The following is a 144,179-nucleotide window of genomic DNA, read 5'->3' as shown; positions in this document are numbered from 1 at the left end:
CCACATTTGGCCTTATACATGAACGTTAAGGCCTTCAGTAAAAAGCTGACATGTGCCACACATAAAAAGGAAAGATGAGTGGAAGTGAAGGGTTTAGTTGGATGAGCGCATCTCTGGAAAACTCACCCTGAAATGAAAGACGCTATTTTAGACAAAGTAAATATAAAGTTTACCGAGCTTCACCTCGGAGTAAGGAACAGACAAGCAAGCCTATGTGTTAATTGGATAATTGGTATGCTGTTGTCAATGCAAGTGCATAGCCACGGATTAAGCCTAGTTTTAATAGTTCACACCCCACTTTTAGAAAGCTTATTTTTATCCACTTAATATTTTTAATCAGTGTCATCATACATATGACACAGGGGAGGGAGAGTGAGCATAGTTAGAGCCTGGAAAACACGTGGAGGATGACTGCTAATAGGAAAGTCTTTCATTTTTGTACCGGAAACTAAGGACTTTTAGCGTATGAGGGCTTAACTCCCAGAATCACGTCAGATCCACTGATATTTAGTTCAGTGGGGCAGAGAAAAATTATAAACGAAATGAAAATAGTATTCCTTAGAGAATCCAGGAGGAGCTTAATTAGTTTAGGAAAGCACTAAGAGAAGAGATGTAAAAGTGTGACAATTTCCTGGACTGCAGCGTAAGGAGTCATCTCAAAAGCAACTTTAGCTTCTAGCTGGCTAAACAGCAACATGGCTGTGAGTTACATGCACTGGCTCTGGCTCTGAGGACATCCACGTTTGTGTTATGTGTACGACTCATTGAGTCTGGAGGACAAGCCTCTGCGTAGTGTGCAGTTGCTGAAGTAACAGGGCAAAGGCTGGTAGGTGCTATGGGGGGAAGTCACTGCCCTTGTCCCCACTCCCCAATAGGGAAGCTCCAGGGCAGGATTACTAGCTTTGGCTCTCTTAACACTTTTTTGTGTTTGACTCTGTTGCGTCTCCATTATGAAGGGAGCCTGTTTCATCGCCTCTTGAATAGACTGGCATTGGGACTTAATTTAGGCAGCGGGTTAGAACGGGAGTAGCAACATGTCAATTTAGAGTCTCAGCTTTGGGATGTTTATTTATTCTGTTCTGGAGAGAGGCAAAGAGATCATTACATAAGATAAGACAAGTCAGTCAGTCACCTGACCCGAGGCCTAGTCAAGGCCTCAGACATATGAAAGAACCAGTTAAGATTTCAACTGGTCAGGCAGGGCTGGAGAGATGGCTCAGTGGTTAAGAGCGCTGCCTGCTCTTCCAGAGGTCCTGAGTTCAATTCCCAGCAACCACATGGTGGTTCACCACCACCTATGATGTGATCTGATGCCCTCTTTTGCAGATAAAACACTCATATACAATAAATAAATATCTTTTAAAAAAAAAGATTTCAACTGGTCTGTAGCTGAGTACAGAATTTCTTAGCAGACCAGGAAGCTAACATGGTTGGCCACTCCAGGCACGTGTTGTATTTCCTCACCTGTCTTTTCTTTCCTCTTATTATGATACTGGTATCCCTGCATAAATTTTTTCCTATCAGGGTACCCATGTCCCTGTACCATGTTTATAGGTTTATTTTTAAAGGGGGCTTACTTCTGTAGAGACGCATGAGTATTCTGTATGCAGATGCATGATGAGGCTCAAGGCCTCGTGTACGATAGTAAATAGCTATTTTAATAAGCAGTATGATTTGGAAATGTCCGGTTATAACTCATTTTATCATAATAATCATCGCCTGATACAGAAATACTTGTGCCTGATGACACTGGTTCCCTCTGATATGAATATGGCTCTTACTTTTGGTAAAGTGAGGATGATTTCCCTAGTGTGTTCATGGATAGGTATATAGGGGTGTGAATACTCTCTCTCTCACACACATTCACACACACATAATTACATATGCATATATGTGTGTCTATGTTTGTATATATATCTAGGTTTATATATATACATATTTGTGTGTTCATCTGCATATATATGTATGGGGGCATATGTGCTACATATAATGTGTAGATATGACTGATTCTATTTATATGTACATGTATTGCCTAGATATAGATTAATACATACAAATTATGAAATCACACAAGCTTATATCACCTGAGAGGTTCATCTGTACAAAGCTAACTTCCTTATTTCTGCCACAAAGGATTCACCATCCGCAGTATTGATAGGAACCTCATCCTCAACACAGCTGGGACCACAGCCAAATTCCTTAGGAGATGGGGTAGGTGACATAGTTTGTCATTTAGCAAAGCATGTGTTGCATTTGCTCACCTGTCTTGTCTTTCCTCTTATTATGATACTAGTATCCCTGCGTGAAGTTTTTCCCATCAATGGTTTGTCCCTGTGTCATGTTTACAGGCTTATTTTTAAAGGGGGCTTATTTAAGTGAGTGGTAAGTAATCACAGTTCCATAATTGACTGAAAAGTTGACTCAGTATAAAATTCGAATTAAGTTGAAAAGAAGGCCAAACATTCGTTATAAATTACTCTTCCCAGCTCTACAAACACTCATTTCACAAACAGCCAAAGCATGGAGAGGCAGAGTTTGCCTTCCTGCAAAAAAAAAATATGCTCAACAATTACAGAGCAAAATTTATAGCAAAGGAAGAATGTTCCTCTTTCTTTGCGGTGACACTAATAAAAGGAAAGAAATACAAGTACTGCTTCGTGTGGGCTGGGAAATGCCTAAATTTTAAAATTAGAATAGTAGCATTTTATTTCTGGACAGGCTCTACTGATCTTTTTACACAGAGCGACAGACAGGCTTAGAGGGCCATGACCTCATCGCAAAGATTTGGGCTTCAAAGGCTGCTCCTCAAACCTCTTGCTGATCACCTGCCCCTTCTACCACCCCAAATTAAACATTTGAAAGGTTTGAAGCCTTCTTGCTTTACATGAAACATTTTCCTGCCATCCTTCAGTCAATTACCTAGAGGCCAAAAATATCTCCCACCCCCACCCCCCATTTGGCCCATAGCACCTCCACTGAGAAATGCTCCACATCCATTGGTGGGGCCTCTCTGCACACTACAGCACCCGAGGAACAGGGTCATGATGCTGCATGCCAGCCCAACATCCCTGTGCCTGCACGTCACCAGAGCTCTAGCTCCTGATCCACTCGGCAGTTTCATAAACATTCCAGATGGCTGGATTGGGCCTGAGGAAGAATGGATAATCACACTGCCCTCCCCGCCAAACAATAATAAACTAAGGCCATGGTAGCGCAGAAGCCCCAAGCCTGCCAAAAGCAGAGAAAGGGCTGCTTAGAACAATAGGGCTGAGTGGTTGGAAGGCACGGCAGTACCCTCGGCCTTTATGAGCGAAGGTGGCCTGCTTTCCCACAAAAGCGTGAAAGCACAATTGTGTTATGCAACAACTCCGCTAAAACACAGAGCCCCCTCCCACCTCAAGCAACAGCAAAAGCTCCATCTAAATACTGTCTTTTTAAAAAATTTAGTGAAGAAAGAATTTAAAAGAAAGCTCAGCTATAAAACAACCTTTGCCCAGGAAGCGTTCTGAGCACCGCACCCACAGCCTGAGGCATAGAGAAACAAAATAAGGCTTGCAGCTAGCTGGAAGAAAGGGTGGGGGTGGGTTGATACCCCTCTATGGAGTGTGGGTTAGCCCTGAAGGTGGAAGGGTCTAGCCTGGACTATGTATGCATAGGTGTCCTGAAAGATATTGCAGTAACACTATGGATGCACACATTACAGTCTATATACCTCCTGTCCCTCATATTTGTTCAGAAGTGGCCACTCCCTTTGCTCTTTGAACAGTGCCCTTGGCTCCCTGGGACACAGGTCCCGTAAGTTGTGTGTAAACTACTCTTCGGTAACCACTTTCACTCTCTTTTAAAGTATTTGATTTTCCTGCTATGTGACCCAGATGCTTCAGAACTGTAATATAGAATGCACTTAAAGTTTACCAAGATAGTTCTGTGCAGAGAAGAGGGTTTCCAGACAAGTGAGGCTGTTCTGCATATGGTCACAGTGAATGTATATTATTACAGAATTTCTCAAACTCACAAAGTGTGTAAAATCAGGAGGGAATGCCCATCAAGCCATCAAGTTTAGGTTGATAGTGATGCGCTGATATAGATCTGTTCATTGCAACAAATGCAGCCGTCTGCTGGGGGATGTGAGAGAGCTCCATCTAGCTCCCACTTAACTCTATATGTGCATGGAGGGGGCCACTTTCATGGTCAACAGAGGTCAATTTGTGGTATTGTTTCTCTCCTACCTGTGTTTGGATCCTGGAGATTAAACTCAGCTACAGAAACACTAAGAATTATGAAATAGTTCCAGTTGTTTTTACTGACTTGAAAGACTCTTGCTTGAAAACAGTAAATGTCCCGGGAGAAAAGACCTCCAGATGTCTGAGGTCCCTGAAGGAAGTCTCAGGTGGCCACATTTTCACCTGGAGTGAAACCCATAACTTTCTTGTCAACTTTTAAGGTCCTTCTCTTAAAATGAACAGGATAGTTTGAGGTGAGTCACAGATGTTTGAAGAAAGCCTTAAGCATGAATAAAATAGACATAGACAATCAAACAAACAGCTTAAAGAAAATAAAGACAATACAGATATTAGATAAAAGCCAACATTTTATAATTTACTTCCTTGGAAACCTAAGGGGGAAATACTGAGTTATTGTATAACAACTTGCTGTTGAACAACCATCCTGAAAGGAAAGACCTGGCAGAAACAGATTATATATTTGTTGACTTAGAAAATTAATAATAAATCAGAAAAGGAAAAATAAACTTCAAAGAAGACACCAAATGCTGAAATGAATAAACAACTGAGTAAATCTACAGACTCAATATCCCAAGTAGAAATGTTGGAAAGGAAAGTGTCAGAACACTAATATGAAAATCTCCCTGCCCTGAAGACGAGGAGCCTCCATTTTTAAGGTCTTTACAGGGTATTCAGATACACAGTTAGTATCTAAAATGTTGTCCCACAAAGTTCATGTCTACGACATTATATATCAAGAAGGACCAAATTAAAATTGTAAATACATCCAGAAATAATGTGGGGGGTTAAAAAAATGAAGTTAGGGTGTTACCCACTATCGAGATTTGGCGATGACGACATGGTCATGTATTCATGGCTTCTTCTAGGGGCAATACTCAAAAGTTAGGATGTAATTGAACTACAAGTCTACCTATATAAGCTGATTAGGATTAATCATTTGATGATATTATAAGGCTATGATAGGAATTTACTGAGATGGGGCCTGTTTGGAAGAAGTTGGCAATGGCAGTGGAGAGGAGAGGGGTGTGTCCCTTCCTCATGTGTTCCCACACTCTGACTGCAGGTGAGCAGTATGATGGACCATGATGCTCGCTCTGCCTTGCCTAGGCTTCGAGTGATGGAACCAGCTAAGCATAGTGAGGAAAGTTTGAAGCCGTGACCTAAATAAGTCATTGATCTCTTTAGATTGTTAATGTCAGTTCAAAAACTGTTAACATCAGTGAGAAAGAAAAAAAAACCTAGCATGGTCCTCTTTTTTCAAAGAAAAGTTGGGACTTATAATAATAAAGAGAAAGAAGAAAATCCATTTAAGTTATGGGAAAATTGATTTCTAGCTTATAATTCTATATTCAATAAGGACTTCGTTAGTTAAATACAATCATGTTAGCGACTCAAAAGCTACCTTCCTCCTAATACAACGTGACATCTGTGTCTCATAAGCGCTCTACCCAGGTAACTACCAGTGGTTTGTGTAGTTCCTAAACTCAAGTAACTAACTCAAAATAATAAGAAGGCGTGGGACTTCAACACAAGCAAGGCTAGGGGAGATGCTCTGATGAAGAGAACACCAAGATGAAAAAGACGCAGTATGCCTAGAGAGAAAAGGTCAAGTGGAGACTGGCAAGTTCATTTGTGGCCTATTATGAAGGGACTTGCGTCAGTCGCTGCAGCTGAGAATAACTGCAGACTGTGAGGGAAAACCAATTTAAATATTTCAGAAAGCTACGAATGCAGAGACCAGGCCTTGATAAACCAAGGCTCCAAATAGAAGGAGAACTCTGAGGGATCTCAGACTGTGCACGCAAGCTTTCCCCTTGGATCACTTGCAGATAATTGATTCCAGGCAGCAGAACACAGAGAGCTATGCAGGAAAAGGAGGACAAAAGGTGGAAGCCAGGCTGCCAGGGTATCCAGAAGTTCAGGGGTAGATCCAGTAACTGAAGCAGAATCACCCCAAAGACAGCCCGTTGCTCGGAGCCAGATTCTCATTTAGAGAACTGGTGGATTGATGAATTATTGAAATCGGGAGGCTAGGAAGTCAACCAGTAAATAGCTTAGGATAGAGTGGAGAGCTCTTGTTAAGGGTGAGGCCAAAATTGAGTTAAAGAACTGAGAAACCTGGCTGAAGAGTCTACATCTACTTATTAATATAAATTTTGTGTTAATCCAGGTTCCTCAAAGAAACCAGTCCAACAAGATATACAGACATATGAGTGCACACATGCACATACACACATAATGAGATTTATTCGTGATAAAATTCTTTCATGTAATAATGAAGCAAATAAGTCAATAATCTACTTGGTATTTGGTTGGAAACCCAGAAAACTTAGTTCTATAGTTCCTGGCTGAGTCTAAAGACCTTAAAACCTGGCTCTTAATAATAAGCCTACATTTGAGGCCATGAGAAGACCAACATCATTCACTGACAGAGAGTGAATTCTTTCTTAAGCCACTCTTGGTTCTGTTAAGCCCTCCAATAGCTTGGATAGGGACCCATTTTTATTTTTAAAAGTTCAACTGCTTTGCTTAGTGTGCTAATACAAGTGTGCATCTCACTCAGAAAGATTCCCACAGACACACCCACATCAACAAAATATCTGGGTGCCTTGTGTGTCAGTCACATTCACACTCAAATTAACCAATGTGGATTTATTATTACAGTCTTTCTCTGTGCAGAAAGAGAGTTGCATCTCCATTCTTGGGCAGTGCAAGACTGAGAAGATAAATTCCAAGTTGCACATAAGAAGCATTCACCAATGCAGAGAATCCACCTGTAGAAAAGATTTATGATTGGACATACTCTTGCTGAGCGCACCTCGGATGCTGCTGAAATAATGAGATACAGGGAAGCAAGAAGACATCACAAGGGTACCAAGGGTTTCGTACGATTTCTGAAGGGTGACAGAAAACAAGCAGGTCAAAAATTGAACTCTGAAGGCACAATCTGATGGAGCAGATAGAATAGAAAAGAGAGAAAAACTCCCTAGGAAACTGAAAAGATGACAACCAAAAGCAAAAGAGAAACCTCTCATGGAATGAAAAGCTGGAAGCTCAGGTGTAAAGCACAAACAAATCTCTTTTTTTATCAGATCTCAAGTTAAAGGATGCCAAGAAGAAACTAGACCTAAAGTAACAAAATAGCTCCAGGTTAACTACACCTGAAATAATGTGGCTTCTTCTAGCCAGATCATAGAAGACAGGTATTTCTGTCTCAGGGGAAAGTGGTGACTTCAGGTTCTATTATACAAATATTTAGAGTATAATCAATGCTTATGAGACTCATGAAGACATTTAGTTATGAGTCCCTGGTAAAGAGGTAAAACAGACAGCATAACGAGACCTGAACAATTGGAGTAGTCAGAGACAGATTTAGATATAATGATGCTGAGCAAGTGAAACGAACCAATGGGAAAAGTGTATGTCTATATAAGTAGATGAGAAATCTTATCATAAAAATATCAACCATAAAGTAAGCAAATGCAACCTCAAGATATAAAAATGCTGCATATTAGACATTCAAGGTTCATTTGATGAAATTAACTAAAGTCAGATAAGGAAGAGAACAGGAAAAGTGTTTGTAAAGTGAAAGGTCAGTAGACATCCAGACAGGTTGGTAGGAATTATACAAAAGGTCAGTAGACACACAAGACAGGCTGGTAGGAATTAAATTAGTGAAATCTGGAAATTGTCAGGCAATATTAATTGGCCACACCTGTGTAACTAGATTTTTAAGAAACAGGATGGAAAGAATGAATGAAGAGAAACCAGTTCTAAATGTTTACAGATTCGCAGTCCCTCCACAGGTGTACCCTCTCAAGCATGTGCAGAGAACGTAACTGGCAATGGCGTTATTGGCCGCTCCTTAATTCAGTCAAGTTATGGCCATGCCACAATTGTGCTTGCCATCATACGGGCCCTAATTAGAGGTGCATACAAGATATCTATAATGTGCTGGTGGGATTTGGGGGAACACTGGAGAATGGATTGAAAGTTGCAAAGCAAAGCTGAAAGTGCTAAGTGCTTGAACATTATATCCCACCTAGTAATTCAAATTCACATACAAAAAAAATTACATGCAATTCCCTAGAGACTTTTAAGATTGTAAAAAAAAAATAGGTATTTAATCGCAGCGCATCAACATCGACCGTTAAAGGAACTTCATGATTAGTACAGTGACACATGGTGTGGAAAAGGAGCGATTAAGGGTCACATCTCATATTAGAAATTTAGTTGATAGTGTTAAATCATTGGAAGCCAGCAGTTGAATGCAGGTATCACTGAGAAAGATGAGGACCAAGAGCAGAAAGGACACTAAGTTTCCTGCATAGTTGACACAGAACAGGGAAACAGTAGGAAGACGGATAGAATAAAAGATGCTCTATCCTAGTTACTGTGGTTGTTAAGCATCATGTAATCTAGCTTTTTTATTTCTGTTACATGGGCATATTACATTAATAAATAAGTAATATGAAGATAAATAATATTGAGCAAGGAAGTTACTAGATGTACTCTTACTTTTAGCTCACATAAAACTGTGCATCTTGTGGAGTTCCTGACATCAAATACACTAAACAAAGTAATGAACCTCCTGGCAGTGTTCAAGAACAGTGGGTAACTATGTGATGAAAAATAATATGAAAGATTTGTGATAGAAGTGGAATCTAGAATTGTTCTGAAAGAAATTACCAGTTGTTTAGGAAAAGTATAGCCAAACAAGTTATCATTCACAATTTTAAATGAAATAGTCAGATTAAAATTGAATAGTAATTATTGAAACAGTTGTAATAACCAATATAGACTTCATAATATAGACAGAAGAAAGAACGAGACCTTGTCAGACCCAGTATGGAAGTAGAAGTGTAAAATATACAACAAAATGATAAAGAGAAAGACAAACCAAGACTGCAAAGATGCTAATAAAGACCATAAGAATCGCTTCATGTGGAGGAATCTAGCTTGTTGAGAGAAAGACTATCAAATTTAATTGTTAAGTCAGTCTGACCAAAGACTGGACTAAACATTTGTGACTCGTAAATTAAAGCAGTTCAGGAAGGCCGAAAGGAAAGTGAAGGCCGCGTAAGAAGATACGCCCAGTGTAATCATTTGTAAGAAATACTAGTTCTATGAATCGAGAGTAGAAGTCAATGTAGAAAGGCAGATGGTTTCAGACAAAATAAATACCAGACAAAAAAATTAAAGAGACCGCTCATGGAAATTTACATAAACATCTATAATATGTAAACAAACAATGAAAATAGTAAGACATGATGAATGATATTCATGTTTATACCCACAATCTATATACCCTCAATATATATTAAATGTAGGGCAGTCACAGAAAGAAACTCATTCACCTAGAGTCCGGGAACTAATTATCAGCTGATGCACTCAGCGGACACACCGTGAGAGGGTACTTGCCCCTTTCTATTTCTGGGTAGCCGTTTGGACGGGAGCCTTCCAATCAGAGACTGGCTTTGGAGTAATCGATGGCTGAGGTATAAACTATCATCTGTCTTGTTAACTAAGCAAACTCTTTATATTGGAAAACCCACTAGGTAAGCTAAGGGGCGAGGGCGCATACGTGAGAGGAGAAGTCGCGAGCCAAGGAGCCCAGTCGCACGGGGGCTGCTGTGGTGCAGACACTCTTCACTATTAATGTGCTCAGCTTCAAGGGAGCCGGCAGCCCCTCGGCCGTTTCCAGGAGCCTGCCTGTTCTCCAAGTAGTTTCCTCGCAGAGTGCACAGAGTCTTTTGAACTCTCTAATTTTGTCCATTTTGTGTAAAGTTTGGCTGGGGAATATTAGTGTAACCTCAAAACAGCGGGTACTGGAATAGGGGTGGGCAGTAAGAGTAGCCGTTCCATCGTCTCCAGGCGGGGTGAGGAAAGTAAAAGACAGGTAGGGAACAGGACCAAGGCATGAGCCATTTTCAGCTTTTTGAAAGGAAATCGTTATTGTTTGTCTTTAAGATTTTTCTAGAATAAGAAGCTATCTCCAACCGATAACCATTTGCAAGGGAAAACTTAGCTTTCCCCCAAGGAAGTCTCAATTAGGGAAACAAACGACTCTTCAGGGTAGGCTGCGTGCCTAGCAGGAGATGGCCAACAGAGTCTCACAATGAGGGCTCTCTCTCTCTCTCTCTCTCTCTCTCTCTCTCTCTCTCTCTCTCTCTCTCTCTCTCTCTCTCTCTCTCCTTTCCTCTCTCTCTCAATTTAATTTTTAATTTTATTATTTTATTATTTACCCCACAGTTCCTCTGGTTTTGTGCTTTTATGGGATTCCTGAGTGTGCATACAAGTGAGACTCTGCATCTGTATCTGTCTCCTGTACTTTTTCTTGAGCTTTCTTCCTGGTTTATTTGTTCCTATTTGTTTTGTCCTATTCCATTTTTTTGGTCATTGTTTTATTTTGTTTTTATCCCTTAGATGCCTTTTTATAAATTTAATTTAATTTAATTTTTTTTGTTTTTGAGACAGGGTTTCTCTGTGTACTCCTGGCTATCTTGGAACGTATTCTGTAGACTAGGATGCCCTTGAACTCAGAGATCTGCCTGCCTCTCCCTCCCAAGTGCTGGGATTAAAAGTGTGTGAATTTGAGGCCAGCCTGGTCTACAAAGTGAGTCTAGGACAGCCAAGGCTACACAGAGAAACCATGTGTCTAAAAACAAAAAACAAAACAAAACAAACAAAAGTGTGCTCCACTATGGCCTGGCTCTCCTGTTTTGTTTTTGTTTTTGTTTTTAACAAGAGACAGAGCTAAGGTGGTTGGGAAGGGAAGTGGGGAGAAACTCAGAGGAGTAGAGGGAGGGAGGGGAAACTATAATCACAACATAGTGTATGAAAAAAATACATTTTAAATAAAAGAAAAGAATTTTCTGAAATGATAATCTGAACTAAAGTATTAGCATAAAACAATTTTAAAATATAACAACAAGGATATAAGCTGTATTTAGCTGCTCTGACAAGGACAAAGACATTCTTGAAAGCATGCAGTGGTTTAGAAAGCTCTAAATAATTTCAGCATCAATTTCAGAAATTATTAAAGATATTCTTCGTGACTAATTGAATGGATGATTGAATCCCCCAGTTCAGGCAGCAGTCCTTGACCATTCAAATGGGGTTAAGACTGGTTAAACCTAGCCAGATGTGGTGGTGACACCCGTAATCCTAGTGCTCAGGAGGCAGAGGCAGGCGGATCTTTGTGAGTTCGAGGCAAGCCTGGTCTACAAAGCGAAGCCAGGACAGCCAAGGCTACACAGGGAAACCCTGTCTTGAAAACAAAACAAAACAAAACAAACTGGTAAAACCTCTGAACACTTCTGCCAACAAAGAGAAATGTGAATAAAATCATGGAGTTGGGACATCCTCCTGCAAGCTGTCTGTGCATATGAACTTTATGTTTGTAGTACAATCTTTTATTAAAAGCGATTCTCTGTATCCCTCCTGTTTATCCTGAAATGCCATGACTCATGGGAGGTTATTCTTTCTATGGCTTATCTCTATAAGCCCAGGCGAATCACTGACTTGCTCTATCTTCCACAAGTTTGAAGCGTATACCCAGGAAAATACTGGCAATTCAGGGGCATCATGTTTCTGGTGATGTTTCCGTGTAAGCCACAGAATAAACGTGAAAGATCAAGCTAAGGAGAGCTGAAAGGCGTTAAAACACTACACTACTCACCAGTCAGAGTGGAGATTAACCCAACCACCAACATACTCATCACTGAGCTGTCACCACTGGGACAAGGTCTCTCTCTTCAACATGAAAGTCCAAATGAGGAGTGCCCTCATGATGGCAAAACTCACAAACTTGTGTGGCATCAAATACTTGGGTTATAACTTAAGAGACAATTGTGGCAGGAGCTCTCCAGAAAACAAACAGACAACAAAAAACATGTGCCGCCACCATTAGTGGTGTCTTGGGTTTGTCATTTAACAAGAAACTGTAGAGTCCTTGTTTGGGAAAAATGACTTGAGGCTTTGTTTACCTGTTCTTGGCTTCTCCTCTGACAAAGCCGAATGGTATTCAGACCTTCCTTATCATCTCTACCTGGCAAGACTTACACCTGCGGTGATCTGTGGGTGAAATTAAAATAAAAGAAAAGAAAAAGAAAAGAAAAAAAAAAAAGAAAAAAGACTCAAGTGACTAAAAGATGGCAAGAGAAGGAGACCATCAGAAGAAAATGGCGCAAGGAGGAAATGAAGCAGGCTGTGTGTGTGTCAGGACCCTGAGGAGGCAGAGATGGGAAGAAAATAAACCATTTATCTCCCCCAAGTGTGACATGCTGGCTTTCTGCTGTCAGAGCATCATAAAGAACCAGCTTCACATTACAGACTTGCAATCATCTGCTTCTTTTTACCACATTTTCATAAGAGATAATTTTATTTTCTCCTTTAAGAAACCTACAACAATAGAGAAATGAATTAACAAGAAGAGAGGGGAGAAAAAACTTTCCAAAGCAATTACTTCAGAAATTCTTTCTTTTTTTTAATGGTGGCCTGAGAATTTTTTTTTTTTTTTAGTTTTTGTTTAATTAGGTTTTAAATCTTTCCTTTCTTAATTACTTTTTTTTTTGGTATTAACACCTAAATATACTTCTATTCGGAGCACAAACATACAGTGATAACAATTAGCAGAATAATTACACTCTTTCTGTCAGTGTAACCTCATGGCACAGAAAGTATTACAAATCCATTTTAAAACATATTAAATGTTCATATTAATGAGGATAATAGAGAACAAGTACCAGCAAACTAAATATTGTTAATGATTTTGAGCTATTAAATTCATTACCATTTTCTTTCATAATAAAGTGGTTACTTGCTAATTAGACCTTTTTTAACTCATCATTATTGAATTCATTACATTGTGTGCAGTTAACCCTTGGAGGTCTGTGGGTGTATGCACACAATTAAAATGGTTTTAATACCATATTAAGTAGATATAGGGAGCCCTTATGGCTTTTATAACAGTTGCTGCCTATACGTCCCTTACGTATGTTTCTTTGGCCGAGTATATTTGGCAGCTTCATAGCATGTACTCTCTCCCCTCCACCAGGCAATACACAAGCAGCTGGACTTCAGTAAGGCTATTACTTCAGTATCTAAAACAAAAATGCATCCTACTTCTGTCGTTATGAAAATTAGAGAAGTACAAAAAATAGACCAAAGCAAATAGACAACAATTAAGTTGTTTTAGTGCACACTATGAAAGAGGCACAAAAGGAATTATTTATAAATACAAAGTCAAGTGAAAGTTAGTATTGGCCTATAGAAGACTTAGTGTTTCAGAACTTGAGTTTTTCGACATATTAGCAATGCATCTATTGTTTTTGTGCATGTTAGTACATTTACACTTGACTGAGTAAATGTGTGTGTGTGTGTGTGTGTGTGTGTGTGTGTGTGTGCACATGTATATGTTGTAGACATACAGTCAAAGTACTTTATATACAAACATGCGATACACATACACAAATGTGTTCATTCTCCCATCAATCTGCTGCTTTCTTAGATTACTAATCACTGTCGTCTCAACATTTTCCTTCTTTTCTTTAGAAAAAATAATGTTTATATTTTCCTATGGATGTTAAACTGGTAGAAAGGGAATTATAAACAAGTAACAGAGTTTTGTTCACGGAGATATTTGTGGCTAAAATCCATTGCATTGTCTTCTGCAGCAAGGAGCTCAATTTTTAAACAAAAATCAGGCTGAAACAGCCATGTATGAATCTTACTGGCAGGCAACCAAGTTCCAGGATGTGTGTGTGTGTGTGTGTGTGTGTGTGTGTGTGTGTGTGTGTGTGTCTGTCTGTCTGTCTGTCTGTCTGTCTGTCTGTCTACAACCCAGGGAGGTGAGCAGCCTGGTAATATGGCCCTATGAACGTGGACACTGATCGCCAACAGACGGAGGATGAAGGAGAGCTCACTGTGGTAGCGTGCGTCTAAGGTGACCTTCCTCAGTTCCTTCCCTCTAGTCTAGCGCTGCTGTTCCTCTGAGAAGTCGCCCTCTTTTCCCCTTCCCTCAAATACACACCGCCTTCTTCTATTGTAACTGATCAAATAAGCCTGAAATGGTTTCCCCAGGAATCCAAGGAATAGGAAACTTCGCGATTTCCCCTAGACTTTTGCTTAACTCCTACTCCAGGAGCGGGTCAGCCCCAAGCAGAAAATACGAATTTGGCTTGTCTAGCAACCGTAAGTTCCGCTGCTCTGCGGAGAAATAGTACCTTTGGCTAAGCCTTTGCTACGCACCTGGGTGCAGGTGCCGAGGAAGAGCCTTGAGTGCCCACCAGCCAGCGCTTCTACTTGGCTGGCACTGCCTGGAGGGCCCTGAGCAGGACTCACAGATCGGCTGGCAGTCCCACGCGTGTGGAATAACCACACAGCACAGTTTGGGTCGAAAACTAAAGGCTACCTTAGAAGGCTAACCAGAAGTTTCCCCAGCGGTCTAGGTATGGACTTTGAACAACTAATTTATCCTTGAACATGACCAACTCTTCCCCTTTGCCACCTGGAATTTAAACAACAACAAACTGTTTTCAGAGCCTTGGGAATCGCAGAGCATCCGCGGGAAAGGGCCGTGGATGCAGCTGTTACCAAGGGGCCGTTCCCGCTCTGTGAGAGCTGCGTTCGGTGGCTGTGAAATACAGCGGTTCGATCAGGTCTAATATTTTTACAGAGCTGTGCTTGTAACAGATACTGTTGTCTTTACAGCCCACTTCCCTCGTGACAGGAGCTGCAGGCACGCGAGAGAGACAACAGAAGGTCAGAGTGGACTGGAGATTTACTCAGAGTCACACAGCCGGTCAGATTTAAGCCCAGACACGGACTAGGTCAAATGCACTTTTCAGTACATATTCTTGAGTGTCTGCCTGCAGTGAGTTTTATGTGAGGCCTAGAGTAGCATTGCGTCTGTCCCAGCTCTGACTCCTAAGAGATGGCTTTGTCACTAGGATAGATGACTCTTTCCTCGGTTTCACCTTCTGTTTCTGTAGCATTGACATGGGTTTATAATGTCTCCCTTAAACTCAACAGCATGTAAAAGACATTGTAAATGTAAAAAAATAATATTATTCTGAGAGCTCTTCATGCTGATGGGCTCAAGTTGTGTATGCATGTGTGCATGTCATAAAATTGTAAAGCACTGTACAATAAATGACAATACAATAATGTCCCATTTTTTTTTTACTGTGATGAGGAAATATTTGATTTTGAGTCTGAACGATAAGTTAAGTTAAAAAGAGAAAAAATTAGTATGAAGAATGAGCAGAAGAAATTCAATTGGTGTGGGGGAGAAATTAGATGTATTTTTTGGAAAAAAAATTATTCAAGTAGGTTAATGAGGACAGAGAAGGAAACGTCAGGAACATGGAGAAGTCGCTGGGGAAGGATTCTCAGAGGAGGCCTCAGCCTAGGATTTCTGAACAGGTGCTTAGCAACAAAAGGGCACTGGCACTCAGAAAGAGGGTCAAAGAAATACGCTTCAAGAGGAAGGCATACAGAACGCAGTGCATGCTGGTTAGCATGTGAGAACCAGAGTCCATTATGTGTTATTTCCCCCTGCTCCTCTGTTCTCTCTCTATTTCATCAGCCCTTACACATTCCTACGAGTCACCAAACCTTCCTTTGCATTGCCAGATATCTCTGCATTGGACTTCAGTGAGAAAAATACCTGATCCAGGAAGCCCTGCAGCTGCGCTAGGCGTGCACGTGCATTGGTTTGCACACACTACCACCACCTCCAATTCTCCAATTACCAAGGCTCAAATGAGTAATGATTTTTCTCTAGTGCTTTCTTTCCCTAAGTAGGCATTGTGCATGGTTTTTTTTTTTTTTTGAGTAGTATTTTTTTAACCAAATAATTTTATAGCAGTAAGTTGTATTACATCTCGCTTTAATAACATTATGATACAAAGAGTCCCTGATTAGAGGAGAGCCCACGTTTGGATCTGCATTACAGGGCAACACATAATCGCCTAAGTCAAACTGCCGCGCTCTGAGCCTATAATGTAGAGTGTAACTGTGGACAGATGGAGTGGTCCCTCTCTGCTCTGCTATTTTTATTTTTATTTTTGGTTAAAGAATTGAAGCGCAGAAAATATTAAAGTAAAGAAAGACTTGGGTTTTGCAAATCAATATGCTGACAGAATGTGGGTCAGGTTGCTAGTCGTTTGGACATGCTAAATGTCTCTCACAATTACTTGTAAGAGGATCTAGGGCAGGAGTTCGTCCCTCTGTGCCTGCCCTGATAACAGGTGATCGACTCTAAATCAAGATGGCTGACTGAGCAAACGAAGCTCTTCTTCTCTCTCTCTCTTCAAATACCATCAAAATGACAAAAGAAATATAAAAACAAAATCCATATCACTTGAAGCAAGCCCACGGTGTCCTAGATGCGTGCTTAGTTGGGAAATCTTGAAGATCTTTAGCCCGTGAACTGGCAGACCAGAAAATACCACTAAATGTGGGCGGCCACCTCCACTGACAAAATAAAAGACCCTCAGAAGGATTTACTTCCGGTTTAATTAATAAACAGCTTCGAGAGGTTGGGAGAGGGAACGGGGTTTACGATAGGGCAAGCGGTGGCTTCTAAACATTTGTGGTCTCACAGGCGTGCAGATAGAGCAGTCAGATGGATGGGGAGGCGGCCATGCAAATGCTCTTCAGGGGCGTGAGAACTCTGTATTGTCTATAGTCGGCTTCTGAATTACTTGTACTCAGTTTTAGAGTTCTGAATTTTGGTATTTGAATGAAGTCAAAGAACTTACTTCGTTGGACCATTTTTGCATTCCCACCCTGCCGATCTGTAAAGAGGAAACGGTCATGGTGGTGGCTTATGTGACTGTATTCTCTTGGTTCTTACTCATAAAATCCCCGGGCTTCCGTTATTCCCTGTTGCTTCTTTTCAGCTTTAATAGACCCTCTTTGGACATAATATCAAACTTGAGCTATTAAAAGAGGTTTTTCCCTCCTTTTAAGCGGCTACTTTGGCACTTGGTCTAGAAGAGCCTGGGGTTTTGTTTAAGAGAAGTAGAAGAACTCTTCCACTTTACAAACTACACAAAGACAGTGTTCTTAAATTTAGGTCTGTTTCAATAATGGTCTTCAAATGAAGTTGGGGGTTTTTTGTTTCATGTTTCTAAAGATTTGCTCCAACATCTTCATGTGTGCTTTTGTTTCTTTGCCTGTCTTGGTCATGGTGAAAGCTTCGGCTTTTAAGTGGAAGGTACTTCTAACAGATAAATCCAAGATTTAGGTGCATGTGTTTGGTAAACTTAGAATCTTTCCAAAACTTCCATAAATTCCTTAATCCTTTTAAAATTAACTTTCTCCATGTGAAAATCTCTCTCTCTCTCTCTCTCTCTCTCTCTCTCTCTCTCTCTCTCTCTCTCTTTCTCCCCTGCAACCCCCCCTGCTCTGGAAGATCTCTTTTTTAAAATCCTACTAAGGAACTTATTCCCTCCCAGAACCCTGCACCAAGAATCCTTGTAGGGCAGGCTAAGGTCAAGGGGGAGAGATACGATGTACAGGCTGGGTTCTCAGTGGTCTCCAAATGCCTAGCCCTCTAGGGCGACTGCTAAGGGGTTGTCTGCACAGTGAGGACAGATCCAGCCTGTCTGGATCCGGAAGCACATGCTATGGGAGGGGATTTGTGTAGGCAATTCCTTCTGTGCAGCGTTATATATAAACACAGCCTATTATCTTCCGACTTTCCTATTCCTGGTTCTTTTTCTCTCTCTAATGAATGATTCATGTATTAATAATGGTAAAAATAATACTTTGCAATTATAGTATGCTCTTTTTCTCTCCAGGGTGCTCAGTGGACATTAAGTACATAATCATTTTTTCATTCTGACTGTCCTGGGGGGCAGTTGGGAAGCTCGCTGCTGCGGATGTCAGCTTTGTATTATCCTTGCTCTGAACACACACACATTTTTTTTGTGTGTGCAAATGCCACTGTTCTGCATTCTTTAGGAGAAGGTCACAAAGATGGTTCTGAGGTGCGAGAACTAGGAAGCTGAAGCAATATACATTGTGCAAAGCCATTAGCTCCTGGAATTTTCAGGGTGACAGGAGACTCGTTTGGCTTCCATGCTCTTCTGTTTGACTTGCCTGGGTTCGAGTGCTGTAGGCCTCAGTCCAGGACTTCTGTTGCCCTTCCTGTGTTTCTAATTTGATTATCCACAATGTCACCCACTACTACAGATTTAAGTGCTGTGTCTTTGTTGATTATTACTAAATATTTTCTACTTCTCACGTCTATTGTGACCCCAACCTTTACCTTCCTGGTTAGCATACATGGTTAATTCCTCCCAAGCCCTACTCCCAATCTTGTCAGTCCGCTTTTCCCCCTAGTCCTTCCCGTCTTAGGAAAGATGCTGCGATGAATGCTTGGTCGTCTTTCTCAATTCATATTTTAACTCTAAGGTGATGGTGTAAGTAGATTAAATGTTTGGAAGGTGCCTTAAGGAGATTAAATGTTTGGAAGGTGCCTTCAGGAAGAATAGAAGACACTTTTTACAAATCGTGAAATAGGCCCTTACAACATACCAAAGCTCCTGGAGTTTTGATGCCATATTCAACCCTCAGAAAGATGAGGGATGGCTTTATGTTGTTGATAAGCTTTCAGCTTCCAGCATTCTGTTATAGTAGCTACAAACAATTCAAGCAGAATAGAATGTCGGTGTAATATAGGTGCCTCCTGTCTTCCCTTTCTCTCGCCTCCCTGACATTTACGTCCGAAGTGTTGCACTTCCAGTGTGGTTGGCTGCCATCCTCTTCTTCCTGGAAGGGATCAGTTTTATACCTAGCTGTTCTCTCTGCTCACTTCTTCCCATTCATTAGTCCATTTCCAAAGGAGCTACAGTGAATGCTTTATAAGATGTTTTCTTTCCTAAGTTACTCTCAGAACACTACACCAGCATGTTTGGTTTCTATTGAACATAGGAAAACATTACCCCAAACGACTGGCAAGCACACATCAGTCTTTCTAATCTCACTTTCCTCCATTCTGCCCTTGCCCACTGCACACAATGCACACTGGCGATACCTGTGTTCCTGTGACAAGTTCATTGGTGGTTTTGCTCCTGATTCTGCTGTGATCCCCTCTTACATGTCATTATCATGAGGTTCCTTCTCAGGGCATTAAGAGTAAAATTCCGGAAGCTGGAGAGATGGCTCAGAGGTTAGGAGCACTGGCTGCTTTTCCAAAGGGCCTGAGTTCAATTCTCAGCAACCACATGGTGGCTCACAACCATGTATAATGAAATCTGGTGCCCTCTTCTGTCATGCAGGCAGAATGCTGTATACATAATAAATACATCTTTTTTTAAAAAAAGAGTAAAATTCCACCAGAATCATAGCAGCCTGAGTGTTTCCTTCAATTGGATTGTCCCTTTCTGATTATTCTGTCATGTCTGTCACCTTGGAGATCCCATGTACGTAGGGAAAGTTTGTGTTTCAATCTCCTTTTTATTTTCATTTTCCAAAAAGGAGGTGACTTGTCATAGATTATTATCAAACACTAACCAATATTGAGTGAGTGAGCAGATAAATACTATAATGGCGAATAGGCCCGCATTCCAATATTGGACACTGATCTCATCTACTTTGGCTCTAACAGTATATTGTGTAAAGTGTGACTGGAAAGGGGGGTTGGGCTTAGAAACCAGCAGAAAATTAGAAGACTACCATAGGCAAGCTATCAAGATGTGATAACTGGGTTCTCATTATACTCAGAATCTAAAAAAGGATTTTTTAAAAAATGGCAGCAAAGAGGTGTCAGCAAGTTCGGATAAAACAGAAAGAAGATAGACTAGGGCCAGTTTTCTAAATAAAGCATCTGAGCGGAAGATATTATTGACTAACTTTGACAATCGTGGGGAAAGACCTATTAAGATTTGAACTGGGTAAAATCTGGGGGTGTCCAACTAGGCTGTAGTCTCCTTTCCCTTTGTGTTGGCGTGTGTCACAGAGATGGCCCCCGGCAGTTGTTTTCTTCACATAATGTGGCCAAGTGCAGCTGCAGTGGCCAGTGACTCCAAACTGGGTCAGTTGGGCTCCCTTTCGGGAGAACTTGGAACTGGCTCTCACTCATGGCTTCTCGGTGTCAGGGGTGTGGCTAGGAAAGAGGCAGCCATAACTCTTCACACAGTGGGGCTGTGCCCCTGTTAAGCAGCACAGTAAGGCTGCTTATTTGACAGAAGAGTAAAAATCAGAGGAGCAGGAATATAGGACCCATTTAGTCTCTGCATAAAATAGGTCAGAAACGAGTCTGGTTAGTGTCCCACAAGTACTGTAGAGTCCACTATGCTCGGAATGCCTTCTCTATAATTAATTAACTTGTTTTTAAAAATCTGAATTAATAAAGATATGGGCAGTATGAGTTTTTATATACATTGTTGTCCTTCCTGAGTTAGGAAACAATTGACTTCTCTTGGCTTAGTATTTCAAATCAAGGAAAAAAATTAGTCATTGAGACCATGTAGCCCAGGCTGTGATTTTTACTAAAGAGACTTGAGACCATGTAGCCCAGGCTGTGATATTTACTGAGGAGACTTGAGACCATGTAGCCCAGGCTGTGATGTTTACTAAAGAGACTTGAGACTATGTAGCCCAGGCTGTGATGTTTACTGAGGAGACTTGAGACCATGTAGCCCAGGCTGTGATATTTACTGAGGAGACTTGAGACCATGTAGCCCAGGCTGTGATGTTTACTGAAGAGACCTTTGAGTGCATTTGGTCCCTGTGACAGAAAGGACAAGAAGCTGTGTGGTGTCTGAAGAGTTACCATTAAATGATGACGCAATGTGGAATATGGCACGGGGAGGCATTGTTGGTGATTAATAGGCGAGCTGCTCAAACAATAACGGTGCCTGGCTTTAGAGGGCAAGGACAGCCGAGGGCTGGGCGGGACAACTAGTCTTCAATAGGAGTGAGGGCGGAGGCTGGAGCTTGAAGAAAGGCTAAGATGCGCCCAGGAGGACACAGTGGCGAAAGTCCTCCTTGTGGCCCTGGGTGTGGGCAAGAGCAGACAGGGATGTAGACAAATAGTCCAACTGCTCAGTCCCTTCATCTAAGACCAATGCTGGTTGGCTACCAATGACAACAAAGGATTTCCTCATTTTCAGAAAATAACTGAACCTTTTTCTCTGCAAGAAAAAAAGCTCTCTGCCAAAAAAGTAGCCTTTCTTATCAATCCATTTTCTAGTCATCTGCTTTTAAACTCCCTACAGTTGAGGAGAACTTAGTGCGAGGCCAGTGACCAGTGTCATTGCCCAAAGCAACCACGTTGTCTCAGAATGTTTGATGCTGTTGGAGTGCCCAAGACAAGCAGCCTAGGAAAGTGCCCCCAAGAGAAGTGGGGATGCTGGAAACAGAGCTGCTTTCTCTGTGCCATACTGGACAGCCTGGCAAGCAGAGACCCTGTAGATCGGCCATAGGCAGGGTGGAAGGACGGAGAGCGTGAGCCGCATGGAGTATATCGAGGCCAGGAGGCTAAATCTGCACTGGCCTGGGTCTGACCCTGAAAGAACGACGCCCCCACAAGCCAAGGCCAGCTCAGCTCCAGACACATCTGTAAGCAATACCACCCCCAACCTGCTCCTTGGCATGCAGGGTCAAGGTCCTTGTAACACAATGCAGATGCGAAGTCTCTGCTCACCCAGCCAGGGCTTGCCAGCTTGGGCCTCGGCTTTTCCTTTTAAAACAGCAAATGTTTCATAGTCAATAGTTTAAGGCGGCGATTGTAACAACAAACAAACTTGTCATCCTCATCTACTGGTGGAAAGCAGTAAGATTTACAAAAGAATATGCCCAGAGAAAGTGACTCCAAATTCGGCCCCACATACAGTACACATTGTTTTCTGTCCCCACATTTAGTACACATTTATTTTCTGCGTTCTTCCTTTTAACTTCATGTTTTCTAATTTTACTCTCCTGACAGATGTTTCCATTACAAATCCTAGGTGTATTTACTCAAAGTTACCTCTCACGTGGCAACATATGATTTGTCAGCATTTGGTTCATTTCAGACGCTGGGGTTCTATTTCCCAGGCACTCACACCACACAGACCGTCCATGCCTTATCCAGACCTGAGCATTACTGTTTCCACACCAATCTAGATCAAGGTAAAATGTTAAAATCCTGGCATGCAGGAAGGGAGAAAAGAACCCAGGAGGAAGGATGCAACTGGAGTGCCTGCTTCGGATGCACATCGCCAGTCCTCGCTCCTGCAGATGCAGCATTTGAAAACACGCAGCCAGCATCAAAGCCCAAATCAGGATCAAAGTTCCTTCTTCCAAATGCTGTTTGTCCCTTCCTTCTCCTCTTTCTCCACTTGCACAGGGAAGTGGAAAAATTACAAAAGCAAGGCACAGCGTACTAACACATAAAAATCAATGAAGCTGCAAAGTCTATTCTATACAGTGAAAAATTAATACATGCTAATTAATTTTGAACCTTAATTAACTTATGTTTGTAAAGCACTTTGAGATTCATGGATGAAAGTTGGCAGAAATATATTTGGGTATTGGTCTATAGTATTATTCTAGCCTTTTGAATTCAGGGGCTACGTAATAATATTATTAATTTAAATAATAGTAGCTACTTTCAGTAAAATAAACTAGGGTCTCCTAGAGCCGCTTATAAATTTCTCTCTTTTGAGATTTTTGCTCAATTTTCATTTTTTTGTGTACCAGTGGTTGCCTGAATATGCATGAGTGTGCAGTGCCTGTGCAGGCTTCAGTAGACATCAAATTTCCTGGAAACTGAGTCACACATAGTCGTGAGACACCACGTGTGCCCTGTGAATTGAACCCTGGTTCTCTGTAAGGTATCCAGCGCTCTTAACCATGGAGCCATCTCTCCAGCACCTGCTGATTATAAATTACTGGACACTGATTTGCGTTCTGCAGGACACACTCATTTCAGAGTAGGCAGGGAGCTTCTGGAGCTCCGCTGTGCCCAAAGGGGAACACAATTATACCCTAGTCCTCTGGAAAGAAGAGGAAGGGTAGCAACAAATCACTCCAAACCAGTCACTTACCTGATTCAAGTACGTGTTTCTGCTTAAGCTAAATTGCATTCATTTTTTTCACATACTAACCCCTCCCCCAGCTCTTTCTTTCTTTCTTTCTTTCTTTCTTTCTTTCTTTTTTAAACTTGTGTGCCTTTGTTTGGCTTTCCTTTGCTTCCAGAGTAGCCTTGGTACCATTTCTCATTAGTTAAGTAATGCCAGGTGAACAATTTTCTACAGAGACACACTTCCTCGAGTTCAGAATTTAGACTTCATCAGTGTATTCAAGTCCTTTGATGCTTCGTCTACAGCTTTTATAAATACAGTCAAGCAAACAGGCTACTATGGTGGGTTGTACATTTTGGCAACTTACGCTAGCATTGGGCTGGGGAAGTTACTCAGAGATTTAAAGCATTCTTTTTTCTTGCAGAGGGCTCCCTATTTCAGGGCCACATGGTAGCTCACAAGTGTCTGTGCCTCAAGTCCCAGGGGACCAGATGCCATCTTCTGGCCTCCCCAAGCACCGAACAAAAAAACCAAACCAAATCAGCAGCATAAAACAGAGACCCCCCCTTTTTTTTTTACTTATAGAAAGTCAGTTGGGGGAGCTGAAGTAATTTGGCTGAAGAAAAACCAACATGCCCTGGCCCCCACGTTTTCACTGATTGGAGCTAGGACTCTGGAGAGCATGTGACATTGACTAACTCTGCTGCCTGACATAATCCTTGACTGATCCAGGAAGGGGGAATAGCGCTTGAGGGGTCTGTTTTCATCACACTGGACTGTAAACTATGTCTGTGGGGGCATTTCCTTGATTGATGAGTGGCCCTCTACAGGGGGCCATGCCTGGGAAGGTGGGTCCAGGATATATAAGAAAGATAGCCGAGCAAGCCAAGAGTAACAAGCCAGTTAATGCCATCCTTCCATGGTTCTCTGCTGGCTTTAGCTCCTGCCTCCAGGATCCTGCCTTGACCTCCTGCAATGGTTTCCTTAGTAATAGACTTTAACCTGGAAGATGTAGAAAACCTTTACTTCCCTAAGCTGTTGGTGCAAAGTGTTAAATCACAGCAACACGGGGAACAACTTGAGAACACCAATTACAAGGAACAGAACTAATCTATGCTTTCTCTAAGTTCGGCTTCCATGACTTCAGAAATGGTGAAGAGTACGCTTAGGATTTTTTAAAACCTACTTTATTTAGGGTCCTTAAACACTTCAAACTTACTTCTAACCCACCAGCCAGAGGAAGGGGAAAAGAATGTTAACAGGAAGAAGGGGTTGAGGACCTATTTAGACATAGTTCCTTGTGTCAGTTCCACTCTGTGCTGTGACAGGACACCAGCAGTCCAGTCCAATAACCAACAGCAAACAGCACACAAAACCGCAGATGTGGCACAAGCCAGCAGAAACTGCAAAGCGCCACCAAATGGGCACAAGTCTGTGGAAGTGGCCGGAATCAGCCAGAGTACCATGAAAACTTCTCTGGAACATTTCTGTCTGTGGAGTGAAGGCCACTGAAGACCAGCAAAGTGCTGCAAGGCTTAGAAAGGCCAAAAGCCTCGTCTCACGGTCCAGTTCTTTATACCCTCCTCCTCACCACCACATGCCCTCTCATGAATCTGCTCCCAATGAAGCATTGCATGCCCCATCTTCCAGGAAAACATCACATGACAGCTTCCGGCAGAACATCACTTGACATAAAGGAGTCTTCAGAGAAACCAGACACTTCCACTTGAGTAAGGTCTTCCCCTTGATGGGCTTCCCCTTCCCTCCTCTCTTTCCTTCCTTCCTTCCTTCCTTCCTTCCTTCCTTCCTTCCTTCTTTTCTTCCTTCCCTATTACTTTGTGTTCTGCCTAATAGTACTACTAAAAACAATCTTCTTTTTAAATAAAGACAACTACGCGGATTGCCAAAACTATTCATCCTTCTCCAGGGATGTTATTTTTTTATTCTTTAAGCGTCGCCTGAAATTCTTCCTACATCCCTAAAATGGTTTTGCTTGCAAATACAGCTTAGGAAGTACACGCATTGAACTGGCTATCTCTTGGTGGATGAAGAGAAAAAAAGTAACCGAAGTTTTTCCTTTCCTGCTGCCTGGACTCTTTTTATTCTAGTGATTAAACTTTAGTCTTGTAACATATGGTCATTAGATTATTATTATTATTCAGAAAAGCAGCAGTTTCCAAAGAAGGTAATCACTACTGTTGCCTTCCGGTGCTCACAAGCAGCGTCCTCTCTTTCTGAAAGCATGCGCGGCATCCCTTCCCCTCTCTATAAGGACATTGGGCATTTTTAGCAGGGTCCAACCCCATTGCTTCTAATTTTATCACCTTTTTGGGGATCCTGTCTTCACCAAGGAGTCCACAGAGTAGAACCCACCTGCGTGGTCTTACTTAAAGGCTCTGTCTTCAAATATGCTTATGGTCTAGAGGTATGAGGTTCCGTTTCAACATGTGAACTTTGGAGGGATGTAGTTCTTATCATAACTACACCAATACAATGTCTGCAAATAGTTAGACAGTGTGGATATTGCATGCAATGAATCATGCATCACTGACATTTCTCTCTGTTAAGACTAGAGACTACATAATTTGACAAGCCTCTGCTTACTGACCCTTCCTTCTGCCTCCCAGCTACACCTCTTTCCTTTTCTCTTTATTTCCTCCTTGTGAATTCTCCTACTCCCTCCCTCCATCTTCTCTCTCAGTCTATAGAATCCAAATTAAAGCAACAGTAAACGTACCGGAAGTGACGTTGGTGTCCACTTGACAGATCCAAAGAAACAGAAGACTCAGGGTGTCTCTGAAGAGACTGCTGCTGATGGATAAGGACAGAAGATCTGGAGAAACATCAGGCATGCCGGTATAGGGCCTGTGCTGAGTTTTAGTACAGCTAACTGGAAACACAGCTCCCTTTCCTTATGGCACACCAGCCCCAGTTAGAATAACAGACAGCTACAGGTTGGAATCCAAGTCCACATCACTGAAACAATGACTCTGGAAGCTTCTATGGCTGCTCATTTCTTGGAGCCAGGTTCACGCTAAGCCTGAGGGTCTCTGCCTTGAGTTGCACCACAGACTCCACCAAATGGTGTTTGGGTCTCTTTAGGGACATTATTTCTTAAGGAGATACACAAGAGAGCTAGCACACAGGCATTATTCCAAGGGACCCTAAGCTCTTTAATTTGGGGGCCATCTTGTGCGCCATTCAACAGGCATGGCATTGAGTGATAGCATATTAGCGGTAGATCACAAACAAAGCTGCTGAAGCTTTCAGATTTCCACAGACATAGCTCCACTCAGGGCTATGGTAAGCTTACTGCAACTGGGGTCCAAAGAAGAAAGCTTTTTGCAGTAGAGCGCATTATAGACTAAAACAAATATTGTCCTTTAACCAGTAGCACTTCCTATTGCAAGGTCAAGAACTCTGACAGGCAGTTTCCTGCCCCCTCCCCCAGATTTGCTGCCAGAGAAATTCAGGGGTGGTTTTCTTTCTTTCTTTTTTCTTTCTTTCTTTCTTTCTTTCTTTCTGTTACCAATTACTTTTTTTTTATTATTTAATTAATTTATTCAGATTACATCTCAATTGTTTTTCCCTCACTTGTATCCACCCGTTCCTCCCTCCCTCCCACTTTCACCCTGTTCCCCTTCCCCAGGGCTATGACCGAGAGGGACCTCCTCCCCAACTATATGGTCATAGGCTATCCTATCAAGTCTCATCTTGGTAGCCTGCTTATCCTGCCTCTGAGTGCCACCAGGCCTCCCCACCATGGAGAAGTGGTCAAATATGGGGCACCAGAGTTCAAGTCAGAGTCAGTCTCAGGGGTGGTTTGCTAACCCTAAGTTCCTGTCACCAGGGTTCCAGGAGAGTTGCTGTTGCATCTGGGCTTTTGTTTGTCAGTTTGCTTTTGGTTTTGTCCCTAGAAATTCTTTAGGACTGGATAAACAGAATCATTTTTGCTCCCGGCAGCTTGTTTATGCATACCTGAATTTACTGAAGACCAGGGCATTATTAGGATAATAGTATTAAAGCCATTTGATGGCTCCCACCTGCTCCCAACAAGCACAGATATATTCAGCTTAGAAAAGTATTAGCCTCCATCCACAGAAGGAAAACAAAACACTGATAAATCCTGGTGACAGACTTCCTGGCCCTCTGGCTTTTAACAGTCTTCCTACACACTTCTCTACCGTGTCCCCTGAGCCTTGGTGAAGAGCTGTGTTGTGCATGTATTCCTGGGAGCAGGCACCCTGTGATAAGTCAATCCCTGCATTTTGACCAACTGTGGTTTTCTTTTCTTTTTCTGATGCAAAGAGAAGCTTCTGTGGTGATAAGAGAGAGCTACATGTGCCTGTGTGTATAAGGAACAGTTCCAGAGCACAGTTAGGACCTGCAGTGGTCTAGCAAAGTGGCAGTAGTAGCTTGTCCTGTAGGTGTCTGATCTCACTGTTTCCATGGACTTCTCTGTAGGACAAGTGTGACACATAACTTGATCCAATACGTACCTACTGCCATTACGGAGCTCTACTAGGACAGACTCTCTGCTTAAATTTTGGCTGCATTGAAAAACTCCAGTCAGTTACTGGTTACCATATGTAATTTGGATGCAAGACTTCAACCCCTCATTAAATGTTGTCTGCTGGACTCTAAGTATGTCTTTTCCCTGTCTCCAGTTCAATGTCCAGAATAGAAAAACTACTAACTCAGTTATTGGTTCACATTCGGTACTGTTATACATGTTAATCAAAGAAACAAACAAATAAACATTACAGAAAAAAAAAGATGAGGTCCAAAATACGTACCACTTTTCTATGTTGATATGGGAACATGTTCAACTAGCCAGCTGATGGTCTAAAGAGAATAGAATTTTCATTCTACCCAAACCCGAATTGAGCTCAAAAGGCATCTTAGTTCCCAATTTTATCCTCAGTGTGAGGTGGTGGATTGTGATGGACCAGCCCTCGCCCACAAAGTCACATCCTTCACCTCGTTCTGAGGTACATCTGAGCTGCTGTGGGTGGGGCTGAGGCTGGGGAAGCCAGGCCAGGTGATAGGGGTACAGTGAAGAGGCGGGCCTCTGCCACCTTTCCTCTTCCATGCTGAGCCCTGGAGAGAGGATTGTCAGTGAAGGTGTCGCGAACCCTTTGATTTACAGCTTTCTCATCTGGCTGTACAATGCTTCGGTACCTTAATAAGATTCAGCTGAAAAGGGACTACCTTCTTTCACAAATTGAAAGAGAAAAAAATCTGTTTGGATATTTTCAAGGGTGATGGGGAAATCTTCTGACTTCTCCTGAGTTTTTTTTTCCCCTAACAAAGTTGTTTTTATTTTATTTTTCTCTCTTAGCATCTGTCTGCTTTATATGTTTACGGCAATGAAGTGAACTTTGAGGCATTAGAATAAGAAGTAATGAGCAAATAATTACACTTTACATTCCTGGGATTGAAGTCCAAATGAAACCCAACACAAGTGACATTTTTAGTATAAATTTCTTATAGGTATAAGTAAACATATCTTCTTTTTTGTCTTTTGTGTCATGATTTTTATTAATGAATCTGTCTATTATTTATTTATTCTTCTTTCATGTCACATACCAACTGCAACTTTCTCTCCCTTCTTCCTTTCCAGTATTCTGTTCCACCCTCTCACCCCAGACTCACTCCCACACCTCGTTTCTGAACAGTTGAGTCATTATTGTGTGTAGCCCAGGCTGTTCTTAAACTCTGTCTACCTGTCCCAGCCTTTCAAGGGCAGAGTGTGGACCACCACGTTTGGCCTGTTCCCTTCTTATTATGTCAGAAAAGTTATTAAATGCTCACATGATTTGAATAGGATGCGATGGAACAGGAAGAGCCACTGGTTAAAGGACAATGTCCCCCATGAGCACCTGCTTTGTCTACTCACTGCCAGCTAAGGTTACAGTTTGAGAACGCTGTGGAACCTTTAGGCACTGGGGGCTCTCTGGAGAAAGTGAGTTACTGGGGCACACCTAGAGGTAACGCAGCCCATTTCTGTCCTTTGTTTTCCTCCTGACAGATGACAGCGGAGGTCACATGACCAACCACCTTATGCTCCCACCACAAGGTGCTCCTGACTCTCCTGAACTGCATCCTTCCTGAACCATGAGCTCAACCCCCAACAAACAAATCTTCCCTTTGCTTAGGGTGCTTTGGTTAAGTGTTTGTCACAGCAATGGAAAAATGCAACTAGGACTTTTAACCTTTAACTTTTATTAGATATAATTTGCATGCACTAGAACGTAAAGTTTCAATTCTATGAATTGGATGAGTTCTTAAAACTATCAAACTAAGGTAGGCAATATGCCTATAAAAGCAAGGAGAGTTCTCCGCGCCTTTCTAGTCAGTTACTCATCTTTCTTTTTTCTGACACCTTATTTTAAGACTGTCTCCTCCTAATCTCAATATGGAGTACAGAACATTGTGCATTCTTTTCTCCTTGACTCTCTTTGTTCAGTTCTGTGTTTTAGAAACCCACCCATTTGTTGTATCAATAAGCACAACAATTTATTCTGTTGATGGAGTGAGCTGTCCGGGGATTACTAGTTTGTCAACAAAGCTGCTGTATATATTCTTGCAGAGCTTTTTAGAAAAAGTTTATTTCTTATGAACACATGCCTACCTTGCTCTTGGGTAAATACCAAGGAGTAAAATTGGTAGGGCATGAGGAACATGTCTATTTCGTTTTTAAATAAAACCCATCAAACAGTAGTTCAAAGTGATCTTCCCACTCTATGCTTCTTTCAACATTGCACAGACATTCCAGGGCTGCATGTCCAGGCTAGGTGAGTGGTCCTGACTGATGGACCAGGAGACTTTCTGGATGATGTCCATGCTGTTACTACCTCTGGTGAGAATGACAGACAAACTGATGGCAGTGTCATAGAGCTGAAGCCATCTGGATTCTCCATCATAACAGAGAGGCAATGAAAGCAGAGCACTTTTTGTATGAAGGTAAACAAAATTCCAGAAATAAAAATGTTGGCCTATCCTGATTAATCTTCAGCTTTGTTATAATTTCTTCCTGGTAGTTAAGTTGTGCCTTTCTCTCTGACTGGATTTCCTCTGGAGCAAAGATTAGAACATGCCTTGTCTACAAAAAAGAGTACATAGACTTCTTGATCAAGTGGACTGAGAGCCAGAGTGAGTAAGTGGACTGCCCTCCCAGAAGATGGATGAACCTGCCTCTTCACAAAGCCCTACTCAAGACTGTCAAAATCCAAAAGTGCCACCACAGTCTCCTCTGGCCACTGGGAGGGCTGTTCATTAAATGTGTCCTCTGTAAGGTAAGGTTCTTTATATGACTTCATGTTGCCCCCATTTGAAGTTCATGTAGTTTTCATAGCCTGTATATCATAATGATGCACATCTTTTATTTTTTTTTCTGTGTCTATAGCTTCTTTTTAATTTATTTTTCAATTGAAAAAGCAAAGCACTCATATTACATCTCAATTGCTATCCCATCCCATGCATCCTCTCATTCCTCCCTTCCTCCCTCTTTCACTCCATTCCCTTTCCCTATGACTGTGACTGAGGGGGACTTCCTCCCCCTGAATATCATGCTAGGAAATCAAGTCTCTTCTTAGTAGTCTGCTATCCTTCCTCTGAGTGCCATCAGGCCTCCCCATCAAGGGGACACGGCCAAATATGGGGCACTAGAGTTCATGTGAAAGTCAGACCCCACTCTCCTCTTAACTGCGGAGAATGTCCTGTCTCTTGGCTAGATCTGGGTAGGGGTTTGATGCTGACTGCATGTATTGTCCTTGGTTGGTGCCATAGTTTGAGCAGGACCCCTGGACCTAGATCCGCCCATCATAGTGTTCTTGTTGTAGGTTTCTAGGACCCTCTGGATCATTCTATTTCCCTTTTTTCCTATATTTCTTTCACCTAAGTCCCAATAGGATGTCCTCACCTCTATCCCACTTTCCTGGTAAGTGAAGACTTTCATGGGACCTGCCCCTTGGGGTAGTGTGAAGTTAAAAGTAAGTATATACTGTTTGAGTCTCTCTGCTTCTGGGTTAGTTCACTCATTATGATAATTTCTAGTTCAATCCATTTGTCCAAAAATTTTGGGATTCCTTGTTTTTAATAGCTGAGTAGTGTTCCATAGTGTAAATGTACCACAGTTTCTTTTTTCATTCTTCTACTGAGGGATACTTAGGCTGTTTCCATGTTCTGGCTATTATGAATAAGGCCGCTATGAACACAGTTGAGCATATATCCCTGTTGTATGCTGGAGCATCTTCAGAGTATATTCCAAGGAGTGGAATAGCTGGGTCTTGAGGAAGTCCTATTCCCAGTTTTCTGAGATAGCTGATGCACATCTTGGACAACTGATAGGTGTGGTTTATTCCTTCCCATCTGCCAAAAAACAAGTGGAAGGCAGACTTCAAAGGCAAGACAACTTTCAGTGTTTGGAATGCAAGTGTGTTTCCTGTAAAGATGTGGTAATAGCAGCATCATGGCACTGTTTCCCAGGGGCCTACTCTGTTAGTCTCTGGAAATATGTGGATTAGAGGACCACTATGTGGTCCACTCAGCTTTGCCGTCTTTGGTGGCTCAGGGGAAGATGAATTTAAAATAACAAACAGTTCCGTCTTCATTCTTTTTTCTTTACATTTTCCCAAAGCAACCCTGCCCATCATCTGGTTTCAACTTTCATCTATATTTTAAGGATTACAAAATCATAAACCTTGCCAAAACTCCTGGCTCCGTATATTGAAACGGATAGTGAGTAGTTAATGCCTGATGTCCCTATGGATGGACAACTTCAACTCCACACATCCAAAGCCCACATCCTCATCTTTTGCTTCCATCCTGCTTGCATTCATCAGGCATTTTAAACACACATGCTTTTCCCCTGCGTGTGCTTCCTAAAACTGAATTCAAGAGATCACCCACAAGGACTCTGAAAAGATTCTTCCATAATTCCTACACTGCACCATCTAACAGCTGCCCCAGAAGCTTGAGGCTTGCTAATCTCAGCCTAGAGTGTCTCTCTCCTAGGTGTCCACATCTTGTTCCTTCCAATTCCTTAAAGACTTTTTTTTTCTTCAAATCTTGTTATATCAAAGATGGCTCTCCACCTCCATGTATAAAACAGTACAGTAGAATCTACTCTGTCTTTCTGCTCCGTCGCTTGTGACTTTTGACATTCACATGGTTTGGGAACGAGGTGTGTGTGTATGTGTGTGTGTGTGTGTGTGTGTGTGTGTGTGTGTTTCTTTCTTTTTATTTTCATTTCCCCCAGTAAGACAAGCCTATTAAGAGCAGGTATTTATTTTATTCACAGCTGTATCTTTCCTGCTTACAATGGTCTAGCTATACCCTTGGCTCTTAATTGAAAGTTTTTGAGTGAACGAAAGAGAATGACGCATGTGAGTGAGCCTTGGCCAAACTGGAACAGGGTTGGTGAGACAGATTAGGAGGAAAAGGAACTTGCATGAAAGCCTATGACCTGATGTTTTTTCACCATAACCTATGTAATAAGCCAGATGCAGTGGTACACAGCTGTAATGTCATTACTCCTACAATGAATGTTATAAAAGGCAAAGCTAGGAGAATCAGGAAGAAGCTCCCAGGCCAAAGTCCAAAACCTTGTCCTCTGACGCTCACATGCTCAAACTCACATACATATACCCACACACTAAATAAATTAACATTTAAAATCAATAAAAATTAAAATCTAGAAAATTATTCATTTGTTCATTTGTTTTGTTTTGTTTTGTTTTGTTTAAATAAGAGACAGGTCCCTGGTGTACTTCCTTTGTGTTGAAGGTGCAGCTGAATATAAGAGTACTTGACTTGTATATACAAGACCTTGGATTCAATTTCTGACACCAGAGTCCAACGGGGGGCTACATGGCATGCTTGCAACAAGGGAGATCGAGAAAATGGGCTTTGAGGTTGAGGTTTTGTCCTCTGCAGTTAAAGAAGACAGAGCAGAAAAGGGTTGGGGATCTGGGACAGTTATTGGTCCCCGCTCCACCCCCACCCCCACCCCCACCCCCATTGCTATCCCAGCTAGCCAAGCTTGCCCTCTGCTTTTGTTGGTTAGCTTTGCTTTTCTACACAGTGCCTCACTATGCTTGCCTCAGTGTCTCCAGTGCTGAGACGAAGAGCTCCCATTTCAGTGGCTTGGCCCTTGTTCTTAACATATCAAATCCACGTCACTTCCTTGAGAGCCCTCCCCCGACTTCCACTCCCCATCCTCCCCCGACCCCCACCCGCCTCCATGACGCTCTTATTTCCAGTGTCCATTTCCAGTTCATTGTTATGAAATCTAATGGAACAATGGGAAATGAGCCCTCGTTCCTTAGCCAGAGTTCTGAGCTCAGGAACCTGAGGCAGCCTCTTCAGTCTTCTGCCAATAGCTCCGCCTCGCAGCGCTGTACCCCTTCCTTCCACCGACTGTTGTTTCCCCCTAAAGCACCCAGTGATATCTGAGATTACTTATTGATAAGCTTTCTTCTCAGAGACCATAAAATTTGTGGGACAGAGCTCTTCTTTGTGTTGGCCTTTAATAAAAGTAAGGTTTCTTCAATCCCCCCAAAAAGACAAATTTTGAAAACATGTTAGTAAATAAGTCAATAAGAAAATTTATGATGCCATAAGTATCTCATTGCCTTCCAAATACATGATGAGGTAACACGAGTTCAAAAGCATTTTTTTGCCCTAAAGTCTGATGATAAAAGTTCAGTCAGACAATGTTAAAATCTAGGGCTATTGTGTTCAGCTCTAAAATCTGCCCAAGGGAGTCAGAAAAGTGGATTCAACATTTCTCACAATTGGGTAATATCTTGATCCATAGAGAAATGTATAAAATTTAAGTACAGGAATGACTCTAAGAGGCATATTAAACCTTAGATAAAAAAATACATATGGATGTATGGAACATCAGGTTTAATGGATTCTACTGTCTAGTTGACATCAGGCACCTCACTAATCAGTATCAAACTCATTTTAAGAACATAACAGCTTGTTATTTTTCCCAAAGTCATCTTTTCTGTCCCTCTCTCTAAATATAAAAATAGAAAATTTGCTTAAAATTTTAAACATGATGCTAAAGTGTAATTGAGAATTATAGTAATGCAGCCATGGCAATGAGATGAAGCTGGGAAACAAGTCCAGGGCTTTCAGCCTCTCCTGCCTCGATTTACCAGACTCTACTAAGTGGCAATAAAGAACTTAATGAGGAGGGATACAGGGGACACAACCAACAATAGTGTCAATGGTAGACTTCAAACAGAGTGGCTAAGAACCTGTGTCATTGCCTTGTCACCACTGATTTCAGAAAAGAGTTCTTTTTTAAAAAATGACATGTGTTTGTTTATGCAAAGTGTGTGCAAGTGTCTGTGTGTGCATGTGGGTGCATCAGTGTGTGCGTGTGCTTGCATGTGTGTGTAGAGGGGTGGGGACTGGGGCACTCCCATCTTTACAGACTGAGCCATCTCAAGCAGTTCCCAAAAACCTTCTTCACTCCTCAAAGGAACATGGTCTACAGAACCCATGAGTCCCGAGACTTTGTCAGCTGCTGCTGCCTCAGAGCAAGCTGGGTCACACGGCATCTACTGGTTTATCTGCAATGACCAGAAGTCTGACTATGTGGATGCTCTCAGAACCACAATTTCCTATTTTGGAAACGCAGCATCCTCTCTTGTGTGTTACACCATAGTGCAAGACTCTCATAGCAGGTACGAAAAGCTGCCTCGCAACCACAAACATCAGGCATCCATTAGGCCTTGGGATGCTTGCTGGAATTACTCTAAGGCTCTCTTAGGAACACCAAAGTACTAGGAACAAAGACAAACTTTTGAAAATAACCCTTATTAGTCTCTTTGTGCATAATGGAAGAGAAGTGGAGGAAGGGGGACTCCTTGGAGAGATGTTTGAAGTACAAGAGCTGCCTGCTTTTTGAGGGCCATTATCTTGTCCCTCCCCATCCTTTAGGGCAGTTGGATTCAAGTATCACATGAACGTCTCCTCTTCTCGGTGTCTTTGTCTTCTTTCAAGCTTAATGAATGTTTATGCTACTTTTAGCATTTACTATTATAATTTTTTTCCTATTATTTATCACTCGTTGTTAGGCTGTTGTCTCTGAAGACAGAAATATTTGTATTTTCCAAACTCAAAGCGTAAGGGCGTGGTTTGGGCCTTTCAAGATGGCCTCCATGAAGTTTTCCCCATGCACCGTGGTACGGATGATTGTTTGTCTCTCACATTCTAGGTTAGCCTGTGAAAGCAGGCACCATAGCTTTTCTTTTTGTGGTGTCTTCCGCTGTGGCACACAATTCTTCTCCCACCAGCTCTCAATGGGATAAACATCAAACTCGGAGAAGTTCCCATACCTGCATTTTAGACACCTTCAGAAAGAGCATCCAGGGTAAAGCTCATCAGCTGCTCATTTGTCTCTGCAGTGTTGACAAATTGGTTGGATTCCCTGGGCCCCTTACGCACTCAATCAGAACCGGAATTCCCTCATCATGCTGAGTCAGAGCGCCTTCCATCACCCCAGCTGTGGTAGCAAAGCTGTAAGGAAGACTTAAACTTTCTCACATACCTTCAAGATTTCGGAGAGCGTCTCCATGTTCTAGGGGTACTCATCTCAGAAAGATACCTGCTAGACAGATTGTTTCTCTGTTGTAGCCATCAGCGATAAAAGAATCAACATCATTTTTCACCCACACATTTTTTTAAAGCAAGGAAGTTTTTTTTTTTAAAGTTTTTAAAGTCCCTTTTCCTTTTAAAACAAGGGCTTTGAAGACCAACTGTAAAACTTGGGTTGGCCCATAACAGCCTGTCAATAAACATGGTAGATGAAGAAGGTTTTTCAGAGTAGCTACTGTTGTGGAAAGTGTCCATTTTAAGAAAGATAATTTATGTGGGTCTTCTAGTAAGGAAAGCAGGGGTTGTCTCTGCCATGGACTTTGTTGCCCACTTTTTGATCACTTCCCCCTGGCAAGACTGCCATGCAAGGCCACACAGGAAGAGGATGAGCTCAGTCCAGACTTGACTTGATGAGCTGCAGGAGGTTCCCCTTTTCTTAGAAACAGAGGAGGGAGGGTGGACAGGGGAGGGTGGGACTTGGAGGAGAGGAGTTAGGGGGCCATGACTGGGATGTAAAGTGAATAGATAGATAGATAGATAGATAGATAGATAGATAGATAGATAGATAGATAGATAGATAAAAGCATTTAAGATCCCAATACTATCTGGGCTTTTCTTTTCCTTTTGACAAATCTGTTCATCTGATATCTTCTTCAAGCCATCCTTGACAGCCTTTATCAATTAATATAAAACAAGGAGCTTTAAGGATAAGATTTCACATGGGCCCAGCTTTGCAGTGTGCACTCCGAGTCCTAAGCATCTCCATGCCTTCAGTTCACATAAACACCGTGGATGGCTTTCACGCAAATCACTGCCTGCTATCAAGGAAAGACCACATGGAAATCCATTTAAGATTTCACCGAAGTCAGGAAGCAGAACCCAGGTGAGGAAGACCAAGAGTTTGCTTGCAGTTTGGCAGTAGTGGAGGGACATGGGAACATGTCAGATGTGTCTTTACCTGCGGGGACTTGGCTTAGCATCTTGTATGCTCAGACTGTCTCAGCTACCCGTGCTGGCCGAATGAGCTGAGAATGCCAAAGCACACATACTTAAGACTATGAATATTAAGCTTACTCATAGCAGGCCTTTCCTTTCTTTGTTTTTCATTTTCATGTTTAATCGTACATAGACATAGACGGACAAAGTCCTTTGTCCCCAGGCTGCTGATTCAACCCATATGGACCCTGTTATCTGTAAAATCACCGTAATGTACATGGTCAAGTCTAAGGCAATTCGGCTTGCCATTCATTTCTCTCCCCTGGGTGTTCCCAAAGAAGAGTGTGCCCAATTTACCTGTTCCTGGCTTGTTTTCAGTAATGTGTATAAAGACATTGCTCAATGCGAAGATTAGAGAAATGCTTACCAGAACCTAAAGATACCCTGAAGAGCATAACGTGTCTTTAGTGCCCTCTTAGGTTCTGCTCTGCTGCCTCCTCAGAGGCCACATGACACTGAACATGGAGCCTCTCTCCTGTGTCCACTGATGAAGCCTACTCATAAATGTGCATTAACAGAGCTACTGTGTTACCCACGTTTCCGTTGTTTTTGTTTTAATGGCCAACCTGGCCTCTCTCAAGCTACTGTGTCACCCACGTTTCCATTGTTTTTGTTTTGATGGCCAGCCTGGCCTCTCTCAAACAGCTCTGGAAAGAGAAGAGGGAGGAGCTCTTCTCTTGAATTTCCTTACACTTTATTTCCTACGTAGAGTTTTATTACATGTTGTCGTAATTTGCCCTGTTTTCTCACTCTCTGGAACTGCCAATGCCCCATCTCCCTCGCCCAAGTATAGACAAATAGTTCTGAATGTTCTTTAAAAAAAAACAGAAGTACTTGCCCCCCCAGGCTGTCATAAAAGCTTTACCAAAGCATACAGCAATAATTACAAAAGGGAATCTTGAAAGACAATATGGATAATGTTTTCTTTTTGATCATGCTGAATTGGAACTAGGATCTCCCTCCTGATAGACAAATGTTCTCCTCTGAACTATTTCCCAGGTCATTTTCTGTTTTGTGTGTATGTGTGTGTGTGTGTGTGTGTGTGTGTGTGTGTGTGTGTGTGTGTGTGTTTTATTCTGATGCAAGGATTTGCTAAGTTTCCCCAGTGGGACTTGAACTTGACCTGTAGTTCAGGCAGCCTTGGAAGTCATAGTAGCCTTGTACCTTCTCACAAGTACCTGGCGTCAGCACAGGTATTAATACATCAGCTTTTGTTCAAGTGTTCTTATGAAAGTCTTCTTTACTGGGTCTCAAAAAAGCCATTTCCTTAGCTCAAATTATGCAATTGTGGAAATGCTGGAACAGTCCCAGAGGACTTTCACATTTCTAGGCCCGTTGCCTGTAAGCCCTATCCTGTTTTCTCCTTTTGAATCTTGAGTTATTTAAACCCAAACCAAATAGAATGCTCTCCTGAGTCGAAAGTTACAAAGAGCATTTCCAGGTTTTAGTTGAAGAAAATCATCTTGAAATGTGACAAGCCGTGACAGACAGTAGGTGGCTTGGTTCCTTAGTGTCACTGTCGCTGTGTTATTTTGGACATATTACTTACTGTCTGAGTCTCAGTGTCCTTGCCTGTAAAATTATCCATCCTTTATAAGACTCAAAGTTGCATAAGCATAAGAAATAATATAATTAAATTTCCTAGCATTCAGTACTAATAAGGGGCAGTAATTTCAGGTACGTAGAGGTTACTAGTTTTCTACCACTATCTCAGATAGATTTTTACTTCAAATCAGGAACCTGAGAAGGAGGAGGTTCACCCCAAGTTGCTACACATATTTGACAAAGGCTATCACTTCTTTCTAGCCTCCTAAATCAGAGTAAATGGCAACAACCTATTTTTCCTACGTACAACCCAGGGGACACAAACATGTAACTTACCTGACACTTCTTCACTTTTTAACATGCTTGTGCTTGCTTTTGTGTAAGCAACTTTGTATTCAGTTGCCATGACAACTTCATGTAATTAAAATTGTTGTTAAACATGGCATCGCAAAGTTCTCACTCTTGCTTCCAATCGAGTGCTCCCTGAGACACTTTGGAAGATTCAAAAAACAAACGATGTAAACCATGGGGTGTTTAGTGTGTGACGAATCTCATTTATGTTCACTGTCATCACTCACCCTCGCATGGAATACTTGCTCCATGCAGACTGAAATATTGCAGATGTTTTCAGAATAGTAGTGGGCTAAAGAGAGACCTTCTGATGATCTCATCGGCTCCTTTCGCTTTAAATTCTCATCCTCAGAGTCTCTGCAAATGTGTGTTTTAAAGGCTCCTGGCTCTTGTCCACTCAGTATCCACCCCAGAAACCTGAAATAGTCCCTGGCATTCATGAGGCACGTAGAATTGAAGAACAAGAAGGCAAAAGGAAAAAAAACTAGTTATAACTATTCATTAGTTTTGGGTACATCAGATAATTTGTGCTATGGCTTCGGGGCTTTAATTGAATCACTTTTTCCACCTTGTCTTAATTTTAATTATGCAGCAATCATTTTTTTTACCAACCTGTGCAAAGGAATCATATAAAATGTGACACATGACAATATACATTTACCTAAGTTCTAGGACTACGGTGACCTACAGGCAATTAGCTACTGCCTCTAGCACTGAAACGGCCAATTAAAGAGTTAAGGAAATGCCCTCTGAATCACCTACATGATCAGGATTTTTTGGACTGCCAGGAACATTGCACTTCAACTGATATAATTTTTGACTGACTGATTTAGTAAGTCTACATCTGCTAAAATTCCAGCCTCGCGCCTGTAAACCCGAGGAGTCAGATTTCATGAGTTGCTTTCACTGTCATTAAAGAGATTCCCACCTCACCCTCTGTCCTAACAAGACAGTCTCACAGCCATCGTTACAAAGCGAGATCTTAGCTTGTCATCAAGGAAAACTGTCTTGCTAGGTCAATGAGGGGAGCACCGAGATCATTTTAAGTCCGTAATATACTCGTTCTAGGGGCTGTGAGCAAGAATCCAAATATCATGAGCCTGAAGAAAAGGGAGCAGAAAGACAAAGAGGGATGAAATGAGAAGGGAAAATGAGAAAAGGGAGGGAAAGAGGAGAGAAGAGGGGGAGAAAAAGAAACAAATGTGTTGTAAAGATTTGTGTGTGTGTGTGTGTAAATGTCTTGCATATATATATTCTATGGGTTTATAGAGAAATTTTCTCTCCTTGGTCTATCCCATTAACCCATAACCAGGAAAGTCACTGTGAAGGCATGGAGAACCACGAGCCTCACAGTGGCAACTCACACTGAGAAAACCTTTGGCTTACTGTTGTGTCATGCCATCAACCATCTTTCTCGGAGTGTCCGTAACTTACATGAAGCATCAAAGATATATTGGATTTCAAAGAGTGGACAGAAGAGGTTACTGGCTCCCAAGAGTTTGGGCTGGAGGAACTGATGTGTTCACTTGCTTCAATCAAGAGATGCTTCCCTTCTGCTCTTAGCCCATCAGTCCCCCTCCAGTAGGCATGAAATAGCATATATATATATATATATATATATATATATATATATATATATATATATATATATATATATACACACACACACACACATATCACATGGGTGCTTGATGCTCACAGAAGCCAGAGCAGGGTATTAGATCTCTTGGAAGCTGGAGTTAGAGAGGGCTGTGTGTGAGCCACCATATGAGTGCTAAGAACTGAACCCCAATGCTCTTAACCACTGAGCCATCTCTCTAGATCCAGGGAAATGTATTTTAAACCATACCAACTATGCTATAATTCGGATAGGTAATAAGATGAGAAAGGAAATGACTTTCCCATCAAGACTCATTTGAATTGCTCAAGCCTTTGCTTGAGGTACCATCTCTCCAAATGCAGCGTGTACTAAGAGTCCTATGAACAGAGATCGGGAAGTTACGATGCCTTCACAGGCAGTGGCGGTGCACAGAGTACTGCATGGCCACCCGAGGCTCAATCCCACTAGGATCCACTGCATGACAGTGCTGGTATGTGAGCTGTGCCATGAATGGGGCTGGGGCAGAGATGTTCTAATTATCCTCCAACTCCTGAAGATCTCTCCCAGATAACAGGCTCAAATATTGAATTGCTAGAGCTGGAGCCTGCCTCATATGAGCACAGCAGCCTCCAATAGCCACAGAAAGCCCTCAAGCAGAGAGACCAGGTATTTATGGCTGAAAGTCTGTACACCCAGAATGCCAAGTATTGGGATGGTCTGAGTAGAGCACAAAAGGACTTTACTGTAAAAGCTGGCCCCAATTGTGTGTGTCTGGGTAATACTAAATTCCACTGCAGAGCTTGCTGTAACCTAGCTCTGATTACACTGTTAATTCATTATACCTGGAATGAACTAAGTTATGTGTTTTCCCATTGTAAATCAACTTAATCTTTAAGATCTGTCTTTGGTGTCAAGCATTTCAGAGTGCCAGTGTTGCCATTTGGAGTGTCACTGCGTGGAGGGAGGGACTGTTGATGAAGAAACACTATATGACCTTGGGGAGAGCTCTCTAGGTCTCTGTAAATCACATATTTATTTGGCTGGGCAGTAGACAGGGGCAAGTCTACAAGAAATCCATTTGCCAGATTAAAAATAAATTGGAGCACAAGGCTTAGGAGCCAAATATGTAGTAGGAAAGAAACCCTAACAGAAAATAATGGAGTCTGGAAATCTGAAGCAAATCACAACCAGTGGCCAGAACCTTCCTCTAAACTACTCTCAGTTCTACTCAATCAGTTTAAACACAAGGATAAAGACAGAAAACCCGAGAATCATGTAGGGTGTGTGGGGTCAAAGAAAAATTACTCAACCCAAAGGCAGCCCTCAGTTCCTGGTGTTGAACTCCACTAAGCAGTCAGTTCCAAGAGAATGTAGAGACTCCAAGGTACCCTTAACCAGCTGGCTCCTTCTTACAGACCTCTTGGCAGAATTTTGGGGACAGTACTAATGATTCAGCTTTTATGGGACACTACTATGAACTAAAAATATCCACTGAACACTTCCAAATATGTGTGCACTGAGCTCATACTTAAAGCCTTAAATAGCCAGTCTTGGGTACACTGCTATTTCATGCCTACTGGAGGGGGACTGATGGGCTAAGAGCAGAAGGGAAGCATCTCTTGATTGAAGCAAGTGAACACATCAGTTCCTCCAGCCCAAACTCTTGGGAGCCAGTAACCTCTTCTGTCCACTCTTTGAAATCCAATATATCTTTGATGCTTCATGTAAGTTATGAACACTCCGAGAAAGATGGTTGATGGCATGACACAACAGTAAGCCCAAGGCTTTCTCAGTGTGAGTTGCCACTGTGAGGCTCGTGGTTCTCCATACCTTCAGTGACTTTCCTGGTTATGGGTTAATGGGTTAGACCAAGGAGAGAAAATTTCTCTAGAAACCCATAGAATCAGTCTATGGCCTAAGTCTGAAATCTTAGCTTCATAGTTTACAAGGCTCCCACCTCCTCTCAAGACCTTTCTGTATGAAAGAGCAGTTTTCTCTCATGTGTTTCTTTTGTATTGTTCTAGATTATGCTCTTGTCACAAGTTTAAAGTTCATCCTCGCTTTAGGAGTTGCCGCCATACTTAGCTTCATATCAGAGTCCCATGTACTACGCTCTCACTCATGAGGACTTCTTACTGCACTTTTGCAGCTCTTCCGCACTTCTCAGCAAGTCCACTCGTACCTCAGTCAGTGCACGCAGCACCCCAAATGTGCTGGGCATTTTACTCATCCAGTGTAACATCTCCCATCTTGACTAGAACTTCATGGAATTTTAAGCTCATGATTCAGCTTTGAATGAATATACATTAGTGAACAGGCCAATATCCTTAGTGTTTTCTTCATTATATTGTCTAATGTATTGAGTCATGGCTGATGTGTTTAAAGGAAAAACTTCCAGAAGGCAGGGACTGTGAGGACAGTCTCAATTACTCGGGGACGTCTGTTACAAGTCTTTGAAGTTGAGCTTCCCAAGTTGCCCAAGTGCACCTTCTGCCCTGAGTCTAACGCTGTGCTTTGCCATTATGGCTAGCAGTGTAAATACTTTATTTTGTAATACATAAAGCCTGACATTTGCAGTCAGAATGCATATTTACAGAAGGAATCTATTGAATCAACACCTATCTGTCAATTGTGGCAGAAATCAGAAACTTCACTAGGCACTGAAGAGTACAGAGAGAGAGAGACAGGAGGGAAGACAGCTTAAAGCCATCTGATTCACTATCTATTGTCACAGTGTAGCAGCATAGCAAACCACTACCATGTCTCTGTACCTGACACCAATTGATGTTTTCTGTGTGTCTTGGTTTGGTAGCTCTGCCTATCTAATTTTGGTTTGTGAATGTACTTGTAATGGGTGGTCTGGCAAGAGGCTGGCCGGTCTACCAGGGACTTGATTGAGATAACACTGTTTTTACCTTCATGGTCTCTGTCCAACAGATGAATGAGGAAACAATTCTTATGGCAGAGATAAAAAGGAATCCAAGAAAACACAAACTCACACTCTTTCTCCAAGTCTGTCTTCAGAATAGGAACGATGGCATTGGCGTTGGCACCATGGTCACCTGCCACAGACCAGTGACAGGACAGGCTAAAGGTAAGGCAGGCACATTCTTCGTCTTGTTCTAAGAGAAGAGTTAAAAACCCATTCCTAGGGAGAACCATAGAAGAGGGACATGAGCTGAAACCATCACCTTAATCTATCTCCGCAACTTCACTTACTTAAAAGCCAAGCTCAAGCAAATTAAAATGACATTACAAAACCAAAATGAACCAATCACAAGAAGCAAAAATGTAAGCAATCGTCGTCCTAAGCACTCCTCAAACTGGTGGTAGTAACAGGAGGCACAACCATTTACTCACTTATTCAGCAGACACAGAATTGACACTCTAAGCAGATTGTTTATTCACTTGTTGCTCTATAACTGCATCATGGCCGATGGCTATTACACTTCCAGGTGTGTAGGTACAAATATCCCTGTGTCACAGTGCTCATAATCTTTTGTATCTTCTTGGAGCAAGCATTATTACTAGGATGGTCCTTTGTACATCGCTGTGGGTAGTGAGTACATATGTGCTGCTGATCATAATAGAATAGATGATAAGTCAAGTACAACGTCCTCAGAAATTGTTCCTTTGGACTTCTTAATAGTGTCCTAAGGTCATAATGCTTCAATGATTGGAATGAGTTAGAATACGAAAACAAAACAAAACAAAACAAAACAAACAAACAAACATGAAGCATCTAAGAAAACACGTGCTCACGCCTCATTTTCCTTAATAACTCTTTTTATTATTTTTGTGGCATGTATGCGGTGTCTTCTGTAGTGTCCAGACCTGTTAGCATGGGCATGTGAACACACCCATTTGGGAGCATGTCCCCAAGGATCCACACTCATCTAGATGTCAGAGGTTGAGGCTGGTGTTGTTCTTTGATCCTTACTACCTTTAATTTTTGATATGGAAGTCTCTTGCTGAACCTAAAACTATGAATCAGCTAGACAGCTTGACCAATGAGTTGTAAGGGCCTACTCAGGTCGGCTACATATGCCTGCCATACAGAGGAGAACACATCACTCTCCCTGGCCTTTTATATGGCTTCTGGGGACCTGCATTCAGGCCTTCCCTGTGTGTGTGTGTGTGTGTGTGTGTGTGTGTGTGTGTGTGTGTGTGTGTGTGACAAGCACCATACTGACTGAGCCAACTCAGGAGACATTTTTTTAAAAGGTGGGACAATGGATGCCCTTCAGAGGTGTCTTCGTTCATGTTTCTATTGCTGTGAGGAAATACCATGACCAGAGCAACTCTTATAAAGGAAAACAATTGGAGATGTTTACAGTTCAGAGGTCTAGTCTATTGTTATCATGGTGGGAAGCATGCATGGCAACACACGGGCAGACATGGTGCTGGAGAGGTAGCTGAGAGCTTTGTATCTGGATCCACAGGCAGCAGGAAGAGACTGAAACGCTAGGCCTTCCTTGAGCCTCTGAAACCTCAAAGCCCACTCCCAGCGACACACCTTCTCCAACAAGACCACACCTTCCATCAGTACCATTCCCAAGAGCTCGTGGGGCCATTTTCATCCAAGCTGCCACAAACAGGTACAGCCAAAGCACAAGTCACTGGACCTTTCTAGTCAGAGGCAATAGATCCTTGTATAAAACAGGATCTTCTCAGAACAAGTGACCCAATGCCCCAGGCCAAGTAGAAGCTTTCAGCCAGGCAACATCCTCAGGTCCAACAGAATCTAGGTCACTGGAGATGGAGAAGAACAGCTGAAGTGTGATGAATGTGTCTCCCCTTCAGCATGTCGTCACTGACAGATAAGAGAAGCAAGAACGAAAGCGCAAGCTGACTTATGCACATTGTAGTGTGCATACACACACTGTGCATCACACACGTAAAACAAAGAGGTGTGCTCAGTCTAGAAATCCACAGAGAAAATACCTTAGCTTTCCGCTTGTTCCTGGAGGCAGCTTTCTCAGCCCCTCTGCGAGGGCAGGGTTTACTGCAGGAAGGGGGAAAGCCTTTGAGCCGTAGCTGACACTTCCCTTGATTTGAAAAGTAAATTTCAAGATGGAAATAATCAGAGAGAAGCAACGCCACACAGTTGTTTGTGTGTGGGTGTGATTGTGTGGACGTGAATGTGTGTGATTATCCTCAGTGTGTCTGTGTGTAATGGGGCATTAACACAGACTCACATAAGCTACTCAGCTTTAGGAGTTGGGTTTTTTTTTTTTTAAGAAAATCAAGCCATATTTTTTCCTTCCCATTCTCAGAGATGAAGCAGTTTACAGATGCAGGATCCGTTTTTAGGAATAATTCTCAATGCATCATTCAAATATCCTTTGAGCTGAGCTCACGATATGCACATCATGAATACATATAATCACCACGCAGTTCTTTGTGAAGACTTTGAAAATAGCATCTGAAAGAGCCAGCCGACCGTGGGTCTCCATCTGAGGATGTGCATTTGGTTAGTGTGGCTGAGCTGATGCTGGCCACTTATTTCCTCTTTAATGGGCTCCATTCCATCTCCTGTGGCTTGAAACACTGAACATTTTAGAGGCTCAAAAAGTAAATCACAATTTCTGGACCCTCATGAGAACAGCAAACGTAAGTCTGGTCCATGACAAAGGTTCTCAGGTACTCGTGGAATTTCAAGACATGGCATACAAACACACAATTCTTTAAAATATTATCACGTCAAAATTCGCTCATTTTTCTCTTTTCTAGTCTACTCTGGGACTGATGGTTCCAACAACATTTGTTCTATTTCTAGGCTGGAAACAATAGTAGATGCTAAAAACAGTCTGCTTGCTTGTTTGTTTGTTTTAACATCTGAGTATGAAGGCCTTTCTTCTACATCTATGACTCATTATTAGCAGCATCCATACCTGTTTTCTTAAAGCTTTCTTGAGAAATATGTAATAAGCATCTTAGTACACTGTAGTTATTCTCTGAGACCCAGAACATTTAGCTGAAGGACCACACCGCCCTCTCACTGTTCCCCAGTGGAGGTGTAGACAGGTCTGGGTTTCCTGACGTCATTGTCCCTGGTTGCAGCTCCTCATTCTGGAAATCATGGACCAGGTCTATTCAGCGAGCATCATCTCTCATGCCTCACTTTGTGGAGATGGGTTTTTCTTACCAAATCTTTCATTTAAACTTGAAGTTTCTGGCTCAAGGATCCACCTCAAACTCTTTTCCAGATCCAGTGGTCATTAGTTACGACTGGTCTTTAAAGCAACCAATACAGAAAACCCATGTGATATTTGACATGTGAAGGAGAAAATTAAGCTTTGATGGCTCACTGCCATTTTATAAAGATTGCTTTGGAAAGTCAAAAAATATTGAGTGGTGAATTTGGGTAATAATTTATGTTGTCCTCTCTTCCCACAAAGTAATTTTAATTATATAAAATAAATGAAATCATATTATGTGGGTACAATATCTACCCAGTTAAAAGAGATATTGTCCATAATATGTGTTGTCGATAATTAAAAAGCAGAAACAAAGTATATCTTTGCCCCACCAAAAGTTTATTTTTCAATTTCAAATGCAATTGATTGCTGAATACCTTCACTGTATTGTACACAAGGATCATATTTTAAGCCAATGAGAAGGCAAGTACAGAGTAAAATGCCGATATGGTCGTAATAATAATGAGAATGTCCCCTACAGACTCCTGTGTGTGAATGCTTGGTCTAGAGTTGGTAGAACAGTTTGTGAAGGATTAGGGGTGTGGCCTTGTTGGAGGAGGTGTGTCATGGGAGGTGGCTATGAGGTTTCAGAAGCCCACACAGTTGCCAGTTCTCACTCTCTCTCTCTGCCTCCCTCTTTCCCTCCTAACTGTAGATCATATGTAACTGTCAGCTACTGCTCCAGCACCATATCTGCCTGCCTGCTGCCATTCTCCCTAACATACAGATTCACTTTCTAGAACTGTAAGCCCCGACCAAGTGCTTTCTTTCACAGCAACATAAAAGTAACTAAGACAACCTATTACAAAGTGTCAACAAAGTTTTACATATTTAAAAATATTAAACACAAAACATAAGTCATGACCAATGATGATGATGATGATGATGATGATGATGATGAAGATGATGAAGATGACAGTGGTGGTGGTGGTGGTGAGGATGACAATGATAAGAGTTTTTGCAGAACCCACAATATATCAATCATTGAGGAAGTCTACAACCTCATCTATCTTACAGAGAATTTAGGGTAAAATATCAGAAGTCTGAAAAGAAGGAAAGCAATCGACGGGAACAGAACTGGGCCCAGGGCACCTCACTGACTATTGCAGACACGGGCTAAAACTACTGAGCTGTTTCCTGGTTTCCAGAGTCAATAGACCAGGGGAAACAGAGAGGAGAATAATGTCAGGACCAGAAGATGGTCCCTGAAGGACCTCAGTAAGCCTCCCAAAGCTTATGCATCACAATAAATGGGATCCTGGCCACAAATGAAGATGAAACAATTGTACCATCACTCTTTAGCGCCCCCTTTAGGGCCATCTCCTCTTCCCTTTTAAGCGTTACCGTGCCCCTGACCACATCCAAGCATGTCCTGGTTGCCCTAGCACTGGTTCCTCCCTCCTGGAATGAACAGGCTCTTTACTCCCTGCCAGTAACACTCCACTATCAGCATGGCCTTGATAGTGTCCAAAGCAGACAACTGTGACTCTCAATCAGGGGCACCGTTTCAGTTTCAGCATTACTAACTTTGATAACCATTTAATTTATTGCTTCTTTAATAGAGTGGGCTGCTTTAGAGTGAAGCAGAGATGCTTCAACTAATATCTGGTTTGTAACGTCCCCCAAAATGTTACCTATTGGTCTTCTCTTGCTGCTTACAGCTCTGGTCACCCCAAAGTCTTGCTCACTACAACACACATTGGGTTCTGTCTTCTCTCTCAATATGAACTCAGTTCTTTGCAGTATAGTTCTAATTACTATCCCCGTGCCTCTAGAGAATTTATTTGCAATTTCTGGAGCCTGGGACAGACATGAATGTGATTTTGTCTTTCTAATACTGTAATTTTAAGTGAATTACATTTGTGTGTGTGTGTGTGTGTGTGTGTGTGTGTGTGTGTGGAGAGAGAGAGAGAGAGAGAGAGAGAGAGAGAGAGAGAGAGAGAGAGAATATATTCTTACACACACACACACATACACACACACACACACACACACACACATATATATATATATATATAGAGAGAGAGAGAGAGAGAGAGAGAATATATTCTTACACACACACACACACACACACACACACACACACACACACACACATATATATATATATATATATATATAGAGAGAGAGAGAGAGAGAGAGAATATATTCTTACACACACACACACACACACACACACACACACACACATATATATATATATATATATATATATATATATAGAGAGAGAGAGAGAGAGAGAGAGAGAGAGAGAGAGAGAATACACTTAAGAATATTTAGGACAGTCATTTAAACAAGATATTATTAATTTTCCTTCAGAGCTTATGTGTAAGAATTTCGCATTCAAGGTTGTCATGTTAATTCAGGATTCCATTCAAATAATTTAAGGTTCTCTCTAAGTCTCTCACCTGTAAAAGGGCCAAGTCATCATAGGGCTCTCAGGAGTGCATTGTAGGCTAAAGTAATAATAGCCCAGTCACAATAACCCACACCACGGTCCTGGGAAATAGTCCGTCCTGCACACACATGTTCCCTGCAGGCTGTGGAGGGAGTCTGTCTTGCACACACTTGGGTTTGCACTCCTGTTATCCAGAGCCAGAAAGAACAACGTGTGAGATCCTTTGTGACAGCACCTGCAGGAAACTGTCCCAGATGGGAGGATGAGTTCCCACAGGAGGGTCCTGGGATATTCCCATCCATTCAGCTATGACCCCCTTAAAGTATCCAAATGCCTCGGAATCTAACTAGCGACAGGCATGAGTGGATGAATGAGATTCCCATGGCCCCTATGTACTATGCAGTGAAACCACAGCCAAGAGAAGGAAGGTACTCTGCAGAATCAGTGGGGAAAGAAGACCCTGTTGAACTTGAGTCTAGTCTGGTACGGTGGAGAGACATGAGAATATAGAATAAGTCGGGGGGGCCCCATATTCCCCAGGAGGGTTAGGGTGGGGTCTGCAAGACTGGAGGGCTGCTCATAAAATACCACTACTCTTAGTGTCTACCCATTGTGCTGCAGACAGCGCTTGTAATGGAATAATCAGCATGAGAAAGGATGGGTGTGGTCTGACAAAGCTCCGCCCATGGCTTTCTATATGCAGCACTCTGGAGGAAGAGTTTTAGTGACATCAGTGCTCTGGCTTTACTTTGTACTGCTTTCCTTGCTCTGATGAAACAGTCTGTCTCTACCTCTGCTTCTCTTTCTCTTCCCCCCTTCTCTGTTTTACACACACCTACACACACACACACACACACACACACACACACACACACACACACACACACACTTCCAGTATAATTCCAATCTGTCCCCTGGAGATATCATCTTGCTGGCTGCTGCAAACACTCATAGAGGTTTTTCTCTCCAGTGGAAACAAGGTAGTCTTGCAGTAGCCCTATTCCCAATTTTTTGGGAAAGCACCAGATAGATTTCCAAAGTGGTTGTACAAGTTTACACTCCCACCAGCAATGAAGGAGTGTTCCCCTTTCTCCACATCCTCGCCAGCATGTGCTGTCACCTGGGTTTATAATTTTAGCCATTCTGATGGGTGTAAGATAGAATCTCAGAGTTGTTTTGTTTGGCATTTCTCTGATGACTAAGGGCATTGAGCATTTCTTTAAGTGTTTCCCAGTCACTCAACATTCCTCTGTTGAGAATTCTCCATTTAGCTCTGAACCTCATTTCTTAATTAGGTTATTTGGCTTGGTGGTGTTTAATTTCTTGAGCTCTTTGTATATTTTGGATATAAGACCTTTGTCAGATGTAGGGTTGGTGAAGATCTTTTCCCAGTAGGCTTTTGCTTTATTCTGTTGACAGTGTCCTTTGCCTTACAGAAGCTTTTCAGTTTCAGGAGGTCCCATTTATTAATTGTTGAGCTTAGTGTGTGAGCTGTTGGTGTTCTGTTCAGGAAGTTGTCTCCTGTGTCAATGAGTTCAAGGCTCTTCCCCACTTTTTCTTCTAAGAGATTCAGTGTATCTAGTTTTATGTTGAGGCCTTTAGTCCACTTGGACCTGAGTTTTGTGCAGGGTGATAAATATGGATCTACTTGCATCTTTCTACATGTAGACATCCAGTTAGACCAGCACCATTTGTTGAAGATGCTATCCTTTTTCTATTGTATAGATCTGGCTTCTTTGTAAAATATCAAGTGCGCATAGGTGTAAGGATTTATTTCTGGGTCTTTGATTTGATACCCAAAAGATTCTCCACCACACAAGGACATATGCTCAACTATGTTCAAAACAGCCTTATTCCTAATAGCCGGAATCTGGAAACAACCTAGATATCCCTCAGTTGAAGAATATATAAAGAAACTGGTAAATTTACACAGTGAAATACTACTTACCTATTAAAAGCAAGGAAATCTTGAAATTTGCAGGCAAATGGATGGAACTAGAAATGATCATCCTGAGTAAGTTAACTCAGACCCAGAAAGACACACATGGTATATACTCACGTATAATTGGATACTAGGCCACCATGGATGTCCTTTGAGAGTCTTCACTCAGCAGGGGATCAGGAAAGATGCTGGGACTCCCTACTAGTACTCAAGGTGATAGATAGTGGTATGGAAGAATGGGGAGATAGAAGGACCCAGAGGGTCATGGAATCTTACAAGAAGACCATCAAGAATGACGGATCTGGACCCAGGGGGTCTTGCACAAACTGCTGTACCAAGCAAGGACAATGCATGCAGAGAACATAGACCCTCCATTCAGATCTAGCCAATGGACAGCACGTTCTCCACAGTTGTGGGGAGGGCAGCAGTGCCTCTAACATGAACTCTGATGCCCCCTATTTGACCACCTCCCCTTGGTGGGGAGGCCTGGTGGCACTCAAAGGAAGAGAAGCAGGCTATCCAGGATGAGACCTGATAGGCTATGACCATATGGTGGGGGAGAAGGTCCCCTTCTGTCACAGGCCTAGGGGAGGGGAATAGGGTGAAAGAGGAAGGGAGGGAGGGGAACAGAAAGATACAAGTGAGGGGATAATAATCGGGAATGTTTTCTGAATAAATTATTTAAAAATAAATTTTTAACTGAAAAAAAAAACAAGGTAGTCTTCTTTCTAAAATTTCCTGGTTTCTCCAATTTCTAGAGCATCCAACAGTTAAAATTGTTTGACTTCGGACCAGGATGTGTTCTGAAGAATCACGGGGTGAAAACTTGGTCCCTAGCGTAGCATTGCGATGAGGATGCTGTGGAATATTTAAGGGGTGGAGTTCCTGGAAAGTCTTTGGGTCATTGAGAAGAACCATTGGCCCCTGTCCCATCTCCTCTTGTTCATGTCCTGGCCATGAGGGGAACAGCTGTGCCCTCCACGTCTTCTGTGCTATGGGATGATGCGATTAAACACTGACCCCAAACCGTGGGATCTGAAGGCCGCAGAGTGAAAGTTCTCAACCTGTGAACATAAATAAGCCTCTATCTTCATGAAATGTTTATCATGTGTAGGTATTTGGCTATAGTAGTGGAAAACTAATATTGTATGTATGTATGTATGTATGTATGTATGTATGTATGTATGACCACACATACATATATATGACATTACAAATAATCTTTGTCATATACAAAAACAGAGATTCTATTAATTTTATGATTGAAACGTTCTTCTGCAACACAGGTATGGTGACAGCCACCTTGCTATCATTCATTCGTACTGTCACAACTTTCATTTGTAATTATTTGAAGCAAGTTCCTACTATGCAGCCCATGTTGGCCTCTAACTCCGCTGGCATTGCACATGCAATCCCCTTGCCTCCAGTTTTTGAGTATTAGGAATACAGGCTACCACACAAGACATGAAGGTTATTTTCTTGACAGAAGTCTTTCTCCTTGAATACTGTTATGACACAGAGTCGAAAACAATCTTTGTCACACTATGGCAACTGCTCCTTGAACATAATACTTTGTTTTAAATAGGATTTAGGTTTTGATAACCCATAATAACTATATAATATTTACCTGTGTCACCGGGATAGATGGGCCCTGTTCTTTTGTTTTTAAAGCTAATCTTTTACTGCCATAAAACACATTTTTCATCAACACTTTCTTCCTCTACTATATTTTAAAAGGATCCCTAGAAGAAACATTGCTTTCAGAAAGTGACTGTTGTGACAGAATTATAAACAGCCTGATACATCCAGATTAATATAAATGTTCTGGATATGAGAATCTGCCCCCACCAGAAGTGATTCTTTAATAAGATGGAACAATTTACCTGAGAAAAACATTTAACAGAGACAGAAACTGTGTCACTTGTCCAAAGAGAGGACACAGATAAATATTTCCATCTGGCTTATGCTCAGTCCCTGACTCTAAGCTACACATCATTCATGTTTTTATCCATCACACTTTCGGCATCACTATTGTTGCCAACATGAAGAAACTGCAAAGCTCAGGAGTGTGTGCTCCATCCTACCCAGTGAACAATCGACCAGATGAACTTGGTGGGCTCACACAAATGGATTCATTGAGCTCTGGAGCAAAGCGGAACAGGAGGAGGACCAGGCGATGAGAGGAGGGTGGCTCTGATTTTTTTTCTTCCTTTTGGAGTCAGGCCAGGGTCACTGATTCTAATTAGTGGCAGTCCAGATCCTTATCCCACACAGGTCGAGAGAGCTTGAACCTAGTCTGCCAGGCCAGGGTTTGTGTTTAATTTGGGGGGAGGGGGAGAGACGGGAAGCTGCGTTTGGACAAATGAACAAATCTTTCTTCTTCTTCTCCTTCTCCTTCTCCTTCTCCTTCTCCTTCTCCTTCTCCTTCTCCTTCTCCTTCTCCTTCTCCTTCTCCTTCTTCTTCTTCTTCTTCTTCTTCTTCTTCTTCTTCTTCTTCTTCCTCCTCCTCCTCCTCCTCTCCCATCTCTCTCTCTTTCTCTCTCTCTTTTTCTCTGTTTCTCTGTTTCTCTGTCTCTCTATCTCTGTCTCTGTCTGTCTGTCTGTCTGTCTGTCTGTCTGTCTGTCTGTCTCTCTCTCTCTCTCTCTCTCTCTCTCTCTCTCTCTCTCTCTCTGTGTGTGTGTGTGTGTGTGTGTGTGTGTGTGTGTGTGTGTCTCCCTAGAGCATCTAATAGCCAGGGAAAAGCATAGGTGAAAAATAAAGCCCATGGCCGGGGCCTAGGGAGATATGAAATAGGAATACAGGCAAACTTTCAAGAAAGCAGACGGTAGAAACAGGGAGAAGGGGGAGAGAAGACCAGGAAGCCCATGGTGATTACAGCAAACAACTTCATGAGATTACCACTGACGTTCTTCTGCTCCCTCACTTTACAGCAGTCTTCAGATGACTCAGTGACTAAACAGTTACCCACCACAGGCTAAACACACTGCTGATAGGATTTTTTCCTTCTTGTAGTAATCCCATATAATTGGCTATGTACATCTGCGGAGGAGTTGGGACTTCACAAGGGAGCAAGGACCACCTCCAGTTGGTGACAGAATCTTCATTCAGTTGCAGGTGAGTCTTCTGAGGCTGGAGCTTGTACACCTTCAACTTCGAGTCACACAAGAGACCAAAAACCAGAAGAGGCTCATTAACCCCTGGGGGTGGGGTATTTGAAAATCACCACCTCAGTGGAAATGCCAGTTCTGGAAAACACATTACTTTAGTGAAAAGCCCTTCGTGGTGAAGGTTCGGGAACAGGTGCCGCTCATTCTAGGATTTGATGTGTGAAATTTCCTAAGGGAGAAGTTGGAGGGGAAACTCCATTTCTCCAAACTTTCACATGATGGAGCACTTAGCAACTATACGAGCTACAAGTTCATAAAATGTATACCTTGTGCAAAGTAGACACACTGCATATCATATTGTGTCTATCAAGTGCTCTTTCTAAAAAAAAATTAGAAAATAAAAATATAAACTCCAGACAATAATATTCTGAGGGTCACTTTTCCATACCATCATTACTCTGGTCCTCACTGGGCTTTTGTGTAGAATTAGCCAAACTCTGCCAAGACAGGGTAAGCAAGTCCTCAACAGTTCCTGCCTCACAAATATGCCTATCAGATATACTGGGCCAGAAGGCTGCAGATGATGCTCCAACACTTTAAAAGAATTTTGTGTGGCTGTTCAGGCAGCAAACTGTCTCTGTCATTTTTATTTTTTAATTTGGAAACTGCTAATTTGCATTCCCTGTTTACTCAGGAAATGAATTTTATTCCTTCTCAAGTCTCTGATGGGGTTGAAGACCAAATAGTTTAGTTTTACAATTAAGCTTAGTTGTTTAGGGGTTAAGATGCTTTTAGGTCTAGATAGATGTTTTAAGTTGATAATGATGAGATATGATAGCTATTGATTTACATTCAGAATTTCAGGCTCACCAAGATAGGAAAGATGTTTTCTTCAAGACTGCCAAATACAAATAACCGAAGCCCTACAAATACAACTTTTACCTAATTCCTGATTGTTTCATGGTTCTTCTTGCTGTAGGTAGTTTATTGTATAGATGTGTAATAATATAAATGTTTGTGTAAAAAAATTTAAAAATTAAAAAAATAATTTGCAAACACACACCTTAGAGATGACTGTCACCCAGGAGCCTGAAGTGCTGGTCTGGGAAACAGTCATGAGTTAGGTCGGGGTAGCCACATTCTTATCTTTCTGTACCTACTTATTAGACCTTGCAGACACCAACAGGCAAACTCAGATGCTCACTTGTTTGGACATGGTTGAAATCTGAATTTACCAAAAGGCACAACATCCACCGGAAACGTCATGGTCATAACTTGGGCATCATATTTGCTTGGAGTTTCTTCATCCCCTGAAACACATGCTTTTCATTCAGCTTAAATGTGCTAACTTGAAAGCAGCACTTATGTCTACAATCACTTCCTCTTTGGGGTATTTTCTCTCCCAAAAAACTGATATCTAGGATATGGAGTTTACTTCTTAATCTTGAAGCCAAAATGTTTTAAAAATTTCTAAACATTAAGTCAAAGAGGGATGTGTACTGTATCATTCTTCTCAATACTGTTTTCCATATCAATTATTTCTTTTTCATGCTCCCTTTCAACATCTGGAATGTTTGGACCACCTTATTGGGGCCTGCTTATGAGAGCTGTGCATGTTTATGGCGTTCCATGTGACCACCCTACGTGGTTCTGCCAACTGAGAGCACAGCAGTTGGTCAGAGTGGTGGCAGGCACAATTAAGTCCTGTGCAGTTCCTGCTTCTTCCGCTGGGCCATCAGCAATGCTCCTTGACCGTGTGTATTAGATTCTTAAAGCTGTCACAGAGCACATCACCACAGACAGGAGGCTTAGAATAGTGATATATTCTCTCCCGGATCTGGAAGTTTCTGCCTTTTTATCCAAGTCCCCAAGTGTGAGATCAAGCTGTTGTCAGCCCTGTGCTGTCTGCAAAGAGGGGAGAGTCCATTGATTCTGCCGGTTCTGGTGGCCCCAGACCTGCCTGAGCTTATCACTGTAAAATGTCTAACTTCCCCTATCTTCTTCACAAGCCTTCTCCTCTCCTCTCCCTTCTGTGCTTTCACTGTGTGTGTGTGTGTGTGTGTGTGTGTGTGTGTGTGTGTGTGTGTATCCATCTGTGTCAATCTCTTGAGTACTTGATTTACAAGCACATACCATTGCTTCAGCTTTGTGTATGTGTCTCTGTGTGTATCTGTATGTGTCTGTGTGTGCTTCTGTGTATGTGTCTGTGTATGTGTATCTGTATGTGTCTGTCTGTGTGTGTGTGTGTCTGTGTACGGCTGTGAGTGTGTCTGTGTGCGTGTCTGCATATGTGTCTGTGTGTCTGTGTTTGTGTGTGTGTCTGTGTGTTTCTGTATATGTTTCTGTGTATGTTTGTATGTGTGTGTATGTCTGTAAGTGTGTCTGTGTATGTATATGTCTATGTCAGTGTCTGTATATGTGTCTGTGTATGTATTTGTATGTGTGTGTGTATGTGTGTGTGTGTGTGTGAATGAGTGTCTGTGTATGTATCTGTGAGTGTGTCTTTGTATGTCTGTATGTGTATGTCTGTCTTCCTGTCTGTGAATGTGTGTGTGTGTGTGTGTGTATGTGTGTGTGTGTGTCTATGAGTGTATCTGTGAACTCAGGTCCTCATATTTGCACAGCACTTTTCTTAGCTGTCCCTCTTGCCTCTCCTCCCCTGCCTTTCATAAGGATCCTACCTAGATAATCTAAGATGACCTCATCTTCAGATCCTTTACTCAATCTATCTCCAAGGTATCTCCAAAACCTTTTTTTCCAAATTATGTGAGATATTCAGGTTCTGAGCAACAGGATCTCACTTGCATAAGGCTGTAGCTCTGATGGCTTCAGGGCATGATTCTCTCCTTGTCTGTGACCTACATGCTGCACTGACTACTGCAGATGGAGACTGAGTCCAGCACCCAGTGCAAAGGCACCTATGGGGGTCTTCTCTGCACGGCATTAACTAACCCTTTTGGAGTCCTGACATTAAACAAACACAACTAACCACCAACTAACTAGCCATAACTAGATTCTGCGGCTGATTCCCAGTGTCAGGCGAAGACCCTCTCCCCCTCTCAGTGGAGACAATTTTCTCTGATTCTTGGCAGTAAAATCCACCATGTAAATCCAAGAAAGTGGCTTGAGGTGTAGCTTAGCAGAAATATATGTGCCTAGCACAAGCAAAGCCTGGACCTGGAGAGAGGGGAGAAAAAGGGAAGGAAGGGCAAAGATATGAAGGGAGGGAGGGAGGGAAGGAAGGAGGAAGGAGGGAGGGAGGGAGGGAGGGGAGGTCAGGAATCACTTAGAATACCAACCTGCACAGTTTTAGATACTGACTTCGGTATTGTAGGTAGAGCAACCACATTCACTCAAGCATTCACTCCAGGTCAGACTGGGAACAGATAACTTCCTGTTGCTGACAGGTTTTATCTGAACTCAAAACACTTCATCTACTAAATGAAAAAGAATTCAAGAGAAACTATTTTAGTTTAGAAGGTGATGTTTTTGTTTTTTAAGCACAGAGGGGGGTGGGAGGTAGATGCCGTCTTTTGTGAAATAATTAGGTTGGCCTAGAGGGTTTGATGCTGCAGACTTTTCTCTGCAGTGTCCTGGAATTTGCATACGTTCTGTTACGTCACTACTCTGGTGTCACAAGGTACCTCAAGGCCCCCGAGAGGGCTCCCATTGGATAGACCAAAGATGATTTACTTTCCATCTAGATTTGGAGGTGTGGTTATGCATCTGCACTAGATTCTATTCATAGGCTCTGGCTCCTGCTGATAAAGGCCAAACTAGTCTAAAACTCCTCATAGTCATGGCTTCATCAAGTTCAAACCAAGCCAGTGAACAGAAGTAGGGCTCACCTTTGTCTTGGTCTTCCCTGTTCTGTGAGGTTCGGTCTCGTCAAATTTAATTTGTTTCACAGATCAACCCATGTGTGTTTCTATCAGGTCAATGTACCTGGGACCAAAAAAAAAAGTGTATATATTTAAGTTATGTTGTCCATAGATAACTAGTATCCCATCCCCTCCTTCTTCCTCCCTTGCCTCCCTCCCTCCCTCTCTCCTCCCTTCTTCCCTAGTCTAACTGAGCTATTTTTACCTTCAAAAAGAATGCTTACCACTTCCTAGAAAAACTCCAAATACGGCATCATCTTCTAAAAATGTCTAAACAGAATCTTCCCTATATGGTGTGCACATAACAATTTAAAGGAAATTGTAAAAGAAACACGCTATGTAGGCAACAGAGTAAACACATATAAATGTGCAGAGCCATACATATACATATGCATATGTGAAATGTGTGGTGTGTGTGTGTGTGTGTGTGTGTGTGTGTGTGTGTTTAAAATTATGGTTTGAAAAAGTGTTTGCCAAAATTCAGGGCTTCGTGTAAAAATAGCCTTGTGTCTGCATCAGTTAGGTTCTTTAGAAACTTAATATATATATATATATATATATATATATATATATATATATATATATAATATTTTTGATGGCCTACCCTGAACTGCCCAGTTATATTAAGATAACAGTAAACTACGTTCTTATGCCTGTCATAACATTTAGCCTGGTGCTGCTTGCACTTTCGGTAATCTATTAAGATGTACAGGGTGCAAAATGCCACTGTGGTATTGTCGAGTTCTAGCTATCAGCTGTACCATCTAAGTGCAGTTCCTGCCAGCGTGGGGGGCCCTGGCTGCTTCCCACAGCAGACCTCCGCGGCCACAGGGCTTGCAGCAGTGACCCCTGGCAGCCTTGGCCGACACCGTGGGGGCGGCCCAGACGGCTTTCCCCCTGCCTTTACTCCCTCTGCTCCCTCCTTCTTCATTTCTGTGCCTGCCATCAATCTTACTAAAATGACAGCAGACAGATGTTGGCCTTTGCAAAGATCAAATGAAATCTATGGCTCCGGGGCTGTTCACAGAGGAGCGGGGCCGACTGTACCCGACACCGGCATACACCTTGGCGGGAATTTACCTAGGAACAAGTTGCCAGACATTGCAAATGACTTTGTAGGCAATGTCTACTTGGAGAAGGACTTTGGCAAAAATTTGGAACTCTGCTTGCATCAGGGAAGTTTGGGATTATCCGCTGTTGGGAGGGGTGTCTCACAAGCTTATGTCAGTTTATACATGTGAATGCATTTGAAAATAATTACCGATGTTCAACTTAGACATGACAGTATTGATTTTGGCCACAGACTCAGGAGTTTTTAAGGCCCTTCTTCCAAAAGTTGAATTGTAGCAAGATTCCCCCTGCCACTTCTCCCGGAGTTTTGAGATTTTTCTTACAGAGCGGATATGAATCCATTGCCTAACTATGCCCAGTGAGCTCCTGTCTCAGGCAATTTCTGTACATCAGTGTGCAGGACCCTTCATCCCCAATAGAAATGTTTACCTAATCTGGAAAATGTCAGGCCATATGGTGTACATTGTATGAATTTCAGCCATCCTTTTAACTCTTTCCGAAAGTTTTTTTTTTTACTCCTGCTGTCCCTTTGTTGTGGACAAGGCAGGAATGATTAAAGTGGGATGGATTGAGCAGGGAGGGAGCAAGAACGGGGTGGGAAGGAAATTGGCGGAAGCACAGATGGGCATGGGGAGGCCTCTGTCTCCGCCGCCGAGGAAAACTGACGATCAAGGCGATCTTTGTGTAGAGCAAATGGTGAACGATAAAATGAAACAGTGACTTCGCGGTGATGCGCAGTCACAAGCCACAGGCCCCGTGAAATTCAGAACGACTGACCCAGCTGCCTGCAGGCTGTGGCCTCCAATTTTTCCATCATTGGGTCCTAAAAATGATTAAGGCGTCAGTGCAGGAAGAAAAGGGTAGCCCCGGTGCTCAAGCCCAAGCAAGTGTTTCCCTAACGGCAAAAGATAGATTGCTACTTAAAATAAGTGATATCAAGGAAGAATAAACTATTATGTTTGTGCCAATGCTTATTCATGGTTTTATAACAAGACATATCTGTTTTCTTCATATAAATCTTGACTCTATATTTAGAGTTTGCAAACAATGACTCTAGTTTTTGGCTGCCTGCCACTTCTGATAGAAAGCTGGGATAGCAGAGCTACATTACCACAACATTAAAAAATCCCAAAACTTTTATGTGCAGAACATCCTAGCAGGCAGGAGGAAGCCAAAACATGTTCGTAGGGAGGAAGAGGAGAAAAAAGGGCAAGAGTGAAATCTTCCAGCTAACTCAAGATCGTCAGTGTTCCTAAGTCAGAGGCATGGGCTCTGACTGAGAACTACTAACTCTGGCCTTTTCCGGCAGAGGCCTTCCGGTCTGTCTTGGTCCCCCAGTCAGTTCTTAAACCGTGCTGGAACCACCTACTCCATACATAGAGTTAGTTTTAGGAGTTGGATAGAAAGCCAAGTAGAGACAGGTGGCTGCAGTCTTCTTTCCCTTTCTAAATATGTCTTTACTTTCTTCTGGGAAACAGGAAAGAAAGCAGTCCTTTCCAGATTAGCCAAATCCAGGACTCTATTGTCTTTTGGAGGTGTGCATGTAGCTCAGGAGGACCCATCCATACAGGTTCGCTGTGCTCACTCAAACATCCACTCACTTCTACAAGCTCTGTGCTCAACAGTAAGGATACAAAGACAAGATACTGCAGACAGATGGGAAAAGCAGCCAACTTAACAGGGTCTTCTGGAACAGTGATTCTTCAAGAATGAGAGATGGTTATGCCATTCCCTGTTCAATACATATGGAAGCCAATTCCACCAAGCGCTCCTGAGAGTACACACTGAGAAGTGGCACTTTTAAGTGGCCCTAAATGAAGAAAAGGAAAAGCATAGCAACCTAGGACATATTGGGAAGTGTATGAGCATCTTGATGTGGCCATGGGTATAAAGACAGTGAGGTTCGGAGCAGAAAGGGATTTAGTGAGAGCAACAAAGGACACAGTGAAATCCTGAAGAGCCTTGGGCATCTTAAGGATCACAGCTGGAGTTTGAAAACTTCAACAGCCACAAGTGAGCCACTAAAAATCAAGATAGAAAGAAGTTGCTGGGACAAGCAAACAGGACAGCTGTCAAGAGATCACTGCAAACCACAGGAGACTTGATGGAAATGCCAAATTAAATACAGCAGCTAAACTGGAACAAGTAGTTGGGTTCAGTTCCCAGCATCCACAGCCACAATGCAGCTCACAAATGTGTGTGTGTGTGTGTGTGTGTGTGTGCACATAGGCAAAACACTCAGACACACATGAAATTAATAAATCTAAAGAAAAGAAGAAAGTAAAGAAGGAAGGAAGTTAAAAAAAAAAAAGAAACAAAAGGAAAAGACACCCAAAAGCCTTTAGTCTTGAAAGAAAATCAAATTTAGAAATCTACAGTTGACTCAAGTAAAATGAAAACGGAAAAGGAAATGGAAAAGGCTAGAAGGCAGCTTTTAGGAAAACCTCCGCATTATTCTGCATCAACTTCAGACACCAAGTTAAATATATTTCTAGTAAATTGTTTTCTTACTGCAAAACAGAATGAGAAAGCAAGGACGGCTGACATCAATAGACACTAGGCCGAGTGAACAGTCATTGTCAGTTATTTCAGACACCACAATTTTTAAATCACATCTAGAGATTGAAAAAAAAATCACACACATTAGTTCCATTTGCAACCAGTGTTACTCAGCACATCAATTAAAAGCACAAAGTGCTCTCTCCACATTCCTTCCACCTAATTTTCAAAAATTTATTGGTACATTACAGTGAACATTTCATCACAATTAGTGTGGAAGTGATACAGGCCCATAGAACACACTGAGCTTTTCATTACAAGAGTGGTTGAGTAGGGCAAGGACTAAATTGTTAATATCTTAAAAACAAGAGCATTAATTATTAAGCAGAAATAGTAATATATGGAGTTCTCTGTAAGAGCAATGGAATATGCCATTTAGCCAGTTTTTAATCCCCCATTAGTGATTTCTAACAGAAGCCTTATTAAGTTGTGTAGAGAGTTGGGAAACATCTCACTAAGCCACATGTCATAAATAAGATATTGGCAGTAAACCCACTAAAGGCAGAGTTGCAGTCTCACTTGGGTTGCCTTGATCCTAACTTTGAGAAGTGAAAGTGAAATGAAATATAATCCACACTGTGCATTGCAATACACACTCCTCTCAACAGCTGGATAAAAGAAGAGGAAGAAAGAAGAGAGGAAGGAGAGAAGGATGAAAGGGAGAAAAGGATGAGAGGGAGGGAGGGATGAAAGGGAAAGAGGGGGAAAAGAAGGAAAGAGTGGGGGAGGGAAGGAACGTTTTTTTCTGGTAGCTATGATCATGTACCTGACAAGGAGCAACTGCAGGAAGCAAGCATTTGAGCATCCAGCAGCTGCTTGCTCACATCTTAGCAGACCAGAAAATAGGCGAAAATATAGGATAGTTGCCCTGACTGTAAACCTCACAGCTGGATTCCCTATAAACCCACTTCTTCCAATGAGGTCTCACCCTCAATGGTTCCATGGCCTTCCAAATAATTTCTTCCATAAAGAAGAGAGGGTTCAAACACATTATCCCAGGGGAGACCTTTCATATCCGAACTATGAAAAGAAGAGGAAGGAAGGAAGGATGGAAGGAAGGAAAGAAAGAAGGAAATGGAAGAAAGGAAATGGAATGGAAGAAAGAAGAGATAAGTTAGAGAAAGAAAAGAAGGAAAACTTTAAATTCTTTCAACACATAAATCAACTTGCCATGAAAATAACTGTTTAAAAAGTCATTAAAATAGACAACGAAGAGTTATCGCTTTTTTTTCAAAGAATTCAATTAAACTGTTCCTTGTCTCTCGATGAATGTTTAAGGACCAAAGATTGATATTAGTAAGATAAAGGCTGGATTTATAAAATTCTTCTCTGTCCAGCCACTCTGTAGGATGCTCAGCAGTCTCCCAAGGGCGAGTGATGTCGGCATGTGAGTTATATCCCTTCTGTTTATAAAAAAGCTTCCTTGTGGACTCCCATTCTGACTGTGGTTGTGAGTTGCTTAGTATAACAAGAGAACAGAGGACAAGGGGAGGCGCTGGAAAGAAGGCAAGAAAGAAGCTGGAAAACGTTTATCTTCAATAACAAATGTTTAGTTGGTTTTTGACCTTTGCATGTATGTGCATGTGTGGGTATTTGTGCATTGTTGGGCATGCACATGTGTGTGTGTGTGTGTGTGTGTGTGTGTGTGTGTGTGTGTGTGTGTGTATACATGTATACAAGAGCAGTCATGGTGTGAATGTGCGAGAGTTTATGTCATATTATGTTTGTGGACATGAACGAGTATCTTAGCACCAGTCCTTACCTCCCAGTTGTTTCAGGCTGATGTCTCGCTGTTCACTGGCCTGCCAGTGTGCCAGGCTGGCTGGCTGGCCGGTGACCATGCAGAGATAGTCCTCTGCCTCTCTTCTGGCCATGGGAGCACTGCAATTTCAGGGGTGTGCTACCATTCCTGCTTTAGGTGGCTCTGTGATCTAAACCAGGTTCTCACCCATTCATGGCAAGCTGTTTGCTCACCTAGACACTGATCCTTCCCTCTTCTGTTTTGTTTTTCAGGAAAGAATGTATGTTGAAACATCCATCCATTCATTTGTCCCTCAGCAATGTAATAAATTGCTTTCAAAACCCTAAGGAGACCAGGACCCAGAGATGTACATAAAATGGTGTAATGTTTTCATAACAGTCAAGTACACCTTCCTGTATGCTGTATGTAATGCATCTAGACTATTTACAACCTTGAATACAATATACAGTGTGCCTGACTAGTTATTGCATCATACCACTCTTTTTAGGAAACAATGACAAAAAGTCTATATATGGTTAGTACAAGACTATTGTTTTTTCAAATGATTCTGAGCTGATGGTTCAAATCTCTGATGCAGTGCTCCTGGGGTCTAGAGAGCCAACTGTACACTGTCTATTTAACTTACACTTCTTTTACCCTCCTTCCTGTAATATGATTTCAAACTCTTAGACTTCAAAATTGAACCCATATAGAATTCTAAAATCCACTTTCCTGTGATGTTTTAAAACATTTTTTCCTCTCTCACACACTTGCATTTATAAAAAAAAAAAGTCTTGGAATCATATATTCTGATAATGGGTTAAGCATGGCTGCCTATAATCCAGATTAAGTTTTTGGACAGACGTATGAAAAAGAACACTCATGACTCCAGGGAAACGGCAGTATTTTCTCCTTCAGCTTTCTTCATAGCACTCAACAGAGCAACAGAATAATATATGCCATTAACAAATGGGGAGCACGAAGCTTACTATGCTGGCACTCCCATGCAGCATCTACTGTAAGGATCCCAGTATCCACCTGCAATCCTGCTGTGGAGCAAAAGCATCACATTCAAAAGGCGCATGGCCGTGTATGGAGGAGCTGTTCAGATACAATCAGACCTGGAGACTCATCCGCAAATGCTACGCTCTCCCTCTAGGCCCAAGTCAAATGACCAGCATAAACACTTGTCCTGTCTTTACTGTACAACCAAATGGACACTTGCCCTCTAAATTCCAATCTCCCAACTTTTTCTACAACCCCCCCCCCAAGGAAACAGCTTATTTTTGACTGTCCCTTCCTTCCCAGGCTCCTAAAGGGCCCTCACACGGTCTCTGAACACAGAATATCTCAACCTTGTACAATTCTGCTGGGGCTGTGGGCTCTGCACTCCAGTCCTCAAGGGGTTAAGCCACACCATTCCAAAGTTCAGTGAGGGGGCAGGCTTAGCTGAACAGCGGGATTTTTAGAATGTTAATCGGCAGCTCTCCTCTGATTGGCTCAGAACAAATGCAAGGTACAGTAAATTGTCCTTGTCAGCTCGGCTCACATGATGATATGCTTTATTCCTAGACATGCCTTGAATCTGTCCCCTGAATTTATGTTCAGAAAATAAACACTTCCAGACGGCAATAAAGCATTCCTTGTGGCTGGGAACTGCAGGGCCTCAGACCCACCAAAGCTCTTTTCCTGGGAGAGTTTAAGGGTCTGAGAATCCAGGAACCAAAACCATCCCTCTGCCACTCGCCAGCCTACCACACAAGACTTCTGCTACAAGCAGAACTTCAAATGCAGGACAGGGCGTATTTTTTCACTCCCTTGTTCCTTCGTTTTCTTCCCTCCGCCTTCAGCTTTGTTGTTGTTGTTTGTTTTGTTTTGTTTTTCTATAAAGATGTTTCTTTCTGAGTTCAATTTGGGTGAAATTTTTGCTTTTTGCCAAGCAGTCAAAGTGAAAAGAACTGGATATTTTGTCAATCTTTTTGTTCCTTATCAATCAAGCAAGAGAGATTCTGGAAAACATTGCATGCATTCCAAACTTTAGTCTCCACATTACAATTTTGTCCAGATCTGAGGTTTTTTTTTTTAACTTTTCCATAAAAACATCTTCAATCAAGCAATTTCATCATTCACAATTTTCTAGGGAATATAATAGTCATTTGCCATATATATATATATATATATATATATAGTTTCTAATATAATAAAAATAAATATGTTACTATTAATATTACACTGTTTACCAAAGTTTACCAAAATCATTTTCTTTGCACAATTCTAGAATAACACAAAATCTCAAGGATGATTAAATGTAATAGAAATAAATTAGGACAATAATAAATATATTAAAACTTCACAATGTGAGTTTATTTAATAAAAGCTAAACAGCTGATTCATTTTGACCTGAGCTAGCCAACAGAACAACCTGTGTTCCCGTGTATGAATTGTAGCACCTGGCTAGTGTCGGTTTGCAACTCAGTGTACTTATGGTCACACTTTACATTGGCACCCATAGATGGGCACTCACTCTACTGAGATGTCAGCAGGGCCACATAGATGAGGGACTGGGGTCTTATTGCAGATCCAAGATGTGGGAGTTGAGCTGGAATGTACACGTCTCTTTAAAACTAAAGAAAGGAAATTTACTAATTTTTGGTTGTAAGCAAACCTCTGCTGGTGAATATAAGAGCCATGGTCAGTAATTAAAACCATGTGGTTTGCCAGATTATAAATTGCATCAGGTGTCTACAGTGCAGCTATTAATATAGGTTGCCACTGAACCATAGGAGCTGTTCCCTTCCAGAGAAGCTGTTCCCTTTTCTCTTACTGTAGCAATTCCATGTGTTCTCTCTTTCAGAAAAGAGTACCATGGAAACCCAGCAGAAACGAGCAGAAGGCATTCTTAGGACCTTCTCAAATTCTGTACCAAGAGGCAATGACATCATTCCAGTTCACACATGGAAAAATTTAGTGTCAGTGGTAAGCCTTTCCCCTCGTGAGTTGGTTGATCACACTCTTACAGTGGATTTTCTTGCGGTCTCTCTGTTTGTTATGTACTCTATCAGTCTAATAACTCTGGTGAAACTTGACCTAAATTTCTCATCTAAGAATGCTAAGGAAGTTTTTGTGCTCTCTCTCTTTAATCAGCATTGTTCATAAGCAAAGATATTTTTCCATTATAGCTATGGAAAGAACTTAAGGGTATAGCAAATGAATTTTAAGTTAGTAAAGTGAAGAGGAATGAGAATATAAGTTACAAAATGCAACAGCTATCCTGACTGAATGAGAATGACAGGCATAGAGTTTTATCTTGTTTCCCTTGTTATTCAGTTGGCTTATACTGACTGAGCATCAACTAGCTCTCATGTCTTGGAGATGCACTGTCCCAGAGAGACACACTTCCACCCTGCAGGACATAGTGACCCAGTAGAGAAGAAAGTCATAAGTATTAGATACAAGGACGGAAATATATATAATACAAAATAGACAAGTAATATGGGGCAGAGAATGGGGGGAAAAAACTTTAAAAGATGTGGTCAAAATATCCTCTCTGAGGAAGTTGTCACACTAAAGTGCAAAGGAGCTTGTCACATGAAGAACATTCTAGACAGTGGCAGCTAAGAATAGAAATCATAAGCGGAGATGAGATTGGGAGAGTCAAGAATTCTAGAAAACAGTGTGGTAGGAGAGACCAGGTAAGTTAGGACTGGAATGGCTCCTGGCAACACAATAGCCTTTGGAAGCAGCTGAGATGTGGCTTGCTGTCTATGTGGTTTTTCTTTTATTGTATGTAGTGATGATCACAGGAAAAATTTAATCAGGTGATATATATGTATATTTAAGTCATATATGTAAACTACATATATACTATATACAACACACAAATATATATATACACACTATATATATGTAAATATATATATATATATATATATATATATATATAAATGTACATGTATATGAATGGATGGCATATGAGTGAGAATGTTGGTAGTGGAACCGGTCAGATATGTTGGAGGATGTTGCTGTGCTTGGATGAGAGATAACATCACCACTTGAGATGCCAGTTGTTGACATTAAAACTCTAGAAATTATCCTTAATTACCCATTTTGTTTCATCTAAGTCTTGATGGCCCCCCATCGGCTTCGTCTATTTGAACGCTTAGTCACTAGAAATTGGCGGTATTTAAAAGAATTAGAAGGATTGGGAGGTGTGGCCTTGTTGGAGGACATGTGTGTAACTGGAGGTGCCCGCTGAGGTGTCTTAAGCCCAGAGTTCCTCTCCCAGCCTGCGTATCAGGATGGAGCTCTCAGCTACTGCTCCAGGACAACACCTTCATGCCACCGTGCTCCCTGCCAGGATGCCAATGGAAAACCCCTGAAACTGTAAGTAACCCTCAGTTAAAATTCCTTTTGTAAGAGTTGCCTTGGTCATGGTGTCTCACCACAGAAACAAAGCAGGGACTAAGACAGAAGTTGGTACCAGGGTGGATCAGGAATGTTGCTGTAACAGGCTGGCCATGCTGCTTGTTGGTGGAATATTGGTTTTGTGACTTTGGATTAGGAAAGCAGTTGTAGGCCCTTAAGCGGAGAGAGGAGCTATATGGGCCTTAAAAGTGTTGTTCTGCTGCCACCAGGCTGCCTCCATGGCTGAGCGACACATGGGAAGTTCACACTGGAAGCATATTTCTCTTGTGGGATGGTCCAGGTGCTATTGGCTTCCAGGTGTGAGCAGATGGAGCCTTAGTGTCTCAGGGTCCACTTTTCTCAAGAACAGCTAGAGCACTTAGAGTAGGGTCCATGTGCTAGGCTCCCAGATCTCACTGGGTTTCCCACTGTTACACTCTCCTCTTTTTAATGAAATCCCAGGTAGCAGATGGCAGTGGAAAGGGAGCTCCAAAGCCGGCGATGATACCAAAGTGTTACTACGCTTCAGGTAAGCTGCTGTGCTAATGGCAGGGGATTCAGATGGACACTCATACACCCATGCTGGGAGGCCTGTCCTTCCCCAGAATAAATGAAAAGTATCAGGGGGTCATGGGGCAGGAATGGAGTGAGACAAAGAGCAAGGATGTGTTCATTGCATGAATCAGGAACATTATAAACCTTGGGAAATGGGAAAGGTTTTGAGGGTGAATATGTTTAATTCTCTGGAGCTAGGGGTGCCATGGATACTCTGTTTACAAGCAGTGGTACGGTCCTATCATAAGAAGGAGAACACAGTACTTAATTATCCTATGGGTGGGGGAAGAACTTCAGGTAAGGTTAAAAATTAATTGCTGAAAGCTAAAGTCTCATTGGTATAGGGTGGGGTATTTTCAGGAATCCCCAGCTGCTTGCTGAATAGGTTCTACCAAGAGAAAGGGAATTGGACCTGTTTTTTCCTTAAAGACTTTGTGACATTCCCCAGGCTTCCCATATCAGGCAAAGAAGAGGCAGCTCTGGTGAGACAGGGAGTCCATAATTGTTGCACTGAGCTCAGGGGTCATCTAGTAATGCCAGTAATCCAGTAATCCCAGACTTTGGCCTTAACAACAGGGTCCCACGTTACTAGAAGAAACATGGGAAACCAGTGCTGAGAGCGATGTAGATTATGACTGCCCTTCATGAAGTCTCAGAGGGGAAGAATAATAGAAAGCAAATTTTGGCAAAGAATGTGGCTTCTTTATGCCCTTAACCAAAAGTCTTCCTGAGGCTAAATTAAAGCATTTTTGATTAATGGTTTTGGCAGAGGACATTTCTTGATATGTTACTGTTGACTATGTTGTATGATTATTAATAATCACCCTTATGCAGATCTATAAAGAAAAAGAGCAAGTTGAAAAGAGAAATATAAAATGTACAGCTGAAGGAGAAAAGAGTACCAGGACGTACAATGGAACTAAGTCTAATGCCCAAAGAGATTTAAAATAAGTTTTTTTTAAAAAGGCTGATGCTAATTTAGATAAAGGGAGTGACAAACTCAGGGCAAGACCACACCCATGTAACCTTCCAACTTGTGGAAAGGAACTAAAGGAAAGGTAAAAGTGAAGGGAAGCTTCAAACACAGATAGCTGATAAAAAAAAATGTACTTGAACAAGAAGGCCACATTTCAACTCCGGCAAGCAGCAGACCTTGGCATCTTCTGCCACATGGTTTTGTCTTTAGAGTCAAGGATGTAATAAAGGGGCTGTGGAATCTCCATCTTTAGTTCATCAAAGCTTCTGAGGCCAGGGATGTGTCAGGGGTGTCCTTGTATGGAGGCCTAGAGAGGCCATTGTACAATGCTGTGAAGGTGAGGCCTAGATTGCATCAGAGATCCCTAGGTGCTGGAGATGCCAGAGTTGGCAGAGACACCTGCCGAGGGGTGCCAGGGATACTCTGTTTACAAGCAGTGGTATGGTCCTATCATAAGAAGGAGAACACATTGCTGAATTATCTCTTGGTGCAGAACTAGCCCAAGAGAGAGAAGTGTGTTGCAGTCAACAAAGCTGAAAGGAATTGAAGAACTGAAGAGCAACTTGACATCAGACATGATGGTACAAAATCTGGAATTTGTTTTCCTGGGCTTAGGTCTTACCTAGGTGCAGTGTTTTCTCACTATGCTCCCCTTCCTTCCTTTTGGAAAGGTAATGTGTATTCTGTGTCACTGTACCTTGGAAGTATGTGATCTTCTTCTTGATTTTTACAGTGGGTGTCAGTTAAGAGATTGCCATGAGTCTCAGAAGAGACTATGAACCTCTGGTGTTTAAACAGTATAAAGGCTTACAAATTATGAAGTCTTCTGAAGTTGGAGTGAATGAATTTTTACATTATGATATGACTACATGCCTATGGAGGCCAGGGAGTAGACTGTGGTAGTTTAAATAAGAATAGTTCTCCATAGGCTTGTGTATTTGAATGATTAGCCACCAGGGAGTGGCGCTATTTAAAAGGATTAGAAGGAACAGGAGGTGTGGCCTTATTGGAGGATGTAAGTCACTGGTTTCAAAAACTCATGAGTCCCTCTCAGCATGTGGATCCGAATGTAGCTCTCAGCTACTGCCCCCCTCTCATCATGTTTTCTTGACATCACGTTCTCTGCCATGATGAAAATGAACTAACCTTTGAACCTGTAAGCAAATGCTCATATTCTTTTCTTTTTCTAAGAGTTGCCTTGGCCATGATGTCTCTTCATAGAACGGCAACTAAAATGTAGACATTCTTCCTCCAATAAGGCTACAACTTGCCAGGGACTGTGTATTCACTCAAATCCTGACTTCACAGTAGCCTAGACAATTGGTCCCTATTTTATAGAAGGGAAAACTAAGATTAAAAAAGTTTAAAATTACTAGGATCAAGTAGTTCATACAGGACAGAGATAAAATTTAAGTTACATCTTGCTCTCTAGACAGAGTCTCTACATCAGTCAAATAACAGTTCATCTTCTGAGAGCCATTTACTTTTGTTTTAATTCCCACCAGGGAAAGAAACCCTTGTCCTTATTGCACTGGAGAACCTAGTAGGTGAAGTCTATATGTAAATTTTCATAAATGATAGTTTGATAAATCTCAACACATTGGGAAATCTAATTAATATTAAATTATATCTTACGATGCCTTTCCTCATTTTTTTTCACACACATGAAATGTTGTTTAGAAAAAGTATCAGAACATCATTAATTTTTTACTTTTTCACAGCAGATTGCTATGGGCCAATTGTCAATGAAACTACAGAATCTAGCTTTAAGTATTTTTATGTTCACTTCACAATATTTGACTCATCTGGTATCTTTTAAGGGGTAAGAAAGGAAAACAACTATTGAGTCCTAGTAGCAGTGAATTGAAAACTGGCTGAAAGAAATGTTGCTTAAAGAGAGCACTAGCTATCAGCTCAGAAATTAGTTGGCGGCCTTAGGATCAGAGGTGGCACATGGCATTCCATAAGTTTATTAACAACCTGAAAGATGGGGTGAATAGCAGGGCAGCGAATTTCTCAAAACTCTATAATTATTTGTATGCTAAACATAGATGTAGTCAGTGATAAGAGGTAGGAAGAACTTCAGAAAGACCAAAGGTAGTTATGTAATCGAGCTGCACAATGGAGAATGGAATCCAGCACAGCAAGTTCAAGGTAAGACACAGCGGAAGAAGCAATTCAGACTATCATACACAGCACACTAATGGCTGCTGAATTGCCCACAACCTCTCAAGAAAGAAATGGAGATGCCACAGTCGATAGCTCAAAGAATATGTTGACTCGACATACAGGAGAAGATTAAAAAAAATAAATGGATACAATGTTGGGTTGTATTAACAAGGAAATCGAGGATAATATAAAATAGTATGTCTTTGTTATACATTGAAACAGCTTCTACAGTCATTCAGGAAATGTAAAATTAAAAAGTCACCTTGAGTGTTGCCTTCAGCCAAGAAGACTCTGTCTGCTCAGAAAGATAAAAGGGAAATGAGGAAAACTTTAAGGAGAACAGTGACGCCTACCAAAATGACTTGCTAGAATTCCGTGTGGAAAGCGTGGGAGATTTCAGGTCTTGAGCAGAGAAATAAAACGATGAGAAGCTGGGGAATAGGGAAGGAAAGCCTATCTCGATTTTCAATTGTTTTTTTTTTTTTAAGAGAACATAGGTGTGGGGTAGGCAGGCATGGGGCTATCTAAAATAGCAAGTGGAATTTTATAGTGGGTCTTGTTTAGGTAAACAGGAGGTTATTCTGGAGACAGACGCAGGATCACACAAGCTGAACATTGGACTCCTGCTCCGAGCCCTGTAAATGGATGCTTTGTTACACATTTTCCAAAGAAAGGACAATTTCAGACCAGAGTATTATTTCTGCATCGGAAGGTCTTACGAGAAATATATCTTTATATGTGGAAAGGATGTGAAAGCTGAGTGTATTCCACCAAAAGGTTGGTGTCTTGAGGAATTTGTATCAGTGCAACCACCACTGAGCTCAATGAAGCCAAGAGTATCTCTAAGGACCATTAATAGAGACCATACAGAATGTGTTGTAACCCACCTGCATCAGTCTCATGAAGGGAAGAAATGGTGTCTCTGGGATCCTAAAGACAGGCTGTTGTCAATGTATTTGAACACAGTTAAAGATAGGAACAATTGAACATTTCTTAGGAAGCCAGAAGAGCAGGAGAGAAGGAGAGAGAGACAGAGACAGAGACAGAGACAGAGAGAGACAGAGACAGAGACAGAGACAGAGACAGAGACAGACAGACAGACAGACACAGACAGACAGACAGACAGACAGAGACAGAGAGAGAGAGAGAGAGAGACAGACAGACAGACAGACAGACAGAGAAAGAGAGAGAGAGAGAGAGACAGACAGACAGACAGATAGACAGAGAGACAGAGAGACAGACAGAGAGAGACAGAGAGACAGAGAGAGACAGAGAGACAGAGAGAGACAGAGAGACAGAGAGAGACAGAGAGACAGACAGACAGACAGACAGACAGAGAGACAGAGACAAAGAGAGACAGAGAGACAGAGAGAGATAGAGAGAGAGACAGAGAGAGACAAAGAGACAGAGAGAGATAGAGAGAAAGTGGGCTTAGTTTGATATGTTGCTATGGTGTTACTATTTTCACAACCCTCTTTCCTGGAAGGAAGTGTGAAGAGGAACAGATATGAGAAGCTAGACGGGGAGTGGGGGGACCCATATGGAGAACGGCCCCTTTCAGGATGTGTTTATCTGTACGGCAATGCAGTTATCACAGAGCAACATGGAAAAGAAGGGTCCAGGGCAAACAGCACCTCACCTGGCTCTCCCTCCAGTACTTTTCTTTTTGCTGATGCACAAAATAATCTACATATAGTGGACATGTTTGATGTAGGACAAGGAAGACTGAAGTGAAGATTGTCCCTGGTGTGGCAGCAAAGAGACCGCATGGCAGTAAGAAGCACACAGCTGCCGCCCTGGTGTTGACTGATGGAAGGGGTAGCGCATTTTTAAACAGAATGTTTCTTCTTATTGTTGATGGAGAATTAGAGAAATCATTTGTTCACCACTTGAGAATATGAGTTTTCCTGTAAAATTTTTCAAAGCTTGATATAACTCAAGTCATCCCAAACACATCCCCCAGAAAACGGGTCCCTTCGTATTTCTATCTTCTTCATCCGCAAGGCCCAGTGGTCCTTCACGTCACCCGGCTCTGAGCATTTCTTTTTCATGACAGTATCAGCCCTGAACTTACTCCATCCTTTTGTCATCTCTGAGATAGTTTGTCCTCAAACACAGGAAGGCAAATCGCTGAGTCACAGGACCTATGTTCAACAATCAACACATCAATGCAGCCGTTCTGAAACATGCGTTTCCACACACACAGACACACAAATGAACTGTGCCATTGAAACCCCCAGGAAAGGGCTGCATCAGATGCCATGCCGTCCTCTTCCTGTCCAGTGAGTATAGTTCAGGATGACTCAGTGGCAAGCGCCCCCAACCCCTGATTATGTTCATAGAAACTTTCTGCTTCTCTCACCAAGCTTTTCAGATCCTTCCACTGTTTCTTGCAGTGTGCCCAAGCTCAGTGCCCGATACAGCACTTGACGCTATAAGATGATAAAAATATTTTACAGTAAAAAATTTTTTTTAATTTTTTATTTCTTTTGACGAAAGCTAACACTTTAGTTTATCTGTGTGATTGGTAAATACCTGTGTGAGTATCTAAATATTTTGACACAATTAAAAAGTTAGTATTAGGCAATTCTATTAGTCATGTGACCTCTATGGTTAATTAAGCAGCCACAAAGTCTAGATCATTTTTAACAGACCACTAATAGCTTTGAGCTTTTGGTTTCTAATCTACAAAACTGAGGAATAGCATATTTCTAAGTTTTCTTCTAATTCAACCAATGGGATGACAGTTGAACTTTTCAAAATGAACGATGAATTAACTCAACCAGGAGAACCCATAGGGATGTAATTCTTTGGTGGGGGAAAACCTTTCCTCATGCATGAGTTTTCTGTATAGTTGCATAAGGAAAGCTGCCTTTACTCCCATTTCATGTCAGAGTGATCCACCCAGAGCCCCAAGAGTTTACCACGCAGTTAGGGAAGACTCATCACTTCTTTTTCTGAAACTTCTCCATGCTATCTTCAAACACTTCGAGACTCTTGTCCCCCTAGGCTGCTTATTGATAGTGGGATGTGGTGACAGAAGAAATGCACACTCCAGAACTCTCCTACTAACAAGATAGGTTGATGCTTGCCACCAAACACCGGGCCATCTTCACTCCTTCGCAACTGAAATCTCAAATAGGAACACTTCAAATTCTCCTCAGACAATTCACTTTTGAGTTGAAGGTAAGTCATCGTCACTGGGGGGGAAAAACTGAGACGTCTGCTGATAATAAAGAGGTTCAAAATAAAGAGGGTCATAAACAGCTGATTCCTTCAAAATCTCTCAGCTGTAGTCTTTTGCATAAAGTGATAGAAAGTTCTGTGCTTGATCTTTCTAATGCTCTCTATTCTTTGTTCTTCTGAAGCACAGTTTAGTATTGATCCCCCAGTGTACTGAAGAGAAATGCAACCTATCGGGACGTTTATTTTCACGTACCAAGTTAGAGCAGAGATGTTGTGGTATTTTAGGTGGTAGGTATGTCTGTATAGAGTCCAGACAGACTTCAGTTTTATGAAAGGATATGTATAGAACTCAGCCCAGGTTGTGCTATGCTCATTCGGAATGGTGGTAAAGGCAAAAACCAGCAACTGTTCCCATAAGAGTAACTCCTCTTCCTCTTAAGCATTTCCCAGCCTCCCTTGCGGCCATGCGACTGGGTGCTGTCCACAAAGCGATAACCTCTTCTGCATTCTCCATGCCCTACACAAACCCTTCCTCTGACTGGGCAAAGCAGACGCGGCATTGTGACTCCAATGGGAGTTCAATGAGAGTAGGCAAAATTATCTCAAGAAAAATTAAAAGAAAATTTCACTCTTCACTAGTTTCTTTTCTTGGATGATTCCAATGCAAATATAATACTAGATGTGGCTCATCTTTAAGAACATGCAAAACCAGGCGGAAGTCCTTAGGCTTGTCTGTCACAGGCATGTTTCTCTGAGAGGCACCTACTGTCTTCTGGGGACAAAGAGCACCAGAGGGCACAGTGTGGGAGCACAGCTTGGAGCATAGACAATGACATCAGAGCAGAAGTTTCAAACACAAGAGAGATTCAGGGAGACATGAAAACTAAACCGAGACATCTTCCTCTCTGACACCCTCTGATGATACTATGGGCCACAGGCAAAATGGCCGAAAGGGAGTACAGACATAAATGCAGTCAAACATAAGAGAGCAGAGGTTTGTCATGCTTATAGAGATTACCTTTAATTGATGAAATCAGAATTTCTCATCTAGTTTTGTTTTGTTTGTTTTTGTTTTCTTTTTTTAACATTTGGATTTAAACAACACCAGTCTTGGCATTGTCGTAATTACATCTGTTACATACTAATTTCTACATTTTGTTTAAAAATTAACTGATAGTGGTGTGGTGTAATATGCTTCAGAGGGCTGGGCCAGGAGGCAGGGGAGCTGAGATCTACCCACATACAAAGGAAAACACGACACCATTTAAGTATTCAATCCGCTCATTCTAAAAAACCCACCCTGGTGTCCATTTTATCACTCCTGTGTGTAATGGAAAACATCACATTGTCAAAGGTAGATGGTCAAGGCTGGCTCTCCTGTGCTGACACCTCCTACCAGGCTTGTGAGGTACAGAACCGGAAAGGCTGGCTACCCTCGTGTCCTGCGCTACCTGAGAGAAGTTGGTGCGAACGCCTAATCAAGTGCCTTGTTAGCAGGTCACCTCAGAGACAAAGGCATTTGCAGAGTCTCTCTTGAGAAACCCACAGTTTGTGTGAGCTCAAAGCACAGTCTTCCTTATTTGCTTGGAGTTACCTCATGATTCACAAAAATAAACCTTTTTGTACCAAGGTGTCTTTTCTTTCACTTGCATATTTTATCAGATTGTAAGTTGGGTTTTTGCTTGCTTGTTTGTTTGTTGTTTATTTTTTATTTTTTTGTCTAAATTGTCTTACCCACTTCCTCAGCATGGACAACCAAGGATGCCAATGACATGAACCAAGGTAACATCTGTAGGTTTTTTTCAGCACGCCCTCTGGTGGCCAGGAGGTCCTAGCTCTTAGCCTGAGGTCCATGGATGCAGTTTTGTCATAGAACAAAGGTGGGTCTCCAAGATCCTCATTGGAAGGGACCGGGCTAGGAGCTGTCTCTCCTCAGAGCTAACGTTATTAAGATATCTCAGCTGATGCAGGTCGGTGGCTGCAGGGGAAACTGTGAGCGACTAAAAAAAAGGGGGGGTCGCTTAATAAAAGGTATTTCTTTTCCTTTTTTAATCTAAGTCTGGCAGGAACACTATTAAAAGTGATTGAGAGTTGGTGATTTTTTTTCCCTTAAAGAAAAAGCACTTTCTCCATCTAAAGAGAAACAAAGATGCCCATTTTTCACCATTCGCTTGGTGCACACTATGTTTTCTTCCAGGTATTCATCCAATTAACTGGTCAGACAGCCGGAATCTGATGCAGGAGTTAAACAATTCTTCAGAGAAAAGCCACGCCACTGTGTGTTTTTCTATGGAGAGCTCACCTCCCAAATGTCACCCTCTCCTCCCCCCCCCCCCCCACCGCCCTTGTTTCTTATAACCCTGGGTCTGGCCTGGATGTGGCAGTCTCATAACTGAGAACTGTTATCTATGGTCTGCCACCACCCCCTCGCCCCCTCCCCCTGCCATGAGTGACACTTTAGCTCTGGGTTAATTGCCCTGCTGCAGTTCGGCTATCAGCCAGGGCTGTCTCCCACTTACTGACTGTGGACGTGAGTGGCCTGAGTGAGCGAGCGAGTGGGTGGGTGGGTGAGTAAGTGAGTGAGCATGTGGAGGCGAAGCTCCGAGGGGCCCAGTTCAAGGGCATGGGATAGTGCCACACACAGGCAAGGGTGAGGATCAGGACCAGTGCAAGGACTACCTGGGATAACCTGGTGTGTTTGTAGTAGTACATAAAGAACTTATGGTAAAACCTCAACTTGCAGCCTCCCTCAGACAAATCACCTCTCTGCATCTTTCGGTGCTCCACCTCTGTACAGCCTCTACCATCTGTGGACAACTCTGGAATTCTCTCCTCTTTTCCTTTTCACTATAAGGAGCATATAGTCATCAGAACAGCCAGGGATAAAGATAAACACTGATTCCAAGACCTCCTTGTTTGGTGGTTGCTCCTACATCACTTTATCTACAAACAAAAAGGGAGCGAGGAGACAAACAAAAACAAGAAAGAAAGAAAAAAAAAAACAGTTCTTCTTTGTACTGCCCATATGTCACACTTTATAAAGAAATCTCTATTTTCCAAGCTGAAAAAGTCTGTTGATCATTGTTTTCCACTCCATTTTTTTCTAATTGTATTTTAATATCCTTAAATAGAATAAGTAGCGTCTTCATTAGAAGGCCCATAAAGTTGGCACCGTGTATGTTGCTCTAACTTGGCTTCTCAAAAGCGTATTTCTCAGTACAGGCAAGCCTTGGGTGATGTCATAGGCTGTCCTGTAACTATTGATCCAAATGGCTACATTTCTAAAGCAGAAAATGATTGTGTGGTGAATGCAGAGCAGAGGTGCAGCAAAATGCCCTCCAGTACGTAAAGACATAAAGATTAAAGTTACCCTGTCGATTCCCTGTAAGGCCTCCAAATCCACCGGGTAACTTGTTCTTTTAGGATAAGTCTGAAGCATGGGAGAAATTACCATGCCAGGGATGCTGTTTGTAAATATAAGTGTTGGATAGCATTGGGCAGACCTGGCCAGATCAGACCATGTTCATTTCCCCCCAGCCAGTCATAGACTGTTAATTAAAACCCCAGCTGTCAAAACCAGAACTGATATCTGAAAGGTGCAATGACACCCACAAATTTGTCAGACAGAACATGTATTCTGGATAAGAAACTGAGACATCAGCTCACAGGATGCCTCGTGGTGTTAATACCAATAGTTTTGAGGGCGATGGTTTCCACAGGACAGGTAGGATCTGATGAATGAGATTTTAAATTGTGCTCTGCTGGCAAGAGTTCATGGTTTGAGCATTTCTCGTCTTTCCTTCCTCCTTGATGTCACCACTGAAATAGTTTCTCAGAAAACCATATTGAAATAATAACCCGTAGACTTTGGTTTTGAAGGGCAACTACCAAATTAGGATTTAAGTTACTCTGTGAGAGAAATGGGTCTTTCTGTCTTCGATTTGTCTTCATGCTAGAAAAAGCACAAAGGAAGTCCATGATTTAAAATAGGTTCAGAGTATAGCTGACTGAGCCAAGATTTGTACCACGCAAGTTTAGAGGAATTATTTATTATTACTTTAATTAATAAACCAGCTTGTTTTCACCAATGTTCCCTTGTGTACTAAAACGTCAGTCTATGTCAAAAGGAATCTATACATTGATTGTACATACAAAGTTCTGACTGAAGAATTTTAATGACTTTGTACTGCTTCAGATGAAACCAGCCTTGGCCTCACCAGTAGTAAATAGAACTGCCATTTATATTTCAAAAGCTTTGAGGACCAAGCAGAGGTCTGCGATCTACGAGGGAAGTGTTATAAAGAGCTGGAAGGCCACTGGTGTGGTGCCATCGTCATCTCGTCAGAGCAGGTGCTTAGGGTGAACTAGGCTGGGACAAAGCACCTACTGGCTCTCAGTTTCCTTCCAGATCTGTGGCAGAAGAGACCGAGCTGGAGGGAGCATACAGATCACAGAAGAACCACCAGTGCACAAGAGCACCCTGAAACAAGAAACGAAGGGCCCCAGGTAGAGAGGGAAAGGAAATCTTAGGAGTAGGAAGGCTGAAGACAAGAGGGAGGGAGAGAAGAGAGGCAGCAGAGGGGAGCCAAGGTTGGCAGAAGAGAAATGCTTTTCCCCTGTCAAGGTAACAAGAACAAATGCTATTGTGTTCTGAGATACAGTGTATAGCTTCATTATACAAATATTTAGGAGTTCGCCAATGCCTCCGATAAAAACAATAAAGTCAGATGTACAAGTCAGGCATTTGAGCAGATGCTAAGTCCCTCTCTGAGAGCCTGTTTTGTGGCACTGAGAAATATGTACCTTGTCATATTCAGGAATCACTACCCCCTTTTCTTTCATCAGTCAGAGGCATTTCTCAAAGCCTGGTAGCTAGGATGTGACTGCACAGCTGAGAATGACACACAGTGTTTAGAATCGCGGTTGCTTTGACCAGTGGGCAGGGTGTTCGCACAGAAGTTTGTGTTTAATTACGAGTTAATAAATGACCAAATTCTGAACTAATTCCCTGCCATGTTCATTTGCATTACAGGTTCCTGCTATTTTTTTCCCCCAGTGCCTTTTGCTCTGCCCTTCCTGCTACATATGGAAAACCTATATCAAGATGGTTGTCATGGCAATGAAGAGATTTGCATGTGTCTTATCTATCTATTTAAATACCTTCTTATGGTTTATAACTCATATGATACATCCCTCCAGCTCTGCTCATCACTAATTTAGAGCTAGCCTGGTGTGCGTGAGGTTACCGATGCCATCTGAAGCATGTTGTCTCAACAGCTGTGAAGCCACTGTCCATGGGAGTAATTGCTTTATGCAAATAATAATAAAAAAGCATAACAGTGCTACATGGCCCTGCCAGCCTTGAGGTCTGAATGGATAGCTGTAACCACGCACCTCTGTGGGCATTATTTCAGGGCACACACAAAGCAAAGGAGGGGTTTGCCTTCTTCCGCTGTCTGCTCATCGCTTCCCTGTTTCTTCCATTGCTGCCTTCCACTTTTCTACAGGGAACTGAATCATCATGTTGAGGCTTTGCTGGCCAGTGCAGTCGGAAGTCCACATGGTAAAGCTTGGGCAATAGCCAGTTGTCCAAGCACGAGCAGTTTGCTTGTCCAGGGTGGCCCATGTCATGCTCTCTTAGACTCTCTGCATCGTCATCATCTCCAATTCCTTTCCCGAACAATTTGTGGTCATTTAGAAAATTAAACAACAATATTTATCACTTTAAGAAAAAGCACAGCTTACATTAGTGTTGAAGAGCAGTAATTTCCCCAGAGAGCAATGAGTAAAACACACTACCCTAAAACAGCACATAGGCGAAAGCCAAAAGCCACTACTGGGATTTGATACTGTGACTCTCAAGGTGTGGCCCCATTGCGTCTTTTTTATTAAAAGCCCACCCTTAGCTGTTCCCCCTAAGTTTTCCACAGTAACATTCTTCTAGTGAACTGTGACTTCCTGCTTACAGAGAATCGTATTAAAAAACAAACAAACAAAAACAACAACAAAAATGAAGGGGGCCAGCCCGTCAGTTTGGAAACACGGTAATTTACTGTTTGCTTTTGAATTCCATGGCCATGCTCACATGCAAAGAATTCTTAAAAGTAATTTGTATCATTATTCGTAGGCGTAGGTAACACTAACCTGCTCTTGGGGTAGCACATTAAGGACCATTTTCCTCTGACAATAAGGCAAGACTGTTTCCTTCTTGGACTACAATCACTGTTTGACTAATCTGTAAAGGGTAGATTTTTCTATGCATTTCAATAGCTCATCTACTTCAAACTGCTGTGAACTTTCTAAAGATGTGTTTTCGTTTCTAATAGCAGATCTTGCAGTGTGGTAATCTGGAATTGAAGTTTCACTGACAGATTCATTCAACTAGCACTTTGCATTCGGCACTACTGCAAACATTATTTTTTTTATATATAAAAATATAAAAGTGACAAAAACCTTCCAAAGATAATTTCTGCAATTTAGTAAACTAAGGACTTCAAGTCAGGCATCAGTTTCTGCACATTTTTCATAATGGGTTTCACAGGAGATGACCTGACAGGCATCTCGTGATCTGAGTCGTGCTTTGCTGCAGTTGTATAAACTGCTATCAAAAGCACGGCGAGTCACCCTCTCCCGTCAGGCTGGGCTGGAGAAGCTAAGCACACATGTCCAGAAGTCCAAACTGACCCCTTCACCTCACATCTGGAATAGTGTCCTACTCAGAGCCTCGCAGGACCGCAGAGCTTGCTTTTGAGGTAAGCCTGGGATGGCAGTGCACAGAGTATGTCAACTGCCGAAGGTGAGCTGGCCATGCCTGTGGGGGAGGGGAGGGCAAGCAAATAGAAATAGAAGGAGAGGGTGCCCACAGTATGTTTAATCATGGTGGAATAAACCCCAATTTACTTCCTCCTCAACTCTATTGTGATTCTTTCAGTATCGCTTCCCCCACTCAAATCTGCCCCTCATCAACGTAAATGTGTCAGATTATAGAGACACACTGATCAAACTATTAGTTTAGGAAAAAAAAATATAGATGTCTGTTGGCATCTCACAGTATGGCTGCGCTCAGTGACATCGTTGTAATACATTTGATTAAGTTGTTCAGCCTCCAGGGACATCCATGTCATTCTGTTTCCTGACACTTGACCTAGGTTCCATTTTATTGCAATATTGGAGTTTTCCTTGCATCACCTCCTTCAGCCAGGGCCCAGCTTCATCTGGTATCTTGGAAGGGTGGGCAGTGTTTTCTTTCTTCAACCAGAAATAAGCGTCTAGTGTTGGGTGAGTGATGCCATTTCTGCAGGTCATTTCTATGTATGCAAATTGAAACAGAGAATTCAATAGGCCAAAAACATGCGCTCGCCTCCTACTACAAGATAGTATTGGTACCAATTACCTTGACTTTCTTAAAAGTATCTAGTTGCCTTGAACTCTCCAGTCCGTAACATTATATGAGACAGGACCAGCCAATGCAGAGCTTATCAACATCAGTAAGAATGGCTAGGAATGGGGGAAAACCTAACAAACAAAGAAAGATTGAGCAACAAGATTGTCCCTCCAGTTTGGCCTTGCCACCATCACGCCCGATCTATAGTTTTTATCTGCTAGAAACAGCTGCTTCTCAGCTGAGCAAATCACTTAAACTCCCTTGACCTCAGTTTCCTCCGTTGTATATGAATGTGTTTAAAAATGCTAACGGACCACGTTGAATGCATGGTAATATTGTCAAAGCTTTTAATCACTGAACTGGCCTTCCAGCCAGTAGAAGGCCGCTGTTTGAGTGGCTGCAAAGAGCGCATGAGTAGACAGAAAGCAATCATTGCTTTCATGACTTTGGCCACGACACTTAAATGAGGCAATGGCAGCACCATTAGAGTTGTCTGGAAAATAGAGAAAGAAATATGTCAAACCCTGGAATGAAAATCTCCATCAGAATGTGAGACATCAAATGGACCCCAGAGCAAATTGATACTGTTTCTTGTATTTTAAATGACTGTTTTACTTGGGGGACATTATCCATAGTTGAGTGAGCCACCAAACTCAAGTTCACTTCTCACATTTCTTCTTTTCATCATTTTGTTTTATGTACATATGAGTGATTCTGCCTTCATGTAGGTCTATGCACCATGTGCCTGCTTGATGCACACAGAGGCCAGGAGAGGGCTTCAGATGCCCTGCAAACAGAGTTACTGACAGCTGTGAGCCACCATGTAAGGGCTGCAGATTGAAAATGGGTCCTCTGCAGGAGCACCAGTGCTGTTAGCTGCTGAGTCACCTCTCCAGGCCCCATTTCTACACTTTTAAAAGAGTAGGTTAGTCTTTCAAATTGGAACCAGCCACTAGCCGTGTGTTCTCTGAAATGATTTCCTATTGCTTGAGCCTTTGCATCTATCTATTTGGACACTTTCTATGTGAATTAGGCTTTGGGCCAAAAGTCTGCCTTACAACTGTCTCCTTATTCAATTGATAAGCATTTTTTCTGACAATTATTCCCAAGAGATGACTATTTGGGTTGGTCTTATTAGACTCTTTCCAAGGACCTGAGAAAAGAATGGAAACAAATGGTCATGAACGCCTGTCTACATGACTCCATCAGCATACATGTGTCTTTAAATACTACCAACTTTTCTTTACAAGGGTCTTGTCAAAATCAACACTGTTTACTGTCATGAAAACTGATTTGGGAAGTTCAGGAAATTGGGTAGATACATACATTTAAGTGACTAAAGCCACATTCCACTTCTATTAATATAGATAGTCCAGGGAAAATATCCAGTTGAAATTTAATTGCCTTAATAAATATATTTTTACATTTCAGAAGTTATCAGAGAGGGAGTTGGGATATTTAGGACCACTGTGACCCCGCATTTCAACATCAAACCATCATCTATGGTCACGTGTCTATTTTAAGGATAAGAGACTTGAACTTAGAGGTAATGGTTGGAAGGAAGTATAAGAGAAGTGAAGCAAAAATACAGCAAAGAGAACGCCTTAGTACAACATACAAATGAAGTCCCTCTCTAACTGAACATAGTTCCAATTTTAATGACCTAATTCTCACAGAAATTAGAATGAGACACATTTCCATTTCAAATGAATTCCAGATGTCACACACCCAACGCACAGCAGCCCTGAGAGTCCTGGCCAGTGTGACAGTCTATGCCACTCTTCTTGCTTGTCCTGCACTTGAGTAAACAACTTCGACTCCTCTCACCCTACTCACCTGCCAAAGAAACAGTCTTGTCTTTGATTGTGTGGCTGTTACGCAGAGCACGTGTACTCACCTGTGTAAGTGAAAACAGCACGAGTCCTACAAGCAGCTCCTCCCACACCTGCACCCAGAGGAGAAGGTGGGCGCCTTCCTGTGAAAGGGGAAAGCAGGGCCTTAATGCTACAGACTGGACACATGTTTCCAGTTCAAGGACTGAGAAGTATGGATGGGAAAGGGTACTAAAGGTCTTGAGGGGCCTGCCTAGTCTACCTATGCAGGGTGCCCGTTCTGGGAACAGATGTCAGTAAAGGGATCTATAAAGGGGGTAATAACTGCATGGAAAGGAATCTTTTAGAAGGCTGATTAGTAGTGCCATTTTTACCCTTTGGAGGAGGTTAAAGGAATAGAAAAGGACTTTTTGCTAAGGACAATCACAGGCTAAATTCTTATTAAGGAAGCGCACAGATTCTCTGAAATTACACGCATGAAAGTCAATTGACTCTAGCATGGAAATGTGGGGAATATAGTTCAACTTACAGACATAGGTATGGACTTCGGAATGTTACTCTGGTAGTGCGGGAAATCATATCAACAAGTGACAAAGGGGATTTCATGACACTAGAAATCCTCCATACAGCCAGTCTAGTGAAGAGACAGAAGGGGAGAAGACTGTTTGCCAGCTATATGTCAGATGGAGGACAGGTGTCTAGAACATACAAAGAACATGAAAAAACCACACCCAATTAAAAATGATAAACAGATATTTCTCCAAAGAAATACAGATGGCTAATAAACACATTTAAAATGCTCAACCTCATTAGCTAGCATGGAAATGCAGATTAAACGTTCTTTAAGGCCGCATCTCACCCCAGTCAGAATGGCCATCATCAGGGATAGAAACAACAAATGCTGGTGTGAATCTGTGTGGTGAAAAAGGAGCATTAACTACTGTGCACTGCTGTTGGTGGTGCAATTAGCACAGCCCCCTTTGAAATCAGTCTAGAAGTTTCTTTTAAAAAAAACCCAAACCTAAAACTAAAATTAACATATGGCCTAGCTATACTGCTCCTTGGCATATTCCCAAAGGCTCCAAATACAGAGATACTTAGACATCTATCATCCATATTCACTGATGCTGTGTTCACAAGAACTAGCAAATGTAATCAATCTAGATGTCCATCATGGGATGAATGGATAAGGAAAATGTAGGACAATATAATAGAGTATTCCTCTGCTATAAAACAAAGATGAGATTAGCAGGAAAGTGGGTAGAACTGAAGATAGCACTGCATGAGGTCACCCAGGCTCAGAAATACAAATGGCTCCTGTTCTCTCCCATATGTGATCGTAACTTCAAACCTTTTGTTTTGTTTATTTAACTTGGAGCATATATGGAGCCAAGATACTAGAAATGGACCCTTGGACAGGATGTGTTGATGGACAGGGAATGGTAGAACACAGGTGGCGTAGGTAAAATGGAAGTAGTGGGGGGGAATGTTGGGGATAGAAAGATTCAAGCGGAGAGTGAGATAAGAAAAAGAGGAGAAATGGGGGCATGGGAAGGGTTAACCAACGAAGGGTATGTGAAAAGCAATATGGAAACCTATGTTCTTACAACCCAAGGAAGGAATATAATAATATGGAAGGATAGACCACGTGTCCTGTTAAAGACCACATGGGGTAGATAGCAGAGATGGAAGGGTTTAGTAAGGATGGGAGTGGGGGTGGAGGAAAAAGCATGGGGGAAGGTAAACTAAACTAACAGTGTATGACTTCACCTTTAAAAAAATCCACTGATTTGAAAGCTAATTTGATGCGTTATTTTTCCCTTGAAAGTTAGCTACCTCTGAAAACTCAAACAGTACAGCCTGTCAATGTAGAAGAATACAGCAAAAATCTATCCTCTTCCCCCAAATAATTTTAGGGTCACAATAGATCAGATCACTTTCTATTGACTCAGGAAGGATATCTTTGAATGAAAGTAGAATTTTGTAGATTTTATTAGAAATCCTCAATGTGACCCTCATTCTTACTAAGTCTAGCTGTTGCTAAAATGTATGGGTGTGAAGCCATCTGCTGAAAGTAGAATTCCAAGATGATCCTTCTTGAAGCACACCATTGAAGCAATCCCTTCTCCTGACTGCTGAGGACTGTAATATCTAAGCAATAGAAAATGACAAATATGATAGGACATCATTTTCGTGACTAGACTGAAATATAAGACACAGATAAAAGGATTTTGTTGATGTAAATCCTCATCTTATAAGTTAATGTTGAGTGACTCTAAAGCCAGTCTGTCCTGGGTGGACATGACCTAAGGGTTGTTTCAAAGGCTACAGATCAACTTTTCTTCTGACTGTGTGAAAACAAGCACCATGACTTTTAGAGCTCCAAAGACATGAATGTTTCCAATGTTTGGAGCGAGCTTGGAAGCATCTCTGCTCAGGTGAGCCTCTGGGAGGAAGGATTGTATTTCTTTGAGATCCTGAGAAAAATACCAACTACAACTCCACCCTGACCCTCATCTATAATAGTATAGTAGGTAGCCCCCACCAGACCAAACACAGCCATCTGGCCCAAGATTTTCAATATGTGTTTCTACCATTTCTTCCTGTCCGTGTTTCCCAGAGCAGGCTTCCAGTACCATTCCACACAAGACAGTGTTGTGTATGAAGACCAAGGTTTGAAGTGACTTGCTGAACACCAACAGAAAATGAGTGAGATAGCCAAGTCACTTTACCCTGTCTTTGACTCTGCAGTAGCTAAGGTCTTCTAGACAGGCCACAAAAGTCATCTCTGGACAATTTAGCATTTGGAACCTCCCCCAAGATCTGGAAATCCAGGCTTGAGGTCTTTCGTGGTTAGTGGTGACTGTCGGTTTGATGCCATCTAGAGTCAGCTCCGACTCCAGGCACACCTGAGAGTCATTATCTTGATTAGATTTTTGCAGTGGAAGATACAACCTGTAAGTGCATTTCCAGAAGTTGGAGCTTAGATTGTGTAAAAACAAGAACACAAGCAATCATTGCTCTCTACTTCCCGGCCATGGTTACAACGTGATAAGCTTTCTCAAATTTCCACAGCCTGGGCTTCCCTTCCAACATGGACTGGGTCTCAAAATGTGAGCCAAAATAATTCCATTATCTCTAAGTTGTTTTGGTCAGAATATTTTACCATTGCAATAAGAAAAGTAACTTAGAGACGCCATTCAGCTAGAAATAAACCCTTGTCATATGGTAGCCCCACTATCTCCCTTCAACATCACCAGGGTTAGATGGGAGAGTCCTTACAAGGGCCACTCTAGTTGGTGGAAATTCAAGTTTCTAGTGGCTTCTGCTGACCACACGATAGTGGAAGCTGTAAGATCTGTGCTTTTCCATAAATAATTTCCTAGTTCTCTAGTGGGTGTAAACATGTTTTTATTTTGATCCCAAGTGTGGCATGGGAAATAGACTTGTGAGAGAACAGGTGATGTTTATCCACTAGAAAAGGAACCACTTCTTGTGGGGGTTTGGTCTTTGCCAGCTAAAAACATCTTAGTATGGACTCTAAGAATACACACACACACACACACACACACACACACACACACACACACACACACACACACACATATATATCCAAAACAAGAGGCTGGACCTTTTGGTCTTGGCATCTTTTCCTATTATTTGGCTGCCCATGGCTCCACTTTGAGAAGCCCCTAGAGAGAACTGCTCTAGAGAACACTTCTAGGTTCTGGCTTCTGGCTACTGCAGTTGCAGTCACCTTTGCTGAATTGCTGTTTTGCTGTTTAACCAGGCTGCTGGAATCCCGCTGACTATGCCAGCGGAATCACTCCCAGGAACTGAGTCTAAGAAGGTCTACTTCTCCTGTTCCCATTAACCTCTTTTCTCTCCTATCTAGGATAGGTGGATTTGAAGGGAGGTGTAAGCATTAAAGAACCCCAAATGAAGTAGGTTTGAAAAAGTTCTAAGCCTGCATAGTTCTGTAACTGAGGAGGAGCTAGCACATCTGCCCTGGAGTAGCCAGGCTGCTCCTGAGGGCTGAGTCTACGCACCGGCTGTGAGGATACTTGGTAAAGCAAAGGGATGGGATTTCAAGATTGCATCTTACGTGGCAGGCTCTATATTCCCTCAACAAAAGCAAAGCTTTCAGAAGCAAGGAGGCTGAAAAGAATGCGAGGCTCACTAAATTTACTCCCCCATGTCTGTCTGCCTCCAGAAGTCCTCCTGTCTTCTTCTACCAATTCACTCTGAGTAATTTAATAAACTAGCTGTGGAAAATGTGCCACTCCAGGCTCCATTCTCAATATGTAGAATGCTCAGGACATTCAAACGAATAAAGCTATTGTAAGCCAGGGCAAGGCAAATGCCGAGCTCAGCCAAATTACTGTCTTGCTCGGTTTTCTTCAAGTGTTAAATCACTGCTCCGCACCGCAGTGGCTTTAATGGAACATGTTTTTAAATCTGGTAATGTCGAGTATTTGTTGTATGGAGCAGGCCTGCCAGGATTCTAGGCGGGAGATACTTTCCCCTGACTACCATCCCATCACTAATCATCGTTGATAAACATTGAAAATATTAATCAGCTTCCATCTGATCACAAGCCCCGTTCAACCACAGCAACATCTCTGTTGTTTATGCCCTGGCTTCTTTCCTCCTGTATTCATTTTTTTGCTCAGTTAAAGCCTCCTTTCCTGGCCTCCCCATTCTAAACAGATCCCGACAAACGGAAAAATGGTCAGCAAGGATGCATCCCACGACTCAAATGGCGCTGATATTGAGTCATACGTGATGAATGAAAGGAAAATACCCTCTCAAGGAAAATGCGCTCCTAATCTACTTCTCTGAACCAGTATTATGAGTGAGTGAGTGTGTGTGTGTGTGTGTGTGTGTGTGTGTGTGTGTGTGTGTGTAGGAATGTAAGTGAATGTGGACATGGATGTATGTATGTGTGAGTGTGAGTGAGAGTGTGTGTGTTTGTATATGTGCGTTCTGAATTCCCTTGTGGAAAGAGGTCAAGAGGCACTGATATAGACCCCATAGGAAGGCTTAAGGGCAATAGAGAAAGCCTTGATTAATGAGAAAAGTGCTACTTGATTAAAAGCTTATGATACGTGGTGCTGGACAGATAGATGACTTAGCCACTTACGAACACTTGTTGTTCGTTCAGCGGCCCTGGATTCTCTTTCCAGCACTTACGTGGTGGCTGACTACTGTCTTGCTCCAGTTCCAAGGTATCTGACACCCTCCTCTCACTTCCTTGAGCACCAGGCATGCACATGGTACATATATATTGATGCAGGCAAAACATCGATGCACATACAGTAAGAATAAGAGTTGTACCAGGGCAGGATACTGGCTAACTGCATTCTGAGACTCATCGTTGTGCCCCTAGATATGTGTGGCCCTTACTCCCATCAAAGAAGCTTTTCTTTGCTGTAAGTGGAGACCGTGCTAGTGGAATGAGATCCCCTCCCGTAAGGCTGAAGCATTTTAAAATTTGATCCATAATTTGTGACTATTTGGGAAAGACTGGGAGGTGGGGATTTGCTGGAGGAAGTATGTCGCTGGACACAGGTTTCGAGCTTTCAAAAGACTTGTGCCATTCCCAGTGTGATCTGTCCTTCCTATCTGTGTTCGATATGAGAGTTGTCCCCTGTTCCTGCCATCACGCTTTCACCCTGCCATCACGGACTCTACCTCTCTGGAGTTATTTCCAAATTGAATGCTTTCTTTGGCCATGGTGTTTTATCTCAGCAATAGAAAAAAAAATAATTAATACAGTGACCATTGCTGAAAACCACAGCTGACGCACTACACGGATGTTGTGAAACTGAGATCTCTAGCTCTAAGACCATCAAATAAGTGAGGGAAGAAAGGTGTTAAGATAGAGAGGACCAGACAGCGTGTTGTTAGACTGTGTTGCCTAGGAATGGCCACCTAGCAGACATTAACATTTACAATACCAATAGGCAGGCTAACGTGGAAAAGGAAAAAAATCTCATAGGGCTCAACCTTAGAAAAAGAATTACAAGCAATTGATGACTGCTAGAGGGACACTTAGCCTTTCCCATGAGTTAACTCCTTAATTGGCTAGTCAGTCCTGAAATCATATACACACAAGCGTCCTTCTTAGAGCCGCCTCCAGCCGACTGCGCTGATGATAAACTGAGATGCAGATATAAACATAGTAGTATTAAGTAATAGCAAGTGCTCCAAAAATATACACAGAGGATTTAGAGAGTGGTCACTAGAGGGGTCATAGGCATGCCAGTGAGCTGGAGACATTGATGTTGAAACAGAGAGGGTGGAAAGGGCCTTATCCATGAGGAAGTCCAGGCAGGCACACACAATGCATCACTTGCTCTGTGGCTTGCAAGAATTAGTGCAGAATGGGATGAGCAGGGATGAAGTCAGAACCAAGTGTTGACCTTCTAGTGATGGCAGCGGGCGCCTTTTATTGTAAACATGGGACGACTAATGTGCGACATGTGCTGATCATTTTCTGGACCTTCCTGTTCTCCACGTAACTAATTCTAAATTTTAGAAGTAGAGACATGCTCCCTATGAAGCTAGGTACATTAAATATATTTGATCCAGGGAAGTTTTGTGAAAGGATGTGGTGTTTCTATCTAGATAATTATATTATCACTAAAAAGTGGCGATAAAATGGTTTGTTGTTGCTATTTGTTCATTTTTAAACAATGTTCTGAACAACAACAAAATATGCTAGCAAGCTTACGTCTTACTCTCTGTTACTTTGATTTGTTTTTTTTATTGAAGTATCACCTGTACACAGTAAAGTGAACAGAACTTAGGTTTTATAACTCAAAGGTGTTTCCTTTCCCTTTTAAAAAGGAGTCCCCAGTTTCTAATGCAGAGAATGTTCTGTGGTCCTCTCTCGGCCAGGCTGAGTCCATTCCCTCACAGGCAACCACTGTTCTCTGTGGCTTTGAAAATGTTCTTACCACGGAGGGCTTCATCTGGTTCGGCCCACTGTGTCAGAAGCATGTCACAGAAAGTGCAGATTTACCTGACTTTTTCTGTGCAGCCAAATGCACCAAGAGCCTGAGGTGTGCTTTGAAGTTTTTGTTTTGTTTTGGTTGGTTGGTTGATTTTGGTTTTTTTGGTTTTTTTGAGGGGGAGAGATTTGTTTTTTGTTTTTGTTTTTTTTTTATTTTGGGGGCTGAGGATAGGTTGACTGGTTCTGTAGTTTTAATTCTTTTAAACATTATTTATTTAATCACTTCACAGCCTGATCCCAGGCCCCTCTCTCTTCTCCTCCCAGTCCCGCCCTCATGTGCCCTTCCCCCACTGCCCTCTTTCCTTCTCAGAGAAGGTAAGACCCTAAAGAGTACCTCCCACCCTGGAACATCAAGTCACATCAGGACTAAGCACATCTTCTCCTGCTGAGGCCAGACAAGGGAGCCCACCTAGTGGAAAGGGGTCCAAAGACAGGCAACAGAGTCAGAGATAGCCCCTACTCCCATTGTTAGGGGACCCTCATAATGACCATGCTACACATCTGCTACAAAATTGTACAGGATCTAGGCCCAGCCCATGCAAGCTCTATGGTTGGTGGTTCAGTCTCTTTGAGCACCCACGGGTCCAGGTTAGTTTACTCTGCAGCTATTCTTGTGGTGTCCATGACCCCTCTGAAGAATGAGTAAAGAAACTGTGGTCCATTTACACAATGAAATACCACTCAGCTGTGAAAAACAAGGAAATCATGAAATTGGCAGGCAAATGGGTGGAACTAGAAAAGATCATCATGAGTGAGGTAACCCAGACCCAGAAAGACATGCGTGGTGTGCACTCGCTTATAAGTGGACGTCAGCTACATTATCCTGTAGGATAACCATGCTACAACCCACTGACCCAAAGAAGCCAAGGAGGGACCAAGGGAGGATACTTGAATCTCACTCAGAAGAGGAAATAAATTAGACACCTAAAGTGGATGGGAGCAGCAAGCTCTGTGGGAAAGGGAGTTGGGAAAAGTAACTGGGGCTGACTTCCCTAATGACTAGTGATGCTGCTATTTCTCATATGATTGACAGTTGTATATTTTAATGAAATATCTTTTCAAATATGTATCTTCTGATGCTGATTTATCTGAGTTCCCACAACGTGTGTATTTTTGTTATTATTAATGTCAAAATATTGTCAATGTTTTAACTTGATTTGATTTATTTGATGTTTAATTTTCTTTTGCTTAACATGGGCATGGCGGTACGCATGCATAAGCCCGCACTGCCGCACTGCGGGGCTGAGGTGGGAGGATCTGGAGTGAATTTTGGGCTAGCCTGGGCTATATACATGAAACTCTGTCTTAAAAAAAAGGAAAGGAATTGTTTTACTTAATTTCCTAGTATTTGGGAGATTCCACCTTTCTGTTATGGTGGTTAATAATTTTTATGTATTGTTTATTATTGGTAAGTAATTTGATTCTGGCTGGATCAGTGAGCAGGCGCTGTGTTACTTTAGCCTTTTGATATTTATTGAAACCTGCTTTTTCGTTTGTTTCTTTCTTTCTTTTAGCTTCCAGAAGTAATTTGTGTTAGTAAATAATCAGGTTCATTTGAGGATTGTGTGTTTTCTTGTTGCTATAAGCATCAGATAATGCGTTTGATAAGGATGTGTCAATCAGGTTTAGTGGTTTTTCTATTTGCTTCATAATTCTATAAATTTATTCTCTGTTCCTAGCTTGCTTCACCTTGAATTATTCTACTCTATTGAAATACATTCGAATTTCCTGATGTCTTAATGTAAAATATCTAATCTAATTATATGTGAGGAAAACAAAATTTCTACTTCAGGTATTACATTTTTAGGAGTATAAGTTTTATTTGTTTATTTTTTCATATCTTCTGTAGTATTTGCTTTTTCTGTTCCTGTAACAAGTGCCCTATCATCAAGGCAAATGAAAAAAAAAGCCGTGTAAGTGGCCTTACAGTTCCAGAGGACTAGAGTCTGTGATGGTGGAGTGAGGGCATGGCGGGAGGGACAGCTGAGAACTCACATCCCAACTCGCAAGCAGGAGGCAGAGAGCACACTGGGAATAGAAAACTCCCTTTTCGTACCTCAAAGCTTGGCTCTGTGAAGCATCTCCGATTCTTGCCAAATACTTCCACCGACTGGCTATCGAGTACTCAAGGTTATGACTCTATGAGGTCCATATTCATTGAAACCACCACATCACACTGGGGCCTTATCCTAAGGCAGATACATCCACTCCCCCTTCAAAGGCCCCCAGCGGCTTTCCCAGTCTCAACACTTTCCAATCTTAAAGTCTTTTCTGAGACTCCAGGTGATCTCTTAATGGCAGTACTGTGAGGATCAAAAAACAAAGTACATACTTCCAACACGCAATGGCACAGAATACACGGCAACATTCCAAAAGAGAGGGATGGAGGCACAGTGGGGAAATACTGGGTCAGAGCAAGACCACAGTCCAGGAGGGCAGACCCTAACTACTGTAGTTTCATGTCCAGGTTAAAGTTTTTCGATGGCCTTGCACTTCCAGATTTGCTGCTTGCAGGACACCTCTCTCTCCCCTGAGCTGCTTCCACTTCCTGTCTGCCATTGTAGAATGTTGGGATTAAGGCAGGACAGCCAGAAAGAGCTGAGAACGCAGGTCTTAACCTGCAGGGAGGAGACACAGAGCACAGTGCCAATAGCATTAGTCTTTTGAGACCTTTAAGGACAAACCCAATGATAGAACTGCTCTAATAAGGCCATACCTCTTAACCCTTCCCCAGACAGGTCTCCCGTCTGGAGACCAAGTGTTCGGCATTAGAGACAATAGGGCTGTTCTCACTCAAACGGCTGTATATCTCACTTATGTTTTCTATAAACCCTCCCCAAATCTCACAACTGTCAATGACTGCTTTGACTCAGAAACTTCGGGTTTTTTTTTAAACTGGGTACATTTTCCCTTTAAAATGGAATTTATTCCTCTTTCTCACATCTAGTATTTTTTTCCCCTCATGTCAAGGTGTTGAGATCCCTACAGTGATACCAATTTGTTTGCTTTCTTTTAAGTGAAATCTTGTTCAACCTGTCATTTATTTTCCTACAGTTCACTTTGTTCATGTTAAGGTTTAGCCTAATGCTATTAGAATAGGTCTTAAAATTACCTCTGCCTGCCTGTGGTCTTTCCAACACCTCAAAGGACACCTGAGGAATCCTCAAGGTATTTAGTTCTTTGCTGTGCCTTGATGAGGAATTCTAGAATTAAGAGACTACACCTTCTTGCTTGTGGGTAACTCTACCGTCCTGTACCAGGTGGGGGGAAGTTTATGCATAGGCACGTATGGGTTAGCATTAAGCTGAACATTTGAAAGAACCTTTTCATCTCTTTCCAGCCTTCTCTCTGCACAGCTCGTGCTCTCCGGAGCCCTGCCCAGCCAAGGTCCTCCTGCCTCCAATGGTGACATCTGCTTGCACTGTGCTCAGGGGCTGCCTTGGGCCTTGGTTTGGGACAGGCTTCCAGGCAGAAAGCTGGAAGACTTAAAGGGCTCACCTCATTTTTTTGCCTTCTCTCAGGGATCATAGTTCTGGGTTGCCTGTTGTACAAAGTCCGACGACATTTGCCTCCATTACTTTGTGCTGTTTTCTAAGTTTTTAAGTCAGGGAGGTGGGTTCAGAGTCAGCTGCTCAGCCATCGGGTTCTCTCAGCAGAGGCCCACTGTCTTTCTTTGGTTTCCAAGGGAAGGGAGCATTTTAAAAATATTTTAAAACAAGTGTTTTCATGGCATGTTAGACTACCGGCTGCTGTATTGAATCATGTCAAGCATGCTGAGCATCTCCTGTGTATCCAACATTGTAAGGTCACAGGCAATAACACAGGCCTGAACTGGGGACGCTTTTGTGATACCATGTGAAACATCCAACATAATTAGAAATATTGTTGAAAGTGTATTTGTAGCTATGATTAATTTTGGAACATGATTTTTTTCTAGTGGCACAAGTTTACTCAGCTGATCACATACGGATGGGTTCATACCTTTGATGTTCCGTTTGCCCTCTGATATGGTAAAAAAGGAGCGGAAATTATTTCCTCACTTGAAGGCAGGGAAGGAAGTTCCACCTCAGCTGAAAGGCTGGACTTCCTTGGGCTGCTCTGACATCATCATTTTGCAAACTTATATTTTCTTGAGTGCTTCCCCCAAGAGCTCACAGCTGCCAGCTCTTTGAGCACAGCAATCTGAGGACACGGCAGGAAGTATTATGTAAGTATTCTTGAAGGGCGATTGAAGCCCCACACCATTCACCCTCCTAAAAACCTTCAGTCTGGTGGGGCTGCTCCTATTTTGTTTATTTACAGACTGTTTAGCTGTCGCCCCTGACTTTAGGGACACCCTCCTATACGTGAAGGCTCACTGTCACTTCTGACACCTACACATCTCCAGAGACCACTAACCTTTCCGTACTGCCTGTGATGGCTTCCACTGTATGCCTCACCAAGGACGAAATCAATCCCCAGGTAGGGGCATGCCATGGTCACCTGTTTTCAGAGTTAATCCAGGGGAGCAGCTAAGGAGCTTAGCTAGAAGGCCATGCCTAGGGAGGCTGACTCAGTCTAAGACAATATACACTTTCCTTCCAGAATTCCCACCACCTATTATAGTCTCTAAGAACTGCCATGGAGTTTGGCTGGGTCTGTCTATTTTTCTGAGTTTTTGTTCTGCTGTAACTGTCCCTCTGTTTTGTTTTTGTCTTTTACTTTCAGATTAAGGCCAAAATCAGCTTACACATATACATATATACATATACATATGCACATACACATATGCATATATACATATATATACACATATACATATACACACGCACATATACATATATACACACATATACACATATACATATACACACGCACATATACATATATACATATACATACACACATATACATACACACATATACATATACACATGCACACGCAAATATACATATACTACACATACACAAACACATGTGTGTGTGCATGCTTGTGTGTGCATACATATTTATCAAGACATTTCATGGTTATAACAAAGTCCTGGCTATCCTGGAACTTGCTTTGTAGACCAGACTAGCCTCAAGCTCATGGAGAGCTACCTGACTGCTTCCCAGGTGAGTGCTGGTGTTAAAGGTATGCTCCATCATGCTGCCCTGTGTCAGCATACAGTTTAAAACTCTCTAACTTTTTTGGTTTCCTTGTGCGCTCTCCCTCCCTCCCTCCCTCCCTCCCTCCCTCCGTCTGTCTCTCTCTCTCTCTCTCTCTCTCTCTCTCTCTCTCTCTCTCTCAAGCTCTCTTCCCTTTTCTGTGGCCGCCTGCTACCATGAAGTTGATGCCTAGTGGGTTTATATTATTCTCCATTATCCTCCTCAAAGAAGTTATGAGATTTACACCGTTAGTGGCCTGGACTTTTTCTTTTCATCTCAAACACATTGACCTTGAGAGTCTAGGTGAGTTCATTCTTAAGTGTGTTTGTTTGTTGGTTGGTTGGTTGGTGTTTAACCAGTGAGGCCAAGAACCCCAAGAGAAAAGACTTGAATTTCTTGGAAACAGTCTGGGATCCGGCAGGACGCCCAAGATTTCTGGTAACGCGTTTTTCCTGGCCTTTAGTTCTTTTATCGGTAGAGAAAACAAACGTGCTCTTGTACCTCTAGATAGCATCAATTTTATATAAACAAAGCAGTCTCACATTATTCTTTTGTGACAGACTTATTCATCCACTATATATCAAATTCTTCATTTTTTGAGTTTCCGAATGATATCCCAGATCATGTATATACCCTGACTTAATTCTGTTCACAGTAAGTAGAAATTTGAATCATTTTCACATTTGAGCTGCTCATTGTAATGCTACCATAATCAGTCATATATTTTTGTGCAGAAATTATGACTTTATTTCTCTTGAGTCTTGGTGCAAAATTATTATAACTAATCATGACTAGAGTTTGGTAAACATTAAAACTGTTTTTTCCTTTTACAGCCTTAACAACAACAAATAAGAATTCCAATTTTTCTACGTCCTTAAAGCAGTCTCATTCCTCATTCATGATTTTAATCATCATATGGCTGGAAAGCAGTATATCTCATTTTTATTATCTGTCATCTATCAATCAATCAACCTATCATCTATCTGTCTATACATACATACATACATACAAACAAACATACATACATATAATATCTATCTTTATATAAATAGATCATTATCTAATTTCTCTAATAATGAATGACTTGCATCTAATCATATATTTTCAATCACTAGTGTGTCTTCTTTATAGTAGTTTTGTTTGGATCCCTTCCTATTCTTAAATTGTCTTTTTATTGTTGCTACTGTCGTATGTGTACTAGAAATCCCTTAGGAAATAGATAGCATGCATGTATTTCCTCACATTTAGTTGATTATCTTTTTGATAATATGTTCAGAAGCACCAAAATTTTCAGTATTTGTTGGACCCTGCTGTTAACGTCAAAGTCTAGCATTACCAGATAGCCCCTGAACTCGGTGCTTAGATGATGAACTCCCTTCCTCGGCTAGGTCCCTCCTCTCCACCTGATCTGGAGAAAGCCCAGATCCCCTAAAGAGTGTCACACAACCCTCAGGGAGATTACAGACCCACTCCATTCCCGATAAGAAATGCATTCAGTGTATACCTGGGGATTCCTGGGGATACCCTCCCTATGCTAATGAGATGCCTTGGTACCTTAGCTTTTAACCAATGACCTTTTCCCATACTTCTAACCATATCTAGAGTTCTTCCCCTAACCCCCGCTGCCCATAGGATAATTAAGTACTTTGTCCCCCTTCTTATGATAGGACTGTGCTGCTGCGTGTACATGAAGTATCCCTGGCAATCCCAGCCCAAGGAAATCAAACACATTCACTCCCCAAGCCCCTCCCACTGTCCAAGGTTTATAGTATCCCTGATTCAGGAAATAAATGCTTTCTCTTTCACTCCACTCCTCCACCTGAGACTTGCTGTTTCATTGCTGAACCTTCAAATTCACCTAGTTAGGCAGACTTGCTCAGGAAGCAAGCTGCTGACAGACAGACTCATGTCTCAGAGCTGTTGGCTAGTCCCTACCAGTAACCAGGTTTGCTGGAGCCAAGTTGGGCTCCCCGAAGCTGCTTGGCTTGGCTTGGCTCAGTTGGAGCTCCAAGCTTAGCTAAAAGAGCTGCAAGTTTCTGCTCATAGCCCAGCATTTTAAAAGAGCTATAATACTTGTTGAGGAGAAAATTCTTCACACACACACACACACACACACACACACACACACACACACACACACACACACACACCCCTTACCCCCAGCCCCTGTTGCTGAACCAAAGATCTTGTGACATAGAAGTCTCATTATGTTCAGGTCTCCTAGGAGACCCAAAACAACAAATATTGGTGAAATGCAATGTGTTGATTTTGTTATTCATGACTATTTTATTTTTAAAACTAACTCATGACTAACTTAGATTGACATGATAATGTACCTTCTGTTTTCTCCTAAGAAATTCCTTTAACTTATTTTTCTAATTTATATTTAATTTTTTTCAGATGAAAATTTTATTATTATATTTTACTTGTTTGAATTTAATTTGGGATTAATCTTATGTATAAGGTAAGTTTATTGACTTGATATCTTTACATCTTTTTAATAAACTACCGGCTTCCTGCTCAAACTTCCCTCTAAGCACTGTGTTAGCTGAACTGAGTGCCACATGGTTTTAAATTGTGTGCTTTAATTTACATTCAAATATACTCTGGGTATATTTTTTTCATTTCTTTTTACAGCTTGGCAGTTGTTTGGGTAGATAGTTTTTTTTTTTTTTCCTTTTTCTTTTTTTTTTTTTTTTTTTTTATTAATTTATTCTTGTTACATCTCAATGGTTATCCCTTCCCTTGTATCCTCCCGTTCTTCCCTCCCTCCCATTTTCCCCTTACTCCCCACCCCTATGACTGTTCCTGAGGGGGATTACCTCCCCCTCTATATGTTCATAGGGTATCAAGTCTCTTCTTGGTAACCTGCTGTCCTTCCTCTGAGTGCCATCAGGTCTCCCCCTCCAGGGGACATGGTTAAAGGTGAGGCACCAGAGTATGTGAGAAAGTAATATCCCACTCTCCACTCTACTGTGGAGAGTGTTCCGTCCATTGGCTAGATCTGGGTAGGGGTTTAAGGTTTACCGCCTGTATTGTCCTTGGCTGGTGCCTTAGTTTGATCGGGACCCCTATGCCCAAATCTGCCTATCATAATGTTCTACTTGTAGGCTTCTAGGACCCTCTGGGTCCTTCTACTTTGCCTTTCCCCCATGATTCTCTCATCTAGAATCCCACTAGAATGTCCTCTCCTCTGTCTCAGTTTCCTGGTAAGTGAAGGCTTTCGTGGGACATGCCCCTTGGGCTAATATGCAGATATAAGTGAGTATATACCATTTGAGTCTTTCTGCTTCTGGGTTAACTCACTCATTATGATCATTTCTAGCTCAATCCATTTATCCACAAATTTCACAACTCTGAGATTCCATCTTACACCCATCAGAATGGCTAAGATCAAAAATTCAAGCGACACCACATGCTGGCGAGGATGTGGGGAGAGAGGAACACTCCTTCATTGCTGGTGGGAATGCAAACTAGTACAACCACTTTGGAAATCTATCTGGTGCTATCTCAGAAAAATGGGAATAGGGCTTCCTCAAGACCCAGCTATTCCACTCCTTGGAATATATCCAGAAGATGCTCCAGCACACAACAAGAAAATTTGCTCAACCATGTTCATAGCAGCCTTATTCATAATAGCCAGAACATGGAAACAGCCGAAATGTCCCTCAATAGAAGATTGGGTAGATAGTTAATCATGTTACTTTTCTATTGCTATTTCGAAACTCTATGACAAAGGCAACTTAAAAAGAAAGCATGGTTACAATGAAGGTTGCAATTTCAGAGGGTTAGAGGTTATGACGGCAGAGGAATAACATGGTGGGAGGAACAACTGAGAGCTCACATCTTGGTCCATAAGCACAAGGCAAAAGGAAAAACACACTGGGAATGGAGTGACTCTTGTGAAATCTTGGAAACCATCCCCAGTGACATACCTCCTCCAATAAGGCCACCTCTTCTAATCCTTCCCAAATAGTTCTATCAACCAGGGACCAAATATTCAAATATATAAGTCTATGGGGGGGGCGGCAATTTTCATTAAAACCACCACAATGTGTGTATAGGTAGATTGTACTCGTGTTTTATAAGCATAGTTCAAGTGTTTTCAATAATTTTAAATTCATTGCAGCTTACCTTACCTCTAGGCACATGCTTTCTTGGTAACACTCTGTGCGCATTCTGCTATGCCTGAAAATAATATTCTGTAGGCACCTATATACTTATATTGTGACTTATGTCTTTCTTGGTTTTGACAACTTTCTGTTTGCATATATTATTCATATTACAAGCAACAGTTTGAGATCTTCAACTGTTTTCTAGAAAGGTCTACTTTCTGTTTTGCTTCTACAAATTTTGTTCCCTGTGTTTTTAGCATATATATAATATATATACTATATAGAGAGTACATATACTATATACACTCTACATATAACATATATGCTAGTTTCTTGATTGAACTTTTCTCATTTTTATTATTTTTAGGATATTATTTGAATTGATGGTTTATTTATACTGTTATTATATTTTATATTCCCTCCTTCCTTCCCCTGTTGCCCCATGTCTCACCATCTTAACAGGTTTCTTCCATTCTTCCATTTAATCCCTTTTTAAAAATTATCCCATCACCTCTATTTTTTACATCCTTTGAAATCTCCTTTCTGGCCTGATGACTTACACATACACAGACACACACCTAGGTTCCATACATAAGAGAAAACATGGTATTTAGTTTTCTGAGTCTGCCTTATTTCTCTTGGTGTAATGATTTCCATTGCATAAATCTCCTGCTAATGTCACTTTATTTTCTTTAAAGCTGCATAAAATTTCATTGTGTATATGTGTCATATGTACAACATTTTCTTTATCCATTCCTCTATTGGTGAACACTGAGCTGATCCCATCTCATGGTTATCAAAAGTAGTGCACCCAAAAATAGATGTGCAAGGACCTGTTTGGTGTATTTTCTTGGATTTATTTGAGTATGCACCCAAGAATACTATAGTGGATTCATACATTATTTATTTTACCATAAAATGTTGCTCTTTGACTGTAGTAGCAATGTTTTTCATGGTATGCATTTTTTTTTTTGCACAGCATTAGTTTACTTACATCAACTTTTGGCTTCCAATATTTATGGGGTAGTGATTCAACTTCTGTCTTTGAACCTAGTCTTTTATGTAAAAGATGTACTTTGATTTTGGCTTTGAAATCTAGCCTACTATGTTTCCTTTTTGATTGGAATATTTGAATCATTTACATGCAGTGTAACTACTAAGGTAGTAGAATTTATGCCTACTTCTTACTATTTGTTTTAATTTGCCTTGTGTATTTTGTTTATTACTTTAATTCTCTATTACTGTCTTCTCTGTTCTGAGTAAATATGTATTGTTCCATTTTAATTTACTTCTGAGTATATATTTTAAAATGTAGTTTTTAATTGTTACCTTAAGAACTGCAATTAATGTCATAACCTAAACAAATATATATTAACATTAACTTAAAAGCAATGCTAAATAAAATTTCTGCCTAAGCATTCTCTTCTTTTTTCTCTCTTTATACAATTGTCATATAAATTGTATCCTTTACATCCCAACAGTCTTATATCGAAAACTTACAAAGAAAAATACACATAATAATATAGCAGTTACAATTATTAATGCTATTCAGTGATCTTGGAATTTTTAATAATATAACTATAGTGTGTCTGGACGAATTTATTCTTTGTGTTGTAGATTCAGATTCTTGGATATTTAGATAAAAAATTTAGAAACGAATTTTGGAAATTTAGTCATTATTTTGTCATATAATCTTTCTTTTTCTTTTCTTTGCTCTCCTCTCTTCCTGGCCAATTCATAGATAGATAGATAGATAGATAGATAGATAGATAGATAGATAGATACATCTCCTAGGTTTTGTTTATTTTTTTTAATTATTCATCTCTCTTTTTCTCAGATGGGTAATCACAATTAACCTGTCTTCAAGAATCCTGATAGTCTTTCTGCCAGGTGAAACACACTGCTGATCAACTCCCAAAGCCTCTTATTCCATTCATTGTGTTTTTAAATGCTAAGATTTTATTTGGGTCTTTTTATTTAGTTTTTCTTTCATTTGTACGCAGTGAGGGGTTGTTTCATGTATCCATTTAATTCCTTAAACATAGTTTTCTAGTTATATATGTAAAAGTTGTATTAATTTCTTCAATTTTCTAAGTCCAACACCTATGCTTCCCAAAGATAGAGCCTACTGAGTGGTTTGCCTTTAGTACATGAGCTATTATTTACAGTTTATTTTTCTATTTTATATTCTTGTCGTTTAAATGTATTTAGTGTTTTTTTTAATGTGGTGTCTCTACCAATCTGAATCCTCACTTCCAACTCCTTTGGTATTATCTTCTATAAACCCTTGTCATTTATGATATGTGTAGCCACTGAAGTCAGTGCTCAGGTAGTTTAGTGGTCAACTAGTGATTAGGCACAGCTTCCCTTAAATTCCCACAACCAGCTTTTGTTCTAGAGGAGGGAAATTGTTTTATTCTTTTGCCTCATTTTGCTTGTTTCAGTGTCTGCTTTAACTATCTCTTCTGTGTATAACATCAAGTTCAACCAGAAGAATTGATTAGGCCCATATCAGACTTTTGCTAAATATGTATGCAGCTCAATCTATGGCTATAGACTTCTAGATCCTTAAGAAGAGGAGTTTTTTAAGGCCCTCAAACATATCCAATTTTCCTAAACTTTCTTTTCAGTTCGATTATATGCCCTTTGTGTGCTTTGGTAGCAGCTTTACCCCAGTGACTGCAGTGATAACGAACTGCTGGTAATTGTTTTCAACAAACACCTTGGGTTTTTGCCAGTGAACAAAACTTGAGTAGGATCAATTGAAGACAGGCCTTGTGAATAAAGCTTTTGTGTAAAATTTTTAGAAAGTCAAATAATGAAACGATTATGTGGATATCTCTTTTGTGAAAACTCCAGCACTATGCTGCCCTCTCCAGTGGCTGTTGGCTTGTATGTCATCACTGCTAACATGGTTAAAAGGCTGCTGATTTAAGATTATCACAGACCTGGGGAGAGGGCATGGCAGCAGGACTAGTCAATCCATCTCAACACTTGCTGTTATTACTCATAGTTGGCCAGTTTATTTTTTTTCTCATGAATGCATACTCCTATGTTTGCTGCAAGTTTCCATGCATTGTCCTGGGATTTGAAACCCCACCTTTTTTTCTTACAGTCTCTTCCCAAATCTGCACAGCTTTTATGAAGAAATGTACTTTACCATTCAAGAAATTCTTAATATTCTGTGTAAAATTAATTTTAACATACAAGCTCAAGGGATTTTTAATTTATTATTATTTTTATGTTTATTAATGCATGGTGCTCATATTGTATGAATGCATACTGAGTCCCGAGAACAAGGAGTTTGTGGCTCTCACCTCCCATCTTTACTTTAGCTGTAGGAATTAGATTCGTATCATCAGGCTTGTGCCAGGGATGCTTTGAGACCCATGAAGTCCTCAGCGGCTACAGAAATTCTCAGAGATCCATGAAATCCTTACACTTCAGCTTGTGCTGCTAGCAGAGCATTCACGTGGCTGTGGACCACGGATTCTACAGTCACATGGCTGTGGGCCACGGATTCTACATTCACGTGGCTGTGGACCACGGATTCTACAGTCACATGGCTGTGGGCCACGGATTCTACATTAATGTGGCTGTGGACCACGGGTTCTACATACTCTACTCTACTTTGGACATTTCAAGAAGTTCTGGATATCCTCAAATAATTTTGAGACACAAGCTCTCTATAAGGTACATTCAATAACATATATGAAGAAATATTTCTTCCCACACTCCTAGCACTCCCCCCCAACTGGTCTTACTCCTCTCAGGGTTGGCAGCTAGGGGAGATTTGACATCACAGTCATACTCTGTGTGTCCTTCCAATCTTATCATCCTTTCCATCGTCTTTACATCCTGGGATTCCAAAACGAACAAGAAAACAAGAAAAAGAACTAAAGCAATAGAAATACATTTCTTCCTCTTTGAGATAAACTTGAGACTATTTATCTGACTCTTAAGAACTTTTGAGTTAGACCGCTAACTAAGAATATATTTGGGAGGAAGGAAACATGATTAAAAAAAAATGTCCCAAGTGTTGCTCTATACACCAGAAAAAAAGATGTGCACTCTGGACAAGCTGCCACTGATTTCTGTTTTTATTAAGGTAAAAGGGTATGTCACACTACAGCTAAATTGATTTGATCTGGTCATGCTGAAAAAAATACTTCTACCCATGAAGCCAGCAGGATGTTCATGACCCTGTGGGTGGGCAATGTCCCTGAATGAGATGGTGGCCTCTGTGGCCACTTCTATCTGTGGTAGACGTGCAATGGTTATTGAAGGAATAATGAGGCACATGCTAGTGAGCATCTCACCAGCTGAAAAGAGCACTTTTGTCACACTAGTACACAGCCCCTGTTGAAGTTTAGGTCTCCAGTGTTTCCCCCAATTGCTATGACTCAGAGGCTTTGTCACCTGCCATTGTCGGAAAGTGATGGAGCCTTTGAGAGGGAGAGTAGACTAGAAGGAAGATTGGTTGCTAAGTGACTACCCTGGAAGGCTGTCAAAGGATGCCAGTCCCTCCCAGTTCTTTTCTCTGTGCTGCTAGGCTGCGTTGAGGCAAACATCTCGACTCTGTTATGTGTTCTTTCCTAGGCATACAAGGCCACCAACGCCAAAGCAATATAAGTGGCCACGGATGAAACCTTCAGGAAACAGTGAGCCAAAGTAAGCCTTTCTCCTTTCATCACTTCAGTGAAGGAAGGCTAACAACCTACACACAATCACGCTGGCCTTAGTGTCACAAAGTGCCATTTGGCAGGAGCCTTGAAGTCCAGCTACGAGCTTAATCTTGTTTATTTGGATTAGTGAGTAATGAAAAGCAACCTATGATCAAGTAACTTATCAAAACCATACCATTAAGTAATTAGATTTTTATGCCCAGATAGTACTCTGCCAAGTTAGTAGGCAGGTAAACTTCTCCTATGTGAGAACTTGTCAATTAGCTAGCCTAATCCTCACTGTCAAATCAATCCTTCACTGCTTCCACCACAGAAGCTGAACATACTTGACTCAGCTCCCAGGATTTCCCTGCAAGTAAAGACCACTGACAGCGTTGCACCATTTTGGCTGATAAAATGTGAGTGTGGATATGTTGGAGGTACAAGTGACTCCTGGGCAAGATTTATATTCTTATGAGAAGTACAAAGAGAAGGGCTCCATCTTCCTCCCTCCATTGTGGTCTGTCTGGAACCCTGGTGTAATACTGAGGCCGTGAGCAGCTCAGTTACAAGGAAAAACAGCGAGAACAGAAGACACACCCACCATCCCTTTCAGCAGTGACCATGTTAACTTTTATCAGCCACCACAATACAAACATCCTGCTGTATGATAACAAAAATCTGAGTTCTTTAAGCCTGACACTAGGTTTTCTGCTAACTTGCAGTCAAAGCCTTTCTCACTTCTAAACAAGCCCAGTTGGAAAGATCAAATGAAATAACATGGGTACCTATCAATTTAATTTTCTTTAAAATATTCATGATTCGTTTTACATTCTGAAAAATAAGCCATCTATAAGCTTGTGCCATGGCTTTGTTTTCAGGGGTTTTTTTTCCTTAATCTCCAAATATATTGCAGGAAGGTATGATGCGTTCATGGGTTTTGTATAACTCACTTCTAGAGAATTCAGAATGCCTTCATTTTCAGAAATTTTGTGTAAGCCATAATACTGGCCTTTCTGAATCCTACAATACAATGATAGGACTTCTTATTAGTATCTTAAAGTAATATCGCACAATCAAGAAAACCTAATGCTGACACACATGCCATCTTCTCTGGCAAAACAAGGCAAATGATGTGATGTTCCCTTTGCCCACTGTCACAACTGTTAGGCAGTGGCTTGCCATTATCACATAGCTGGGAAAAGTCTCTAGCTAGTCCAGACCCAGAGAAGAAGGAAGCTTTGGATGGCAATTTGGCTAGCACAAGGATCTCAGCTGAAATCACCCCCTTGCTAACCATGACCACTCCAAAATCAAGGTCAATACTTTTAAATAGAGTATTTCCGCATACAACATTCATGAAGAAAGTGCCGAGGGTAAAAAAAAAAAAAAATAGTCTTGTCCTGTGCTCACGCCTCTGGCCACCTTCCCATGTGGCACCTGGTGAAGTGAGAAGCATGTTATAGAAACGAACTAGAAACGATGAGTAGGAAGGCTTCTGTGGTTCCAGAGAGTAAATGGACACAGGAATTGAGGTATAATTTTGATTTCATTGTAAATATAAATAAATCAAGAGAGAAAAGTCAACTGTTTTTGTTCAAAGTGTTCAAGAGAATGCCAGAACTTAGGTGAATGGCGGGATGAGGGTGTCTCAAAGTCAGAGCAATACTCTCCCTATATGTAGTTTGTGTATATAGAAACACACTGATATCCATTCTAGATAAAAAAAAAAAACAAACAAACAACAACAAAACAAAACAATGTTCTACAACTTTAGAAACAGTGGGTAGTACATGGAGTGTGATCAGGGGTCAGGAATAGATTAAATTAGAACACTGATTCATGGTGCATTGACTTTTTTTTTTTGACAATCCCATGATCCCAAGGGCTAAGAGCAGGGGATGTCAATATGGGAATGGTTGTCAGCCTTCAGAGATAAAAACCACATAAGTAACTAAAGGTCATCTGGGTTTGCAAACACCAGGTGGCCGAGATAAACTAGACCCCACCTAAGGGACCAGACCAGAAAGGAATGAAACTCCCCAGAGGAATGTTTGTTGTCTGGGCCAAGTCTACAACTGCCACAGCCAAGCAGCTGTGATTGTCTTCTGGGCCAGCCTACCCTTGGTACCTCATTGCCTACTTAGTAATAGGAACAGAGAGGAACTAAGTTAATATAATTAAGTTTGCCAAATGTTTAAATATACTCAATGGAATAAGTCAGCACAGGCTAAAATCAACCTATAAAATAGATACGTGATTGTTTCATTTGTGGATTTTACAGGTGTACACAGTACTAAAGACTGCCTGGCCAGTTTGTGATAGGGCCCATTCACAGACACTTACCAAAGAAAAGGCCAATGGTGCCTTTCCATCTTCTATTGGCTTCTGCGGGACGGTACAGCATGCAGACAGCAGCCTGCAAGTGAAGAAAGAAGTCCGAATAAATGGAGTCCCAGGTAATGACCTACTTATGAAGAACAACATACATTTATTAATGTGAGGCCAATGCACTCAAAAATCAGGTGTCTCATTCACTAAATTTGCATTTCACAAATTGTAACAAGGGTATCTTTATACATTCATATCCATTCACATAAACACGCACACACATGTATATGTTAATAACCAACCCAAAGAAAGTAGGTCAAAACTAAATAAAAGAAGACAGCATGACAACCTTGGAAATGAAGGTATGAAATTAAACAAGAGCAAATATTGAGAAAACAGCTTTTGCATAAGAAGGACCTCAGGGGAGTCAGCCAGCTCTTCAGCTCTTTGCTTTTTCTCTTATCTGTGCTATGCCTCATCATGGAAAAAATATGAATTGAGAGCACTGAATCATTTTCATGCTTATGTCAAAGTGATATTTATATGTCTAGTAGTTAGAAAGACCTGTGCTGGATTGTGGAATTTGTCCATCTGGATGAAGGTGTTGACATCTGAAAACAAACCAAAACAAAACAAACTCAAAGCAGACTACAGAGAACCAAATGACCAGGAGGAAGACGGAATATTATCTTCTCTGCTATGTGCAATGTGAGTGGTAGGCCTAAAGGCCACTGTAGCCATGGATATGAAATGGTTCATTCTGAGGTCCCTTGGACAGCTTTATAAAAGAGGCAGAAAAACATGGTGGTTAACATGCACGTTCATGGGTCTACAGAATGGCTCAGTGAGCAAACATGCCTCCTGCCAAACTTGACAACTTGAGTTTGATTCCTGCAACCTACATGGTGGAAAAAGAGAAAATTCTCACCTGACCTCTGACCATCCTCCCTAACACACACATATCAATCAAAGATGGAAAAAATAAGATATTCCATGGCAAAACCAAATTAAAAAATATTTCCACTAACCCAGTCCTACAGAGGATACTGAAAGAAAGTTCCAATATAAACAAGGTAACTACACCTAAGAAAACACACACACACACACACATACACACACACACAAAGAAAAAGCAAAAGTAGTGAATCACACACACACACACACACTACTACTACTACTACTACTACTACTACTACTACTACTACTACTACCAGCAACACCAAAATTACAGGAATCAATAATCTTTGGTCATTAATATCTCTCAAAATCAATGGACTCTATTCTCTATTTTCCGATAAGAAAACAGAGGATGACAAAATGGATGTGAAACAGGACCCATCATTCTGCTGCATAGAAGAACGCCTCAGCAATAAAGATAAACTTTACCTCAGAGGAAAGTGCAGGAAAAAGGTTTTCCAAGCAAAAATAAACAAACAGAAAACCAAAAAGTAAGCAGGAGTAGCCATTTGAATATCTCATAAAAAAAAGACTTTTAACCGAAAGTACTCAATAGAGACAGGGAAGGATACTTCATACTCATCAAAGGAAAAAACCCACCAAGATGATGTCTCAATCCTGAACATCTACGTCCCAAATGCAAGGGCATCCACATTTGCTAAAGAAATATTAATAAAGCTTAAATCACACACTGAACCCCACACATTAATAGTGGGAGACTTCAACACCCCATTCTCACCAATGTACAGATCATTAAGACAGAAACTAAATATAGAAATAATGAAGCTAATAGACATCATGAATCAAATATACCTAACAAATATCTACAAATCATTTCATGCAAACATAAAGGAATATGCCTTCTTTTCAGCACCAAACAGAACCTTTTCCAAAATTGACCACCTACTCTTTAAAATAACCCCTTGTATCTTATAAGAACACCATGGACTAAAGCTGGACCTCAACAACAACAGAAAGCCTACACAGTCATTGAAACTGAATGGCACTCTATTCAATGACCACTAAGTCAGAGAAGAAAGGAAGAAAAATTAAAAGACATTTTAGAATTCAATGAAAATGAAGGCAAATTATAGGACATAATGAAAGCAGTGCCAAAGCAATAATAATAAAAACTGCATAGTATTGCCATAGTAACACACTGGTTGATCAATGGAGTTGAATTGAAGAACCAGAAATAAACCCACAGATCTATAGACACTTGATTTCTGACAAAGAAACCAAAGCCATACTATTGAAATAAGATAGCATCTTCAATAAATGGTACTGGTCTAACTTGATGTTTACAGATAGAAGAATGCAAATAGATCCATATTTATCACCCTGCACAAAACTCAAGTCCAAGTGGATCAAAAACCTCAACATAAAACCAGATACCCTAAATTAAATAGAAGAGAAAGTGGAGAGTACCCTTGGACTCATTGGCACAGGAGAAAACTTCCTAAACAGAACACCAACAGTTCAGGCACTAAGATCAACAATTAATAACTTGTGAAACTCATGAAACTGAAAAGCTTCTGTAAAACAAAGGACACTGTCAACGGAACAAAACAACAGCCTACAGACTGGGAAAATATCTTCACAAACCCTACATCTGACAAAGGGCTAATAGCCAAAATATATAAAGAACTCAAGAAATTAAACACCAACAAACCAAATGATCCAATTTTAAAAATGTGGTACAGAGATGAACTGAGAATTCTCAACGGAGGAATCTCAAATGGCTGAGAAGCATTTAAAGAAATGCACAATGGCTTAGTCATCCGGGAAATGCAAATAAAAATGACTCTGAAATTCTATCTTATACCTCTCAGAATTCCCAAGATCAAAATTGCAAGTGACAACACATGCCGGTGAGGATATGAATAAAGGAAAACACTCCTCCATTGCTGGTGGGAGTGAAAACTTGTACAACTACTTTGGAAATAATTCTGGCACTTTCTCAGAAACCTGAGAATAGTTTTACCTCAAGGCCCAGGTATACCACTCCTCGGCATATACCTGAAAGATGCTCAGCCATTCAACAAGGACATTTGCTTAACTATATGCATAGCAGCTTTATTCATTGTAGCCAGAAGCTGAAAACAACCTAGACGTCCTTCAACCAAAGATGGATAAGGACACTGTGGTACATTTATACAATGGAATACTACTCAGCTATTAAAAACAAGGAAATCATGATATTTGCTGGCAAATGGATAGAACTAGAAAATATTATCCTGAGTGAGGTAACCCATACCCAGAACTCACATGTGGCATTTTCTCAGGAATAGGTGGATATTAGCCAAATGCTACAGGGTAATCATTCGACAATCCACAACCCCAAAGAAGTTAAGTAACCAGGAGGACCCAAGGAAGGAATCTCACTCAGAAAAGAGAGGGGGGGGGGAATAGACATTGAAAGTGGATGAAGAGAGAGCACTGTGTGAGAGAAAGGGTGAGGAAGGGGAAAGGGGTGGGGTCAGATTGGGGGAAGAGTGTGGGTGGGAGGTGAGAGGGTTGGGAGAGAGAGAAGGGAAACATATTGGGAGGCCATTTCTGGGAAAAGCTGGAGTCTTATGAGTAGGTAGGCTCCCGGGAGGACATGAAGGTGACACTAGCTGAGACTCCTTGTAGCAGGGGAAACGAAGACCAAAGTAGCCACCTCCTATAGCCGGGCAGGACTTCCAGTGAAGGGAGCGGAGCGCCAACCCACCCACAAACCCTTCAACCCAAAATTTACCCTGCCCACAAGGTGTGCAGAGATAAAGATGGGGCAGAGATTGAGGGAATGACCAGACAATGACTGGCCCAACTTGAGACCCACCCCATGGGAGAGAGACAACCCCTGACACTATTAAAGAGACTCTGTTATGCTTGCAGACAGGAGCCTAGCATAACTGTCCTCTGATAGGCTTCACCCAGCAGTAGATTGAAACAGATGCAGAGACTCACAGTCAAACATAAGGCGGAGCTCCAGGAGTCTTGTGGAAAAGTTGGGGGGAAGAACAGAGGGTCTTGGAGGTGACAAGAGCTCCCCAAGGAGACCAATAGATTCAACTAACTGAGGATCATGGGGTCTCACAGAGACTGAGCCACCAACCAAAGAACATGCATGGATCAGACCTAGGTTCTCTATATGTATGTAGCTGATGGGCAGTTTGATCTTCACGAGGGTCCCCTAGCAACTATTCCCTCACATGGACTCTGTTGCCTGCTTTTGCATCACTTTCTCCTAGTTGGGCTGTCTTGTTAGGCCTCATTGGAAGAAGATGCGCTTAGTCCCCATGAGACTGGATGCCCTGTGGTGGGTTGGTTGGAGGTGGGGCTCACCTTTTCTGAGGAGAAGGGGAGAGGGGAAGAGGGTGGGGGGTTGAGGGAGGAGAAGAGGGAGGGGACTGTGAAAGGCATGCAAAGTGGATAAATAAATAGACTTAAAAAAAAAAAAAGAAGTCAACTCCTTAGGTTCAAATCTTTATCACAACTCAGTTTTTTACTCATTTATATAGAAAGTGAAGTAAATCATAACTTTTAAATGAAGATTAAAAGTACATATGCTAATAATTACTTGTTTGGCACTAAGTCTATCTGCTTGCACTCTCAGTGTTAATATGTTGCTGCTTTCTTTTTATTTCTGTCTGCTTTTAACACTATCAAATACGTTCTGGAAGCCAGCGGTTGCTGAAAGTGCCTAAGAACAGGAACACGGAGGAAGCTTGGACCCGGATAAGAATCTGTGTTCTGAGCTTAGTCAACAGTACCCTGTTCATTTAACGTTTCCCAACACTGTTCTTGCTAACCAAAAACATCTTCGTCCTTTTGTGGTTTCTGAGAATGTTACAAACCACAAACACATATAAAGAAAGTTCTCGGCAAAGCAAGTAACCTCATGGAATAACACCTCGGAAAAGGGAACTACGAGACTGCTAATTACGGCGTATTCTAGAATCGTCGCCTTGGAAGAGTGTCCACATGCCTCAGCAAAGATGCACATTTTGTGTGAAACTGCTCTTATCACTTTAGTGCCCCATACTCAAGTGTTCTGTTAATCAAGTGCTAACTAGAGCATTCTGTGGTTCTGCCGCAGGATGGATAGGTGACGGTAGGAATCTGAGTCTTTTCCTAGTTTTAAACTTCAAAAGCCTTGAGAAAATAGAAATAACTACTCATAGACCATGAGTCAAGGATTAATTTAGGATGAAAGGAGGTAAATAAACTGCCCCTGGGCTGAAGCCTTTAGCCTTCCGGTCACCGAGCTGAGGATGAGGAGGAGGCATATTTGACAAATATCAAATTAAATAGTCACAAGCTCTGTTTCCCAGTCTCACCCTGGAATGCCTAGATCCGTGTCATATTAAAAAATAGGAGATTATTTTGTTTCCATTTAGTAGGGTTGGCAAAAGGAAGAACGAGACAAGAGATAGGAACGGCCACATGCTGGAGAGCAGGCAGTGAGCTGCGCTTCAGAATTCTTCCACTTCCGGTGAGCTTCACAATCCTGCAGCACCTGAGGCAGCCGCTGGAGTAGAAGAGACTTCCAGGAGAAGGCAGAGGAAACCGAGACCGCCTCCTGTGTGGAGTGACCGACCACAAACACCCAACAGGAAAGGACGCCTCAGCATTGGCATGGCTTTCATCTGCAGCTCGGTAGCCCTAAACTTCTCCTCCCCACAGTCACACCACAGCACTAACTTTGTCCTCTAGACCCCAGAAGTGGCTGTGAGTTACCCGGGATAGCCCCAACAGCAAGAAACTCACCTGTTCCATCCTAAGAAATAACACCCCAGAATAATACATTTGTATATCATGCAAAGCCTCTGTGAAATAGCGACTCACCTTGTATCATCACCATCACATATTAATTTTCACGGTAATAGAAGTCACTGTGATTTTGCACACACTGTGCATTAACTGTGTCCCCACACCCTTCTGCCCTCCCTGCCTCCCAGATACCCTTGCCTTTCTGAAACAATTCATTTTCTACCTGAGATCAACTTGGGTTTCCTTATATTAGAGAGGAAATGTGACACTTACCTATCTTTAGATAAACTTGATGTCCTATAATCCCATATATTTTGCTTCAAGTGACAAGATTTTATCTTTTTGCGGATGAATTATATATATATATCATATAATGTGTTTATCTGTTGACAAGCATATATCTCTGGAAACATTAATAGTATTTCTACAAACTAAACACAGGGGTGTGCAAGTTTCTCTTTTGCATATCAACTTCAATTTTTTTCTGGATTATAAGCCATGGGTGACATTGCAGGTTCATATGATACTTCTATTTTGAGGAAGCTTCATAATTTTTCCATAATGGGCTGTCCTAATTTACATTTTTTCTTATAGTGCACAAACATTCCTTTTCCTCCAGATTTGGTTTTTGGCTCTTTTAATTCTGAGCTTTTCCTTTTATAGCATGTTAATTTTATAACACACACATACACACACACACACACACACACACACACACACACACACACATTAATATATATTCTTTATATATCCTGAATATACATCCTGTGTTGGTTGAGTAGCTGGCTAATATTTTCTCTCGTTTTGAAGATTGTCTCTTTCTTTGCTAACTTTTAGTTTTAGTTTGATACATACACTCCCATTTATCATGACTTGGTTTTGTTTCCTATATGTTTAGAGTCCTATCCAGAAAAACCATTACCTGTACTAATGATCTTGAAAGATTTATCCCTAGAAATTAGGGGCTTTAATTCATTTGAACTTATTTTTGTACATAATGTGTAGTAGTAGTCAAATTTCAATCTCTTAATGTGGATATCCACATTCAAACGTATTTATTAAAGAAGTTGGCCTTTCTCCAACGTATTTTCATGACTTTATTAAGGCCTATAAGTCTAAATATATGGATGTTCTAGTTTCCTTTCTGCTACCGTGAACACATTGTGGCAGAAAGCAACTGAGGGCAAGAAGGGTTTATTTTACTTATAACTCGCACATTATAGCGCACTGTTTAAGGAAGTCAGGCAGGAACCTAGAGACAGGGACCATAGAGCAATGCTACTTGCTGGCTTGTGTCCTGACTCTTTCTCTAGTATTCTAATGCTTAGTAGCTTTCTTACATGTCTCAGCATCACCTTCCTAGGGATGGTATCACCTATAGTAGCCTGGACACTGTTGTAGAAAATTTGGTTATTAATGTTTACTATTAATCCATAGATTATTATTACAGGAGTTATTATTTAGCCTGCTACCATATCAATAAAAGACATAAACATCAATTAGATTTTTAATATGTCTATACTCTAGAGCGTGGCAGAAACTAACCCCTTTAGCTATGTTTTACTTCCCAGTCCCACATCCCATGCAAATTGCTCTGATAATTCCTAGCGATCTGGGCTACTTCCCATATGATAACTCATAAATATTTGCACTTGTTTCTCATCAGGGCTGCTTCTCCTCATCACTGATCCTCAGAGAAAACTCCTCCCAGCCACATGGTTCTTCTTTACTCTAACCCATGTTGGTCTCTGCTTCCTTTTTTTTCCTCTCCTGTCTCTCGTCCCTCTCCTGTGATCCTCCTGGCCTCCAAACCCATGAACGTTAGCTCTGACTACTTCACTTCTGTCCTGCCCAGGTGTGTAGGCAACTTTCTTTATCCAATCAGGCATAATTCTGAAGGCAAGGTTATGCAGCATTATTTTGGGCATGTGAGTGTCTGCTTGTAAAAGGATACATCTCCTCAGACCAACCCTCAACAGGACACCAATAAATCAAGATACTGCCCCATGGACTACTGATGAAGGAAATCTTCAATCTAGGTTTTCTTCTCATTTTAGGCTGCCATGCTGACAAACAAAGTTAACTATGACAAGTGTGTTCTCGAATCTCTATTCTTCTCCCCTGGTCAATGTGTCTATTTTTTTATGCTAATATCATGCTGACTTTTGCTAACTATAGCTCAGTTCTATGTCATACAACCAGATAATATGATTCTAGCTTCAATGGGTTTTCCCCATCATGAATATTTTTGGCTTTTGAAGCTTCTATATGAATTTTTTGTATCTTTTTTTTCTACTTCTAGGAGGAATGTCATTGATATTTGGGGGGATATTGCATTGAATCTGCAAATTAATTCTGATAGTATGAACATTTTAGAAATATTAAATCTATCAACACATTCCTTTAGGATTTTAAAACCTTAGTGTCCTCAATTCCTTTTACCAGTTGCATCTAAGTTTCATTGTAGGAGAGTTAATCTTATTTTTACATAATTTTGCAACTATTAATTATTATCTACATATGGAAAATGTAGCATCATCCCAAATTTTCCACGGAGACCCAAAAATCCAGAAAACTGTAAAGTAATAGTTAATTAAAAATCAGTAAAGGTGTCTAGGACTTAAAGAGTCATCACTATGGATGGAAAAGTCACACATGAGGCACACTGACACTGCTCTCTGCTTTAGACATCAGACCAAGAAAAGCAGAGACCTAATCCATAATCAGAGGCTTCAGGGTGTGAGGCACACAACAAGCAAGATCCAGCTTTCAGCTCCACCACAGCAGCCAGGCTCCATAGCAGGGAAAGTGCGGGCAGAACCATCAAAGCTGAGCACTGCATACTGTTCTTGCCCAGAAGTCTTCACCAATTAAAATACTGAAAATGGACTCTCAGAGTTGTTTTGATTTGCATTTCCCTGATGACTAAGGATGTTGAACACTTCTATAGAAGCTTCTTGGCCATTTGTGTTTCCTCTGGTGAGAATTCTGTTTAGCTCTGTACCCCATTTTTTAAATTGGATTATTTGCTTTGTTGATGTTTAATTTCTTGAGTTCTTTATATATTTAGGGTATTAGTACCTCCATCAGATGTAAGGATGGTGAAGATCTTTTCCCAGTCTGTGGGCTGTCATTTTGTTCTGTTGACAGTGTCCTTTGCCTTACAGAAGCTTTTCAGTTTCAAGAGGTCCCGTTTATTAATTGTTGATCTTAGAGCCAGGGCTGTTGGTGGTCTGTTCAAGAAGTTGTCTCTTGTGCTAATGAGTTTGAGGCTCTTGTAGGAAAATGGATGAATCTAGAAAAGGTCATCCTGAGTGAGGTAACCTGACCCAGAAAGACATACACGTTATATACTCACTTATAAACAGATATTAGCCATGTAACACAGGATACCACTATATCTCACAGACCTAAAGAAGCTAAATAACAAGGAGGATCCTAGGAAGGATGCTTAATTCTCACTCAGAAGAGCAACCAGAATAAATACCAGAAGTGCTTGAAGAGAGGGAACAGGATGGGAGCCTACCATAGAGGTCCTCTGAAAGACACCACCCAGTGGGAGGATCGAATCAGGATGCTGAGACTCACAGCCAAACTTTGGTGGGGGACAGAGCCCAGGGAGACTTAGGGAAGAGTTGGGGGATAGAAGGACCTGAAGAGGACATGATCTCCACAGGAAGAACAACAGAGTCAACAAATCTGGGCTCAGGGAGACTTAGAGATGCACCAACCAAAGACCATGCACAGAGAGAACCTAGGCCTCCTGCTCGGATATAATTGATAGGCAGCAGTTTCCATATAAGCCCCATAATATGGGGAGTAGGGGCTCCTCTGACATAGGCCCTGTTGCCCACACATTGATCACTTCCCCCAGGCTGGGCAGCCTTGCCAGCCTACAGAGAAAGAGGATGCATGCAGTGCTGATGAGACTTGCTAGGTTAGGGTCAGTTTGGAGGGGAGGAGGGCTCCCCATTTCTGGTGACTAGGAAAAGGGGGGAGGGGGAAGAGGGAGAGAAGGTGGGACCAGGAGGAGATAAGATAAGGGAAGGGGCTACAATAGAAGTGTACACACACACAAACACATACACACACACACACACACACACACACATACACACACACACATATACATATGAAAATGACAAGAATCATGGAAGTCAAATATTAGATGACTGACTAACAAAGCTACTGACCACTGCTTGGTGCTTACACAATGAAGACAAAAAGGTCACCCCGAGTTCAGAAATACCCTATGGTACAATACAGGCTTTCACTTGCAAGCCCAGAAGACGGGACAGAGCAGCCCTTCCAAAGAACAAAACTTTCTGTTTGGAGGACAGTTACATAAAGATCTCTGTGATTTTCTCTATAACCATATTTCCAGGTAAAAATAACTAGGTATACTAAATGAGATGATCAAATGATTAAAAACCAAACATGGCAAAAGTGAAAACAGAATCCACATAGAAATGATTCAAATGTTACAATTAAAGTTTAAGGACTTTATTTTAAGAACAGGGAATATGTATTTCAAACATATGAGTAGATATCTCTGTAAAATAATAAAATATAAATTATGCTTTTTAGACGTTTGATAATGCAATGAAATAAATAAGTGATTCACCATGCAATGGACAAAACAGCTGAAGTGCAAGTATTCACAGGAGGCAAGGCATGGTTTGTTAAAAAAACAAACAAACAAACAAACAAACAAAAAACAGTAGAACATTCTTGATATAAACAACAGAAAATATTTAACCTGTGTCAAAATTAAGGGTGTGGGGGGAATCAAGTAACAGAAATGAATAAAATATTACTCAAGTAAGTATTAGGCAAATTTACAGAAACATATTCCTCACACGACATGATGAAACTCCTTATAGTAATAAAAAGGGGAGGCATTCAAGAGACAGGAAGAACAGACACCATGGTTTGTAGACAGTTAGCATCAGAGGAGCAATAAGAAAATTCACAGCTGACTTCTGAAGAGAACTAATGAAACTTAAAAGCAATAGAATGCAATCTGAGGTGCTGAAGGAAACAGGGAAGCATATCTCTAAGTCTATTGCACCAGTCAGTCTTTATACAGGCTGTCACCAGAAAACGTGACCCAGATCTTCCCACTTCAAACGATTGGGTATTCCTACTTCAAATTACTTAATCGAGAAAAAGTCCCTCATGGGTCGCCAGTTTCTTGAGTTTAGTTAATCCAAAATATAGTCAAGTTGTATACCAAGAATACCATTAGATCTATCAAATATTTCTTTTAAATATCAATACTATGACATGGTTTCAGATGATCTGAAACTGGAAAAAATCATTACTCACTAAGAGATTGTTATGTTGTCTACAAGTGCCAGGAAGATGGTCTTGGGGAAATGTTTGAAGACTTAGTAAGAGTGAGTGATGTGATACACAGCACTGGAGACATGAGTAAGCATACAAAGCTACTAAGCAAATAGCATTTAAAGTTACTATTGAGGGGTTTCGACTGTAGACAGAATTAAAAGCCATAGCTCCACGTGTTTTAGGAGAACAAAATGAAGTTAGCCTTTATATTGTGAGGAGACTAGGAGTATGCCTTTTTTTTCCTGCTTGTTTGTTGCTGTCCTTTCTTTTGTTTCAGAAAGACTCAAAATTAGCTTGTGCTCTTCCTATGTCAGCTTCTCAAGCACTGGGATTGTGGGTACGTGCTCCCATGTGTCCCTGGAAAATATTAATTTCTAATAAATCATTATCAAGTAGTCATATTGTAATATCTAGGCTAAACTGTAAAAATGATAATAAAGGTGGGCCAGAGAGAGAGAGAGAGAGATCTCAAGGTCAGCTGACAGTCCCTATGTCAGGTGATTCACAACTCTTTGTGACTCGAGCCCCAGGGAATTTGATGTTCTACTCTGGTCTCCATGGGTGCCACTCAGAAAACTCCTGTGCATCACCACCCTCTTCTCTCTCTCTCTCTCTCTCTCTCTCTCTCTCTCTCTCTCTCTCTCTCTCTTCCCCCCCCCTCTCTCCTCTCTCTCCTCTCTCTCTCTCTGTCTCACTACTCAAGCACACACAATAAAAATTCAAAATCTTTAAAAATAGTAATAAAAGGGTGTTTAAATTTGGATTGTAATAGAAAATATGGGTGAAATAGTAAAATAACTCCAAAGTTTCTGGAGGGAGGAAAGTTGAAAATCTCTCTCTAAGATAAACTATGTATTGCCTTTGGCCTGGCAAATTTACCCTCACTGGAAATTCATTTATACAACTGCAAAACTGTGTATAGCAGAATTACCATTAGCAATAAACAATAACTTAAAAGTGAAATCATTTAAACAGTCCTCAATAAAAATTGAAACGAACAAATATGAACAAACTGCCCACATTCAACCAGTACATAATAAAAGCAAATGAATTCTTCATTATAAAATAAAAGAGTATTTACCACAGAAAAATTAACATGAAGCTTTACCACAAGAGTTCCAATGCAGGTGATATTTCAGAGGCAAGAAGCTTGTGAGAACAGAAATCAGCAAAGCTCCCTGTGTATTGATGTGAGAGGTGGATTCACAGATGCATCTCACAGTTGTATTTCTTATTAAAAAGATTTTCCATTGTATACTTAAAAATTATACATTTTTCTCTAGATCTAACTTGACAATAATGCTTCAAAAGGACAAATTAAAGAATTTTCATTAAATATCCCAGAATGGAACAAGATTTGGCAGATAAAAATAGGGCTCATTTCTTAAGTATCTTACTGTAAATCTAAGAGTCAACATACACAAACCCAAAATAAAGAACATATCTGGTAAATTTCTATGAAGGATGTATACCAAACAGAGCACAATGGGCAATGATGTCAGGGCTTTATGAAAACAGAATAGTCAACACCAAAGAGTGTGGGATGGAAAGTGTTGAGGACTTCTATCATTAATTTAACCTTGTGGGATTTACATTCCGTCATAAGAATCCCGTGGGAGAAGTGGCATTGTCTAACTGTCTACAGAGGAAAGTTTCTGAGTTGCACTATGGAAATTTCTTCTTAGGATACATAAGTAGAATTGATAAATTCAGGAACTGAGAGAAAAGGCCCTCAATTTATGCTGAAAGGTGTTGAGTATTGTCTGAGAAATGTCCCCTGACATCTTAGTCACTGCAATATAGCTCTGTCTTCCTTGGGTACCACAAAAGGATGCACATACTCCATTTTAAGGCAGTCAAGACTGGAAAGACAAACTTACACAGTAGCCACCAGGCCAGATTCTAAGACCAGGGTTTGTTTCTACATATTGATTTTCAAATGCGTTGACTAAAGGAGCTAATTTCCCTAAACCTTTGCATACCAGATGGGCTTGCACCTTCCAAGGACTCCTCTTCTTTAAAAGCACAATTCTTGTTCAGTTTCTCCCAGGTGCAGATTCATTAGCTCTTCACTGGCTTTCCTTGTTTGCTGACTACTTGTGGAAAAAGCCATTTACCCTGGTGAATGTCAAGGTTAGTGCAAACTGTCCTTGTCATCAGTCTCTCTGGCAGAAGGTCAGGGCTAAGCGGTCCTCAAATGCACAGCGTCAAACAAAGCAGAGCTGGACTTAACTCACCAAAAGGGAGAAAGAAGGCCTTTGCAGGGGTTGATAAACATTCCTGTGGGCTTTGAGCGCAGATTAACTCCTTCCTTGCTACTTTGAGAAACTGCCTGCCAGACGCTGTGTGCTGTCTGGATGGTCCAAGTATGAGAGATATGTCTATAAAGCCTTCTGCATATGTGTGAGCTATGTTAGCATCTATGTTGGTTGCCACATCAGTATCTCTTTGCATAGTTCCCTTCGGCTGTTTTATTTGTTTAAACAATTATTTTAACTTTCTAAGGGTCCAGTTTGGAAGCCAACTCCTTTATCTTAGCTTATCCTAGTCCCCCAACACTTCTTGCTTGCTTGCTTGCTTGCTTTCTCTCTCTCTCTTTTTTCTTTTTGGTTTGTTTGTTTGTTTGTTTGTTTTTAAAGACAAGACTTCTCTGTGTAGACTTGCCTGTCCTGGAATTACTTTGTAGACCAGGCTGGCCTTGAACTCACAACGATCCACCTGCCTCTGCCTCCCGAGTGCCTTTTTATTTCGTAAGTGCCACCCTTAGTTTACACCTGCAGACAGTTGTGAACCACATATAAAGACCCACTAGGTTCTAAGCTAGTCATGCTTACTTGTCTGGCACAGTGGCCATTTGGACAGGCTTCCCCAATGCCAGCCTGATCCAGCTAGAGGGCTGTCCGCTTGTGGGGAAGCACTGAGCCCAATACCAGTGTTTATGGGGATCTGGCTACTGTTTCGAGTTCTACTGCCCACTGTGGTACAAAGGGCGGTTCTTCTTGAGACACTTGGGACAGCAGTCACACTTCAAGTCCTCCATTGGGTAGGACTTGTCAAACAAGGTGCTTTTTCTTTTGGGTTCCTTTAAGTGAGCATCTGTTTTCCATGTGTCTTTAAAATGCAGCGCACCGAGTATGAAGTGCACTTCAGATGTTGCTGGACTGAACTCAATGAATATTTATACATGTATATATCATATATTTGTATTTGTTACATAACACATACTTTCTATTCCAATACATCAGTCCTTACATTGAATTATGGAAGCATTGACTGCTACGCCAAAGATTTAGCATAAGTCATAGCCAGACAGATAGGTTTTGTTCATGTGAATTCCAATCACATAGCTCATATATAAGGCATGTATTTTTAAGTTAATGCATTAATTTTAGATTTGTGAGTGTGTCTGTGTGTGCATCTGTGTGCGCACGCACATATGTGCATGCACGAGCCATTGTCTGAGTTAACGTGAGCACATATAGCATGCATGTGGAAATCAGAGAACTTCCAGTAACCTATTCTATCCAAGAACTCAACTGCTTGTGAGGCAAGTGCTTTTAGCTGCTGAACCACAACAGCCCTGTGTCAAAATGTTAATTCAGTTGTTTAGTACCCATAATTCACCTGTTATTTCTACATGTGAAAGCCGGTGTTATTCTTGACAAAGTTCCTGAGAGCTCTGTGTGATCTATTTCTTTCAATACCCCATGTTCTGTGCTCCCTTTAAATAGCTTATCCTCAGGGTTTGTCTGGAAATTTTTGTTTATTTCATTCAGAGGTATCTTCGGGGCTCGTGATCAAATCACTGAAATGTCACTCCTGATGTAATTTTGGTGATGTAAATCCTTTTCCAGCATAGTAAGTCCTGTTTTCTACCCTTAAATTCAAAAATCACAAGAAATATTCCTAGCTACATTTGCCCTGGATGGCTCATAGTTGGGTCTTACTGACAAATTTTATGTCATTTGCATTTTGTCTCTTGTATATAGTTCTGTTTTGTTTTCCCGTGGCTCGTGTGTGTCTTTTTCTGGGACTAACCCTGAAGATGTTCCTGCAGTTACCTCTAGAATTCCTTCATCGCCAGAAATGTTTTTCCTTATCTCTTTCCTTTTTTTCCGCCCCTCTGGCAAGGAGACAAAGATATATATAAATAATTACATAACAGTTGAGTTCTTGAAAAGAGAAAATTAACCTGAAAGAAAACAGGGTTCAGAATGATTGCAGGGGTACCCACACTTACAGGAAACTAGAGGAATGGGGTTTCTGTTCCCCAGTTATATCAGTGACATGGGAGACTACAGAAATAAAAACACAGAGATTTTAAATAATTTTAGTACAATAGTTTTGTAATTATTGTGTTTTATCATTAACTATCATTAACCTCGTTTTCTCCTCAACCATAAATCAAACTAGCAAATGAATATATCTATAGTGAAAACGCACTGTCTATAGAGTTCAGTGCTATCCTCCACTTCAGGCTCCCATAGTGGACTTGTTTCCTGTCCCCTGTGAATAAACAGGAACAGCTAAACTCTCTTGTGTGACATGTTCTGAAACCAGCCTTCTATATTTTTATGGAAGACAGACTACCCGTCTTATCTAATCAGTGAGGAGAGGTTCGCTTTGGGCTTTAGTTTTCAGGGTTTTGTTTTGGTCAGACTTGAGCTCCTTGGCCCCAACCTCTGCCGTAAGCTCAGTCACCCATCTCCCATAGCCCCAGCAACTGCCTAGTTAACATAAGGCTTCAGTCTCATGCTCCTGAACACTTCCTGGCATCGGAAAAATGCCAACCAACAGCTCTAGAACTTTCCTCTGCATCTTTTCGTCTTTTACGATGCTTAGTTTTCCTGCCTCTGTTCCCATAACCACTAGACTCATGGAGACAGTGAGCAACTCAGAAACGGAACTCTGCAAACAGTCACTACTGGACCCCTAAGCTTAGAACCCGAAACTCTTTCATATTCACTCACAGGCTTTGCTTCTGTGTTTCCATCCAGACTCAAACTCTCAGTGGCTTACTGGGTGTCGTCATCAAAGCTTCTCCATGTTTTTTCATGGCTATTGAACAGTCTTAAGATTTCCTTTTATGTTTTAACAACTATAAGTGACATTGTAATAAACACAATTTCAAGCTGTCACCGAGATCTTGGGCTGTTGTACTTTTTCTTAAAAGAAACCTGCTCCTATTGCCCCTTCACCAAGAAGGCTCTACTTAGAATCACCCAGAACACAATAAGCCTCCTGTGGAAATCTCTTGCTTTTGATAATCCTGGAAAATGCATACTAGACTCAGCTTGTCCAGGGTACACCGAGGACAAGATCAGTCCTACACTGAGTGCCGTTGTCCCTTTTTCTCCCAGTGGCAAAGCTTCCTGGAGAGTGGTGGCGGACAGGGGACTTTGATGTCCTTGGCTGAATCTCAGGGCTGTTGCTCACTCTGCGCTACCACATGTGCCTTCTGTGTAGGTCAGGAATGGAGGGTTTCACTCAGAGGCTGCACCTGTGAAGAGGAGACAACTCAAGGCTCACCGTCCATAGGTAGGGACAGAGCTACTGGCATGCACACTGGTTCCTCAAGCTCCCTGAGGTCCAGTGGGGAGTCCATGAAGAAAGACAGACACTTGGAACAAAAATCAATACTGTCTCCAGGTAGCCTGAGAACAAGGAACATGGGAACTGAAGAGGTAGAGGAGGAAGTACTTCTATGTCGGCCCCCAGTTCTACAATAATCACCAATTTTTGCACGTTGGTATTAGGAGATATTTCTGAGAGTAAACTATGTGTCCCTTGATATCCTAGCCATTCTAAAATAGCAAACGCAGCTTAAAGAAGTAACCTGGCCGTGAATGGGTTTCTGTCAGGCTGCTCTGTCTCCTTACTACTCGCTAGTATTGCTCTTTTTAATACTATTGCTATTATTATTATTATTATTATTATTATTATTATTATTATTATTATAGATACTTCTTCAGTGCTGATATTTCTGGCAGAAATTTCATATTTAACAAAGCTATAGATTTGCATTCCTTGAGAAAGACTGTTCAGGGGGTGCTGAAGCAGTACATAGATGTTGCCCTGTCACAGGGGTCCGAGACGGGAAGATTACCCCCTAGAACTGTACCCGCAAACAGTGCACCATGTAAGCTTGTTCTGTAGGGTGAAGTGGAATGTCCTGGAGGCGGGAGAGGCCGACCTCTGACGTCACCTGTGCTTGCTCACACTCTTCTCCATTCAGCTGAGGCGGTAGCTGAATCAGTTAAGTATCTTCCTGGCTTCAGTGAGACAAGTGTTCCTATGCACGCCTTATATATTAAAGGTTATATTTGTATATAACACTTTACATTGTTTCATATTTTTTTACCTACTATTCTGGAGAGTGTCTTAGTGTTTGGAAATTCCCTTCATATCTATGACATAGATGAACTTATTTCACATAAACATTTGACTGCTTTTTTTTCCTTTTTTATTGTTATAATGTATTCATATTACATCCCAATTGTTATCTCTTTAATCTTATCTTCGTGCTCCCATCCTCCCTCCTTTTTCAGCTCTATATCCCTCCCCTAGACCTCTGACAGGTGAGGTCCTCCTTCCCCAACATCTGACCACAGCCTAACAGGTTTCATCTGGATAGCCTGCATTCCCTTCCTCTGTGTTCCCACAGGGCCTCCATGCCAAGGGGCAGTGATCAAATAGCAGGCAACAGTGTTAGCGTAAGAGCCAGTCTCCTGGTCTCTCCTCTCCCCTTCTTCATGTGGAGAATGAACTGTCCATTGGCTACATCTGAACAAGGGGTCTAGGTCCTTTGCATGTAATGTGCTCGGTTGGTGCATCAGTTTGTGCATGCCTCCTGGGTCCAGATTTGCTCAACCACGTTCATAGCAACTTTATTTGTAATAGGTAGAATCTAGAAACAACCTCAGCTAAAGAATGGATAAAGAAACTCTTGTACATTTACACAAAGGAATACTATTCAACTATTAAAAACAAGGAAAGCTTGAAATTTGCAGGCAAATGGATGGAACCAGAAATGATCATCCTGAGTGAGGTAACCAAGACCCAGAAGGACACACATGGTATACACTCATTTATAAGTGGATATTAGCCCAATATAGATGTCCTCTGAGAGGCTCCACACAGCGAGAGATCGGGACAGATACAGCCACCAGACTCTGGGAGAAGAGCTGTGAATTGTACGCAAGAGTTGGGGGATGAAAGGGTAGGGGGTGGTGCCAGGAGCTCCAGAAGGAAACATTTGACTGTTTAAATGGTATTGGTTAGCACTGTTTTCAACTATGCCACAGTGAATAAATTCTTACCTGTTTCTTTAACTGTTCTGTCAAGATTTTTTTTAGTAATAAATACTGAAAAGTAGAATTTCTAGTCAAAATAGATAGGAGTTTTGATTTTTATAGTAGCAGGCAAATCTGCCTTTTAAGTCTGCGTGGTCACCAACAATGTTTATCACTCTCATCAGTGTATGTACTGGTTGCTCACTCATGAGTTCTGCTCTGTTTTAGCATAAGTCTTCACCCCTCTTGCCTTTGCCTCATATATTGTCTTTATCCTGTTTGAGAATTAAATATACAGAGACTTGAAAAGGTTTCCTTTATTTTTTTATAGATCCTGGAGTCCATGTGTAATATATTGTTTCCTTGAGGCTTAGAAAATTGCTCACTAACTCTGAGCGTTTTAAATACTAAGATTTTAGAAGCATCCAAATTATACAAACCAGTTCATTGCTGAATGACAGTCAAGGTGAACCTCGGCAGGATCCAATTCACATTATGAGACAGACATGAGGCGGTCCTCAGGATGGCCAACTTTCATGTCTCTGTCCAATAACCATGTGCACTCTCTCCTCAACAAGTAAACTGATGTTCTCATTTGGACACAAACTTTTTCTACTCTTAAAACACAATGTTAAATCATTTAGTACACATTTCCTTTCATATCACTCTTATTTTGCTCAATATTACGTTTCTGAACTCATTCATGTTTCTGCAGATAGCAATAACACACATTCTACAGTTGTATAATGCCCTACTGTGCATATTTACTACTCATTAATTTACATGTGACTTATTAATTTGCATAGTCTGATTCTGGCTGCTATGAAGCATGCTTCATTTGACATTCTTAGATTTTTCTTTTGATAGGAGGTGCTGGGTAATAATAAAATTGCTAAGTAATAAAATAGCTATTAGGGATGATACCAAAAGGTAGCGTTGTTGACAGCTCAGTATGCTAGCAGCAATGTATGACAGTAGAGGACACTCCTCCATGAATTTACTTTCAGCGCTGGGTGCTGAATCCAGGATATACTCATATGCTAAGGAACTGCTCTGTCAACTGCCTACTTCAGGGCTGCAATCCCCAGTGACAGCGTTTCACTGTCAGTCTTTGACTTCATTCTGCTATCTCACAGTAATTTTAATTTGCATTTTTTTCTTCCAGCACCCTTTCATGTGTTCCTTAGCCATCACCCGGGTATTAACTCCTTCAAGACTAAAGCCCAATTTGTCGGTGGTGTGAGGTAGAGGTCAAACCCCCCCCCCCCCAGTGGATATATCTAGGTGACAAAAAAGTTTGATGAAAATGATTTATCTCGGCTTCACGCAGGAAATTGTCACAAGCTGCTCACCATGAGTGTGTGTCTGTCTCTGAATATGCCCTGTCTACTACTGTGTGTTTCAGAACCTCACCCTTACTGACTACAGCTTCCATCTGCTGAGCGCCATAAAACAAGCTCTTGCAACTGGCCTTTTCTATTCTTGCCCAGTTATTTATTTTATTTTACACCACTTAAAAAAGTCCTTGCCAATACCCAGATTCAATCATTCTGGAAATTTGTTTGGGATTATTTTGAATATAAGTATCACAAAACTGCAAATGTTTACGTTCTTGAATCATTCAGTAAATGAACATATTAACTTATTTTGTTTAAAAAATCTTATTTTCTTTTAATATTATGGTTTTTCTATATAGATACCATATACATCTTTTATTAAATATACTCCAAGTAATTTCAATCTATTGCTATGGTTTATTCTGTTGCTCCATCTCCCCTTCTGTGTCTTGGAGGCTAATAGACAGAAATACAATTCATCAATATTTAACTTGTTATATACAAACTATTGGTTTTTCCCTAATGATTTATTTGGGGGAAAAGTCAACTCAAAATAGACCAGGGGGCCTTACTGTAAATCTCAAAAATTTGGTATTACAAAGGAAAAGTCAGAGGAAGATTACAAGCTACAGGTTTGTCCAAAGATTTCTGGGTGTGACTCAACATTTCTAGGTATGAGGAACAAGTTGACTCACTGGGATGCACCAAATTCAAAGGCTTCTGCACAGCAAAGGGAGCAACAGACAAAAGACAGACTATAAAGACTAGGAGAAAATCTTTATTAGCTATTCAGTTGACAAAGATAAACGCTGAAACTATATGATGATTTTAAAAAGCAAAGGACAAAAGAATAAGTAATCCAGTGGATAAATGGCCAAATAAACTCAGAATGTAATGACGATAGTGAAGCAGTAATGTTTTTGGTTTTTTTTTCCAAAATCTTTAGCCATTAGACAGAACTACACTGACATTCCTCTGGATCCAGTCAAAATGGCTATTATGAGAACAAAACAGCAAATGCTGGGGAGAATGGGGGTGCTGTGACACAGTCCCTCTATATGTTTGTTGATGGGACTGTAAATTAGTCCAGACTTTATGGACGTTAATAAGGAATGTCCTCACAGCCCTAAAAGGAGAAGCACCACATGAGCCAGTGCACCACTCCTAGCTGTTCTCTTGAAGGAATCTTAGGCAGAGCACATCTGAAGCATCACCATGCCACCTGAACAGTTCATGATGTCACCCTTGATGCCCATTAGTGCGTGGATGGATAAAGGCGACATGGCACACACACATGACGGGGAACTATTCAGTGGATAAGAATCATGCGATCATGTTGCCTGCAGAAAAGGAGCCACGGGAGCATCCTGTTCAGAGAAATAAGCCAGAATTAGGTGTCTCCTGCTATGCCTCCCAAGAGAAGCCTAGAAACCACGGAAGCAGCATTGTCCCCATAAAATCAAAAGGGAACTTAACAGAGAAAGGATGAGATTTCAAGTGGGTGAACATGACCACGATGCCCTATACACATGCATGAAAACGTCAAACAGAACCCATTTTTTTTTTTTTTGGACAATTCCTTAATTAAAGACAGAATTCTTTTAGATTTTTTTTTTTGGAATTTTTTTATTAATTTATTCTTGTTACATCTCAATGGTTATCCCATCCCGTGTATCCTCCCATTCTTCCCTCCCTCCCATTTTCCCTTTATTCCCCTCCCCTATGACTGTTCCTGAGGGGGATTACCTCCCCCTGTATGTGCTCATAGGGTATCAAGTCTCTTCTTGGTAACCTGCTGTCCTTCCTCTGAGTGCCACCAGGTCTCCCCCTCCAGGGGACATGGTCAAATGTGAGGCACCAGAGTACGTGAGAAAGTAATATCCCACTCTCCACTCAATTGTGGAGACTGTTCTGACCATTGGCTAGATCTGGGTAGGGGTTTAAAGTTTACCGACTATATTGTCCTTGGCTGGTGCCTTAGTTTGAGCGGGATCCCTGGGCCCAAATCTGCCTACCATAATGTTCTACTTGTAGGTTTCTAGGATCCTCTGGATCCTTCTACTTTGCTATTCTCCCATGCTTCTCTCATCCAGAGTCTCAATGAGATGTCCTCCCCTCTGTCCCAGTTTCCTGGTAAGTGAAGGCTTTCATGGGACATGCCCCTTGAGCTAGTATGCAGATATAAGTGAGTATATATCATTTGAGTCTTTCTGCTTCTGGCTTAACTCACTCATTATGATCATTTCTAGCTCAATCCATTTGCTATCTCAGAAAACTGGGAATAAGGCTTCCTCAAGACCCAGCTATTCCACCCCTTGGAATATATCCAGAAGATGCTCCAGCACACAACAAGAAAATTTGCTCAACCATGTTCATAGCAGCCTTATTCATAATAGCCAGAACATGGAAACAGCCTAAGTGTCCACCAGTAGAAGAATGGATAAAGAAACTGTGGTACATATACACTATGGAATTCTTTTAGAATTTATGATCTAATCAAATCATTGTCAGGGAAAGCCTTGGCCTTTTTATTTATTTATTTATGTTTTTGTTTCTTTTACGTCTTACTCGGCTATAACAACTCCAGCAAGATGGAGGCCAACACTGAGACAGCTCCCTGACTCCTCAGCACTGGAGACCTCTCAGCATTTCTCCTTTAAGTGTGATGATGGCTTTAGGTTTATATATATATATATATATATATATATATATATATATATATATATATATATATATATATAATATTTTTTTATTCCTAGCTTGCTAGAATATTTTATTTCAGTGTTTCTTCTAACTATAAATAGCAAATATTTGCAAAATTGCTTTTCTGCATTTACCGAAAATTACATTTTTTGTTTTCTTTTCTCTGGCAATGTGGTGAACTGTATTCATTTCAATGTTAAGTAAGTTTTGAATTTTGGGGGTGAGAACAAATTTGCCACAAAGTTTGAGCATTTTTACTAAGCACTGTGCTCAGTGTGTTTTTATGTTCTTCAAAAGGTTGGAATCTGTGTCTTTGAAGGACATTTACACACATTTTTCCCGTTTGTGCTTTCCTTTGAACATTGGTATACTGATGGGAGTGCTTCCTGCTTCTGTTTGGTGTGTTTTAGAATATGTAAGGCAGTCATCGCTTCCTCACAGAAGAGGGGGTAGACTTCATTTAAGATACTAGCCAAAACGTCTCTCTCCACAGCAGACTTTTAATGCGAAAGTCCCTTTCATCTGGTTCTGTTTTATTAGTCTAAATTTTCTATTTGTGTTTCCCTTTTTGTGAAGGGAAGTTTGCTTGAGAGTTGTTTCATGACAAGAGATGTTCTCCAATATCTAGTTTGGTTCCTCTGCGTAGACACTGTGGCTTGTGGAAAGTCTCTAACAGCACTTTTCGTTATCGGCTTTGGCTGGCTGCTCTCGCTTCTCATCAGCTGTATCAGTGACACTTTTATTTGTTGATTTTGGGGAGACATTCCAGTAATTAACAGTGCCCTCTCTTGCCAATCTGTTTTCTGCTCTTTCATTTGTGCTGCATTTATTCGTTTTCTTTCTTTTGCTGTCCTTGGGCCTTCCCTCGGTTCTTTCACTCCTGCTTTCTTTAGACTGATGCCCACATCATTTTCATCTTTATCTTATATATTCAACTAACTCTGTAATTATCCCTCTAGATTTCTTCAGCTGCAATCTGCATGTTGTGGTATTTTCATTATCATTCATTTCAAAGAAATTTCTAATTTCCTCTATAATTTCTTTTTTGACTCAAAAAAATCTATTTAGAATATATTTCTTCCTTTCCAAACACATGAGAATTTCCTAGTTATCTTTTGTTTCTGTTTTGTAGCTTAATTTGCTCTGTGGTCACAGAACACACTCAGCGTGCCTACAGTCCTCTGAAATGTGTTTAGACTTTCTATATGAGTCAGCAGATGATCTATTTTGGGGACTGTTTCATGTGTGCTTCATACAGATTCACACTCCGCAGATGTTGGACACATACTCCAGATCAATCACGCCTTGTTTGCTAATTGTGTTTTCAACTGGTCCACACTCGTCTTGTTTCGCTCTCTACTTTGTTTTATTGGTTAATGAGAGAAGTATGTTAAAGGGTACTACCATGTTTATAGATTTCATCTCAATTTTGTTAGTTATTTTTGCATTATATACTTGAAGTTGTGTTTGGATGACTACAGCAAAATAAAATTATGTTTTTCTTGCCTAGTGATTAGAATCTCTTGCCATTGTGAAGTCTCCTCTTTAATTATTTTGAGTGACTTTTACCTGGAAGTTTTTGTCTGATAATAATATAGTTGCACGTCCTGGCTGGCTTTGATTCTGTAATTTCTATTCCTTTGCTTTATGTTCTGCTTTATTGTCTAAACTCTGTTTTCACTAGCTTTTTAGATGGACTTTATTTATTTACTTTAGTCTGACAGTTTGGGGGCATTTATTATGATTATATTAACGTGATAACTAATTCAATTTTTTAAAATCCAAAATCACTTTCTATAGCATTATCTCACTTCTTTTTGAATTTTTGTCTGATTTTTTTTTCACCAAGTGAAGTATTTTGTTTCTGTTTGTTTGGCTATTGTGCTTTTTCCTTTTATTCCCGTGGCTGTTACTTTTTAACAATTTTATTTTACTTGTTAAACTAGCTATTAGAGTATATGTTTTGACTCATAAAAAGCTAATAAAAGATGATGCTTTCACCTTCTCCCAGCATTTCGAGGACTACAAAACACTTTAGCATTCCACTTATCATTCACACATCTGGCAAGCTTCTGTTGTCATATTTTAATTGTGTGTTCTTGTAGGCTTATGGGTAAAACCCACAAAATATGTTATTCATTTTACTTATTTTTACAGTCAATATTTATTTAGATTCACCCATATGTTTAATTTTCAAAACTCAATTAGCTTCTTTCTCCAAACAATGAGCTATATCTTTTTTTTTCCTTAAAGAATGCTCTTTAAACTTTCTTTTAATGAGCTACACTTACCAGTGAAGACTTTTTGTTTTCTTCTAAAATGGTTTTATTTCAGAAAGGCATTTCCGTTGATGATAAACACTGAGTTAACCTTTCCTTCCTTTAATCACTTGGAAAACAACACCTCCATGTGGTCTCCTTTCCACTGTGCCTGTGGGGAGATCTGTAGTTAGCCGGGCTGTGGCTCCTCTGAAAGCAACTGGTGTTTCTTCTGGAAAGCTTATGCTCCGTCTCTGTCCTGTCTTTGGCTCTTGGGGGTCTCGCCATAACAGACTTCAGCTTCTCTTGCGGTGTGTATTTGGGGCGAGGATTCATGTGCCTCCACTCTTCAGCTGTGGTTTTGGTGTGACCTGTGTGCCAGATCTTCCCAGTTGGCTCGGTCTTCTGTTAGTTTCTCTGTCTATTCCACTGTGCTGCATTTAATACTTTTTTTTTTTTGGACTTAGTGACTATCCTGCTCCTAATTCCAGCTCTGCTTCAGGAGAGATGAGGGGTTTGTTGGTGGCAGCTGAGGATATTCAAATCTTTCTTTTGTTCTTGAACCAAGATTGACTTCTGAGTGTAACATCAGAAGAAACACAAGAGGAAAGACCTGCCCCTGCCCCTCCCCCCCCCAAAAAAAGCTGTTGCTAAGAACAAACAGAAACAGCAAAATCAAGGTAGAAACTCTGTGGTCTTTTTAAAAAATCATATCTCTTCTCTCTATATATTCTTAAAGCAATTGAAAACAAAATGCTCACTATCAAGAAAGACAAGAAAAGTAGTAGGTCCCATGGCCACAGAGCAGTCTGTGCAGAACCATCTGGGAGATGGTCCCAGGAGACACCTTCTCACAGGGCACTGGCTCTCTAGCCTAGGTCCAGTGCACACTCTCCAAAACCAGTCTTTTCCCTCTGGCAGTTGCTGAAACAGTTGGTAAGAACTTCTGTGTGTCATTGTAGGACCAAGGTTGTGGGGAGTACACTGTTGCTTTCTACCACCTGCCAGAGAATCCACTGGAAACACATCTCAGGACTCTTCCTGTCTCCTTCTACCACTGGAAGGTGTCTTTATTATCCTAAGCTGTAACTCCCATCACACACTGCCACAGACACTCCTGATCTGTACTGCCTTTGGTGCCAAAGGCCTTCAGACGACTGTCCCAAATTCTGGAAGCCACGGCTCTCTCTGTCAGGGAGAGGGGCTGTGTTGTATTGTTCCTGAGAGAAGAGAGCCCCTCAGCAAAGGCTGAAGAAGGAAAAGTGTTCCATGTTCAACATGGCTTCCATTCTCTGGAGCTCCTGGCAATCAGACAATCTTGTCATGAGGCGAATATTGTGGGTGGATCCAGAGAAGGGAGAGTGAGGCTGGGTCGGTGAGTTTTCAACAAAACAAATGGCCACATCAAACACTGCAGGCAATGTGTCTGTAAAAGGAAATTGGGGAGAAGGGAAACCTGGGGTTTTCTGTTAATTCTCTGGAGAAGATAAGACATCCCCGAACCACCTTCCTTCACTTTTGAGCCTTAGTTTATCCATGGTTGTATTCTCACAAGGAAATTTACTTTTATAGACCTGCTTTGCCGTTTCTCCTTTATTTCCCCAAATCTCCACACTCATTTTTCAAGAATGTCTCAAAATTAATTACTACTTAGCAAAAGTTTTTAAATTTTTGCCAAAAATAAAGGAGTTTAAAAGGGTTCAGAAGCTGTAAGGTTGAACTTCCTTCCCTCGGTGCCTCAGCAGGCTACAGACTGAGACAAAACCTTGTGTTATCTATTCTAGAACCTCTGAAATTAGAGCTTCCCTGTAAGGGAGCAGCACGCTGTTAGCTCATCTTAATCACTGCCTCAAATTGTTGTTAACATCTATGTAAAACATCTCCAAATCCTTGTCAATTCTAAAAAAAATTAAAATGCCAGCTCTCATTATTTGGGCTTCAACTTAAATTTTTAATTAATTTGTAACCATAGTACCATATATAAATAAATAGAAATAGACATGCATTTGTCATATGTGTAGCAAGTAAAGAGTGAGGTATAAAATCTCATGAGTCTGGCTTTCATGACCTTAATTCTTCATCCTGCTTATTGAAAATGGAGACAGAGAGAGAGGCAAACAGTATGGAAATACGGAAGCACCAAGAGGCCCGAAGAGACACACATCCTCCCTGCCTCCCATAGACCAGGGACAGTCAGAACTCACCTGAAGGCTGGTGACCACTCTGGTTCTCTGTTCAGTCTTAGTCAAATGGCGTCCATTGGACTAACAAGTAAAACTCGTTGTGTGAATCGCACAACTCTATTAGGATAATGCTGTCCTGTGCAAATGCTCTTAGTTCCGTTAGTTTCTATGTGAAACTTCTTAGAAAAACTAAAAAGCCATTTGCAGATGGAAGAAAGATTATATCATACAAGGCAGAATAGCATTGTACTAACTAGAGTCATAAAATGCAGAAACACCCACCGACGCAGCTACAATCTGCACCACATATTTTGTGTGTGTGTGTGCGTGTGTGTGTGTGTGTGTGTGTGTGTGTGTGTGTGTGTGTGTAAAATGTGAAGGAAAACAAAATGTTTTTTTCATTTCTATGACTAATATTCTTCTACAACTAAAAGTGTAATTTTCTGCTTCTGATGTGTGTTCTCATCTGGCTGGACATATTTTATAGCCCTTCTGTCTCTTAGAAGTGACACTTCGTAGAGGGGAGGAGGCAGGGTTTTGCAAGAAGTTTTCAAATATGCTGCTAATGAATGAATGGACAATTAATTACTTGCTAAGTGCATTAACACAAATCTGGGTCTGAGTTTGACTCGGAATGAAATTGGGACATATGTGCTCATCCTTGCTTGTGTTTGCAGGGGGCGGGGTGTGTGGATTTGCATCTTTACGTGAGAAACTCTTATTCCTGGGCAGAGGGAGGAAAACTTATCCATCTTTTCTTACTCTTCAAACTGCATTTCTGCAACCGGCTGCCGTTATTAGGAGCATTGCTCTCTCTACACTGGCTGCAACCTTTGTTACCTGCCCTCTCCACTGCACCCTGACACCACACAAATGTATTCAGTGTATATAGTTGGATGTAAAATATACTACACACCAGGTACAAAGCAACAAATGATTGGCTTTCATTCAGTAGATTACAGTGGAGATTATTCCTCAGACTTCATTGATTCCCAAAATATGCTTCAGGTATTTTTGTTTATTTACTAATACTCATTTCATCCCAAACTTCCTTTCTACCTACTAGATAATAAAGCTAATCAGAATACTATTATCTTGGTATAAAAACAGGTTTTACATTTTAATTCATAGAAGAGCACTGGTGTAAACTGCCTTTTCATGGAGCCCTCCTCCCAGGTTCTGCTTACAGATGTTTTGAATATGTGTCCATCTCCTTCAGTGGTAAATCACCAGCCTTTTCTCATTAGAATTCACAGTTGTGGATAAAAAAATAACATTTTTCTAGACTTCCCCCCCCCCCCAAACTTGGGCCTTTAACGAAGGCATTGTTGAAACAATATGGCTAGCTTCTATACCGAAGAGGATGAGAGATAGTCTATTCTTTTATTTGGTGTACAACTGTGCTCTTTCAAAGGCTAAGGCTCCCTCTTAGAATATTTAATCAAATCCTTTAGGGAAAGAAAGCACCAAGGCATTTCCTCCTCTACCCAACAACCTGAGTTCCCGAGCTCACGCTTGGCACCACTCACAGGCATTCCCTTGGTGGCCTTCTTCATACTCTCTAGCCTAGGTAATTTATTAACACCGTGCCACAGCTAATTTCTTTTTGCATTGTCTCCTTATTCCCCTGGTTTCCAGTATCCACACAGCTACAGCAAGCTCCATATGGCTAGCCTGCTAGTCTCAGATGGCTTACATCCACAAAAGTTTTCTCTCCATCCATCCTCTTCACATCTTAAGACACCAAATATGTGGGTTTTTAAAATTATACTTTTATATCATTCATTTCCTTTCGCAGTTACAAGAGATCACTTCTGCATTCTGCTCCCTTAGGGGCCTGCTCAGTGACCAGCAAAGTCTGAGACATCACCAGGTGATAATGACTTACTATTTCACCTGCCAGAGAACGTTTACATTTTTATGGAGGCCCTAAGCTACGGGATGTGACTGCCTGGGTATTGCTACTAGCAGGAAGAAGGTAAGGGCTACTCAGAGAGGGGGGTACGGGGGTGTAGGGGTGGGGATGTGTGTGGGTGTCTTAGCACTACCATCTCACTTGTTGACAGTGTATACACCTGAGGGGTCTTACCTTCAGGGCAATTTCATATGTACTACCAAAGAGCTGTCCTCCCTGGGGTGACTGTGTGCTTTTATCCCTTGGAGTGACCTTTCCTTTTCTTCCTACTCTATCACACTGTTCATTTCCCTTGCTCTATTGTTTCCTTTACTAGTACCTATAATTTTATTAACTCAGGATTTTTAGAGTCTCCTAAAGAGCACATCAAAAATTTAATCCATGACACATAGCCCCAGAAATAGTTCTTGGAACAGAAAAGATAGAGCCAAAGTTATTTCAGAGAAGGTCTATCAAATGTCACCATAGAGCTACTGGTCATTTTATGAGCTTTAATTAAATGAGTCACTCATAGCTTATGGTTTTCTTGGACCAAAGACATGATGGGATATAAAATGATAGGAATGGGCCTGATGAAGAATATAATCCAGGTAGTTATGTTTACACATGTTGGTACCACAAGGAAAGCAGAGCCACGAAAACTGAAAAGGTGCCCTTAGGAGATGCTGAACGGTTTAGCAGGACTTGACAACATTACAGAAGGTCCAGCAGAGGTACAGATGGACACACAGAAGTTGGAAAAATAGGTCAATCAGGAGCAGGAGTGTACTCACGTACTAGGGACCGCTTCCTAGGGAAGGCGATACAGGATCAATGGATCCAAATCACAGGTGGACAGATTGCATTTCATTGGAAGGGACACTTTTTAACAGCAATAGAATGAACTGCCTTCCAACGTCGTTACTGATCATCTTTGAGAAGAGTCTAAATGGCCACTCACGAGGGTCTTCAAGGGCTGGGAGTAGGCTTCCTGTACTTACAGATTAGATGACCACTATCTCTGCAAACCTTTCAACTCTGCCATTCGGAAACTGCTAAACCCATCAATGCTAAATTAACTAACTGTTCCACACAGGCAATGTTCAGAGATTCTTGCAAGGGCTAAGAGCATGAACTGGAGGCAAGCAACAGCAGGCCCAAGCCCAGGAAGCAGCACTTGCAACTGCCACTGTGGACAGTTTTAGTCTTTTGACGGCTTCAGCCTGTTGGCTACTCACCTGCCCATCCGTTCTCTAAATGACGTGCCCGGCAATTGAGTTCAAGTCAACAAGCACAGACGCTGTGCTGCTATAAATCACAGGTCCCTTCCTCCCTGAGCCCTTCAGTGGTAGGAGTAATTGGTTAATTGCCAGGGTTGTTAACAAGAATTAAGAATTCGAGGGAATTGGCCAGCAATGCTGATCTGCTGCAATATGGTTAGAACAAATGTGTCTATTAAAGGGACAGAAATTTGGAAATATGCACACCTTAGTCAAAACAAATGGGTCTTGAGTCCCTCCTTAGCAATGCTTGAGACATATTGGGTCAATGTTTGCTCTTTCAAAAGTCTTGAACATACACACACACACACACACACACACACACACACACACACACACACACAAGAAATTAACGGAGGGTGGGAGGGAGAGAAAAGGAAGATGTTCAGAAGGATGAAAGGAATGAAGGAAAAAGGAAAGATGGAAGGGAGGAAGGAAGGGAGGGAGGAAGGGAGGAAGGAAAAGAGGATGGAAGGGAGGAAGGAAGGGAGGATGGAAGGGAGGGAGGAAGGGAGAAAGGAAAGGAGGATGGAAGGGAGGGAGGAAGGGGAGAAGGAAGGAAGAGAGGATGGAGGGAAGGATGAAGGGGAGGAAGGGAAGATGGAGGGGATGATGGAAGGGAGAATGGAGGGGAGAAAGAAAGGGAGGATGGAAGAGAGGGAGGAAGGAAGGATGGAAGGGAAGATGGAAGGGAGGATGGAGGGAGAAAGGAAGGAAGGATGGAGGGGAGGAAGCAGGGGAGGAAGGAAGGGAGGATGGAAGGGAGGGAGGAAGGGAGGATGGAGGCGGAAAAGGAAGGGAGGAAACATCTTCATTGTCTCCTTTTCCTGCACCTTCAGATAAGTAGGGCGCAAAGCAGTGTTCAAAAGAACACATTCAACAATCCTCCTGTGGAAGATTTTTCTCCATGTATAACCCACTCTGAACACCTGACTTTTTTTCTTTCATTCTTTCCTTCTTCCTTCCTTCTTTTTTCCTTCTTTCCTTCCTTCCTTCCTTCTTTCCTTCTTTTCTTTTCCATAAGAGAGTAGTTTCTCTCTTTGTCTTGATTTGTTTTGCCAAATGATGATGCAAACTCTTCACAGAGAGTGAGGCAAATTTCTAACCCAGTGCTGCCCATTAGAGCTGCACTCAGCAAACTTGTATCTTCGGAGACTATGAGATTGTCTTTACAAATGCAGATATTATGCCCACCCGGACTGGACCACCGCCCAAGCATTGCTGAGCATCTTGTAGCTGATACAGAGGTTTAAAATAACAGTTAACCAGATACAACCCCCTGTGTGTGTGCACAGTCATTTTATGTTTTCCAGAGTATTTCTTCAGTTTGATAACACTGAAATATGTAGAACGGGTGTTATAAGGGTTTATAATTGCATGATGAGAAAGTTAAGACAGAGCAGCTGGTTCTCTGTTCCAAGAATCCAAAGTGTTAAATTGTTTGTAATTGTCACTTTTCTCAACACTGTTCTTAAAATTTAGAAATGAGTAATTAATTTTTTGTGTGTTTAAAGAGGGATGTGTGCACAAGTATACATATGTGTTCATGCATGAATGTATATTTTAGAGAAGTTTTGGAGCATGGGGTTTGGAGTACTTTGAGGCCACTTGTAGTGTGAATTTGTAGAACAGAATAGAAACAAATCCTGAGGAAATCAAGTCAACAGTGCTAGTGCCTTTATTTGAGTTGCCACCTTTTGTCCTTAAGCTCCAGAGGTCAGAGGCATAGTTAAGTCATCAAACAATTAAACTTTGACTTACTGATGAAGATCAGTAAAGGATCATTGAAGAGAATTGCAAAAGTGGCTGAAACATGCACGGATTGGAGCATAAATAACATTCTCCTCAGGGGTAAGTGGGGTACTTGCACCCAGGAAGAGAAAACAGTCTAGGGGGATAGTCATTACCTTACACATTTAACTCTCAGGAGTCAGGCAAACCATCTTAGATTCCCATGTGCTCCATAAAAACAGATGCCAGAATCCTGTTGGCTAGAATTGGTTAGGCAGGACCCACTCAGATATCACCAAGATGGCGTTCTTCAGGTATAGCTGATTATTACTGTTAGACTCCTTCAAACCGAGGCCATCATGTGTCCAGATTTCCAAGATCAGCTTGGTTTTATGTGATCTTTAAAGAAATCTGTCAACTATAAAGCCAGTTGTGATGTATTCTTTATCCTTGTGTCTTTGTCTACCGTGGCAAAATACCACAGAGTGGGCTGCCTAGACTAGCTAGAGTGACCTAGGCATAGTGGTGCAACTGTAGTCCCAGCCTTGGACAGCCTAAATGGGATAATTGCTGCCAGTTGGACCCCAACCCAAGCTTCATAGTGAAAGTTGAGTCTGTCTCAAAATAACCAAATAAAAATGTGTGTTCTTCCTACTTTTGTAGGCTGGGATGTTCAAGAGCAGGGTACTAGCCGTGTTGGGGTTATTTGAGGGCTCTTTCCAACTGTGTAGATATCCATCCTGTCGTGTTCTCAAATAACAGAAGAAGAGGGGAAGTGGGCTCCGTGGCTCTTCTTATAGGGACACTGAATCTCCTGTAAAGGTCCTCTCTGCACGGCCTAGCATCCTCAAAGGTGTCACGTCCAAATTCCCTCATATTGAGGTTTCAGCAGATGAATCTGTAGGGACGTATGTATTCAATCTATACCATCTCAAATGGTCAGTGTTCAATTTATAATGAGAAACCTTTTTGGATTTTTCTTTAGGAAAAAGGAAAGCCAAGCTCGTTCTATTTGGCTCAGATAATAATCCAGGTCAGAATGAAGACTAGTCAATCTCTGGAATAAAACATGATCTGGAGTTTAGGAGAGTAGATCTAAGGAAGTGGGGAGTTTCTGTTCCCAGAAAGATCTAGTAAGAGGAAAAGAAAACTAGACCCGGGAGAGTGGTGACTGCATGCCATGGGGGCTCAGCGGTGTTTCACATGTACTGGGAGGGTCTGGTTCTGCCCCAGGTGATGTCCAAGGCAGGAAGCCCAGCCCAGCACTGCAGTGTCCTCTGAGTATAACTGCTGTTAATCCCACTAGAGCGTCATAACACTTGTCTCTAAGATCTGAGGCGAGCTTGAAGAGCAAGGGGATTTGGTGGAGACAGTCTTTCCTATGTATAACTCAATTCTTTGGGAAGACAACAATGCTTCAGGTCCCCAAGCTTGTGACGGTGAATGACACCAGCAGAGAGAAAGGCTGACTGTATCACTTTCCCATAGAATGGATGGGCAACTTGAGGGTTATCTGACCCCCCAGGACCTCCCCTACTTACTGAAGAGAGCATCAGAAAATGTAGTGGATGTCTACAAGGCAACAAGAGATGCAGGCAGCAGTACCCTTCCTCATTTCTTGATAGGACTGGGTGAGGATGTGTTTAATAGAAGGCAGGGTTCCTGGAACCGGAGCCAAAGTAACAGAGATGCTAGGCAGTGGCTCATAAGAAAGGAACATACGCATGTTAGCGCATTCAGGCTCAGGGAATGTGTAACTCTTAACTTATTTGGTGAGATGTTGAATGAACTTCACATAGGTTTATTCAGAAAGAGCTTGGGGAAATAGACTCATAACTGAAGAATTATTTATGGAATTGGATTGGACCTGTTGAAATGAACCAAGTCCCCAAGGCGCCATTGGGAAGGAGCCAGAGGCATGACCAAAGCAGCATCTGAATGTGGGGTCATCAGAGCAGGAGATGTTAACTTCGAGATGACATTTAGCTGTACCATGGTCATAGTAGACCTATGGCTGCTGAGAAGCAGCACATGTGAGTATAGAAGCCAGAGCTCTACCAGAGCTACCAGCCTCTGCAGCCATCCACTTTGGTGTTTTGAGACAGGATCTCTCATTGACATGAGGATCACAAAGTAGGCTAGGCTGGCTGACCAGAGAGAGCCAGGAAATCACCTATCTCTGGTCCCAAAGTTCTGAGATCACAAAGTGCATACTACTAAAACCAGCTTTCCTTTCCTCAGCCTCTGGGGGCATCAAACTCAGGCACTAAGCAAACATGTTGTCATCTGAGTCATGTCTCAGATCAATCTTGTCATCTCGCATCCCAAACATGACTAATTGAAATAGCAAATCTAGGGAAAGGGCGTTGGGCAAGATGTTGCCAACCAAACTACAGTCCAGGCACTTTACTATGACCAAGAAAAGACTTGCCTGGCTTGTACACCAGCCCCACTGTGGGAACTGCATGAAATCAGCCAGCTCTCAGCCTCTCTGGGATAAGAGCAGGACTCAGAAGCGGCAAGACAGAGTTCTTGAGGGCTTGGCTTCACAGAGCTTCAATCACACTCCATCGAGTGTCGGTTCTCAATTCTCACCCTGTAAGTACAGGATGGAGTTAGTTCCCAGTGCTCAGACTCTTGGCCTCCTACATGGAAAAAGAATCACAAAGGCACGTGTGCATGTATGCACGGAGACGCGTGCTTTTATTCCAAACTCGAGAGGAAGAAAAGCCTTCACCAGATTCTTCAATCCCTGTAAGGACTGTAGTTTACAATTTCTGGATTTGGACCATTGGGTTCCCTGGATTATTAAACATAGCAAAAAGCCATCTGCAATGAATCGGGCTTGCTCTTCTAATTGAGTCATGCTGTGAAGTCCCTTTACTGTTTCCCTCACTCCACTGCTGCATATTTCCTCAAGAATAATAGAAAAATACACTTTTACCACTAATGCCACCTGCAGGTTGAAGGGAAACTGTGGCAAGGTTTGTGAAATCCTGAATCCTTGCACGCAGTGTGAGAACTCCCCCCAAAAAGGTCCCCAGCCCTTACCAACCATCAGGCATGGAGTCTCATTGCCAGAACGGCATTCTTTAAAAAAAAAAAAACGATGCCTTTCCCATTGCTGCTGCAGCCAGCCTGCTCCCCACTGCACACTCAGGCCGGCAGATGCTTAAAGAACACGTAAGAAGCTGTTTCTTAGGAAGTAATTGCTTTAGGCTACTTCATACAGCAGCACCCAACTCTTGTTGTCACAGGTAAAAGTGGGCCGAGCGGGACCCTCACTCAATTACTTTCCACATGAATTATTTCCTAGGTCAATCAATCATTCCTCGCAAGTGCTGCGACTTGAGTTCATTGTGCTAAACGAATTAGTACACGTTGTGCCAACTCCATGTCTTTATTTTCCCTGCTAGGTAAGGTTTCTTAAGGAGACATATTGTTTTCCACTCTAATTAGCTCCTTATTATGACTGACACTATCGTTACTACATTATGATTATTAGTCATAGTAGATAAACTTTGCTATCAGTTCATTATAAATTACGCCGCAGCCTCTAGTCACATGGATGTTATATTCCCAATTATCTGAGCAGCCAAAAATCTAAGAGGAAGTGAAGGACATGCCCATCAACATTTTTATAAGTATTCCGAGTAGTTGATACTACCAACCAGGACAGCAGCCTCCATCCTGTAACCGCCAGATGAAACCAGCACCCAGTGTGTGTACTATTCAGGACACAATGCCACAAAGAGCACTAAGATACAGTGTGGCGACAAGGAGGCAGGGAGAAAATCTTGACACCCCTGAAGAAAATCTTGAGCAGCTAGCAACAACTTCATCAACTACTCTTACTCTGAATGCAACTACATCCAAGAACCAAGATGAAGGAGTCGAACCAATTGCCTAGTGCCCTGGCAGCCTACACTGATCAGATGCTCTGGTTGCCAATAGGGGGACCACATGTGTTTGCTAGAGGCAATCCTGAAAGGACAGGAAGAAAGGAAAGATGGCTAAAGAGCACTCCGTCCTCCTGGGAAGACTTGAAGGATGCTGGGAAGACCTCATCCTCTGTGCTGAGGAGTGGAGGACACGTGTGTGATTTTTCTTTTTCCCTTGGCAGAATTTACAAAAGAACCCCTGTCCCTAACCTCAGGCCGCCAAGAATGTAAAAAGCCTTTCCTGAAAGCTAAAGCACTGTTCCTGGCTGCAAAATATTTTTAGGGACTATTTCCCAAACTGAAACAAAATGCTGAGACTCTCCATCAGTCCCTGGATCCCGCTGGACTGTGGATACAGGACACTGTCCTCTTTTATGATGGTTGTGACAGCATCCCTGGTTCGACGCCAGTAGCGTTTTCATGTGGGGCCAAGCAAAAAAAGCAGTACACTAAAGCTGTTTTGCAGGTAAGGGTGGTGTCAAAATTGTTCCAAGCAGAGAATCTATGTGCAAAAACAGCAACTTTCACATGTAGGGAGCACACAGTTCATTTTTATCGCACAGGCTATAGCATAGGGAAGGTGTGCGGGAAAAGGCCAGCTGAGTTTGGCTGCCATTATACACTGATGAAGATACAAACCGTCTTAGGTTGAAAGGGATTTTTGTTTCTCCATCTGAAAGGAGCAAGGGATGCTTCTCAGCCATTCTAACCATTTCTTACAGAAAGACCACTATAAAGGACTGTTCCTGCTTATATATAAATTAAAAGACCACTGTGTGCACAGAAAAAGTTAACTCAGCCGTTAGTGCTGGACAGAATGGAAAAAAAATAAGCTTATGAAGAACTCAGTCATGTAAAAGTTTTTTAAAAATCTTTGCCAAGTAATGAAATTATTAATTGCAATCCCTGTCAGTTGTTGCAGCAGTCCTGTGAGTAGACAGGTGGGTTGTTCATCAGGGTTTATGGAAAGAATGTACATTTTAAACTGAGAAGCTGCTACAAATATACTACGTGAGGGCGTCTGCAGACACAGGCACCCCCAGAACCTCATGGGGTGGTGGTAGCCATAGTACCTAGGGGCCAGATGTAGCTTGCAGATCAAAGGGGCATCACATTCACCCAGGTCATTGTCCTCAGAGAGATCAAACCCTGATTATGTGCCTTCTGCAATCTCTCTTGAAGGCAGTTTGCAGATTTCTCCTTCAAAATACAGGCAGCTACTTCCTGCTTTCCACAAAAGCGCTTATCAGTTTTGAATGACAGAGATCTATTTTGAGATGAACACACTGAACAAAACCTTCGCCCGTATGTGCGCGCGTGTCTGCGTGTGTGTGTTTTTATTTCCCAACATGGCGGTTCGAGCTTATGGGCGCTATCTGCGTAAGTCTTTTGTGTATTGCTAATGGAGTGCTGGAAGTGTGGCAGCCCTGAGCAGGGAATACATGTGAGCAACAATATG

Source organism: Acomys minous, assembly GCF_964271855.1.
Source record: "Acomys minous genome assembly, chromosome: 10".
NCBI lineage: Eukaryota > Metazoa > Chordata > Mammalia > Rodentia > Muridae > Acomys > Acomys minous.
Note: the sequence above shows the minus strand (reverse complement) of the source record.